The 144,179-nt window shown below is 41.8% G+C and overlaps 2 protein-coding genes across 2 annotated transcripts; both read right to left on the reverse strand.

Moving 5' to 3' along the window:
- Positions 1–10,880: 10,880 nt before the first annotated feature.
- Positions 10,881–67,136, reverse strand: LOC147607202 (coiled-coil protein). The gene is made up of 6 exons (XM_086791176.1): positions 66,692–67,136; positions 66,490–66,611; positions 66,223–66,314; positions 65,928–66,014; positions 11,357–11,461; positions 10,881–11,247 (listed from the first exon to the last, which is right to left on the reverse strand). The coding sequence occupies exons 1-6, from the start codon at positions 67,063–67,065 to the stop codon at positions 11,233–11,235; spliced, it is 795 nt and encodes a 264-aa protein (XP_086647302.1). The 5' UTR covers positions 67,066–67,136; the 3' UTR covers positions 10,881–11,232.
- Positions 67,137–92,679: 25,543 nt separating this feature from the next.
- On the reverse strand, positions 92,680–93,797 carry LOC147607203 (uncharacterized). The gene is made up of 2 exons (XM_086791378.1): positions 93,536–93,797; positions 92,680–93,419 (listed from the first exon to the last, which is right to left on the reverse strand). The coding sequence occupies exons 1-2, from the start codon at positions 93,740–93,742 to the stop codon at positions 92,955–92,957; spliced, it is 672 nt and encodes a 223-aa protein (XP_086647504.1). The 5' UTR covers positions 93,743–93,797; the 3' UTR covers positions 92,680–92,954.
- Between the last annotated feature and the right edge of the window lie 50,382 nt (positions 93,798–144,179).

Below are 144,179 nucleotides of genomic sequence, written 5' to 3' on the forward strand. Positions count from 1 at the left end.
CTCTCCTGGTCCACTCAATGACTGTGATTGCTGACTTGCATTCTGTGCAACCACATTTCCACTTACATCACCCCCAAGAGCACCTTTTTTAATATAATACCAACTACTCATCTCATCAAATACAACATCCCTCCTTACCCTCAATTCACATATAGTAGATTAACATCTATATCCCTTTTACTCAAGGGAATACCCAATAAACACACATTTTTTTTGCTTTTGGATCCAGCTGCTTAGTACGCAACTCATCTGGCACATGCACATATGCAATACATCCAAAAACTTTCAAGTAAGACAAATCAGGTTTCTTGCTAGTAAACTTCTCCTCTGGTGTTACAACATGTATGGCTGCAGTAGGGGTCCTGTTCATGATATAAACTGTTGTAGACACAGCCTGAGCCCAATAGCTATGTGGCATATTCTTCTGTGCCATCAATGCTCGTGCTATCTCTGCAATGTGCCTGTTTTTTTGCTTAGCAACTCCATTTTGCTGCAAAGTATATCTACATGTAAATTGTCTCTAAATGCTATTCTTTCGCAAGAATTCAGAGAAGTCGTTGGAGAAGTATTCTCCCCCTCCATCTGACCTTAGGCACTTCACATGCTTTCATGTCTGTTTTTCAGCCACCATAACTCTAAAATTTTGGAAATGATTGAACACTTCACTCTTCTCCTTCATGAAATACACCCACACTTTTCTCGTGTGGTCATCAATGAATGTTACGTAGTACCTACAGCCACCCCATAGACATAGTCTTCATAGAATCCCATACATCTGAATGAACAACATCTAGTACATTCCTGATCACATTTATTTCATGTGGAAATACATATTTTGTTTGCTTTCCAAATTGACATGCTTCACAAAATTTATGCATACCTTCAACTTTAAACTTAGCAACCATGTCACAATTCCTTTAGTCTACATAGACTTCATTCTTTGCACATTTACATGCCCAATTCTCTTATGCCACGTGTTTGTATCTGCAAAAACTCCTAAACCATTTGCAAACATTGCATCACTCACTTCATGCATATTTACATTCAATGTAAACATTCTACCCACTCTGTTGCCTTTTGCAACCAACCTGCACTTATCTTTAAAGTCTTCTACATAACAGCCATCAAGATTAAATCGGACCTGAAAACCGTCCTCGATCATGTGGTCAACTAAAACCAAATTCTTTGTAATGTTTGGAATATGGAGTATATCTGCAAGGTACTTCACCTTACCATCCTTCATATACAATGGCACATCTCCAACATGGGAAATTGGATAAGCAGTGTCATCTCCTGTTTCAACAAAACGTGATCTTTCAAGGCTCTTCATTTCCTTAAACCACTCACCATTACTTGTCATGTGGTTCGAAGCACCTGAATCACTATACCATACATCATCCTTACATACCGCTACATCATTTCCAGACATAGCATTAACCTCTCATTATCCTCATTATTTCTGCTAGAGGATGCATAGTTGTTTTACTGCACTTTTCCATTTCGCATGTCACTCTGCTTCTTATAGCAATCTGCATGCACATGTCCAGGCTTACCATAGTAAAAACACCCTCGTGTATCATTATGTTGCCTTTGCCAATTATCACGGCCTCTTTGACTCCCCCTGCCTCTAAACTGGCCTCTTCCACCTGTGTGTTGTTGTTGTGAATCCTGGGACTGTTGCTACTGCTGACCATAATTTTGATTACCTATTTGGCCACCACCTTAGCCACGTCCATGACCTCTACCTCATCCTCTACCTATTCTTGTGTAGAAGGCCTGCTGTTTTTGTTTTGTGAAGACTGTTGATCTTCTCTTCAATGATTAGCATTGACACCAAATTTGTGAAGTTGGGAATGTTCTTCCGAGTCTAAATAAACATCTTGAACGCCTTGTATTGTGGCCTGAGACCACGTAGACACACTTCCACCTTATCATAATCATCAACAAAAAAGTCAATTCATGCAAGGGATTCCATAATGCCCTTGATCTTCAAGGCATAATCATTCATAGACATATTCCTCTTCTCCACAGTATGAAGCTCATTCTTCAACTGAATCTTTTATGCCTTGGTGTTAGTTTCATACAACTTCACTAAGGTGTCACATGCCTCCTTAGGTGACTTGGCATCTGTATATGCCCAATCATGGTGTTCTGTATACTAATAGAAAGCCAATACATGACTTTCCTTGCTCCTTGATTCCAATCTTTAAACTCTTTTACATCTGCAGCAATTAGATTAATCTCCGGTATCTCCAATGCCTCCTCATGTTCACCTTCAATGTAGTCCCAGTAACTTTTTCCCATCAGGAAATTTGTTAATCTAAACCTCCAAGCATGGAATTTGTTCTTTTCAAGCTTCTCTGCAACAATCTGGTTTATTCCATCATTCGACATCTTTTCTACAACACAAATTTACCAAAGAGCACCCTTGTTTGACCTGCACAAACTGTTGTATTCTCTATAGAGCGGTACTGTACTGCACCCAAACTATCACAACCAGTGACCTCAATTTGTATACATACACCCAATGGCAACTTTGAGACCTCTTTGCAGCATACACAGTGTCTGCACAACCAATCGTCCTTCCTGCAGTTCCAAAAATAGAGTTCTGTAAAGAATCAAAACTTCCCGTAGTGCCCGTATGCCTGCGAATTGAGAAACAGAGCTCCAGACGCGCCCGAAAGGCATTTTCGGCCAAAAAAATTTAGTCCAACGAACAGTATAGTTGCCCTGTAGCTCTCCTCCCACGAAGAAAGCTCCTCAATCGGAGTTCATTTGCCGGTGCCTCTCGAAGAGCTCCCAACAAGGGTGTAGTAGCCAACACAAAGGGGGAAGAGTAGATGAAGCTCTTACCCTCATACCGCTTTCTATGCTTCTCTTGCTTGCCACTCAATCCTTAGCATGAACCAAGCTCTGATACCATGAAAATATGCAGGGGAGGAGAGAGCTTGAGCTCTTGCAAGCACACACACACTCACACAAACCCTAGAAGAGAACACAAGTGAAAAAAAGTGTGATGCCAGAGTGAACTATGCAAGTGACGTGCATGGGCAATGCACGGAAGGTGTGCTCGTCTCTTGAGGGCTCTCCAAGAGATGGGCCGCACTATGGGCTGCTACCATGGTCTCCCCATGCAGAGATGTACCTGGAGGGTTAGCGTTTATGAGGTTAGATGTAGGTGCATGTGTTTGTGTGTACGGTGAGATGTGAGAAGTGAAAAAAACTGTGATGCCCATAGTAAACTATGTAGGTGGCGTGCACGGGCAATGGATGGAAGGTGTACCCATGTGTGTGTACTTCTCTAACCTGAAGACTTGAGGGTTGGCATTTACGAGGTTAGTTATAGGTGTATGTATTTGTGTGTGCCATGACTTGTGAGAAGTGAAAAAAAGTGTGATGCCAAAGTGAACTATGCAGGTGATGTGCATGGGCAATGAATGGAAGGTGTGCTCATCTCGAGGGCTCTCCAAGAGATGGGCCGCACTATGGGTTGCTACCATGGTCTCCCCATCCAGAAATGTACTTGGACGGGTTGGTGTGATGAGGCTCAATGCAATTTCGTGAAAGAATAGTGCCTATGTGTCTATTACATGCAGAGCCCGTGGATATTATAGGTGGCATTATCTTCTTCAACCTGCATTATCTTTACAGATGAAAACTCTTTCTTCAACACATTTTTTCTTTCTTCGACACTTACACATGGTTTTAGATAGAGAATTGGTTGTTGATATGTAACAAGGTTTGCCCGATAAGACAAGGCGAATGAGGTTGGGTTGTTCTTGAGAATGGAATAATTTATGATACCCAATAAGACAAGGTGAATGATATGTAATGAGGTTGGCTGATAAGACAAGGTGAATGAGGTTGGGTTGTTCTTGAGAATGGAAGAATTTATGACACCCAATATGGAAGAATTTAGGACACCCAGCATGGATTGTACATTGGTAAACTGCGAGTGATGATGAGTAGCTTATTGGACTTTGTACACAATTCCGAGACTATGGGATGTGGCTTTGCAGTGAGTTGGGTATCTCTGAGTAACCTCTTACACTCTTATTTCTTTGTCATGTTTCATTTTGATGTATTCGACTCTTACACATGGTTTTAGATAGGGAGTTGGTTGTTGATGTATAACAAGGCTGTTCTGTAAGGTAGGGTGAATAATGTTGGGTTGTTCTTGAGAATGGAAGAATTTATGACACCCTTTATGGAAGAATTTAGGACACCTGGTATCTCCTAAACATTGGTAAACTGCGTGCAATGATGAGTGGCTTATTGGATTTATTGGACAATGCCTAGACTGTGGGATGCAACTTTCCACCTTGTTTGATTAGCATAGTTCTAGGCATGTTTTGTGCCTTGGAAGGAGATGTGGAGCAGCTTGATTGATTCTTGGGCTTTTTCCGGCTTTGGTTGCGTTGTCGACTCTTCTCCTCGATAAGGTTCTCTTCTTAGGGGAGGTTCTCATGTGCTCTCTCTTGCCCTCTTTCTCTCTACTTCTCTTCTATTCTCTTGTGCTCTTTCTCTATTCTTCTCTTGCTCTCTTTCTCATGATATTATTATTATCATTTTTTGAAATAATATAAATAATTTAATAAATTATTACATTTTTTATTTAAAGATAGGTGATAATGTGGCACACGCGAATCTATGTGATGATGTTTTTTTTTCCAATTGTTTTTTTGTGATGATGAGACGAGCCTACATGATGACGTGAGTCTTGTTGAGATGTTAAGCTCAACATGAGCTGACACTCACGAGGCACTTGCATGACCGTTCGGCATTTACATCACTGGCGGGTTTGGTAGCTGGCACCGATATATTTTCGCTAGAGACTCTATAGTTGGTTATGTAAAGAAGAAGAAGAAATGCAGGTACCTCTACTTTGATCACCAACACAACCTCACCCTTGAGCTTCTATGTATGTAACCTCTACTTTGACCACTAACACAACCTCACTCTAGCCAACGTTTTTGCCACGAAAAAGCCTCATCTCTAAGCATCACGCTATGAGATCCGAACATACTCTCATGCCGTGCCGTGAAGATCCGGACCACCATCCACCCATGCAAATTATTCCATGGTAGTCCTCGCGCTCATTCTGCCAATCACACAGTGTGGACCCCTTATACCAACCACTTCATTTTGAACGGTCCACACCACTTCCATAATCAACAGAGGACGGCATTAAGAACCTCTACATTGCCTATCACTTTTCATGATGCCTTGAAAAATTATCTGCCTCTAGGGCTACCCGAAGCTTCTCACTAATATGCCCTACATCTGTGATTCCCAAATTATACCATTTAACCTTGCATGCCAACTTCATGGCTTATTTTGGACCATCCACACCTTTCCACCCTGACAACATCTTCATCACGGACTTTTATGTAACCTCTACTTTGACCACCAGCACAACCTCACCCTAGCCGACATTTTTGCCACAAACAAGCCTCATCTCTAAGCATCACGCTGCTCTGATATTTGAACATACTCTCATGTTGTGCCGTGAAGATCCAGACCACCATCCACCCATGCAAATTATTACATGGTAGTCCTCATGCTCATTCTGCTAATCACACGATGTGGAGCCCTTCTACCAACCACCTCATGTTGAAGGGTCCACACCACGTCCATAACTAACAAAGGATGGCATTAAGAAACTCTACCTTGCCTTCACTTTTCATACCACCTTGATAAACTCTCTGCATCTACGGCTACCCAAAGTTTCTCACTAATATGCTCTGCACCTATGATTCCTGAATCATACCATTTAACCTCACATGCCAACTTCATGGCTTATCCTGAACCATCCACACCTTTCCACCCTAATAAAGTCTTCATCACCAACTTGGTTGTGGGAGGTTGTGGTCACTATTAAGCAGGGATATGTTAAAAAAACCACTTCATAACTTAACATGGTGTCACTCGCCTGACCTACCATAAGGTGCTTTGTCATCTTACATGCTTGAACGAGCACTGATCTTTTGTAAGATGATGTTGGAACATATAAAGCAACCTTACCTTGTGCTTAATGTCAAATAGGGAAAATCTAAGGACTTAGTGTACATACTTGCTTAAGACTAGTAATAGAGGTCACACTGTTTTTTAGTTTGGACGGCCTAGTGTGAAAACTAGTCACTTGTATATAAGTCATTTTTAAGCAATATGCAATACACAATCATTCAATTGTAATAGTTTGCTTCTGAGCTCTCCTCTTCCCACTTGCTTGATTGTATGCCATTGAATCTTGCTTGGATGCATGCTAGATAGGTTTGATTGTAAATTGTCTTCTTGCATTAGGTTCCCCTTCATTTCTCAACCTTTGTAAGAGAGAACCATCACAACATACCACCTCTGTTTGCCTCCATCTAGGCAAAGAGATCTCTTCCTTCACCCCATTGACAAGGGAGCATTCCAATGTGACAACGGAATGAGGATGTGGATGAGCGCACCCACATAGGGAAGTTGAAGTTTGCAAAGGAAAAACCCGACAACACATGCTTCGACAAGGCTAAGGTTAGCTCTTGACTTGAACAATACAACCCAAAACACACTCTTCATATTTAATTAGGACCTCTCTCTCTCTCTCTCTCTCTCTCTCTCTCTCTCTCTCTCTCTCTTTAAATCACTAAAAATAGAGTATACCAAAGAATGGAATCAAGAGAATCAAGGAACTCAAATTGAGATACCACTCAAAAATATATTCTTTATGTTTATTTAAGACCTCTCTCTCTCTCTCTCTCTCTCTCTCTCTCTCTCTCTCTCCCAATCACCCAAAGAGGATATACTAATTACCCTAAAGAGGGTATACTAATCACCCCAGAGTTACTACATCAATCATCCAACGAGCTATCCTAACTACCTAAACTAAGGGATATTGACACTAAATTAAAAACTAACATAATCTAGGGTGGATAAAATCTAATCATAATCAAGTCCATGAAAAGCTAAACAAGATGATTAATACTTAGTCAAAAACATCTTAACAAGGATGAACTCAAGACATAATCACAACATTCATTGCTAATTACAATCTCTCATAAGAGCTCCAAGTATCCATATATAGCTTTATGATAATTCAGTAAGCATAACAATTACTATTAATCACACTCTCTAATAAAAGCTCCAAGTATAGCCATATATAGCTTTGCGAGCATTTAATGCATGCATGCTTTATACTCCATGGAACAACCTACGTGACTTGATCAAATGATATGACCAAAGCACATACGAGCACCAAACATATGCTTAGTCCATGTAGCAACTTCACCTTTAGCATTCTCCATACAATCAAATAACCTTAGTAGTCAAGCTCATATAGAGCTTCACACATGTGCAACAAAATACTAGGTCCATGCTTCTCCTTAGAAACATTGTGTCTATCACCACATCTTTTAACACAAATCCACATCATGTTAGTCTAACAAAGTTTGCAACATGCCCTCTCCACATAGATGTCTCATTTCGCCTATTTACTTATATACATAGTGTGCAGAGGTTTGGAACCATGGCACATGTCTCATTTCACCTATTTACCTACATACATGGTTAGAATGGATTTGGAACAATGGAATTCCATGGCTAGCGCTATTCTCATCCATGCATGAGGATTGATGGTATACCAAAGCAACAAAGTGGATGATAGCATATAGTGCCACCTTTTCATTATCTTGGATGGTCCCATGTATTACTGAGACAAGAATGCAAGAGTCATAAGAAATGATAATTAGAAGATTTACATATATAAAACATGGATATAGTTAGAGATGTCCAGGTCTAGGATGCGCCTATACCAAGAGTTATTTCTAATAATGATGATGGATGGGTTTATTCATATGCTTACAACTTAAAACATTCATAAATCACATGCATAACCTGGATCTTCATGGGCCAAGCTCCATGTTTGATGGCATAGGCTCCATATTAAGGAATACAGAGGTGCATCCATACATAGAAACCAAGAGCTACAATCATGCACAATATGTGATATGCATGAGATTGAGACCAAGGAGTATGCCATCCTTCAATGCCCAACACACTATGAGATTAGAGGCTTCTTTCAGTACTTCTTCACTTAGCGATATGCTCCTCTTTATTGAGTCATTGAGTATGAGTAAGGAAGGTGTGTGGCACTCTTTTTGCATGACATACATACACATAAGGAGTAAAGAAGGCACAAATAAATTAACCAATGTAAAGCATTCACCTATTTCTTCCAAAACATTGGACAAGATTGAGCCTAAAAGTCATGTGACAAGGAGAAGATTGTAGCCATGGGGAGTTGTGACTTCTAAACCCATAATTGGACAACGACACAAAAAATACACCAGAGATCTAAAGCTCATAAAAGAAACCACCCTCCATGTGGGTGCTCGATGCAGGTGACACATTGAGACACATGCTTCTCCTTGTGGAAAGATGAAAATATTTTATCTTATGCAATACATGAGTTCAGATCCTCCTCATGGCCATCACTAGAGAAGGTATTGAGATGGTTCTACAGCCCTATCAAGCTTTGATGTATCAGTATGTTCCATTGGTGTTTTCCCAACATATCTTGTAGTTTTCACGTATTTGTCATTCATTATGCTTTGTTTGGGTTATAGGGGATACCAAATGCATCTCCCATAATATTCACACATATTGTAGTATTATTAATCTCATGGCGCTAAAGACATTAGCTCTCTCTCTCTCTCTCTCTCTCTCTCTCTCTCTCTACCTATGTATGTATGTATGTATGTATGTATGTGTATGTGTATGTGTATGTGTATGTGTATGTGTATGTGTGTGTGTGTGTGTACACACACACACACACACACATATATATATGTACATACATACATACATACATACATACATACATATATATATATATATATATATATATATATATATATATGTATATACGTATATATATACGTACATATATGTATATACGTATGTACATGGGTACGTGTATGTATGTATGTATGTATGTGTGTGTGTGTGTGTGTGTGTGTGTGTTTTACGTACGTATGTACATGGGTACGTGTATGTATGTATGTATGTATGTGTGTGTGTGTGTGTGTGTGTGTGTGTGTGTGTGTGTGTGTGTGTGTGTGTAAAACACACACACACACACACACACACACATATATATTCTCTCTCTCTCTCTCTCTCTCTCTCTCTCTCTCTCTCTCTCTCTCTCTACATAGAGGTAGTCAAAGTCATATGGAGATAAAGGGATGCACCACCACAACTGGCTTGTGATCAAAACCCTTATTGCAGAGGTTGAGGAGAAAATGTGACTTGGATATTTATAGGTCTTCTCTCATGAAGCCATGTGCATTTGTTTCATATCACCCATGAATGTTAACAATTTTGAGCGTCCATTGATAAGTAGGCACTTAGTTGTTTATGTTTTACATGTTCTAACGCCCATGTGCATGATATAAATTATGTGTATTACCTTGGCTTCACAGGCACTTACAATCTTTTCAAAGACATTAACATAAATCTTTCTCTCTCAGTCACCCACACAAACAAAACAAACAAATAAATATTACGAGGAAATGACATATCTGTCCTTTTGGCAACTCCTAACCGTGTCTCTAAGACACATGTGAGGCTTAGAGATCACGAACTACAGATTATTGGATGTAACGGTAAATAAGTATGCAAGAAGCCATTTGGTGGGGTTGATAAGTATGCAGCTAGGCCAATAAGTATGCAATAAGTAGTCTCAAACCTGACCCTAATAAGCAATTCTCCTCAAATATTTTTTATTGAAGCTTTTATTTCCCACCTCCATGACATTGATATGAGGTGTAATACTAGCGTATTGATAATCACTCAGCCCCTCATCAATGTTATATTAATAGCCATGAGAAGCACATATGTGAATGCTTTTTTTTTCTGTAGTCCCCACTTATGTCTTTGGAGTGCTTTGCACCACCTTAGAATATATCGATCGACCTAAAATGGTTGATTAGCAAAAAGGAAGTAAGCTTGTTTGCACAAGTGTTTTATATGTTTGTAAATGGAACGATGTTCAAGTGGTACATCCTTGTTTATGACAAGGATTTTCCTTTGTATCAAAAGGGTTCTCAATACATGCACATGTACAAAAGGCACGATAAGATGAGTACTATAGCAATGTATCAAATTTGGAGTATATGAGTCCTAACCCACATTAGGCTTGTAAGCATGAGAGCATGGGAACAAGCTCTAGTGGAGCATGGGTTAGGACTAACCTTCAGGGTTAAGGTTAGGGTGAGGCATCCAAGGGTCACACATGGGAAATGAAGAGTCAATAGTCACTTGAGGGCCCTCCTATATAATAGGGGCATGGGGCACACTCATGAGAGCATCAAACTGCTTATCAATCAATGCATGCAAAAGTGGATGATCCCTTTTCTTTGGTTTTATTAGCATCAACTTTAGTTAACCTCAATTTTTAGTTAAGGTGCTTCGAGGAACTTTCGGGTTTTTAACACGCATTTGAAAAGATATTATGAAAATGGACACCATGGAGACGTTAACTATTTGCATCAACATCAAGAGCATCATTCTTCCACGACTCCAATTGCTAAGACATGCTATCATCCTAAGATCAGGGCTTCACTAATTCAGTTAACTCGATCAAAACACTAGACACTCACATTACACTGTTACTTCACGTGTCTTCAACTGGTTATGTTAACAAGTCTCCAGATACTGAGCTTAAGTTTGCTACAAATTTGACGAGCTAGACTTTCAGTAATCTTGCTTGTCAAGGGATAACCCTACAAATGGGTCAAATATAGGCAGGCTTTCTCAGGTGCACATAAAAATGCGAGAGAGGATATAAGATAACATACAGAACTACTAAGGGAACCCCATGCTCAATAATACTACGATGATTTCAATCTCGCTCCTTCAATTCCAAACACAGTATCTACGTTGATGAACAAAAATCAAATTGCTCCTTGGTCATCCACTTAAAGCACCTTGGAGCTTTGACCAAGAGAGGTATGGCCCCACCAAGTTTTCAGCATAAGCGCACAGTCCCCACATTAAAAGTAAAAAATCAAGGCAGATTGAGTACACATTGGCCTTTGACAATATATCAGTTAGTCCCCACATTAGAGCATTCAAAAAGAAAATAATAATAAACTCTTCCCTTGCAAGCAGTACAGAAAGATGTTGGGAGTCCTAAATAAACCCAGAATTGTGTGGTCCATGGAGTCACTACAGTCCAGCAATCTTTTGTCAACTTTTTCTTTCCTGCATGGAACCAATCCCAAAGAAATGAAAACAAAAATTTCCCCTCTGATGCATCTTTTTCTAAGTTCACACAGGGAAACAAAAAAAAAAGAACCTCCTAAGCCTGTACCTCCTCTGTCACAAGTTGCTTTAGCCCCAACGCTTCTGCAAAGGGGGCACTAATCACATTGCGTTTATTATCATCCATGTTCCAGTCTCTGCTCCTTTGTTGAGCCTGCAATCAATGCAACGTTCATTTATGTTCCCCAATGTTGATGGCATAGAAAAAGGTATGCCCAACACTCACATGCATTTCCCCAATGTTGATGGCAAAGAAAAAGGCATGTGCTACACTCACACGTGTTGGGAATACATGTTCACAATAGTGGAAATGTGTACTGGGTTAGTAAATAAAAAGCTCTAGGTGGTGGTATAAACTAGCACTTGATTGTGTGTGAACTAGGGCTTAAATAAAGCGGTTCTGGTGTGTGTGAACAGCCGCCAGTGTGTAGGTTCAGTTATGTGTGGGAACAGCCCCTTAGAAGGGTCTTATGTAAGCAATGATGTGTAAAGGTGACACCTCTTAGGGACACTTGGCACAACATGCTGACATGTGGCATGTGTGGTGGCAGCATATGCACACCCCTTGTAAAGGGGGCCTCCTATAAAAAGGACCAAATAACATAATACAAATATGCTTTCCCAACTTCACAACTTCTGGTGTTCTCCCTTACTCCCCTTCATGGGCTGGTCGTCATCTTCCCTCTCTCTCTCTCTCCTTGTGTACAGGACCTGCAGTAACAATTGGAAAGCTAAGTAGCAGCCCATCGCAGAGCCTACTGCCACTACAGCTGCCATCTTACAGCCAGCGCCGCTCAATTCCGCCACCTATCCGGGTGGCACTCGTGTGGAGCAGACCGCTGCCGCCGGCTTTTGGGGCAGCTCAGTCCAACCAATGGGCGGCACTAGTCGAGGAGTTCCGCCACTCCAGGCAGCAGCACCAAGTGTGCCACTCTCTGCCACTAGTGCACCAGGTCCACCTGTTTCGGCGACAAGGTGACTTCCCAAACAAAGAGATTAATATGTCTTACCTGAAATAATACTTACATTTTCATTTACGGTCAATTCTCTGTGATCTTTGATTTCAACCGAAGCAACTTTTCGCGCAATTTGTGTGTTTCCGTTTCTATGACCGGCAATTATTTAAGAATTCCCATTTCAAATTGTTCTCTAGACTTCCAGCGGCACCGTCTCCAGTCAGCCTGCCTCAGCCATTGCCACCACCGACTGGCCTTTTCTGGAGGACAAATCTGCCAGCTCTTGCTCTGTTTCAAGTCACGCCTTCTCAGTTGATTGTTCACTTCTGGGGACTGCATCATCAGGCCGAGTGTCTAACAATGCTGTACAAAGTCACAGGGAACAGCGTTCAGTTGGACCTGGAATGGAAAATGAGAAGCTGTCACACTCTGGAACGGCAGAACGATAGGCCTTCATGTTGCAACAGCTGGCGGCGCTCCAACCGGCTTACATGTTTGCATAACGGCATTATGCTGCGGCCTGCCGTTGTCGAATTAAAGCCCACAAAGTGGGTTCACACGTTATGAAGTGTGACCCTTAATGTTTGGTTGCTGTTCGTAATGTTTTTACTTGAGTGTGGAGAAGACTCCTGCCCAGGTGCCCATCGCCAATAGTTTTAAAAAGCTTGGACATTTTACGTGGACATTGAATGCCACGTGTGTAGCTCATGTTATAACCGTGTTCCGTCTTTCTTCTAAAACAGCTTTGTCAACGTCCCTCCGTGCCACGTGCTGCCTCCCTCATAAGAGTGCACATGCTAAGGCCCCTCTCTCTCCTCTCCTGGCTAAGGGCTTCCTTCAGGCTTCTTTACTAAAATGGAGCTCTTTAGACTTAGAAGTTAGCAGCCTCTTGAAAGTTGAACCTCTCTCTCTCTCTCTCTCTCTCTCTCTCTCTCAATAGATGCACGGGTCTATGAGACTACACGCATCAAGATGGCAGTCTCGAACTGTAATGGGACTCCATGGTCAGATGTACATTTACAGGATGAGATATCATCTTCCATACAGAGACACATCAGACCTTGGAGAGGGGATTGCATGTCGCCGGATACCTAAAAAGCCTCGTGGTTTTCTTCAGAAGGGTCAAGAAAACGAAGTGTGCTGGTGCCTCATGTCGCCGGATACCTACAAAGCCTTCCATAACCTGCAAGCTTTGTTTTCTTGACCCTTCTAAGTGTGCTGGTGCCTCGTGTCGCCGGATACCTACAAAGCCTTCCATAACCTACACACTTTGTTTTCTTGACCCTTCTGAACAAAACCACGAGGCCAAGATAACATGTACCTCCTTGTGCAAATCACCGTTCAAGAATGTGGTTAACTATGACAAAGTGCCCGAGGCAACTCCATCACTGCAATCATGTACAGAGCATCTGTCATCAACAAAACGGACAACTAGGCCAGACCCAGCAATGGCCGAAACTGAGAAGAGATTCTTCTTGATCCCTCGCACATACAATGCATTCGAGAGTGTGATTGTCCCACCATTGGCAGCAGTGAGCACAATCTTTCCGAACTCCTACAGCATAAGGAGAGTTGTTGGCACATGTAACACTACTCCCTTGGGTGCATCTCCCAAGGAGGTAAATAAATGGCACTATTGACATAATGTGCTTGCTAGCACCACTATCAAAGTTATTGGCATATATTACATGGTTGTAGTGCCACACATGAACAGGGCATAACTAGGGGCACTTTTTCCCTTCGGGTTTCTCCCCCTAGCACATATGCCGTGAAAGGACACCTTTTTCTTATCTGTTGTACTTTGATATTATATGTGGGTTGACTTCTCAACTCCATACACATTCCAATGCAATCCACACATTTGCATCTCCATCTCTCACCATCTCTGTGATCTTGGTGTGCTATGTATTTCTGTGTTAGCTGCAGCTCCCCTCTTGGGCCAACAGTGGTATCAGAGCTGCAGGGATTGCTAGACGCCCTCGCGGGCGTGTGGACGGAATTACTTGCCTGCCACTTCCCCTTCTGATCTTATAATTATTCCCCTCTCTGAAATAAAAGAAAGATCCTGTTTTGGCCTGGAGAGAGAAAATGTCTAGAGGGAGGTAATTCAAAATTGAGATATTTTTGGATATAAAAATCCTCCTAGTGTCTAAAATGGTTTCCCCTGAAATAGAAATTCAAAAAGAACTTTCCAATGTGCAATTGGAATTAACTGAAAATAGGTATAAAAGACCTTAGCCTAAGGGTCCTGATTTTCAAAAAAAATTTGGATTATGGTCCAATTAAGGTTCCTATGGGCCAATAGGATCAATCCAAGTGTAGGGAGGAGATAAATTGAAGCATAAAAGAAAAACCCCCCAATAATGAGTAAATGCTCTCATAAGATGAAGAGTGGACTACACCTCAGTGTGGGGATCTCCCCTCATGAAGTAGGTGCCTTTTTCTCATCATTACCCCTAATTCTTAATCAATAAAATGAGATATTTTCATCTCTCCTCTCTCCTATTTCAAAACTAGATCCAAAAAGTAAGCTGAACTGACCCAAAAATGGTCAAAAATTGACCAAACTGATCTAGAAAATTCTAGAATCAGTTTGTTTGGTTAGAGGCTCACTTTTTCCTATAAATAGAAGCCTCCCCTTTGTAAAAGCTTAATGGTGTTTATGCACTGTTACTCTACTCCTGTCCTAAGCCATCTACATTGAATTTTTTTATAATTCAATTGTTTTTGGCCTAATCCTCTCCAAAGTGAATTGGAACCCTCAATCCCTCCAGCCAAAGGAGAGCTTATAAGCTCCATGTAAGATAATTTTCTTACTTGTTTACAAGTTTTAATGAAAAATCTATGGTTTTCTTAATTTTTATGAATTGCAGATGATTGAATTAAATTCAAATGCTATGCCTTTGATGAAAAGGCCACCCCCTTCTTTTCTTTACATTCCAACCTTTCTTAATCCTAAAAAGATTAACTGCCCACAAATCTGTTCGTTGACGGCCTGCCTGGTAGGCGCTCCTGCTTTTGCCCCTCCCTTGAGCTACCTGCCACCCAATTTGGCCACCTAACACGTGAGAATTTGCCACTCATAAGTAAGTATCATGTAAAGAAGGTACACACGAGTATGAGCAAGTACAGTCGTGTAAGTACAAACAATACGAATGACAAGTATGGCAGCTGTACGGACATTGTGCAGGGATATACGCGACAGGTACAGACGTCGCATAGGGATGTACGAATAGGTACAGGCATTGTGCATGTACAAGAAGTACGATGGCATAGAATGTACAGATGGAGAAAAAATGTTGGAACCTACGAGTTAGGGTTAGCAACAAGACACTCAAAGTAGAGATCAAACAAAGTGAGAGAGTGAGAGGCACACAACTCGATGATGACTACCAAGTAGAATGAGTGGTACAAGGTACCAAGGATAAATACATCCCAAATGATAAGTGTTGGGTGTTCACATGCACGGAGGAAAAAACCTCCTAAAGAGGGAAAACGTGCCCCACCTAGTCCTAGAGTGTTCACACACCACTGCCCATGACATAGATGTCTACAAAAAGGATTTTACCTATCGTATAGTGCACGGCACTAGCCACTCAAGAACTTGTGTAACTTTGTCTTGGTCTACACATACACCATCCTAAGTGATGATACGACCCATGACACAGATGTCTACAAAAAGGATTTTACCTATCGTATAGTGCACGGCACTAGCCACTCAAGAACTTGTGTAACTTTGTCTTGTTCTACACGTATACCATCCTAAGTGATGATATGACCCGAATAAAGAAGCTGTGGTCACACTTGGATTCATTTTCATAGACCTTCTCTTGTCTCAGTATCTGCAAGATAGTCTTGAGATGTTGCACATGCTCGTGCAATGACTTACTATAAATAAGTATGTCATCCACGACAAACTTTCTTAGATATGGACGAAGTAAATAATTCATCATCTTGTTGGTGGAGGAGTAGATGCTTTGCGCGCGCACGCACAATCGTATCAAGCTGAGAGAGAGAGAGAGAGAGACGTGATGTGATAGCTGGAAGTACTCGATAGATAATGAGAATGTGTGAAGTACAAAGTAGTCCTAGGGCTAAAGTGCCCAACACACTAGAGTGTATTCACACGGGAAAAAAACCCTGCCAGCACAAGGTAAAAAGCGCTCGTGTGTAAGACTGTTCACACCTTCCTGGAAGCCAAAGGCTAACAAAACCCCCTGAAGTGAATGGTGTGAGTGTGTACACGGTGTAGCAGATTGTCACCATTCCTCTGGCAGACGTCTGGAATGATGTCATGATTGAATACATGTGGAAGGGCTCCATGGAAGGATTGGTATCCTGGTGTGAGTTCCTCGCATGATTTATGAACTCATGGAAGGGTGGTAATCCTTGTGAGTGACTCTGGACTCATGGAAGGGTGGTTACCTTGGTGAGTACTTTTTGGTCCTATGTGGACGGTGCCTGTGAACGGGCTAGTTGGATGTACAAGATGTAAGTTGGGAGGTTTCATCCGCTATGTTTGTGCACTAGCATATGTATGTGAGTTGCACATGCATGGATGACTTGTTTTTGATGCCTGGACATTGCTTGGTATTTTGCCTGTGAATGTCCACGGGCACCGGGGACGCCTGGACAACCTGTGGATACGCGTGTGCACACCTATTTGGGACTCATATGGTTTCCTTATGTGTTTTGCAGGTGGTAAGTGTACACACTTAACCCAATTTATTCATTATTTCATGTTACTAAGGTTTATTGGGTGCAGGGTTCACATTCACTTAAAGTGTGGGCGGGCACACTTATAATTTTATAAGTGAGTTCACATCAAAGTGGACTATTTTTAATGAACCAAGGCCAATTATGAGAGATAGGCACCCGGGCACTCCCAAAAAGCTCCACGAGTTGCTATTCTGGGTGTGGGAGGGCCAAAGTGGGCAAGCCCTGACTTTTAGAGCACTCATCTGGAAGTCGTGGGCTGTTAGGAGCTGTTTTGGACAGGAAAAACAGCAATTTTACTCATACAGGGCAAGCCGACTGCATCTACAGGGCTACAGACTGATCGATTTAGTTCCAGAAGCTTGCGCATGGCTGTTGGGACTGTTTTTAGGCTTCTCTGCTGAGAATAGGGCTTGGACGGAGTGAGCAGAGTCCCTACAGGAGCTGGCCGACTGTTGTAAGGGCCATTATTGGCTGTTTTTACAGATTTGCAGGAGGTTTCTCGCGATGAAACTTGAGCAAACATGTCCCTAGACAAGTACCAAGCTTGGGGATGTGATCTGGTGGAACCTGTGGGTGGCCAGTGAGCCAAAACCATGGCTGGTTACTGTTTTGCAGGTTTGGGACAGCACTTTGTTGGAGGGTTGGTGACCGCTCTACCAAAGTACAGGAGTGGTTGGTGATCACTCTACCCTGGTTGGTGACCGAGGGTGTTCTACAGGAGCGGTTGGTGATCGCTCAACCTTGGTTGGTGACCGAGAGTGTTGCAACAGGAGTGGTTGGTGACCGCTCGACCTTGGTTGGTGACCGAGGAGTTGCAGGTAACGTGTTTACCTATGTTTTCAGGTTGGATAAATCTGGTGTCGGCTGGATGAGTGTGTACTCTCCGGGCACCCGCATCTTGTACATATAAATACTTTTGTCGGTAATAAAGATGCCTGGGGGGGGGGGGGCAACCCTAGTGTCATAACATCCTGCCCAATCACTATCAATGTAGGCGGTCAAGCATAAAGAAGCCACATTGCTATAAAACAATGCTAAGTCCTGAGTGCCTTTAAGGTAACGAAAGACACGCTTCACTGCCAGGACAATATCAAGATGGATAGGGCATAGATACATAAGACATCCCACAGCTTGATGATAAGTGGCAACATCAAATTGCTCGCAAGAGTCCTCAAGTGGTAGTTGTAAGCCTGGTTCCATAGGAGTAGAAACAGGTTTGCAATCTGTCATTTGGAATTTTTCTAAGAGCTGCTCAATGTATCTTCTCTGAGATAACATGATGCCCCCCTCAACTGGTATAAACTGGATACCCAAATAGTAATGCAAAAGCCCCATGTCTGTAATATCAAACGCATGCTGTAATTCAGCTATGAAAGCTGAAATTTGCCCCACTTCAGGGCCAGACACTAGCAAATTATCCACATAAAGGTTCAAGATTATGAAATCATCCCCTTGTTTGCGAACATAGAGAGTACTGTCAGTAGGGCTATTCTGAAAAATATGAGAGAGCAAGTGCAATCTTTTGATACCAAGCACGAGGAGCCTATTTAAGACCATAAAGTGCTTTACGCAATCTCCATACTTACATAAACCTCTTCCTACAAATCACCATTCAGAAATACAGTCTTGACATCCAACATATGCACATTCCAACCTTTATGCACAGCCAATGCAACAATGGTGAGTATGGTGGTCATACGTGAAGTAGGCGCAAAAGTCTCATCATAGTCAATGCCCTCTCTCCACGCATACCCTTTGGCGACTAAATGAGCCTTATAGCGATCAATGGAGCCATCAGGCTTGTGTTTCAATTTATACACCCACTTTGTGCCGATAGCACGCTTGCCTACAAGCAAGTCACATAACTCCCATGTACCATTTTTTTCAATGAAGGCCAACTCCGAACGCATGGCTGTAACCCAATTATCATTCTCCAATGCATCAAAATGAGAAAGTAGCTCCTCATTACATGCGGTAGCAACAAGGGCTATGTCAACAAAATGAGATGCATGTCGAGAGGCAACGCGTGTACAACCTGGCATAAGTGTAGGCAACTTGCTGTCACGCAAGGTGTCAATGAGCCAGCGGGGAACTCTCTGTGAGTCATGAATGGCTGCATCCTCTTCAACCAATGCATCACCCATGACATCCTGATCAAAGTGTGGCAGATATGGAGCAATAGGAGGAATGTTGGCTTGCTGATTTTGCCGATTTTCAGCAGCAGCGGGAGGCTGTTTGGAGACAAAGCAAGCTCAACATGTTCAGCACCTGTACCAAATAATGGCAACAATGTATCAAAGACATATGGGGCATCAATTGATGGTTGTAGCCTACATGAAAGCATAGGTTGGGATGCATATTCATCAAAGATGACATCTTTGGACACAATAATCTTCTTGGTGGAAGGTACATACATCATGTATCCCTTGCTCTCACTACTATACCCCACAAAAATACATTTCAATGCCTTTGCTTCAAGTTTATGTCTTTGCTGTGCTGGTGCATGTACGTAAGCTAGACATCCAAAAACACGCATATGAGTGTCCACAAGGATTCGGCCATTTCAAGCCTCATAAGCTGTCATAGATTTCAATGCTTTAATAATATCTCTGGACACAATAATCTTCCTAGTGGAAGGTACACACAACCTGTATCCTTTGCTCTCACTACTAGACCCCACAAAAATACATTTCAATGCCATTGCTTCAAGTTTATGTCTTTGCTGTGCTGGTACATGCACGTAAGCCAGACATCCAAAAACACGCATAAGAGTGTCTACAGGGATTCGGCCATTCCAAGCTTCATAAGCTATTATAGATTTCAATGCTTTAATGAGACAATGATTCAGCACATAGTTGGCACACATGACCGCTTCAAGCCAAAATCTGGATGGCAAATCCTTGCTTTTAAGCATACATCTCACCATTTCCATAAGTGTACGATTACGACGCTCAGTCACACCATTCTACTATGGTGTATAAGGAGCAGTACACTGATGAGAAATACCTTGCTTTTAAGCATACATCTCACCATTTCCATAAGTGTACAATTATGGCGCCATCCTTTGGAAAGGACTGACGATGCATCTTTCCCAATATACATCCCTTGCATGCATGCTTGTGTGGAAGCTGCATAGGTGGCACCTCATGAACCATAGACTGACGTTGTAAATGCATAAGAGAAGGGAAATTAAGGTGACCAAACTGAGCATGTCATAGCTCACTATCATGCATAACCTGTGATGTGGAAGCAACCATAGCATCATCATAAGAATCACTACTCTTGTCATACGTGTCAAGCCTGTAAAGGCCATTGCACAATGTATCCGATAGCATAAGCGCATCAGAATCTGTTCTGTCATAAATGGAGCAGCAATGATCAAAAAACTGGATTTTGAGACTAGCTTTTGCAAGTGTTGAGACAGAAAAAAGATTCTTGCGAATTCCAAGTACATACATAGTAACTGCAAGAGTTTGTGTCCCCATTACATGATCTCAACTCCACGTTGTCAATGCCTTTAATGGCATATGATGTCACCATTTGGTCCATCTCCATTTCTAGAGCCACTTCTATGGGACTTTCACTCCATAGACCGGCAAAATTTGTGCCATGTTCACATGGGACCAAGCCAGTGTCCCATGTGAAAGGGCCACTCTTTTGGTGTCACATGGACGGAAGCCAGATTAGTGCCACTCGTGTGTGACCAGTACTATGTCACATGGACGGGAACTAGTTTCGTGCCACCCATGTGTGACCTGCTTCGTGCTGTATGGATGGGAGCTTGTTGGTGCCACCCGTGTATGGCCAGGATGGCGTCTTACCTATGGGACTGTCACTCCATAGGAAGACCAGGACATATATTTATATTTCTGTCGCCCCAGTTTTGTGCCCGATGGGAACTTTTTGTACAAGTTTCATGAAAAGGAGATTTCGTCCATTACATGTGCACATGCATTTATGACTGCATGCATTGCACGACTTCTTTGCATGTGTTTGCCTGTTATGCCATGCCAGTACACTGGACGGGGACGCCCCCAGTGTACCATGGAGTGCTGTTTGCTGACTCGTTGGTGTGGCGTGTGAACAGGTAGTAAGTATTACCATTTTTTCCTTTTTAAAATGTAAAATTTATAAGTTTTGGCCAACTTTAATATTTATAAGCCAATGTGTTCACACACATTTAAATTAAAGGCTGGACATAGGGTGCCCATGAGCATTTTAAATACCCTTTAATATTGTGTAACCTTTTAAAAATCTTGGGATAAGCTTTTGCATGAATTACTTTAGTAATTTTTCACACATGGGAAAGCTGGCTGCATTTCTCTCTCCATCGCTTGCCTCTCTAAGGGTTGATTTCTGCATAGTCTCCATCACCTGGCCCTAAATTGGCTGCTGAATTCACACGTGGAAACCTGTTGGACTGTACCTGTTGAATTAACCTGCTGCCCAGGTGGATTGTACCTGTTGAATTCACCTGCTATACCTGCTGCCCACGTGGACTGTACCTGCTGTTGAATTTCACGTGTGCTGAATCTGGACTGTACCTACCTGTACCTGCTACTGAATTTCACACGTGTGCTGAATCTGGACTATACCTGCTGAATCTGGGCTGTACTTGCTGAATAGTACCTATTGTACCCTATACTTGCTAAATAATACATGTACCTCATCAATTGTACCTACTGTACTTACCTTGTACCTACAATACTTGAATTGTACAGACTATACCAGAGTTGTCTGTCACCAATTGGCCGACCATTTGGTCCATTCCTAGTTTTCGCGTCTCGTTCACTTGAGGCCAGGCCGGTGTCTCATGTGAAGAGGCCAGTATTTTGCTGACATGGACGGGAGCCAGACTGGTGCCACCCGTGTGTTAGCAGGATGGTGTCGTATGGACGGGAGCCAGATCAGTGCCACCCGTGTATGACCTGGACTGTGTTCGATCCATGGGACTGTCACGCCATGGAAGAGCCAGTATTCGTGCCGTGTTTTACCTATGGGACTGTCACACCATAGGGAAACTCGTGCCTGGAACTGTGTCTTACCTATGGGACTGTCACTCCATAGGAAGACCAGGTTTTTATGTTTTTATGTCGTGCCAGTTTTGTGCCGACAGATATTTTGTACATGTTCCATGAACGGGAGATATGTCCATGTTACTTTTTGCACATGCACACATATTTTGCATGTTTGAAACTGTTTTCGCATGACATGTATTTGTGTGTTTGCCTGCTTGACGTGTTACTTACTGAGCGGGGACGCCTGCCAGTGAGTCGTGAAGTCTGCTCTGTATTCTGACGAGTTTTAGTGCATGTGAACAGGTGGTAAGTATGTTACACATGTTGTTTTAATATTTTATTCTAACCCCTTTGTTTTATAAGGTTAGGTGTTCACATTTAATTAAAAGTGGGCACCCACTTAGGGGCCAAGGTGGGGAGCCCCACTTTAAGTGAGTGTGGGGGTGGGCAAGGGCACCTACCCAAACTCCCCCACCCTCATGCAAGCGTGGAGTTAAACTCCACATTAATTTTATTAAAAAAAGGGCCCCCTTCAAGCGTAGAAGGCATCGCTTCCTTCTGGCGTTGATTTTTCACCAACCGGCATACGCTTCCACCATCTTCGTGAAGAGCAAAAACCAGCGATCGCTGAAGCAACTCTGAGGCGGCTGTTTCTATCCTGTAAACGGCTGTACCCTCTGCTACGACTGTACTCTCTGGTGGCTGCCCTACACCTCTCCTACGTTTGTTTTTCCACAAGCGGCTGGCGACTAGCTTGCTGCAGGCGGCTCCCTACAATCTGCACGTACCTGTCCCCAGGCGGCTGGCTGCAAACTGCACTGCAGGTGGCCGCCATCTATCTCCGTACTGCTGCGCATACTCTCATCCAGGTGGCTGCGCAGGCTAGTGTTTACCCACAGGCTGTACTCTGGCGCATGTTTACCCCAAGGCGGCTGCTGAATCTGCTGTGCTTAGGCGGCTACTGGTTGCAGCCGGCTGCCACCACCTGAAGGCTACCTGCCTCTGTGCTACTACAGTCGGCTGCCCCTCCCCAACTCTTCTTCATGCAGTCGCCAAAGCTCTAAACCTCTGCTGGTAGCTGTGTATTGTCTCTCTCCTCTCTTGCAAGTGGAAGTTTCTCTCTCACAGCAGGCGGCTGTGCCCTTTGTGGTGGAACTTGTCTTGGTGATTCTTCACGAGGCTACTCTTTCTTCAACAAGGGTGGTTTCATCCTCAGCAAACCACAAGTATTGGTTTCCTATCAACCATCTACAAGTAAGTGATTTTCAGATTTGAGTAAAGTATTATATGTTTAAATCTGATAAAAGATTCATCCCGCTCGGCCAACACCCGTTCGGTGCCGGGTTGTCCAAGCTATATTGGCGAACCTCGGTCCAAAGGTGCTGAGATCGGGAGAGCCAGGCGTTAGTACGAGAGCGCCTGTTTGTGCGTGGTCTCGGAACACCAGTGAGGCGCTCTCCGCGGAGTCCAGTGAAAGCACAGGACCGCAGAGATTGGACCACACTAGTGGTCGTACTGCTTCGAGCTTCTACATCGAAATTCGAGCCTATTTGTTTGGTACTGTTTTCATATGTACATGGACATTATCTGGTTCTTGGAACCCATGGAGCATTGTATTTATTAAATACTCCCAATAAATATATCATATATTGAGGGGGGGGTCGGCCCGTTCCGGCCCCAGTGCTGGTGTCCATCTTTCCATTTCTGTTCATTTAAATTTCAAGTTGTTTTAAGTTGTCCATTTCATATTTGTGGTTTTAAAGTTGTGCTATTAAGCGTGTGGGTGTCCAACGGAGTCTTTCCCACTTGACGGGATCGGTTTCATTGGTATCAGAGCACGGTTGTTTCCCTCTTCCTAGTGGGGAAACGAACCTGTGTACTGGACATCCCGCTTTTAGCAAACTTTGAACACAATGGACAGCCAAGGCAACCCTTTGGAAGTACCAAATTCGAGGGGTCCATCTAGTGCTTCTCGTGGGTCTGATGCCCTACGTGGTAGACACAAGCCCCTTGAAAGGGTTATGGATAGTGAATCCAAGGGTCAACTGTCTCCAGGAAAGACAGTTATGCTTGAACAAGAGCCTGAAGCTATGAGGGCTGAAATGGAACATATGAGAAAACTTTTGCAGGCTCAAGAGCAAGAATTGAAGTTTTTGCATGAAGATCCTCATCTGCAAAGTGCTATTGAAGCCAGGAAGGCTGATGCTATGGTTGATGTAACCTTTGAATCAATGGCTCGTGAAGTGGGCAAGAAACCAAGGGAGTTGGCACTTGCCTATCTCCTTCGCAAAGGTGATATCAAAGAGGGGGATGACGGAGAGCTAAAATTCAGAAATCCACCTCGTTTGAAGCATGGAGATCCCGCATCTCAAAGGCTGAAATCTTTTATGCAAAAGGAAGAGGTGACTGTCACCTCTCGACATGCATCCTCTCCCCAAGGCACAAAGCCTGATAGATATATGTATGCCAGTGCTCATGGAGGGCATGAAAGTCACATGCATGCAAGATATGTATCTCACGGAGACAGGTCTGCTTCCAGAAAAATTTTGCCTTCTGAGTTGTCTCATGGAGAGACCATGCCATATGCAGGTAAGTCACATGCATCTGAGCTTCGAGTTCGTGGAGCACATACCACCGTGCCCCATGAAGCTTCTATGACGGCCCATGGAGCCCATGCAGACAGGGCTACCCCGTTGGATAAGGGGAAAAGAAAAAGAGAGGACCATGAGCCTCATGCCAGGAAGCTCAAGGAGTTCAAAGCAGGTGATAAATCTGTCAAATTTGATGTCTTTCATGGTGAACATGATGCTTCTAAGGTGCTAGCGTTTGTGGCACAGTTCGACATTGCTTTTAGCGATGAGGATTTCACAGAAAAATCAAAGGTGCGCCATGCTAGCATGTTTCTAAAAGGGACTGCTGCCCATTGGTGGATCACTGAAAAGATCACCAAGGATCCCATCTCCACTTGGAAGGAATTCAAAGATAGATTTTATGCTCAGTTTTTGCCACCCAATGCGGAGCAAACTCTCACTCAAAAGTGGGACAGGCTGGAACAAAAAGATAATGAGAGTGTGCAACAGTATGTTAACAAATTCTGGAAAGTGTTGCTGGAAGTGACTCCCTTCATGCTAATCACAGAGGATGAAAGAAAGAGGAAGTTTCGTTCTGGATTGCAACCAGCATATAGATCGGGTATTGAATTGCACCCAAAACATACGTTGCAACAACTCACAGCTTCTGCTCTTGCTACGGAGCAATTGGTGCTCAAGATCAAGCAGGATCAAGGAAGTTCCAAGGGGAAGGACAAGGCTGTCCCAAATCAGCAAAAGGGTGGACAGCCACCTAAAAAGAACTTCCGGGAGCCCTACAAGGGTGGTAAAGCTGAAAATAACACATCTAAAGAACAGGGCCCAAGGAAGAACAAATTCGGCTTAACCCCGGAGCAAAGAGAGCAATATGCTAAGGATGGAAAATGCTTTTCTTGTGGTAGCAAAGACCACATGTTTCGGCAATGCCCAGATCGCAAATCAAAGCACGAGGACAAGCACACCAAAGCAAATGTTCATGCAGTTCCTGATGTGCAAGGTAATACAGGTCATGATGCAAAAGAGCGTATGGTTTGCAAGGCTTGGGGGCAAATCAAGGATCAGCCCGCACTCTTCATGTTTGATGACTGTGCAACTGACAATTTCATCTCTATGCAAATGGCAGCTGCATTGGGTATTGAGGTTGAAAACATGGGACCTCAGATTGAAGCCGAAGCTGCATTTATTGGTAAAGAGGTGCAGGTTACCCCTTTGATTGGGAAGTTGCGTATCCATATACAGGGCTACCTTGATAACGAGCATTTTCTAGTTGCTCCTCTGAACGGATGTGATGTATTGTTGGGCAAGCCGTGGCACCATAGGCTTGAGTCCCGCAAAGATTACAAGTCCAATATGATTTCCTTTATGCATAAAGGCCGCATGCATTTTATTGATGCTGGCAAAGAAGGGGATTCCATCCCAGTTGTATCACACATCCAAATTAATAAAGCAATGAAAAAGAGTCTTTCAGCGTACTTGGTTTTTGTGCGTGATAGTCTTGTGCCAAATCAACAAAATGTGGATGCTATGTCTAATGATAGGCTGAATTTTCTTAATGCATTCAACGACTGTTTTGCTGACTCGTTGCCAGGTGAATTACCTCCCCACAGGCCTGAAGATCACTGCATAGATCTTGTGCCAGGTAGTTCTCCACCTAACAAACCCGCATACCGAGTGAGTGCTGCACAACAAGAAGAAATTATGAAGCAGGTAAACGAGCTTTTAGAGAAAGGTTTGGTTTAGCCTAGTTCCTCACCTTACTGCTCTCCTGTGCTTCTTGTTCAAAAGAAGGACGGATCATTCCGTATGTGTGTAGACTATAGAGCTTTGAACAAGCTTACCATCAAGAACAGATTCCCAATTCCACGTATTGATGATATCTTGGATAAGCTTGATGGTTCAGCTTGCTTTAGCAGACTTGATTTGAAGAGTGGTTATCACCAGATACGCGTGGTGCCACAAGATGTCCATAAGACTGCATTCAGGACAACCTTCGGATTATATGAATTCTTGGTAATGCCTTTTGGTCTCACCAATGCTCCTGCTACTTTTAATTGTATGATGGATAGGATATTCCGACCCCATCGCAAGTTTACAGGAGTCTTCTTTGATGATATCTTGGTTTTCTCCAAGAATGAGCAGGAACACAGAACTCATTTGATCACAGTGTTCGAAGAGTTGCGGAAGCATAAACTTTTCGTCAATGCTAAGAAGAGTGAGTTTTTCCTTTCAGAGATTCATTATCTGGGACATATTGTATCCAAAGATGGAGTTACAATGGATCCTACAAAGATAGAGACTATTCGGAATTGGCCCGAATTGCAAAACGTACATCAAGTACGTAGTTTTCTGGGATTATGTTCGTACTACAGGCGTTTCATAAGGCATTTTGCTATGATTGCCACTCCTCTACATGATCTCACAAAGAAGAAAACTGCTTTCAAATGGACTTCAAAGGAACAGGATGCTTTCTTGCAGCTCAAACATGCTATCATATGTGGTCCAGTATTGATTGTTCCTGACTTGCACAAGTCATTCGTGGTTGAATGTGATGCTTGTGGTGATTGCATAGGAGCTGTCCTAAATCAAGAAGGGCATGCAGTTGCATACGAGAGCCGTCGTTTGCATGATGCTGAGCTTCATATGGATATCTATGAGAAAGAGCTCTTGGCTGTAATTCACGCCTTAAAGATTTGGAAACATTATCTTCTTGGGGCTGAATTTGTAGTCAAGACAGATCATCAAAGCTTGAGATACTTTCTATCTCAAACCAAGCTTTCAGAGAAGCAGATGAGAATGGCAAACTTTCTTTCCATGTTTCATTTTCAGATTGTGCATACTCCAGGAAAGAAAAATGTAGTGGCCGATGCACTATCTAGGAGGCCTTATGTTGCTGCAGTCTCAGTGGCCTCTCATGGAGATCTATCTGCTATGAGAGATTTGTATCATTTGGATGCTGATTTTTGCCATATATGGACTGATTTGATGGTTGGTCATTCACATGCCTCTTATGTTATCAATGAGGGTTATCTCATGAAGGATAATTGCCTATGTGTGGTGAAGGATTTGCGTCCAAAGGTTATGGACGAATGTCACGCTCCACCTTATGCTGGTCATAGAGGTATTATGCCTACTACTCGCATGATTCAGAGGTATTTCTTTTGGCCAAGCATGCGCAAAGACATTGAGGCTTATGTGCGTGCATGTATTACTTGCCAAAAGGTGAAATTTGATAGGCAAAAGCCTCCAAGTTTGCTTCAGCCATTGCCTATTCCCTCGCAACCTTGGGAAAGTATCACGATGGATTTTATTATGGATTTGCCTAGATCCCAGCATGGGAATGATGCTATTTGGACTATTGTGGACAGGTTTAGCAAGCAAGCTCACTTCTTGCCCGTCAAGAAAACCATTAAAGCTGATCATATGGTAAAGCTTTTTCTTGCTAATATTTTCAAGCATCATGGTATGCCTAAATCCATTGTTGGAGATAGAGATCCCAGGACTACAAGCCTATTTTGGAGGGCTTTATTTGATAATATGGGTACTAAGCTTGAGTTTTCATCAGCTTATCATCCCCAAACGGATGGCCAAAGTGAAGCTGCAAATTCAGCCGTGTTGGATTTATTGAAATGTTATGTGGCAGATCAAAAGAGTGCATGGGAGAAGTATCTTCCACTTGTTGAGTTTGCCTACAACAATACGATCCATGCTTCCACAGGAAAGGCTCCGTTTGAGATTATTTATGGCAGAGTGGTCTTGCCACCCATCCTTCGTACTAAGGATGAGATTTTTGCAGCTAATGAATATGTTCGTGACTTGGATGTTGCCTTTGGTCAGGTGCGGACAGCCATTGCAAGATCTCAGGATAAGCATAAAATGGCTGCTGACAAGCATAGAAGGGACATGGAAGTCAAAGAAGGTGATTGGGTATTGCTGAAATTTGAGAAGGCTAGGCTTCGGAAGAGGCCAGGACGAGAAGGATCATATCCTAAGCTTTCTCCTCGCTATTATGGACCCTTCAAGGTGATTCACAAAATCAATGAAGTGTCCTACAGGCTTGCTTTACCTAGTCATTGGAAGATTCACAATGCTTTTCATGTGAGTCTATTTCGGAAATATGTGGGGCCAGATCCTGATGAGCCTGTCACAGAAGATCCGCCAGAGATTGAAGAGCTTGAGGAGATCCTCCAGCCAGAACAGATTGTTTTTCACAAGGAGAGAAAGCTACCTGCAGGAAAGCTTTCCAGGAGATACCTTGTGAAGTTTAAGAATTATTTGCCTATTGATGCCAAATGGGTAAATGAGGATTATTTTGCAGATTATCCGCAATTGTTGCAGGCATATCTTGAGGCTTTTCAGTTGAGGTCAACTCTTTAGAAGCCCGGGGGGATGTCACCAATTGGCCGACCATTTGGTCCATTCCTAGTTTTCGCGTCTCGTTCACTTGAGGCCAGGCCGGTGTCTCATGTGAAGAGGCCAGTATTTTGCTAACATGGACGGGAGCCAGACTGGTGCCACCCGTGTGTTAGCAGGATGGTGTCATATGGACGGGAGCCAGATCAGTGCCACCCGTGTATGACCTGGACTGTGTTCGATCCATGGGACTGTCACGCCATGGAAGAGCCAGTATTCGTGCCGTGTTTTACCTATGGGACTGTCACACCATAGGGAAACTCGTGCCTGGAACTGTGTCTTACCTATGGGACTGTCACTCCATAGGAAGACCAGGTTTTTATGTTTTTATGTCGTGCCAGTTTTGTGCCGACAAATATTTTGTACATGTTCCATGAACGGGAGATATGTCCATGTTACTTTTTGCACATGCACACATATTTTGCATGTTTGAAACTGTTTTCGCATGACATGTATTTGTGTGTTTGCCTGCTTGACGTGTTACTTACTGAGCGGGGACGCCTGCCAGTGAGTCGTGAAGTCTGCTCTGTATTCTGACGAGTTTTAGTGCATGTGAACAGGTGGTAAGTATGTTACACATGTTGTTTTAATATTTTATTCTAACCCCTTTGTTTTATAAGGTTAGGTGTTCACATTTAATTAAAAGTGGGCACCCCCTTTGGGCACCCACTTAGGGGCCAAGGTGGGGAGCCCCACTTTAAGTGAGTGTGGGGGTGGGCAAGGGCACCTACCCAAACTCCCCCACCCTCATGCAAGCGTGGAGTTAAACTCCACATTAATTTTATTAAAAAAAGGGCCCCCTTCAAGCGTAGAAGGCATCGCTTCCTTCTGGCGTTGATTTTTCACCAACCGGCATACGCTTCCACCATCTTCGTGAAGAGCAAAAACCAGCGATCGCTGAAGCAACTCTGAGGCGGCTGTTTCTATCCTGTATACGGCTGTACCCTCTGCTACGACTGTACTCTCTGGTGGCTGCCCTACACCTCTCCTACGTTTGTTTTTCCACAAGCGGCTGGCGACTAGCTTGCTGCAGGCGGCTCCCTACAATCTGCACGTACCTGTCCCCAGGCGGCTGGCTGCAAACTGCACTGCAGGTGGCCGCCATCTATCTCCGTACTGCTGCGCATACTCTCATCCAGGTGGCTGCGCAGGCTAGTGTTTACCCACAGGCTGTACTCTGGCGCATGTTTACCCCAAGGCGGCTGCTGAATCTGCTGTGCTTAGGCGGCTACTGGTTGCAGCCGGCTGCCACCACCTGAAGGCTACCTGCCTCTGTGCTACTACAGTCGGCTGCCCCTCCCCAACTCTTCTTCATGCAGTCGCCAAAGCTCTAAACCTCTGCTGGTAGCTGTGTATTGTCTCTCTCCTCTCTTGCAAGTGGAAGTTTCTCTCTCACAGCAGGCGGCTGTGCCCTTTGTGGTGGAACTTGTCTTGGTGATTCTTCACGAGGCTACTCTTTCTTCAACAAGGGTGGTTTCATCCTCAGCAAACCACAAGTATTGGTTTCCTATCAACCATCTACAAGTAAGTGATTTTCAGATTTGAGTAAAGTATTATATGTTTAAATCTGATAAAAGATTCATCCCGCTCGGCCAACACCCGTTCGGTGCCGGGTTGTCCAAGCTATATTGGCGAACCTCGGTCCAAAGGTGCTGAGATCGGGAGAGCCAGGCATTAGTACGAGAGCGCCTGTTTGTGCGTGGTCTCGGAACACCAGTGAGGCGCTCTCCGCGGAGTCCAGTGAAAGCACAGGACCGCAGAGATTGGACCACACTAGTGGTCGTACTGCTTCGAGCTTCTACATCGAAATTCGAGCCTATTTGTTTGGTACTGTTTTCATATGTACATGGACATTATCTGGTTCTTGGAACCCATGGAGCATTGTATTTATTAAATACTCCCAATAAATATATCATATATTGAGGGGGGGGTCGGCCCGTTCCGGCCCCAGTGCTGGTGTCCATCTTTCCATTTCTGTTCATTTAAATTTCAAGTTGTTTTAAGCTGTCCATTTCATATTTGTGGTTTTAAAGTTGTGCTATTAAGCGTGTGGGTGTCCAACGGAGTCTTTCCCACTTGACGGGATCGGTTTCATTGTCATATGCACTCTGCACTCAGTGCATGGTGACAAGATGGCTCATCATCAGCAGTGCAACATTTGTACATTATTAGAACCCAGTAGGATGATATTTGTCGTACGTCGTGACCCCATTGTACATCCTCAGTCCAGGATAAGTCAAGCACGAGCTACGTAGGTCATTCCTCAGCCTTAGCAGGTCAGTCAGTCAGTCAAGTCCCTTAACCCACTTCGAGAGAATCATTCATGCATGTAGAGTCAATAGAAGCCTTAGGGTTTGCACCAGAAAGCACTCTGCATCCTGCATAATATGCATTCATATGCATGTGCATCATTTCCAAGAAGCCTTAGGGAATTTACTAGGATTTATCTGGTATTTTTCCCATACTTTATGGTATTTATTTAGCATTTATTGTCATTTACAAACATAAACTTTATTAAATAAATGACCAACCCCTAGTTAGTATAAATAGGCTTGCATAGGGCTTAGACATTCATTCAGTCTTCAGAAGCTAGGCGCCCTTCATCCTTTGCTTCCAATCAGTCCTTGCAGATCAACGCAGCAGTCCAACAGCACCTGCAGTTCAACGCAGCAGTCCAAGTACACTGCCCAGCAGCTCTACAGTCCTTGCAGATCTAGGCGCAGTCAATCAGGTCATAGGCGCAGCCAGACAGCACTTCAGCAGGCCCCAGACAGCATAGATCTATGCGTGTCTGCACTTAACAGAGCCGGCAGGTGTTCAGTCCAGTCCTACCTTGCGTTTACAGTTCTACAGCAGTACTACCTTGCGTTTTCAGTTCTGCAGCAGTCATACAGCAGTGGACCACCTTCTTTGCATCATCCATACATGCTACAGTCATCTGGTGAAGGTAACATATCATTCATAAGCATTTACAGCATAGTTACATAGCTTAGAACAGTCCACCGCAATCCTTTCTCAGCCTCAGGTGTGCAGCCCTTCCTCATGCCCTTGGGAAGAGTGTATAGGCTCGAGATCAGTTCATTGAGGTGTTTCTATAGTCGTGTACAGTTCAGCCAGGCTTCTAATCCTCCGAGATCTTGCGTTTGGCTTATCTACAGTCCACAACCATTCTCTCTAAAGTAATAAAGCAAATACTATCTCGTTATCGGGATAGGGGGCCCTTCAGTGGGTAATTTGAGACTCAATCTGGTGTACAGTTCTCATATCTCTTTAAAGTTTGAAGTATTAAAGTGGATTGCTAAACTCACGAAACTCAAGACAGAAGACGGTGTGAGCATTTGTGTGAGAGGATCATCCAATACAAAGACTTCCGCTGCATATTACAAGAGTGTACCTACTGTACCAGATTGTACTTGTTGTACCAAGTGCCCCCATGTTTCTCATTTGTGTAAATCTAAAATTTGTTAAATTAAATTTAGAGAATTCTTTAAGTTTTGTGCAGAGCAAGAACAAAGCATGTTTATGCTGACCATGCTCAGGAAGTTTTCCTGGTGTGGTTAGTATTTGCCTATGTGGTGGTGCTAACCGCGCCCTCAGAGCTTCTAAGAGCCTGTGAAGGTTAGACACACTCAGGAATCTGGGAGCAAAGCTTATCCAGGAGAACCAAGCCATGTTCCCTCCGCAGTGTAACACGCGGAAGCTCTGGGAGTCTTCTTTCAGCCCTAAACACTCCTAGAAACATGCTGATGCAAAATGCAGACGTGAAGGAGAGAGTAGAGAGAGAGAGAGAGAGATGGCTGAAAATTCAGTATATTCACATAGTACAAAAAGGTACTCTTTTACAGCCCTAGGCTGCCTTCTTGAAAAAGGTAAACATCACCAAAATCTGTCCCTAACTGGGACCCTAAGGACCCATCCCCATAAAGAAATGAATGAATAAAACTATGAGCACACTTTGCTATTTATAGTCTCTTAATCTTAATGGAGAGCAGTCGGCCAGCTGACTAGACAATAAATCATTGCTCTTGATGCGCCTGTAGCCGCCTGGTTTCTGATTCAGCCGACAACCCTTCTCGTCTCAGCCGACAGCTCCGGTTCTGTTTCTGGTACAGCCGACAGGGGTCCAAGTCCATTCTCCAGTCCAACACTGCCCCTTGTGCTCCAAGTCCTAGCTCTATCTGGTTCATACTCTTTATCTGGCTGCCTCTTTTGGACCAGCACCTAAGAATGTCCATGGCATCTTTCATGCACATGACATCCCCCTCTGCTAAACTTGATGACAGGATTCCAAACTATTCTTGGATGACGGTCATCATCCCAATCTTTTCCCGAAGTCCTTCTGACATCCATTCATCCCTGGCAACCCTTTTGTCTGAAAGCCCGGCCTGGTCTCCAAAACCACTCTGTCTCAGAATAAGATCTATGCATCAATTCCATCTAGTCCACAATCCATTCCTGCCCTGACTCTGAACACTGTCTTGGTCTTCATTCCTGAGAAATGAGTCTGGCACTCTCACATCACCCCTTGGAGGATAATCCTCCCTTGGGGCCATTGCTCGAGAACCTATCTGGCTCACAGGACTGCCATCCCCTCTAGCTTTGTGGAACACCACCAACAAACCTCCTGGGAACTCTTTCCGATTCTGTGTTCCTTGCCTTGGGCTTCGTATCCGTGTACTTTCCTGTACCTTGGACCTGTACACCATCATATGGGACTGAATCAGTGTTTAGCTTTGCTGAGCCTGATGCTCTGATACCAATGTAACACGCGGAAGCTCTGGGGGTCTTCTTTCAGCCCTCAACACTCCTGGAAACATGCTGATGCAAAACGCAGACATGAAGAGAGAGTAGAGAGAGAGAGAGAGAGAGAGATATATGGCTAGAAATTCAGTATATTCATATAGTACAAAAAGGTACTCTTCTACAGCCCTAGGCTGCCTTCTTGGAAAAGGTGAACATCACCAAAATCTGATACATCAAAATTAGTAAGACAATGAAAAAGACTCTTTCCGCGTATTTGGTTCATAGTTACCGCGGAACGGCGTTCCGCCTTCCTGGAACGCCGGAACGCCGGTCTGGAGCTCAACGCGTGCCCGGAACGCAGAAACGATAGGCGAAATGTGTCATGTGCACAGTGGGTATCTACCGTGTGCTATAGGCATGCAAGACTAGTTTCGAGGCTTGGGGAAGCTTGGAACTAGGCAGGCTGATTGACGAGCTGAGTTAGGGAAATACTAACGGGCGGGCACCCAAGTATGGACGGGCGGGCACCCAAGTGTGGACACCCGATGACCGGCCAAGAGCCTATAAAAGGGTGGCCAAGGTTAGTTATTGTATCATAGAGAGTCTCGCGAGTTTGTGAGAGCTCTATGGTCTTGGAGCCTGGATCTAGTGCAGACGTGCACCTGCTTTATGCAGCCGAGGCCGGCAGCAATCTCGAGGCCCGCGAGGGCAGCTTCGTGGCGGTATGGGACGTCGCGAGGAGGAGATTGGTCGGTACGTCAACCTAGTTAGCTCAGCTCGTGGCTCGGTGGGGACAGCCAAGACTGTGGGCTCGCCCACGGCTGTCATGGTTGGGAGGTGAGTCAGGCCTGCACCCCCTTGCTTGTTTACTTGTTCGTTTGTTTGCAGGATTCGAGTTTCGAACCAAGATCGATCACGAGGGGATCCGTGGTGATTTGACAGTGGTATCAGAGCATACCTCGTGAACGAGCAAGTCGGTAGGTAGAGAAGAAGAGGTCGAAGCACAGTATGTGTTAAAAAAGCTTGCTGTTTTTTATGTGCATACTGCAGTTTTCAGATTTTGTATGTGTTTTTCCTTCATCAAAGAACCCCATGTTGATGGGAGATGGTAGGATTAGTAAGGGTTGATTGCTTTGCAAAGAAGGGGAGTCGTGTTGTGCAGTCGCATGAGAGAAAACAGAAAAAAAGAAAAAAGCATGATGCTTTTCGTTGCTTTTCCTTGAACGAACGAGAGAGAGAGTGAGAGAGAGAGCGTGCGAAGCGTATGCTGTCCGGCTGATTATGTGCGTTGGCCGGGTGTTGTTCGATGCTGCGGGGTGTAGAGGGCGCATCGGTATGGGCGGCCAGGACCAGTCGGCTGGCAGGCACCTAGGCTTGCGTGGCCAGGCCTGCCAAGCCAGGCGGCCAGACTAGCGCAGCCAGGCGGCCAGACTAGCGCAGCCAGCCAGGCCTACGCAGCCTAGCGCAGGCGGCCCAGGCCAGACCGGCCAGCGCTCACGCCAGGCAGGCGCCCCAGCCACACCATGTAGGCGGCCCAGCGTACGTAACGCCTGGCGCACACGCAACCACAAGCGACCACGGCAGCAAGCTGACGGCGAAGGTGACACCTGCAAACAGCACGCCGGCAGATTAATCCTGGAGGGAAAAAAAAACACACAAGGCAAGCACATTTTTTTTAGCTTTAGTTTTTTTTAGAATTTAAAACTTTCAAAGTTTTAAAAGTATCCTCCAAGGGTTCAAGGGTTTCAAAGGTTTCAGGATGTTTTTTTTTTTTAAGAAAAGAGAATATATATATCCATATATATATATATTAATTTATATTTATATTTATATATATATATATATATATATATATATATATATATATATATTCACGAAAAAAAAAACACAAAAGCTAAAGCAAAAGCTAAGCCTAGCTTTTCGAGTTTTTTTTTGGCTTTTGGGAAACCTTTATAAACCCCCTCACGTGGACTTCTTGCCACACATCTCTCGAGTTCTCAAGTTCTCGAGTTTTCAAGCTCTCAAGCTCTCGAGTTCGCGATCGAATTTTCTCTCCACGTACCCTCTTCACGATGTCGACCCAAGAATCAGAGTTGGAGCCCCTCGTGGAACGCGAAGGCTTGCCGGCTACGGAAGGTACTGATGCCGATCTTTTTGACGAGTTTGTGTCAAAATCAGATTTCCAAGAGTTCAAAGTAGCTCTCGAAGCTTCTTCGACGGAACGTCAGGCACAAATCGCAGCCCAGATGCAGGCTTTGCAAAACTCCATCGCTCTATTGACCACTACCCTCTCTACTTTCTCGGGTATGGATACCTTGGCTTCTGCTTTAGGCCCCAACATTACTCCGGAACCGTTCGGGGGCGAGCAAAAGCAGAGAACCAAGGAGATCGTGGACACTTGGCTACACAAGTGGCAAGTTCACTTTCAGTTTTATCCATATGATGATAGAAAGAAGATTCAATTAGCAGCAGGTTTCCTGTCCGGCAAAGCTTTGCTTTGGTGGAAGGAACTGAACCCAAAGCCATCGACTTGGGCACAATTTGAAGACGTCTTCAAGAAAGAATTCCTCAAGAAAGAGGATGATTATGATGTTGTTGCCCGGTTTTCAGCTTTGACCATGACCTCGCAGCACCTCACTTATGAGGTCTACCTCCAGAAGTTTCGTGACTTGCAGATGAAAGCTACAAAGATGGATCCCACTACTCTTTTGGGGTTTTTTGTAGCTGGTTTACCAGACTCGTACCGATTACAGGTTAAAAATAACAAATGTAAAACTTTGGACGAGGCCATTCATTCAGCTCGTATCTATGATGATACGATGGTCTCTTCCAAGTCCAAACCCGTTACCGAGCAGGGGAACAAGCATAAAAGAAAGTTCTCCGCACCTATGGCTAACACGAATGAAGGCAAGTCTTCGGACCAACCTTCGAAGAATACAAGTTCGACACCAGCCAAGAAGAAACGACTCCTTAGGGCTTTAAAGCTCAAGAAGGAAGGACGTTGTTTTATCTGCGAAGAAAAGGACACATGCGTAATGAGTGCCCGAAGAAAAAGGGTACCAAGTCAAATGCAGGACCCAAGCCAAAGGCAGCTAACCAGTTGTCTTTGACAGGTACGTCAATTACTGTACTTTCTCGCCCTAGTACTTGTTCTGATTGTCTGTTCAATTCTAAGGTATTTGGCATGCATGATCTTCTCCAAGTTTATGGAGAAGTGAATGGCCATAAAATTCACATTCTGTTAGACCCTGGCAGTTCGCATAACTTTGTTAACTACAAACTTGTGCAGAAATTGAGTCTTGATACGACACTCAGCGACCATACCTATGAGGTACGTCTACCTGCGGGAAGACAAGTTTGGGATCGCAAGGTGGAGATGCTTCCAATCCAGATTCAGGACTACAAAGACACTCTGGAATGCTATGTCATGCATCTGGAAAATGTAGACTTGTTATTAGGGATTGAGTGGTTTAAGACTCTTGACGTCCAGATAGATTGGTCTAGTCATATTTTTTCTTTTCAACATAGGGACACCAAGTATAGTATTTTAGGTGATTATATTCATCCCTCTCAGGGACCTCTTGTAAATACTATTCATCCCTCTCAGGGACCTCTTGTAAATACTATTGATTTTGGAAATATAATGAATTCTTCTTTGTATACCGCTTTCCATTGTGTATTGATTCCACTTTCTTCTTTTCTCATCCCTTCCTTGGATGTGAATAAATTAAGTATGTTTGAAAGCAAAGAATTACAGAAGATACTTGATTCCTTTCAAGATGTATTTCCTAAAGAATTGCCATCGGGTTTACCACCTGGACGGGCAGTAGATCATCGTATTGACTTGATCCCTGGTACTCATCCTGTGAGTATTCCACCTTATAGGATGAGCCAAGCTGAGGAAGATGAGTTGGCTAAACAACTCGAAGATTATTTGAGGATGGGCCAGATCCGTCCAAGTAAATCACCTTGGGGTGCACCTGTGTTGCTTAGGAGAAAGAAGGACAATACTTGGAGAATGTGTATAGATTACAAGAGATTGAACAAGCTGACCATTAAGAACCGTTATCCTCTCCCTAGATCAGATGACCTAATTGACCGGTTAGCAGGAGCGAAATATTTCACGAAGATAGATTTACGTACTGGCTATCACCAGATACGTATTCATGAAAGGCATGTCGAAAGAACCGCCTTTCGGACTAGGTATGGCCATTTCGAGTTTCTCGTATTACCTTTTGGGTTAACCAATGCTCCAGCCACTTTTCAACAAATGATGAACGATCTTTTTCGTGAACATTTGGGAAAATTTGTGGTGGTGTTCCTGGATGATATTTTGATATATAGCCGTACTCTTGAGGATCATGTCAGACACCTCACGATTGTCTTAGCTATTTTAAGACAGAATCGACTATATGCTAAGTTGAGTAAATGTGAGTTCTTTATGACCGACATCATTTACTTGGGACACAAGATCACTAGAGATGGATTGAGCATTGACTATGACCGAGTTCAGAAGGTTTTGGACTGGCCTATACCACGAACAGTAAAACAACTTCGTTCTTTTCTCGGTTTTGTTGTTTTTCTTCGGAAATCTGTACGGGAGTACTCTCAGCTCACACTACCGATGACCGACTTATTGAAAGGTCGTGGACGTAAGTCCAATCAGCCTATCACTTGGAATAACGATTTGGATATGGCCTTCAGACTTTTGAAAGATAAAGTCAAGGAAGCACCTATCTTAGCATTGCATGATCCTAGTCGGCCTTATGTTCTTAAAACTGATGCCAGTGACTATGCTATCGGGGCTGCTTTATTTCAAGATGGTAGACCGGTTGCTTTTGAAAGTAAAAAGCTAGACGACACTCAATCTCGTTGGCCAACCCTTGAGAAGGAGCTTTATGCTGTGATTCATGCTCTCAAGGTTTGGAGACATTATTTATATGGCTCCAAGTTTGTGGTATTGAGTGATCATCAGTCAATCAAGTATGTGTGTGATGCGGATGATTTGAGGGGCAGGAAAGCTCGTTGGGCAGAGTTAATGCAAGATTTTGATTTTGAGATCCGTTATCGGGGAAAGGGTCCATGAATAATATTGCAGATGCGCTTAGTCGGATTAGAGAGGTGAATACTTTGTCGTTCACCGAGATTTCTACTGACTTATTTCAGTCATTGAGAGGGTTTTGCAGGACTGATAGTTATTTTGGTCCATTTTGGCAGAAGATCCAGGACAGGAGCTCATTGATTGACCAAGACTCGGTGACTGCGCAGTCTACCATTCAGGCTGCAAGAGGTCAGTGGATGATTCGGAATGGTTTATTATTCCGTAATGACAAAATTTGTGTACCACAGATCCCGGACATTAGGTCCAAGATTCTAAGGAAGTGTCACGACGCCCCTTCTGCTGGACACCCTGGGGTACACAGGACGGTATCTTTAGTGAAACACACTTTTTATTGGCCGAAGATGAAAGGGTATGTAGAAGATTATGTTCTCAAGTGTTAGATTTGTCAGGCAAATAAAGCTGAACGCTTTAGACAGGCTGGGTTGTTGCATCCTTTGCAAATCCCACGTAATAAATGGGAAAGTATTTCCATGGATTTTATTACCGGATTGCCAAGAACACATCAAGGCCACGATTCTATTTGGGTTGTGGTAGATCGCTTGACAAAAATGGCTAGATTTTTACCGACCCGGAAGACTATTACAGCTACGCAATTAGCTCGGCAGTTTATCGAGCAATTGTTTAGACTGTACGGGTTACCGCAGGACATAGTCAGTGATAGGGACTCTAAGTTTACGAGTGATTTTTGGAAACTTGTTTTTGAGAAGTTGGAAACAACTTTGAATTTGAGTTCCTCAGATCATCCTCAATCTGATGGCCAGACTGAAAGAGTGAATCAGATTTTGGAAGATATGCTTCGAGCATATGTATCCAAAAGACAGAGTTCATGGGAGGATTATCTTCCTATGTTAGAATTTGCATATAACAGTACTAAGCATACGAGTACAGGGTTTAGTCCTTTCATGCTTATGTATGGTTTTCAACCTAGATCACCTGTTACAGTAGGATTCTCAGGACTTCAGCATGATGCAGCACGTAATTTTTTGCAAGATATGCAGGAAATGTTACAAGTTGCGAAGGAATCTATTAGAAGTGCTCAAGACCGAGATAGGTTTTATTCTAATAGACATCGTTCACCTAGAGAGTTCTCTGAAGGAACGATGGTGTATTTGCGAGTTCCGAAAGATTCCGAGACTTTACGGACAGGTAGATCTCCGAAATTATCCCCTAGATACTGTGGACCATTTCGTGTTACACGACGGATTGGTTCAGTTGCATATGAATTGGATTTGCCTTCTCATGTGAAAGTTCATCCTGTATTTCATGTCAGTAGACTTAAGGAAGTACTGGGTGGAGCAGATCAGTTAGTTACTCCTCAAGAAATTATAGATGTCCAGGACATGACATTTGTTCCGCACGAACCTGAAAAGATTCTTGGATTTCGTGAACGAAGTTTGTGTCATACCCTTATCACGGAATACAAGATCAAGTGAAAGGATCGTGTTGAGGAGGACGCTACATGGGAGACATTGACTTCTCTTCAGAGAGATTACCCTGGCTTTTTAGTGAGCTCAGGAGTCAGCTCTTAGAGGAAGGGGAGTATGTCATGTGCACAGTGGGTATCTACCGTGTGCTATACGCATGCAAGACTAGTTTCGAGGCTTGGGGAAGCTTGGAACTAGGCAGGCTGATTGACGAGCTGAGTTAGGGAAATACTAACGGGCGCGGGCACCCAAGTGTGGACGCCCGATGACCGGCCAAGAGCCTATAAAAGGGTGGCCAAGGTTAGTTATTGTATCATAGAGAGTCTCGCGAGTTTGTGAGAGCTCTATGGTCTTAGAGCCTGGATCTAGTGCAGACGTGCACCTGCTTTATGCAGCCGAGGCCAGCAGCAATCTCGAGGCCCGCGAGGGCAGCTTCGTGGCGGTATGGGACGTCGCGAGGAGGAGATTGGTCAGTACGTCAACCTAGTTAGCTCAGCTCGTGGCTCGGTGGGGACAGCCAAGACTGTGTTATGTCATGTGCACAGTGGGTATCTACCGTGTGCTATACGCATGCAAGACTAGTTTCGAGGCTTGGGGAAGCTTGGAACTAGGCAGGCTGATTGAGGAGCTGAGTTAGGGAAATACTAACGGGCGGGCACCCAAGTATGGACGGGCGGGCAGCCAAGTGTGGACGCCCGATGACCGGCCAAGAGCCTATAAAAGGGTGGCAAAGGTTAGTTATTGTATCATAGAGAGTCTCACGAGTTTGTGAGAGCTCTATGGTCTTGGAGCCTGGATCTAGTGCAGACGTGCACCTGCTTTATGCAGCCGAGGCCGGCAGCAATCTCGAGGCCCGCGAGGGCAGCTTCGTGGCAGTATGGGACGTCGCGAGGAGGAGATTGGTCGGTACGTCAACCTAGTTAGCTCAGCTCGTGGCTCGGTGGGGACAGCCAAGACTGTGGGCTCGCCCACGGCTGTCATGGTTGGGAGGTGAGTCAGGCCTGCACCCCCTTGCTTGTTTGTTTGTTCATTTGTTTGCAGGATTCGAGTTTCGAACCAAGATCGATCACGAGGGGATCCGTGGTGATTTGACAAAACGTGACTTGCCGGTGGGGAACGTGGCGGAACGGCGAGCGGAACGCTGGAACGTAGGGCAGAACGCCCATTCCGGGCGTTCCGGCATCGCGACGGCGGCGGCGGCGGGTTTTATCTAGTGTTCGGGTTTATTTTGCTACGCCTGTTTTTTGGGCTGAGCCTGCTGCTTGAGTGCTCTCCTTACCACTCCACCCTTCCTCTTGGCTGCCCCACACTCTCCATTCCACCTACTACTCCACCCTTCCTCTTGGCTGCCCCACACTCTCCCTACCTCGTTGAGGCTTGAGCCTTGGCTGCCCCACACTCCCCCTACCTCCTCTTGGCCCCTCCTCTTGGGCCTTGGCAAGTTGGCCCCTTCTTTTGCTCGGGTTTTGCATGTTTTTTTAATTTTCAGCCATTTATCAATTTCAATGGCACCTCCTCGTGGCATAGATGCACAAAACAAATCCCCTTGGTGGAATGAGGTGGATCTTGTGTCCAGATATGATAGTGCAAGAGGAGGAGGGTCACGCAAGTGGAAGTGCCACTTTTGTGGATCCATTGAGACTGGAGGCACGGATCGTGTGCGAGCCCATTTGTTGGGGGTTAGAGGCAAAGGCATTTCTGTTTGCCCTACAGTGTCAGGAGCAGATATCATACGATTGCAGGCACTTGCAGATAGACTTGATGCAGCAGGGAGTCGGCCCTCTGTTCTTGATCCTCGAGGTACATCATCATCAGCTACACCTGCAGGCGCGGCATCTTCAGCGAGTGCATCTACCCCATTATTTGGGGCTGTTCCACAGCCATCCGCACATGGAACAAATGCTTCCCAGACCCAGGCTTCACGAGGTCCAGTGCAGGCTAGTCTTGTGGCATCATGGCACCCTGGGAGGAGGGCACAAGTAGATGCAGCAGTGGCACGGTTTTTTTATGTTGCAGATGTTCCTTTGGTAAAGGCCCGCAACCCATACTCTGCAGATATGGTGAAGGAGATTGCTTCTTTCGGACCTGGCTATGCTCCACCCTCATCCGAGGCATTGTGCACTACACTTCTAGCCACAGAGAGGACGGCCATAGAGGATGCCTTGGGACACATATGGCAATTCAAAGGCGGGCAAAACTGCAGAGAGATTGGCAAATATTTGGAGTGAAGCCATTGATTACGTGGGTCCCAATAATGTCATCCAGTTTGTTTCTGATGGAGAGAACTCAAACAGGGCAGCAGGGAGGATCATTGAGGATAGGTACCCACATATTTGCTTCACTCCTTGCATGTCACATGGGCTCAACAATCTCCTCAAAGATATTGGTAAGATGCAGTGGGTGGAGCCTTTTATTGAAATGGGCAATCACATTGTTTCATTTATCACTCGCCACCACTACATTTTGGCTATATTTCGACAGAGATCCCCAAAGGATCTCTTAAAGTATTCAGATACACGCTTTGCATATAATTTCCTTATGCTAAAGCGTCTTTTTGAAGTGAAGAATCATTTGAGGCAGCTTGTAGTTTGTGAGGAGTGGGATGCATGGCGAGAGCGTACCTCAGTGGGCAGGTATTCGATGCAGGTCCATAGTTCTTGATGACACTTTTTGGGACACTGTTGAGGTATTGTTGTAGGTTGTGCGGCCAATCATTCTTATGTTGAGGCTTCTTGATGGAGATGAGCCTTGCATTGGCAAGGTGTACGCGGGGATGGACAGGATGATTGAGAGAATCCTATCTCTACAGACTTTGGATGGGGGTAGGAGACAGGAGCTATCTCGTCTTGCGACAGGCAGGTGGACAGAGTATCACTCTGCATTAGAGGCTACTGCATTTGTGGTGGATCCAAAATTTCAAGGCAAAGGACAAGAGACAAATGCAGAGGTTGTGCAGGGTTGGGAGGATATCTTGAGGAAGCTTGTACCCAGTGCAGATGATAGGAGGAGGGTTCGTGAAGACCTTTCCTTCTATCGACAAAAGAGAGGCCTCTTCGCTTTGCAGGATGCACAAAATGATAGGTTCAAGATATCCAGTGCACGGTGGTGGGAGGATTATGGGGCAGATACACCATTGCTGCAAAGATTGGCCATTCGAGTGCTTAGCCAGGGTGCTAGCTCCTCGCCATGTGAGCGCTTATGGAGCAGTTTTGGGAACATTGCAAGCAAGAAGAGGAACAGGCTTGGTGTCCAGAAGGCAAATGACCTTGTATTTGTTAATGCGAACTTGCGTTTGCTTAACAAGTTCAGGGCTGAGTGTACTCCAGAGCCATTTATTGGATTTTGCCTTGATCTTGATGACAATGATGGTGAGGATCAGCCAGAGGGAGAGGATGATGTGGAGCAGCATGAGGATGAGCAGATTGAGGGACAGTCTAGACAGGAGGATGAGATCCCACTTGCTCATGACTAGTCTTTGACTCACCAGTTACCTTGGCCCTTGAGGCTAGTTTTGTACTTGTCATGCGATGTACTTTCTTTTTCAGTTTCTATATATCCTCATGCGATGTACTTTCTTTTCAGTTTCTATTTGGAGTCTGGACTCTTTAAATTTTTAATGTTTAAGACTTTAAAGTTTAATCTTGGATATTTTAAATGTTTTGTCATTTTATGTCATATGATGTGGCGTTCCCCAACGTTCCCAATCCGCTCCCGTTCCCGTTCCCGTTCCCACTCCTGTTCTAGCATCCGACGTTCCCGGAACGTTCCCGTTCCGCGGTAACTATGATTTGGTTTTTGTTCGTAATAACATTGAACAAAGTCATGAAAATGTAGATGTTTTGTCTCAAGATAGGCTGAATTTTCTTAATGCATACAAAGATTGTTTTGCTGATGCATTGCCAGGTGAACTACCTCCTCAAAGGCCCAAGGATCATCGCATAGATCTTGTGCCAGGTAGTTCTCCACCTAACGAACCCGCATATCATGTGAGTGCCGCACAACAAGAGATTATGAAGCAGGTTAATGAGCTTTTAGAGAAAGGTTTGGTTCAGCCAAGCTCCTCACCTTTTTGTTCTCCCGTGCTTCTTGTACAAAAGAAAGATGTGTCATTCCGCATGTGTGGATTATAGAGCTCTAAATAAGCTTACCATCAAGAACCGATTTCCAATCCCACACATTGATGACATTTTGGATAAGCTCGATGACTCGGCTTGTTTCAGCCGTGTCGATTTAAAGAGTGGTTATCACCAGATACGAGTGGTGCCAGAGAATTTACACAAAATTGCATTCAGGACAGCTTTTGGATTGTATGAGTTTTTGGTGATGCCTTTTGGTCTCACCAATGCCCCAACCACATTCAATCATATGATGGATAGGATATTCCGACCCCATCGAAAATTCACAAGTGTATTCTTTGATGATATCTTGGTTTTCTCCAAGAATGAGCAAGAGCATAGAACTCATTTGGCTATAGTGTTTGAAGAGTTGCGGAAGCATAAACTCTTCATTAATGCCAAGAAAAGTGAGTTCTTTCTTTCAGAGATACACTATTTGGGCCACATTGTATCCAAGGATGGTGTAAGAATGAATCCTGTCAAGATTGAAACCATTCGGAATTGGCCAATGTTGCAAAATGTACATGACGTACGTAGCTTTCTAGGGTTATGTTCATATTACAAGCGCTTTATAAGGCATTTTGCTATGATTGTCACGCCTTTACATGATCTCACGAAGAAGAAAGCCACTTTTAAATGGACCTCAAAGGAGCAAGATGCCTTTTTGCAACTCAAGAATGCTATCATATGTGGACCCGTATTGATTGTTCTCGACTTGCAAAAGCCATTCACGGTGGAATGTGATGCATGTGGGAATTGTATAGAGACTATCCTAAATCAAGGTCATGCAGTTGCATATGAGAGCCGTCGATTACATGATGCCGAGCTTCATATGGACATCTATGAAAAAGAGCTCTTGGCTGTAATTCATGCCTTAAAGATATGGAAGCATTATCTTCTTGGGGCTGAATTTGTAGTCAAGACAGATCATCAAAGCTTGAGATACTTTCTATCTCAAACAAAGATCTCGGAGAAGCAGATAAGAATGGCAAACTTTCTTTCCATGTTTCATTTTCATATTGTACATACTCCGAGAAAGAAGAATGTAGTGGCAGATGGCTTGTCCAGGAGGCCTTATGTGGCTGCAGTTTCAGTGGCCTCTCATGGGGTCTTATCTGCCATGCGAGATTTGTATTGGATGCTGATTTTTGCCAAATATGGACTGATTTGATGGCTGGTCACTCACATGCCTCTTATGTCATCAAAGAGGATTATCTTATGAAGGATAACTACTTATGTGTGGTGAAGGATATGCGTCCAAAGGTTATGGAGGAATGTCACGCTCCACCTTATGCAGGTCACAGAGGTATCATGCCTACTACACGCATGATTGAGAGAGATTTCTTTTGGCCAAGCATGCGTAAAGACATTGAGGCATATGTACACGCATGTATTACTTGCCAAAAGAATTTGACAAGCAAAAGCCTCCAGGTTTGCTTCAGCCATTGCCTATTCCCTCGCAGCCATGGGAAAGCATTACTATGGACTTCATTATGGATTTGCCTAGATCCCAGCATGGGAACGATGCTATTTGGAACATTGTGAACAGGTTTAGCAAGCAAGCTCACTTCTTGCCTGTCAAGAAAACCATTAAAGTTGAGCATATGGTGAAGCTGTTTCTTGCTCCCATCTTCAAGCATCATGGTATGCCTAAGTCCATCATTGGGGATAGAGATCCCAGGACTATGAGCCTCTTTTGGAGGGCTTTATTTGATAACATGGACACTAAGCTTGAGTTTTCATCAACTTATTACCCCCAAACGGATGGCCAAAGTGAAGCTGCGAATTCAGCCGTGTTGGATTTGTTGAAGTGTTATGTGGCAAATCAAAAGAGTGCGTGGGAGAAGTATCTTCCACTTGTAGAGTTTGCCTACAACAACACAGTTCATGCCTCTACGGGAAAGTCCCCGTTTGAGATTATTTATGGCAGAGTGGTCTTGCCACCCATCCTTCGTACAAAGGATGAGATTTTTGCAGCTGATGAGTATGTGCGTGACTTGGATGTAGCCTTTGCTCAGGTGCAGACAGCCATTGCAAGGTCACAAGACAAGCATAAGCGGGCTGCTGACAAGCATAGAAGGGACATGCAAGTCAAGAAAGGTGATTGGGTATTGCTAAAATTTGAGAAAGCTAGGCTTTGGAAGAGGCCAGGACGAGAGGGATCATATCCAAAGCTTTCTACTCGATATTATGGACCCTTCAAAGTTGTTACAAGATCAATGAAGTGTCCTTCAGGCTTGCTTTACCCAGCCATTGGAAGATTCACAATGCTTTTCATGTGAGTCTTTTGCGGAAGTATTTGGGGCCAGATCCAAAGGAGCCTGTCACAAAAGATCCGCCAGAAGTTGATGAGCTTGAGGACATCCTTCAGCTAGAGCAGATTGTATTTCACAAGGAGAGAAAGTTGCCACATGGAAAGCTTTCCAGGAGATACCTTGTGAAATTTAAAAATTATTTGCCAATTGATGCAAAGTGGGTAGACGAGGACTATTTTGCCGACTACCCTCAACTTTTGTAGGCATATCTTGAGGCTTTTCAGTTGCGCGGACAACTGTTAAGAAGCCCGGGGGATGTCACCATTTGGTCCATCTCCATTTCTAGACCCACTTCTATGGGACTATCACTCCATAGAGCGGCCAGATTTGTGCCATGTTCACATGGGACCAGGCCAGTGTCCTGTGTGAAAGGGAGAGTCTTTTGGTGTCACATGGACGAGAGCCAGCTTAGTGCCACCCGTGTGTGACCAGTACTACGTCACATGGACGGGAACCAATTTCGTGCCACCCATGTGTGACCTGCTTCGTGCTGTATGGACGCGAGCTTGTTGGTGCTACCCGTGTATGGCCAGGATCGCGTCTTACCTCTGGCAATGTCACTCCATAGGAAGACCAAGACATATATTTATATTACTGTCTTGCCAATTTTGTGCCCGACAGGAACTTTTTGTACAAGTTTCGTGAAAGGGAGATTTCATCCATTACATGTGCACATGCATTTATGACTGCATGCATAAACTTGTTTTTGCATGACTTGTTTGCGTGTGTTTGCCTGTTATGCCGTGCCAGTACACTAGACGGGGACGCCCCCAATGTACCGTGGAGTGTTGTTTGCCGACTCGTTGGTGTGGTATGTGAACAGGTGGTAAGTACTACCATTTTTCCCTTTTTAAAATGTAAAATTTATAAGTTATGGCCAACTTTAATATTTATAAGCCAATGTGTTCACACACATTTAAATTAGGGGCTGGACATTAGGGTGCCCATGAGCATTTTAAATACCCTTTAATATTGTGTAACCTTTTAAAAACCTTGGGATAAGCTTTTGCATGAATTACTTTAATAATTTTTCACACATAGTGAAGCTGTCTACATTTCTCTCTCCATCGCCTGCTATCTCCCTCATTCTCTCCATCGTCTGCCTCTCTAAGGACTGATTTCTGCATAGTCTCCATCACCTAGCCCTGAATTGGCTGCTAAATTCACACGTGGGAACCTGCTGGACTGTACTTGCTGAATTACCCTACTGTACCTGCTGCCCCACATGGACTATACCTGCTGAATTCACCTGCTGCCCACGTGGACTGTACTTGCTTGTACCTATTGCTGAATTTCACACGTGTGTTGAATCTGGATTGTACCTGCTGCTGAATTTCACGCGTGTGCTGAATCTGGACTGTACCTGTTGAATTTGGGTTGTACTTGCTCAATAGTACCTATTGTACCTGCTGTACTGCTGAATAGTACCTGTTGTACCCTATACTTACTGAATAGTACCTATTGTACTTGTTGAATTGTACCTGTTGGACTTGCCTTATACCTGAATTGTACTTGCAATACTTGAATTGCCTTGTACCTTAATTGTACATGCCGTACCTAATTTGTACCAATTGTACCAAAGTGCACCGACTGTACCCGAATTGTACCGACTGTACCAAAGTGTACCTGTTGTACCAAATTATACTTGTTGTACCAGGTACCCTCATGTTTCTCATTTGTGTAAATCTAATTTATTAAATTAAATTCAGAGAATTCTTTAAGTTTTGTGCAGAGCAGGAACAAAGCATGTTTATGCTGACCATGCTCAGGAAGTTTTCCTGGTGTGGTTAGTATTTCCCTGTGTGGTGGTGCTAACCGCGCCCTCAGAGATTCTGAGAGCCAGTGAAGGTTACACACACTCGGGAATCTGGGAGCAAAGCTTATCTGGGAGAACCAAGCCATGTTCCCTCCGCAGTGTACCCCTTGGCTTGTGTTAGTACAGGCGTGCCTATTGGTGCACGGACCCGGAAGACCACTGAAAGGCAGGTGTGCACCCAGTAAAGGTGGGGATATGCCTGTGATTTGAGACTTCTCCGACCACATCTTCATCGACTTAAACCAATTTGTTTGAGTTGTATTCACTCCCTATGTGGAGAAATCTGGCCTATTTTGGCCAGTGACACTTGTACAAATAAATACTCCAAGAAATACAAATGTATTGAGAGGGGGGGGGGGGGTGGACTCTTTCCTACCCCAGTGCTGCTATCATGTGTATTTTGGTATTTCTAGTATTTATGTTGCTAATGTTGTTTCCATTGTTAACTTTAGTTAAGTGTTCTAAATATGTGTATATTGTCTTCCGATCTGTAGGCCTCCTATAGGGAGCGGTCACATATGATGCATTATTAGCGCACAAAACTGTACCACCTAACGGTGCATCTCTCAAGGTAGCAAACAGCTTCTTGCACAAAGTCATGTGCTTTGTAGCACCTAAATCAAAATACCAATCAGCATCCGACAATGACAAACAAGAGGCAGGCAAATCATTGCATGTGACTATTAAGGCATAGCCATCTTGTGCAAAATTTGGTTCCTTGGCATTGTCACCTGCAGTTGCAGCAAGACCTTGCTGCTACTTCTTTTTCTCACTCTCTTTACGCTTCCTACATTCCTCAATTACATGACCACGTTTCCGACAATGGTTGCATCTCTTCTTCTTCTCAATCTTCTCCTCTTTGGACTTAGAAGGATCTGAATGGGCTTGTGCTTTGCCCTTAGGTTTAGCACTAGAACTAGCCCCAGATTTTCCTTTGCCATAATGAAAGGCAACAAAAGCCTAATCTACAGCAATCATGTTGTTCCAGTTCGAACAAGATTGCTCTTCCTATAACAAGAGAGCTACCAAATCATCAAATGTGTACAAATCTGTATATCTCTTCGTCAAGAGACGAAGGGTAGTAGCAAATCCTTGATAGGATTCAAGCAAACCATTGAGAACCGTAGAGACAAGTGAACTGTCAGGTATCACCTCATTAATATTGATTAACTGCTCTCGCAAATCCTTAACACAGGTGAGAAATCCATCCATAGAATCACCCTCCATCATGTGCTCCAAGTCAAGCTTTTTCCGTAGATAAGCTACACGAGCTTCATTATGGATCTGATATAAAAAGGCGAGTATATCCCATGCACTTTAAAAGAAGTACATGAACGAATATGAGGTATGACTTGCCGTTTACACAAGAGAGCAATCGAGGCATGAGCCTACACATCTTTAGCATCCCATCTGAGTTGTTCTTGTGCTTTGCCCTTAGGTTTAGCACTAGAACTAGCCCCAGATTTTCCTTTGCCATAATGGGAGGCAACAAAAGCCTAATCTGCAGCAATCATGTTGTTCCAATTGGAACAAGATTGCTCTTCCTGTAACAAGAGAGCTACCAAATCATCAAATGTGTACAAATCTGTATTTCTCTTCGTCAAGAGACGAAGGGTGGTAGCAAATCCTTGATAGGATTCAGGCAAACCATTGAGAACCGTAGAGACAAGTGAACTGTCAGGTATCACCTCATCAATATTGATTAACTGCTCTCGCAAATCCTTAACACAGGTGAGAAATCCATCCATAGAATCACCCTCCATCATGTGCTCCAAGTCAAGCTTTTTCCGTAGATAAGCTACACGCGCTTCATTGCGGATCTGATATAAAGCATGCACTTTAAAAGAAGTACATGAACGGATATGAGGTATGACTTGCCGTTTACACAAGAGAGCAATCGAGGCATGAGCCTACACATCTTTAGCATCCAGTTGTTCTTGAGTAGAAGGAATAGGTGCAAGCACTGCACTTCCACTAAAACCACAATCACTCGTTCCAACAGTGGATCCCCCTAACGTGCTAGCTGCAGATACGGGACCAACACGCCTTAACTCAGCACCAAATACATACACCCACAAATTATTTACAACCAGTACATGCTTCATCCTATATGCCCACATGGGATAATTAGCCCATCAAGCTTGTCCTTGTGGCAGAGAGCATCCCAAATACATGTGGCAGAGAGCATCCCAAATACATCATTATTAGCCATGAATCAAAGGTAATTGATAATATGTCCCAAGCTCGCTGCACAATGCACTCCAAACCCTCAATGTCCATTGAAAGGCAAGTTGTTGTGATGCCCAATGATTCATTGATGAGACAAGGACCTGCAAATGTATTGAGATGACAGAGTGTAGGGATAGAAAGTTATCTGAATAGAGGCTTGATGACCAAAATAGACCCCAAAGATAGGTGTCATAATGTTGTATTTCGATGCCGAGTGCACTGAGAGAGAGCACGATCACTTGTTTTCTTGCTGGCGCAAGCGGCTGTTGTGACTGCTGCTGCAGCAATCCATTCGGCTGGGAGACAACTGTTGTTGCAGATCTGAGTGGCGACTAGCGTGGTGTTGCAAATCCGTACGATGGCGGGCAGATGCGTAGATCTATACGACGAGCAGAGGCGACTAGCTGTGGGCAACTGCAGGGCTAGCGACCAACACAAAGGCTCCGATACCAATGTTGGATGGGGGAGTAGATGCTCTACGCGCGCACGGGCACACACAGAGTCGTATCAAGCTGAGAGAGAGAGAGAGAGAGAGAGAGAGAGAGAGAGAGAGAGAGAGACTAATGTGATAGCTAAAAGTACTCGATAGATAATGAGAATGTGTGAAGTACAAAGTAGAAGTAGTCCTAGGGCTAAAGTGCCCAACACACTAGAGTGTGTTCACACGGAAAAAACCCCTGCCAGCACAAGGTAAAAAGTGCCCGTGTGTAAGACTGTTCACACCAGGACTTCCCGGAGGCCAAAGGCTAACACATCTACTGGAAAGTAGCTGGGCATCGGTCAAACTAAACGACAAGACCAAACACTCATAGTGACGGTACTGAGTACGAAAACCAATGTTCCACACATCCTCAAATCTAATCTTGATCTGATGATACCCTGACCTCACATCGATTTTCGTGAAGTACTTCGCTCCCCAAAATCAATCCATGAGATCATCCATGCGTGGCAATGGATACCCATTCTTAATAATGAGTTTGTTGAGCTCCTTGTAATCTACACAGAAGTGGATCATGCCGTCCTTTTTCCTAGACAAAAGCACTAGTGCCCTCCATGGAGACTTACTTGACCGCACAAACCCCCTCTCGAGATAATCATGTAGTTGCATTTGAATCTCCTCCTCTTCGGTTTGACTAAACAGATGGGATTGTTTTGTATAAGGCCGACTACCAGGCAATAACTCGATAGCGTGATCTTCCTCTCAAGTGGTAAACCCTCAGGCAAATCAATTGGGAACACATCTATGAATTCACGTTTAATATCCGGGCCATAGTTGTCATGGTACGAAAATACGATACCATACGGTGCAGTACAGGAATTTTTGGTACGATATGAAATTTTGGAATACCGTACTTATATAAACTTAGAGAGAGGCTTGAGAAGTTGAGGGAGAGAGGTACCCTACTTATAAACTTAGAGAGAGGCTTGAGAAGTTGAGGGAGAGTGTAGTATGCGGAAGCTTCAAAGAAGGATCGGTACTTCAAAACTCAGAAATCAGCACTCTTTTTGCGACGGAATTAACGCACAAACTGAAAGGAGATGTGCAGAAAAATAGAGAGAGAAGGGGGAGATGGAGAGGACACAGTATTGGGGCCCTACAGAGGGATGGTGTATTTGCTTTATTAGAATGATGTAAATCTGAAAACAAATACAGAAAACTTAACCTTTTCTTGGCTGGGAAATCCCTGCCCTTGACCTTCAGAAGTCCACCCCTTTGCTTGGCAATCTCCTTGGCTTGACTGGCCCTTGATTGGCTTGAGCACTTGGTGAAAACTAAGATGAATGATGGGATTATGGCCTCCACTATTTATACTCCTCCTGAGGAGTAGTCGGCCAGCTGAAAAACAGGCTATGTCCCACGATTGGTGAAAATTCAGCAATAAATGCTGAATTAAATCCCAAAAAATACTGCCTTTTTTTCCTAAGAGGCTGAAAGTGATGCGCCTGCTTCTGATTGGCTGGACACAACTTTTGTCCACAATCCCAAGGCTGGGCAGCCTGTATGGGCTGCCCCATACATGCCCTACAGCCATTTAAAGGCTGTATGCTCCTGAAAATAGCCTTATCTTTGCCCTAGGGCTGTCCCACAGCCCTTCCATGGCTGGTGGGTCCAGATTGGGCCTTCTTGGCCCTCATGGGGATGGTTTCAGTGTTCACACCATTCCCATGCCCATACTAAGCTCCCGGGTAGCCCTATGGGCTGGCCCCTTGTCCTAAACATACTCTACTCAGTGATCTGGCATCCGGTACCATACCAGATACACAGAACCACTGACATCATTCTAGAGGGAGACTCACAGCGCGGACTAGCACTGTTTCATGTGCAGGACAGTGCACACCTAACCTCGGACTCATGTGCAGGCCAATGCACACCTGACCTCGGACGACTAAGATGGATCCCTGGCTGACTCGTCCCGGACTGGGCTCACATGGGACCAGTTCACCATCCCAGGTCCTGCACCTTCTGTACAGAAATGTCTACGTGGCATCCAAGTGCGGGATGCACGTGACATCCCCTCCAAATAATCCGTCAATAATGCCGGATAGTTTTCGAAAAATTCTTTGTCGAGCCATACCGCTTCATGAGTTCCTCGGTCCTGAAACTTCGTGAGGAACTGTCGTAGTCTTCGGCCTGAGCCATGCTTGAAACGGTGCAGAAGGATCTGTTCTAGAACCATTACTTCTGCTTCATCAATAATGTCTGGTTCCGCTTCGTCTTTGACCTCTGAAGGGGGTGGACCTGCATATGGCTTTAACCAAGTGACATGAAATACATCGTGCATAGTCCAACTCCAAGGTAGCTTTAATTGCATAGACACCTCATTAATCTTTTTCCGGATGGGAAATGGTCCGAAGCTCCTGAAAGACAACTTTGGGCATCGCTTGCCCACCTGCTTCAATCTTTGCTTCATAATCCGAAGATACACCCAATCCCCTTCCGAAAACTTCATATCCCTTCGGTCTTTATTGGCCTGTCGAGTGTAGGCCTCTTGCGCTTTAGCCAATCTGTCTTTAACTGACTCCAAAATCTCCTGGTAAGACTTTGTCACTCTGTTCGCCTCCGGCACTGAAGACGAAGTCCTGGTCAACAACGACTGGAAAAGTCTTCCAAACGCTGCCTCATATGGAGTCCTGCCAATAGCTGAAGAAAAAGAGTCATTCAAAACAACTTGAACTAAAGGCAAAAACGATTTCCACTTACCTTGCTGATCGTGGACATAACACTTCAGCACATCAAAGGCCAACTGGTTGTATATCTCTGTCTGGCCATCTGTCTGTGGGTGGAATGCACTGGAAAAATTCAACTTAGTACCAAAATTATCAAACAATGCCCTCCAAAAATGACTGGTAAACTTGGCATCTCGGTCTGACACTATGGTTCTAGGAATCCCGCCAATCGGATACCAATGCCGAATGAATAGCTGGGCAACATCCTCGGCGGTCACATTGGCCCTGCAAGGAATAAGCATAACAAATTTGCTAAACCTATCAACAATAGTTAAGCACTGCGTATTACACTTACTCGGGCTGGGAGGCAGATTTGTGACAAAGTCCATCGAAATGTCCTGGAAAGGACCCTCAGGAATTGGCAAGGGCTGTAACAACCCTATCTTCTTTCCACCTTTTGACAAATGTCACAGCGTTGTACATATGTAAACACATCACGTCTCATCTTTGGCCAATAGTATTGCCGTTCTAATTTCTCCAGAGACGAATTCATGCGCCTATGACCACCTGTAATGGCGTCATGGGCATCATGGAGAAGAGCTGCCCAAAATGATTTCATGACACACAGTCGACCTTTGTAGAAAAGCCAACCATCGCGTATCAGAAAATGGCATGGTCCTGTGGCATCCAATGCCTGTTCCCACTGAGTACCGAATTCCTCGGAATCCGCGTACGTGTGCTTCATGTCTTCTAGTCCTGTACCAACAAGGTCAAGTCTAGTGGTCTGAATCGCAGATACTTGTCCCTTCCTGCTCAAAGCATCGGCCACTGGATTGGCCTTTCCTGGAAGGTACTCAATCATACCACCGAACTGCTGGAATATCTGACTCCAGCGGTGTTGTCGATCACTCCACTGTGCACTTGGCATCGTCTGAATCCAGTGCAATGCCTGATGGTCAGTGCGAACCTCGAAGTCACGGCCATACAGGAAATGTTTCCAATGTTTCAAGGCCTGTATAACTACTAGGAGTTCACGATCATAGACTGAGTAGTTCTTTTCGGCGGGCAGTAACTTACGAGACATGTAAGCTACTGGATGACCATTCTGTTGCAATACACCTCCAATTGCGATGTTACTCGCATCGGTGATCACTTGAAATGGTTCGTCCCATGAGGCAAGGGCTTAACAAGGTGCTTCTAACAAAGCCACCTTGAGGTTCTGGAATTTCTCCAACGCTCGTGGAGTCATTCGAATCTTTTGCCTTCTTGTTTTCACTCCCTTTAGCAGATCGGTGAGATCTGCCGAGAGATCGGAAAACTTGTCAATGTGGGTGGAATATGCCTAGCATATATCCACAAATGATCTAATGTCATAAGCTGTCTGTGGTACTTCCCAGTTAACAATCTCGGACGAATGCCTTCAGCACTAATTATATATCCCAAGTAATGTACCTGGAACAGATAAAATTCTGACTTCTTTTCATTGACGTAGAGCTCGTTGCTTTCCAGCAATTTAAGGACTTTCTCCACATCAATGTCATGCTGCTCAACTGTAGCTGAAAATATGAGTATGTCGTCCAGAAATATGAACACACACTCTCCAATCAACTCCCGGAAAACACGCATCATCATGCGGTTAAATGTAGCTGGGGTGTTCATCAAACCAAATGGCATGACCACAAATTCATAGTGGGCCCGTTCTATACGGAAGGCTGTCTTGGGGATGTCCCCCTCTACAATCCGTACCTGGTGGTACCCACTCTTTAAATCCAGTTTGGAGAACACCTTTGCTCCATTCAACCTCTCGAGAATATAGTCAATTCGAGGCATCGGGAATCTGCTCTTGATAGTCAGCTTGTTGAGTGCACGATAATCGACACACAATCGAGAAGACCCATCTTTCTTCTTGACAAACAAGATCGGTGCTGCAAATGGCGACACGCTGGGGCGGATGTGTCAGAATACGCAGCGGAGATGATGACCAGATCTGGGAACACGAGCAAAAACGCAGGCAGAAAAACAGCACAAGAGAGAGAGAGAGATGTAGGCGTGTAACTCTGCTTTGATATACACAAGAAGATCCCGAATATGATACAAATATGGTATGGGGGCTGGGGGCCTATTTATATGCCCCCAGATAGGCAGTCGGCCTGCTGAAAAGTCCCTCCACGACTGTAGCAACAGTCGGCCAGCAGCTGATAAGGCCCACAACTGCCTACATCCAGTTGGCCAGCATCACAGGGGTCCACGACTGATGTCTGGGCAGTCGGCCAGCTACTGGTCCTCCAGCTGCCTCAAGGCTGCCTCCCAAGCCACAGAAAAAATGGAAAAAATAGGAAAAAAATGCGGGGAGTGAGGAAAGATGATAAAACACCTGATAAGTGCGGGCACACCCACAACAAAGGCCCTGGTGTATAAAACTGGACAGGAGATGACTTCTAACACCCCCTCTCAGCTCCTGGCTGTGTAACCAACCACTGGGAGCTGGGGTGCCGCCTGAGCAAATCCTGAGAGAGCGACTTCGTGAAGAGGTCCACCGTACTATCCTCCGTCGAACAGAACTCTAGCAAGATGTCATCAGCAACGATCTGGTCACGAACAAAGTGCCTCTGGATGACCATGGGTTCCTCCAGTGGAAGCCCAAACCTGCAATGTAACCTCCTCCTGCTCCGTAAAACTGCTCCTGGGCCATAAGTAGATCTCCTCGTGTCCGGCTCTCCTCCCCAAACCGAGTCACTCCAACCGTGGAGTCGGACTCCATCCAGCAATCCCCCTCCTGTGTAAAAGAGTCCATGATCCTTCGCATGCCGCAGAAACCACAGGAAACGCAATCCTGCCTCCCAAAGAGACATCTGCAACCATGAGCTCAACTGCCTCATCAGGAAGCTCTCGTCTCTGGTGTCCATCAACCAGATCAATGAACCATACAACTTCTGAGTCACAGAGACATCACACTGCTCACAAGGATCAACACCTGTTACGGTGCACAAATAAGTCCTGGAAACCTGATGAAACCTGTCAACCACCCCCTCTGAATCCGGAACCACAAAGCCTGGAGAAACCACCTCCTTCTGCAAGTAAGCACCTGCCACCTGCCTGGCTTTCCGAAAGGTCCCCGTGGAAAGAACATCCTCATCTACTGGAGGTTCTATGTCCCGAACATGACGAGACATCAGAGCATAAGTGACCTGTTCAGCTTCCTCTGACTGACGAACACAAGAACTACCAACATCAGTACTGGAAAGTTCTTGCCAACTGCTGCCATCTACTGGTAAGCTATCCACCATCTGGTCTCGAAAAGCCTGTACCTGCAACGTATCCACACACAAGTGGCCATCACCAGACTGCCACTCATCACAAACATGAGGACTTGGGACAGAGAGTGCTGAAAGCCTGTAAACTCCATTCTCCACTCCACCTTCCCAAACCACTTGGCCTGTTGCTTTGTCCCGAAGAGCAACAAAATGCTCATCAAACTCCACCCCTACGCTAGTCTTGCAAACCTGATGCACTGACAACAGATGAAAACCAAGTGCCGGAACATACAACACCTGGGAGGAATGCTTCCCCCCTCTGCCATCGGGAACTATCTCCATCCTGCCCTCACTGTGAACCGGGATAGTGGACGTATCCCCAATAAGAATATGACCAGAACACCTGCAGAGATCCTATAAACCGGAACGGGAAGGAGTCATGTGCTTGGAAGCACCACTATCGAGAATCCACTCCCGAGTATCCGTTGCGGTCAGCGAATCCTCCAATCTCCTCCCTGCCTAAAGAAAATGAAACATCGGTGTCCATCACCTCCAGGTGCACAAAAGCCGGAGTCTTCATGATTGCTGTTGAGGAATCTTCACCCTTCTCGGTCTTCCGCTTGGGACACTGCCTCCAATAGTGGCCTTTTTCGCCACAATCATTACAAGTCCTCTCTGCCTTCAGTTTCTCGCGGTCAGCGTCGGACTTCTTCTCCGAAGACTTCTCCGATGAAGCCTTCCCTTTGCCCGAGTTACGGCCTTTCGACCGTTGGCCAGTAAAGGCCTCCGAACCTCCACCCTGAGGAGGGTTCGTGAATCGTTCCTCCTGGTCCAGGACCATGGGCACAAGCTCCTCCCCATGGTGGTGCTGAGCCTGCCACTGGTAATCAAAGAGGAGTAAAATGCTGAGTACGAAGAGGGCAAGTGTGACAGCAACGTTATGGCCATGTCCTCTGACGATATCTCCTTCCCAGCCTGAAGAACTTCCTGCTGAAGAGCCTGCAGCTTGTTAATATGCTCCCGCATCATCGACGACTTTGCAGGGCTCATAACCTGCATCTGTACTTCCAAGGAAATCCTCTTCATGGGCGATACCCTGTTGTAAAGTGAGGCCAAATGCTGCCATATACCTCTAGCCAGCGTCATATGCTTTACATGATTGATTACCTATGGTGTGCAGTTGAGGAAAATAAACGAACAGACCCTGGCGTTGACACGATCCCACATCTGTGTCTGGGCCTCCTGGTCCTTTTGGGTTGACGGTAACTCCCCTTCCTCTACTTCCGGCCGTGGAACACCAACAACGACGAAATCGGCGAGGTCGTAGGACTCCAGAACAAATTCCATCATCACCTTCCATATGCCGTAGTTGCTCCCGTCCAACTGACGGTCCACCGGGAACGTGGGGAGTGTCAAGATCTTCACATGTCTCTCGGCCATCTCAAACAGATCTGCCATAGCGGGGATGTACTCTGAAAAGGGTGGGTGGGTGGGTGGGAACAAAGAAGAACTAAAACCTACAAGTGGCTGTCCAGCAAATCAGCCCGCCTTCCTCTTGCTTCTCCTCTTCCCAAACAGTCCAAAACAGTCCACCAATCAGCCACAAAACAGTCCCCCTCTTGCTCACACAAATCCCAAGACCTATCTAGAGCCTAGGGCTCTGATACCATGTCAGAATACGCAGCGGAGATGATGACCAGATCTGGGAACACGAGCAAAAACGCAGGCAGAAAAACAGCACGAGAGAGAGAGAGAGAGAGAGAGAGAGATGTAGGCGTGTAACTCTGCTCTGATATACACAAGAAGATCCCGAATATGATACAAATATGGTATGGGGGCTGGGGGCCTATTTATATGCCCCCCAGATAGGCAGTCGGCCTGCTGAAAAGTCCCTCCATGATTGTAGCAACAGTCGGCCAGCAGCTGATAAGGCCCACGACTGCCTACATCCAGTCGGCCAGCATCACAGGGGTCCACGACTGATGTCTGGGCAGTCGGCCAGCTACTGGTCCTCCAGCCGCCTCAGGGCTGCCTCCCAAGCCACAGAAAAAATGGAAAAAATAGGGGAAAAATGCGAGGAGTGAGGAAAAATGATAAAACACCTGATAAGGGCGGGCACACCCACAACAAAGGCCCTGGTGTATAAAACTGGACAGGAGATGACTTCTAACAGGATGAAGCCAGCTTGCAACAATTCTTGGAGTTGGCGGTCCAACTCCGATTCCATTGCCTTAGAAAGGCGATACGGAAACTTGCTCGGGGGTTCCGAGCCTGGGAGGAGGTCAATCCTGTGATCCTCCGGTATGGACGGGGGGAGCTGGGGAGGGAGACTGTCCCGAAGAAAAATCTTCTGGAACTTTTCATGGAGAACCGAGTACTTCTCGGAAGCACTGGCCACCGTCTGGGCTGTCTGGATGTAAATCATCGCACACTGTGCGCCTTTCCTGACTGCTCGCTTAGCCTGCAAATGGCTTATGAGCGGAAAGTTTGGAATACCTGGCTCACACTTAATGGTCACCGGGGTGTTTGACACATTCCGATCGATCTGGAACGTGTGCTTGTCCCACTTGACATCAGGAAGAAACTTGTGAAACCACTGGATACCCAAAATTATGTCTGCTCCTACAAGAGGGGCAACCATAAAGTCACGCACAAACTCTATGCCCTGAATCACTAACTTAGCACCTAGAGCTTCATACTTGACGCTCGTTGTCATACCTGTGCTAAAACCCTCCACCTGTTTGTCCACCGAAATCAGCTCGAAACGGGCACGCCTAGCAGCCTGTTCCGTGACCACATCCTCCGTGCTGCCGCTGTCAAACAAGACGACTCTCTGGCCACCTATGTAGCCAAAGGACTTGAGCAATTCGTTGCGCTCATACTCCTAGTCATGGGCGCCCTTCTGCTTATCTTCGAGCTCCCGGCTAATAATTGCTCCAACTGAAGCACCGGGGGTTGAAGAACTAGGGGTAGCCGCTGGGGTCTGTGTGGGAGCTGTGCTCACCACGGAAGCTGTGGAGGCAGCAGCGGCCTTTGGAGGCTTCTTCGGACAATCCCGAGAAGTATGTCCTTTTGTGTGACAAAAGAAACATCTACCCTCCTTCTTGTACTGAGAAAGCTCCTCAGCACTCAACTTGCCACCTGTCTTGCCTGCCTCCGCTTTCTAGTCTGGAGTAAGCTTAGACGCATTGTTCGAGTTCTTGGAGCCAGAGGCTCCCGGGCTCTGTCCTGGGGAAGACCCCGTCTGGTTCTGGCTTTTCCCCCCCGAGGTGTTAGCCCTGGGAGAAGCCGGCTGGGAAGTCTTGGGCTTGCCACCATTGTGTTTCATTTCTGCACTCTGCGCAAGCGAGAGTGCGTCCTCAAAGGTGGCTGGCCTAAACATACGCACCTCCCATTGGATTTGCGTGTCCAGGCCATACAAAAACTGCCCTTTCTTGTCCGTATCAGATAAGCCTAATTGCAGACACAAGGTCGAAATTTTATTGGCAAACTGAAGGACTGGTTGCGCGTTTTGACGCGCTCCCCTGAACTCGTCTTCGAGTCGCTCAAGGTAGTGGGGCGGTAGAAACCGCTGCTTAAGGTCGCGGACGAATTCGTCCCACCCATAAGCTGTCATACCTACTCTGGTGTGGGCATGAGCCCACTGAGTCCACCAAGGGATGGCCTCACCTTCCAAGTACCAACTAGCTAAGATCACTTTGTCAGTATCTGTTTTCCTAACTGCGGCAAAGTAAGCTTCAAATTGATGTAACCATGAATAAAGAGTTGTGGGATCGAGTTTACCATTATACTTACTGAAATTCATTTTCTCGGGAAAATGATTCGAGGGCGCCGCTGGTGTCAATCTGGCGTCCAAAGCTCTGAGGTAACGCTCGTGTTCCACGCGTCGCATGGCGTCGTCTTCTCGTTGTCGAATCTCCAATGCACGCATCTGCAACTCAAGCAAGGAGCGTGGCTGCGGCTGTGACCCCTCGAGAGGGTCCCTGTGACGAGGATCTGGTATCTGGGATACGGAAGGAGAGGGAGGAGGAGATGGAAAACGCGACACTCGAGAGCAAGAACGCTCCTCCAGAGCCAAGATCCGCGGCTTCTGCTCATCCAACTTGGCTGTCTGGTTTGCGATTGCTCGCATCATCTGCTGGAACATGTCTGACACTCAAGCTTGGTGCCCTAGCTGGGCTGCCTGGTGCACTCTGGTCCCATGGTTCCGGTTCTCTCTCGTCGCCGAAGCTCGCCATAGCGGGAAAATGCAATTCCTTTCCGGAACGCAATCTGACCATCCACTATCTGTGTGGGAGACTTCTGGAGGCTTCCGGAGGCTAAAAACCAACCATCCTTCGAGGGACAGGAGTCACTCCGAAAGGGGTAGTCCACCGGCGTCTAAAAACCAACCACACGAGCGAGAAAATTTCCTGGTTTTCTTTGCTGAATCTTTGTCCTTGAAGTAGGCTCTGATACCATTGTAGTATGCGGAAGCTTCGGAGAAGGATCGGCACTTCAAAACTCAGAAATCAGCACTCTTTTTGCGACGGAATTAACGCACAAACTGAAAGGAGATGTGCAGAAAAATTGAGAGAGAAGGGGGAGATGGAGAGGACACAGTATTGGGTCCCAATTACCCTCTGTAGGGCCCCCACCACGGATGGTGTATTTGCTTTAATAGAATGATGTAAATCTGAAAACAAATATAGAAAACTTAACCTTTTCTTGGCTGGGAAATCCTTGCCCTTGACCTTCAGAAGTCCACCCCTTTACTTGGCAATCTCCTTGGCTTGACTGGCCCTTGATTGGCTTGAGCACTTGGTGAAAACTGAGATGAATGATGGGATTATGGCCTCCACTAGTTATACTCCTCCTCAGGAGCAGTCGGCCAGCTGAAAAACAGGCTATGTCCCACGATTGGTGAAAATTCAGCAATAAATGCTGAATTAAATCCCAAAAAATACTGCCTTTTTTTCCTAAGAGGCTGAAAGTGATGCGCCTGCTTCTGATTGGCTGGACACAACTTTTGTCCACAATCCCAAGGCTGGGCAGCCTGTATGGGCTGCCCCATACATGCCCTACAGCCATTTAAAGGCTGTATGCTCCTGAAAATAGCCTTATCTTTGCCCTAGGGCTGTCCCACAGCCCTTCCATGGCTGGTGGGTCCAGCTTGGGCCTTCCTGGCCCTCATGGGGATGGTTTCAGTGTTCACACCATTCCCATGCCCATACTAAGCTCCCGGGTAGCCCTATGGGCTGGCCCCTTGTCCTAAACATACTCTACTCAGTGATTTGGCATCCCAGATACACAGAACCACTGACATCATTCTAGAGGGAGACTCACAGCGTGGACTGGCACTGTTTCATGTGCAGGATAGTGCACACCTGACCTTGGACTCATGTGCAGGACAATGCACACCTGACCTCGGACGACTGAGATGGATCCCTAGCTAACTCGTCCCGGACTAGGCTCACATGGGACCAGTTCACCATCCCAGGTCCTGCACCTTCTGTACAGAAATGTCTACGTGGCATCCAAGTGCGGAATGCACGTGAGAGAGAGAGAGAGAGAGAGAGAGAGGCTTGAGAGTTGAGAGAGAGAGAGAGAGAGAGAGAGAGAGAGGCTTGAGAGTTGAGAGAGAGAGAGAGAGAGAGAGAGAGAGAGAGGCTAGAGCTTCAAAGTTCAAGCTATGGAACTTGAATGTGAGGGAAGGTTAGGGGGGCGAGGGCACTTTAAAAAAGTTGGGCAATGAGGCTCAAGAGCTCAAGCCTATAGGCCAAGACAATCCAAAAAAAAACAGTCAAAAAGCAATTTTAAAAAAAGGCCAAAATCAGGCAGAAAATGATCATAAACGGCCACTTTTGCAAATGGTCAAATAACTACCAACAATCAATTAATACCGTACGATATTGTACGGAATCATACCATGCAAACCGTACCATACGAATAGGTTCGTACCGATACGAGAAACAACTATGAATATCCCTTTACGCACGATATTCGTTTCGCTCTATGATGGTATCATCCTTGCGAATCGAGGATCACATAAAGAGATACTGCACTTAAACAGACTTAAATGGCACATACACACATCATACTGGAAGATGTTAATTGTTCATTCATATCAATAACTCAAACAATAGGGATATCCTTCCCCTGGAGATACAAAATGGGAATGGGACTCCTTATTACAATGAGTAATAATATGGTATTCATTAAGAGGGACCCTATCCACCATAGCAAAAAGTGTATGGCACATTGGGTGACAACGGAAGTGAGAGGGAAGTGTTTTGAGTCGAGGGGTGTGCCCCAAAAAAAAAAAAGGTGGGGAGGCTTTAAAAAAATAAAGAGGGTCCGTTTAGAGAGAGAGTTACCAGTAAGACCAGAAACATGAAACATGAGAGCATCAGCCCCCAATAGGTGGTATACCACTCTCCAAATTATCAAGCATGGGGCTAAGGAGTATGGCCGAGAGGTCTCCCTCGGCTATGTCACGTGGAAAGGTAGCTTGATAGCGATGGGGCATGTCCTAGATCTGGAGCTAATGAGGGGATCGTGGCCGACGTCTGAGGGGCCGGGGGCGTCGGGCATGCTGGAATGCAAAGGCCCAGTACGAGATTACTCCTCTTGGGCAAGGTGGGTCCGGAGCAGCCCAAAGAGAGTGGGCCAAATCCCTCATGAAACACACAATGAAACCTCCCACCAATCTCATAGTATATTGGGCAACGACATATGTAATGCTCCTCTGTCTCAACCCTCTATGTGGCATAATCGAGAGATCCTCTCTCCCGTATGAGCTCCCCGGCTCTGAGGACGTGCTCAGCTCTTCCTGACTCCATTGTGAGGCGGTGGGATGAAACTCGTATCTAGCCAATTGCAATCCGTATAGCATGGGACATGTGAACACTCAGGTAGCCAATTGATGGATGAATCCATCCTCAGAGAGCATGACAAAGTGATCTCTATAGAAGTGCATCTTCGATGGGAACTCCAAAGGTGTGATCCATGTGCAATGGGTGTAAAGGCTAAGAAGATCTAACCAGATAATCCAATTGGTGTTCTCATCAAAGAGCTGGAGAAAAAGGGAGTCCAAACTATACTGAAGGGGTGGAAGGTGGTCCATGCGGAGCCCATATCCTCAAAACCAAGTGGAAACTCCGTACTCTAGGGCAAGCCTCGGTGCTTGTAAAAAGTTAGCATTTTTCTTGAATTTTTGTGGGCAATCTATTAAGAGTTTTGAAATGCTTAACATCCACAGATGTTCCTCAAGACCCAAAAAATCCTTGAGATTTTTTAAATTGCACTTTTCTTAGCTTTTGCAAGGCAATATTTTAATTTTCTTAGACACATGCTGATAAAACGCATGATTTTTGCTATTTTCAAAATAGTAGTAATTTGGACATAACTTTTAGAAGGGACATAGTTTGATCATGAAACTTGGCTTGATGGAAAGCCCATGATGTAAACTAAATCCTGGAATCATCAAACGACAATTATTGGATAAATTTTTGACTCGCTAATATTGAAATGACGTTTTTTATACAGGTGGAGCATGAATTTTTCTCCTTCCATATGCAAGCTAATAATGTAAAACTTGAGGTGCACCCATGTTATATAGGGTAAATACTACTTTGTTTTGAATTTTCCAAAACTTTAGAGCCACTTTTTGGGCCTCTTCTCATACATGGCCTTTTGCGCAACCTGTTTTCAATACATAAAATGACTAATTATGAGCCTAATTTTGATATTCATCAAAGGGAAAAGCTGTGTAAGTGCATTATTTGTTGTAACTATAGGTGTAGACTACTTGTGCAAGCATAGTTATGATTAGTTTTTTATAAAAGATGATCAAATTTTACATTTTTATTTTTTACAGTTTTTTTAGAACTAGGCGATAAGAACCTACTTAAGTGGAGGCTAAGTTAGTGTCATACATATCAAATTATGGCATATTTATCTCATCTCAAGCATGAAAACCAATAATCAACATTCCTACATTATTTTTTAGTAGCGTGATTGAGTTTTGATAATACGCGTTACTTTTGCTGATTTTATGCAACTTTTTTGGAAAAAATTCTAGGAAAGGAAAATGATTTTTTTGGTGAACTTCTACCTCCTTGGACTGATGTATGCTATCAAAATATCTTGGGAAAAATGCTATTGATATCATTGGATTTTTTTTGAGAGAATGATGCTTGCATATTTGGAAAAATCATGAACAATGTTCATTTTCAAGACATATGCTACTTTGTTGCTTATGTACTTCCAAATAAAAAGGCATTTTATATGTTTAGCATTTTTTACATAAGAATAGGGTTATGTTCTACATGCCCAATGAAGCATTTTGGTTTTTAAAGCCTACATTAGGAGTTTGATTTTTTTTCGCAACCCCCAAAAAAGGACACTCAAGTATCCTGTTTTGGTACCAAACTAGTGTTAATGATTAATCTCCCCAAGATCTTCACTCCTCATCACATAATCATCCTCAAGGGTTTCTATAAATACAAAAACAATTTCCGACCCTCCAAGTCTCCTACCTCAGATAACCATCCAATATCTTAACCCTCTAGGTTTCTTCTTAACTCACATTATGTCACATGCATCAGTCCCGGCTGACACTTTTAGTTTGTGATTATTTTACAAAATGGCTAATCAAAGTCAGATATTACAATCTAATAAGACTTGTTAAGCATAAATATTGAACTGTGTATGAATCTAATCGATATAATGCCAATTATATGATGTGGAGAAGTCTACAAACCCATTGCTTCCAAGGTTCAAAGCTTTGACGGATAGCTTCAGCACGGGGTTGCATGTGCGCGTGACCTTTCATGCGAATATCATCAATCTGTAAAACATCCATAAAGGCAATGAACCCATAACAATCAGTGACAAGTTTACAAACTAGGGACAAGCTTGAAGGTTATGAAAACAAGAATATGCACGCCCACAACCTTGTTTGAGAAGTGAGTCATAACAATTTGGTTGGGCATTTCCAGATGCTGCTAACATTCTAAGATCATTTCTCTCAAGTAAAGGGAAAAAAGAAACATTACCGAATTGATCTGAAGTTTCGAAACCATGACTCCTGCAACCGCCGCTGCCCCTCCCACCACAAGAGCCGTGGCAACCAAGAATGCCTTGACAACTGACTTCCCATGACAGAAAAGGGTAGGTTCATCAGGAAATGGAAGTTTAGCGGTAAATAATTGTCAATAAAACACATAAGAAAAAACACAAGTAAATACAGAGATTTTCCAGGGCTGTCCTGCTAATTATTTTTTAGCGTAATTCGTAATTATCAAATTTAAGAAACTACTTACCAGCAGAGTATCCTTCCACGAGCTCCTGTGCTTTGGCGTCGTCGATGGTGGGGCTGCCATCCATCCTTGCCTCGTTTGCAGTGGACGCTAAAATCTTCACTTCATCCCCTTCAGGCTTCCATCTGAAAGAACAAAAAAAACACGCATCAATTGAATGGGGAAAGGCGTTATACGCAGTTAAAGATGCAAGCGTTTGAAGAACCTGCGGGGACCGAAAGAAGTCTGCGGCACGCTGGGTAAGAAAGCCAGCGGACCGCTTGTTTCCAACAAGACAGACTGGGATGCGTGGGGCGACGCCGCCTCTCGGGACGATGAGGCCAGAGAGGCGGCGAGCGAGGACCGGGACGGAGAGAATGCCGACGGTTGCGGTTCGTCGTGGTGGTAGGCGGGGAGAGAGTGTTGGAGGATTTCCGGTAGCACATCGGCGATTGAATCCGGCGAGGAGAGGTGAGGATTGGGGGTTTGGGTTGCGGGGGACGATTTTGCCTTCTCCTTTAGACGGGAGAGGGCTTGTTTGGATGTTTGAGAGAAAAATGCGCCTTCTGAGGCTGCCCGTCTCCCTGCCAGGAAACTCATGTTGGTTTGAAGTGCAAGATCACACACAGTGCACACCCAAATAATATTGGCCTGCCGTGCTAGGCAAGGAAGCCTTGATGAATTATGCACCCCAATAATAAATAAATAACAGGGTACCAAAAAATGTAAGTAATTAATTAGTTAGTGTGTGCAAACCTTGGTTTTTTGTAAGGTCCAAATTTCAAATTGGAAATGGTGTCCACATGCTTTATATTTTTCCTTGCTTTCTTTTTTATGGGAACAATAATATATATTATTAATGTCTACAACTTCATCAAAAACTTTTACAAAAGGCTTTCTGCCACTTACATATTTCCAATTCCTATTCAAAAAATCACATTCCATGTCCCACATCTCATCTTCCCAGACAAAAGAAGACCTTCCCCAAGAAAAATGAAAGCACAACTGCATACAAGCAATCAACGGTGAATCCCTTAGGAGACTGCTCTTCAAAATATTCCCAAATCTTTACCACTCGTCTTCTCCCCATAGGGTTTTCAATCAGGGCCATATATATCTCCACTGGTTGCTTTTCCTTTAGGTACCACCTCTTGGATTTGGGCCCAAATTTGGGGTTTTTCCTTGCTTTCTATATATGTAAGCCTCCATTACTTTCTATTAGCCAACATGAACACTTGTCCATTTCTACCTCTCTGCCTTGCATGCACGTGCATTTATTGTAGTGGAATTCCTTTCTCTCCTCATAGTAGGTTCTCTCTCCCATCGTGCAGGCCAACCCATAGTAGGTTCTTTCTTTCTCTCTCACATGGTGCAGGCCAACCCCTACACTATTTCTATCTATTTCTCTCTCCCATTGTGCAAGCCAACCCATGCTCTCTCTCTCTCTCTCTCTCTCTCTCTCTCTCTCTCTCTCTCTCTCTCTCTCTCTCTCTCTCTCTCTCTCTCTCTACACGATGTGCATAGAGGTGAGGATAAGGCAAAAAAAAAAAGTTGATACCAAATGAAGCTCAGTCACTCGATGCCCAAGCTTGTTTTGATACCACCATGCCATTGCTATGGCACGTAAGAGAACATGAGTGTTGTGGTGCTAGTGGAGAGGCCAAGAGAGTGGCTATGATGGAGGCGGCTAGTTGGGGTACTGTAAAAGAAGAGAGTTGTGGGGAAGAGAGCTGAATGGAGAGAGTCGTGGGGGGGAGGCGATGCTGCCATAGGTTGACGGGCGGAGGCACATAGGAGGGGCAAAGGAGTCTACTCTTATGTTTAAAAATTCTAGTTTGTTGTAAAATTTATAATTTTTTATTTGTTGTGATTATAAAAACTTTAAGTTTGTTGTCGATTTTTTCTTATGTTGGGTTTGGTGTAAATTTTTATTTTTCTTATGTTGGGTTTAGTGTAAATTTTTAAATTTCTAGCTTGCTATAATATTTTTTATTTTTTACTTTGTGTATTTTTTGGTTCCAAGTTTGTTATATGTATTTTCTCGTTTCTAGTATGTTCAATTTTTTAAAAAAATGGTTTCCTATATGTTTATTTTTTCCTATGTCTTGCTACTGGTTTTTGTTGGAAGGATTAAAAATTGAAGTTCTATTTAGGAGGTTTAAAAGACTGGAAAAATATAAATTCAATAAAAAAATATTAAACGAGCCTTACACCTAAGTGTTAGAGGAAAATTAATTTATTTTAGCGATGCACTAAGGTTGCTCTAAGATTATAAACTTTGGAAAACCTAAGGTTTTAAAAAATTAATTAAAACACACCTGAAAATTTTAATTAATGTTTGAATTTATGCCCCCACCTAAGGGAATATGGAATTTTCACATGTTATAGTGTAAAGTAATGTAACATTCTCGTAACATTATTGAGCTTTGATAGTTACAATTTTATCCGACCCATTATGATTCACCCTTATGAATCATATTGGCATGCCTACCTTGCTCCTTGTTAAAGTCAAAGATGGACTTCGAAGTACTATTTATGTCTCTCTACATAAGTACTATTTATGTCTCTCTCTCTCTCTCAAGATATGAGAGTAAAATTCTCACATTTTATACTTTGCAAATTGTAGAGCCATGAAACATTATTAAGCTTCAAGTGAAGTTGTGTAGTTACAATTTTATCCACCCCATTATAATCTACCCTCACCCAAGGGTATATGAGAGTAAAATTCTCACATTTTATACTTTGCAAATTGTAGAGCCATGAAACATTATTAAGCTTCAAGTGAAGTTGTGTAGTTACAATTTTATCCACCCCATTATAATCTACCCTCACCCAAGGGTATATGAAATTTTCACACATTAAGCCATGAAACATTATAAGCTTTTGAGTGAAGTTGTGTAGTTACAATTTTATGCACCCCATTATGATATGCCTTACGAATCATGATGGTGTGCGTGGATTGCTAGGCAAGAAAGCCTTCATGAAGTCAACGATGGACTTCAAAGTACCATTTATGTCTCTCTACATAAGAGGAGAGCCTAGAGTGCTCTCTCTCTCTCTCTCTCTCTCTCTCTCTCTCTCTCTCTCTCTCTCTCTCTCTAAAGATATGCGAGTGAAATTCTCACATGTTATACTTTGCAAAGTGTAGAGCCATGAAATATCACTAAGCTTCAAGTAAAGTTTTAGTTACAATTTTATCCACCCCATTATGATCTGCCCTCACCCGAGGGCAAATGAAATTTCATCTGTTACACTTTGCAAAGTGTAAAGCCATGAATTATAGCTAAGTTGTGTAGTTACAATTTTATCCACCCCATTATGAGTTATCCTTTACAAATCATATTGGCTTGCCTGCCTTGCCGGGCAAGGAAGCTTTCATGAAGTCAAAGATGGACTTCGAAGTACTATTTATATAAGAGGAGAACCTCGAATTCACTTTTAGTGGATTCTCTCTCTCTCTCTCTCTCTCTCTCTCTCTCTCTCTCTCTCTCTCTCTCTCTCTCTCTCTCTCCCATGTCCCTCTCTACTCTCAAGATATGTGAGTGAAAATCTCAAATGTTATACTTTGCAAAGTGTAGATCCAGGGTTACCTCTTGCTAACCTCCCCCCACCTCTAGCCCTCAATGCCCCCATCTCACCATGCATCTCGGCTCTGTCGACCCGCTATCGGGCGTGTCAGCACATGTTTTGCCTTGTCAGATCACACCCATCTCATGTATCCCTAGACCAACTCCATAGCCAAGGTAGGCTCAGGTTATTCCCTCCGTGATCGCTTTGTTGTTTCCACCATTTTCTTTTCATCAATCCCATTTCCGCATCGGCACTTTGCCGTCAAGGTGGGGAGGGTGTCCTCCGGGGCACACATCACCTTGTAACCCCCACTCGCACATGGGAGGCCTAACGTGCCTACCTAGTGTGTGAGTGCATTACTAAGTGTGCCTAGGTATGAGCTTGTACTACACCTCTCCTTTGCACTTTATTTGCATTAAGCTTAGTGCAAGCCGGCATGCCTCCAAAGCCCCAAGGGTCCTCGATAGAAATTCTAACTTTCCCAAGCCTCACATGTGGAGGATATATATCATACAACACTTCAAGGGTCGTGTAGCGACAAACGAATGACATCAACATGGCCGAAACTTGCGTGCACATATAGGAAACTGCTATAATGAATGCGAAAAAAGGGATTCGCACAACAAATTCTCCATGATGCATTGGTTAGAGCTATTGTGTGGAAAGTTAAAGGTACACAATTCCCATCTTGTTCGGTAGGTCAACCCCACAAAGTTGAGGCCTCCTACCCACCATGTTTGTCATCCTTCAAGTTGAATTGCAGGCTCCCAAAAATGGTTTTTTTTTGGGTGGGGAGGGGGGGTTCTGCATATGCATTGCCCATCGACAAGAAGCAACCCTCCCGACCCATTTTTGGGTTGGAGAGCCCTCTTCTCTTAGCCATAATAATTAAGGCCAAACACATAAAAACTTAAACCTTCTTTGGCCACAATCCCTAAGGAAGGACTACACCCACATATTCCTCGTGATTACTTCCACATTAATCTACTTAACTATTATGTTATGCTAGGTAGACCATGAAATGATCACATTCCACATGGTTGAATGTTATTTTTTAGTCATTTTCGAAGCTAGCCCACTAAGACTAGCAGAGTGTCAATATAGAATGAGTCTTCGTATCATTTTGGCATGCTACTTATAAGGGCCTAGGGTTGGAGGATGATATAAAGACCCACGTCATTGACTCATATATTGTTATGTTCATTCCAACCAAGATGTCAAATCCATCCCACTATGTATTTTTGTTGAGAAAATTGGGTTGGACGCCAAAAAACAATCATAACTTGCAAACAAAAGCTTAGATTAAGGTTTAAAAATCTAAGATACCCAATTTTTTTCATGCCCTATCCATTTTATTGGAGAAATAGGTTTGGGAGATACAAAGATACAAAAACAATCATAACTTACAAGCAGTAGCTCACATTGAGGAGTTGTAAAAAGAAAAGATGCTCATGTTTTTATGCTCTTTCCAATCATAATGTCAAAACTACCTGTTCTAAAAAAATTTCCCAAGAAAAATAGGTTGGGAGCATCAAAAAAGGTCATAACTTGCAAAATGCAACAAACTCTGTGATTCTTTATGTGGATTTTTAAGGATAAAAAACATAATTATTAATAGCTTGTTATCATTGCAGATCCTATTTTTTAAAAATAACCTTGTGATGATATTAAATTAAATGTTAGCTTGGACTTTTTACCTCGTGCACATCTAAATGTCTCTTTATGTTCTCCCAAGGATTTGAGTCAATTTCCTATTTTCAACAAGGCAAGGCAATAAAATTTTGGATGGAGTATGAGAAGTTCAAAGTCAAAATAAATGGGCTGGTCACTAGGGCCACAAGGTTTTGAAAGATGGATGAAGATTAAAGCCAAGATAAATGGGTTGGGTGGCTGCTAGGGCCCACAAGATTTTTTGGAAGATGGATTAACAATGTAAGATGGGGCTTCTTAGCCTCTAAATGCACTCAAGATCATCTAGGAATAATCCACGTGGGATCCTTGATCCCAAATAAATAGCCATGAGTTGTTCTGAGTTGTTCAAGGATGGGGCTTCTTAGGCTCTAAATGCACTCAAGATCATCTAGGAATAATCCACGTGGGATCCTTGATCCCAAATAAATAGCCATGAGTTGTTCAAGGATGTTCATGACTACTTTTGTTTATACATTGTCCCAAAATATATGCTAATTACATATGTATAATTGAAATTATTTTGTGTACCAACCTTATAAGTATTATTGGGTCACAATGGAGGCTATGATATTAAGGGTGATGAGATTCCTTTGTCGGTATATGTTTCTCATGAAACATGTCCCCATCATAAGAAGTCTGGTGCAATGAATGCTATGGTGCATACTTTGCAGTGCTAATTCAACATTGTAACATTTCTCTGTTAGCTTTCTAGGTGAGGCTTTATGTTGCCAATGCACCATATTTCTAGGTGAGGGTTACTGATGTCCTTACCAATGCACTATGCACTATATTCCTTGGACTTGGAATGTGAACATTACATCAACAATAACAAAGATATTAGGGAAGCCATGTGCATCGTAATGGATCAAGAAGTTGGCTAGGAGGGTGTGTGCTCTGTGCAGTTTCCTCACACATTCAATGATATTGATATACATAATTGGTATGAACGTTGTGTTCTTTAATATAAGTGTTAGTGAGACCCAATTGCTCTTTTCAAGGGAATATACCAAAGTCAGCTATTTAAAAGCGGATATAGATCAATTTGAAGGACTTGGATGGTATACAAGGTCCTATTTACATGAAAAGTTAAAATAGAGTGGTTTTTTTTTTGCAAGGTACATGGAAACATGACGTTTTTTTAAAGGCGCTTAAGCTCACATGGTGTTAAGCCCTCAAATGATGACTTTGCTGGTTCACAAAATAATGGCAAGGCATCCATGTCTAATAATTTTGGACAAGAAGTTACCAATTAGGAATGACTCATATGCTCCTATGTTCACTCTAGAGGACATTGGAGGAGGGAATAGAAGGTGATTGACACTTAACTTTATGTGCAATAATAATAATTTTATGAAATTTTGGTGTCTAATTAATGTTGTACTTGTCTTGGTTGTTGCACTCATAGGATTTGATGATGATAATAAACCTGAGCTACTATCTATAAGAATAGTGAGAAAAGGTTTGGTTAGTCATCACATGTATCATGACCTCAATGTTTTCTGAAGAGGAAAAATATGTTAGTAATGTGTCATAAGTACAATACCTTTATCATTTGACCTTTGATGAATGCTGCGTGTTTTTTTTAAATTTAAGGTTAAGGAAGGAGATGCTTGAGAAATGTGCAAGAGGGGTGTGTTTCAACACACTTTGGAATAGAAAAGGTTCACACACACACACACATGCACGCACACATGCATGTGTGCACGCACACACACATGCATGTGCACATGCACATGCGCACACACACGTGATAACTTTAGTAAGAAATGTGTAAAATACTTTAAATTGAGAGTGTGCATTTATGTTTTTAGTGAGCATCTACTTGGAATTTCTATAGTAGAATTAAATTGTTCTTATAAATGCCTCTCTTTTGAAATTTATAGGTGTGGCCTCCTAGTCAAAACGGAACTCCGTAGGTTAACATGGTTTCACCCGCCCAACCTCTTTTCATGCCAAAAACCTTGCAAGTTTTCAGTGCACATTCATTGACAATGAAGTCTAACAGTGAGTCCAAATCATGTACTCATCTTATAGATCTCAAAAATTAATTTTTTTAAATGTAATTTTTGGAACAAAATTCATGGATGAATATCTAGGAGATAGTGTGATGGAAGTAACCTCGAAAACTAAATTCTTTTGAGGTTTTTTCCTCAAGATATACACTCTTTACTTCATGCATGCTGGTGTTTGTCACCATGTTAATGTAAATGCAACCGAGCTGCAAAAAATCTCTGTGTGGCATAGCCGGTTGGGACACATGAGTGTCAAAGGAATGGAGCAATTGTCTCGTTTTGGTTACTTGCCTTCTCTAAAGTTCTCAAGTTTTCAGTTTTGTGAGCATTGTATATATGGCAGGCAACTCCAATGCCCCCACAAGAAAGCTCTTGGACAGAAAGATGCTCAGTTAGAGCTTGTGCATATAGATGTATATGAGATGCCTCAGCTTTCTTTGGGAGGGGCAAAATATTTTGTGTCTTTTATTGATGATGCCACACGCAAGGTGTGGGTTTATCCTCTTCATTTGAAGAGTGATACATTCTCAGTGTTTGAGAAGTTTGTTGCTTATGTTGAGAATCAAACTGGCAAAACACTGAAGGCTTTGCGTTCCAACAATGGTGGAGAGTATATGTCCAAACAGTTTCACGACTTTTGTGATGCTAAAGGCATCAAGAGATCGACAATCTTGAAAGCGGTTGACCTTGATGCAAGAGAGGGTGAAGTCCATGGCGGAAAACTCGACCGCTTCAGCCAGTCGTCGACGGGTTTCAGCCACTTCGACGAATGGAGGAGGCAACGATCGGATTCAATCACGACATAAGGCACTTTGACATCTTACCCGCTCGAATGGGAACTCATCATTTATAAGATGCATCGCATTGGAACATATAAAACGGCCTTACCATGTGCTTAATGTCAAATAGGGAAAGTCCATGGACTTCGTGTACATAGTTTCTTAAGAGTAGTAATAGAGGCCAGACGTTTTTTTTTAGTTTGCCCAGCCTAGTGTGAAAACTAGTCACTTGTATTAAAATCATTTTTTATAATAAGCAATACACAATCATTCCCTTGCGAAAGGTTACTTGTGAGGTCTCCTCTTCCCTCTTCTTGCTTGTATGCTATTGAATCTGGCTTATATGCTATTGAATCTTGCCTACTTGATGGATGCATGCTAGATAGGCCTAGTTGTAGGTTGTTTTCTTGCATTAGCTCCCCTTTATTCCCTACCTTTTGTAAGAGAGAACCATCATGAAGGACCATATCTTGTTGCCTCCATCTAGGAGTTCTCCCTTCACCCCTTTAGCAAAGGAGCATTCTAGTGTGACAACGGAGTGAGGACACGATAAACAAGCCAACACCCACATAGGGAAGTTATGGCTCTAATGCAAGACCCAACGACACATGATTCTGCAAGGCTAAGGTAAGCTCTTGACTTTAACATATTTGGCACTATTATCAAGGATTAGCCTAGGGATTAGCTCTATCCATCCATCCATTCTAAGGTATTGGGATCATATTGCCCAATGTTGATTAGGAGGTCACACTCCAAAAAAACATATGGTTTTGGAGTCATTGGATGTGTTTGTTTGTTGCTTTTGATTTTGATTTGAAGTTTATTTGCATTAGAGCATTCTAGTTTCATCTATTGGAAGTGAAAAACCATGGTTCATTGGTGATTTCTATTAAAATTAAATCCCAAGAAGCTTAGACTTCATTGCTTTGATAGCTATCCATTATGATTAGGAGTGAAATCCACTTCTGAAGCTACACTAGGGTGGATTAGAGTGGGATAGTCAATTGTGTTCATACATTCCATAACTTTTCATGCATTATTTGAATTAGTAACTTCAAAGGATGTAAATCCATCAAAACAATCAAAAAACACTTAATTACTTGCATATGGGAACCATTAACTAGGATTAGTATTAAGGACCGTTAGTCACACCCAAAGTCTTTAAAAACTAGGATTAGCATTAGGATCATTAATCATTTCATTAACTAAGATTGGTATTAGAACCCTTAATCACACCTAAAGTCGAAAAAAACTCAAAAACCACAAAAACCAAGCCAAACTAGTTCTCAGGTTAGGAATGTGAGCTCATAGTTCCACATAAAACATGTGTCATGATTTTGGACACGTGAGTATGTAGACATGAGACGTGCAAGTGTAATGTGAGTATGCAGATGTGATTTTGGACACGTGAGCATGTAGACATGAGTCTACATGGTCACGTCTATATGTTGATGTGATTTTGGACACATGGGCATGTAGGTGTGAGTCTAGAAGTAGGTATATCTAACATTGTACCAACCAATCATTACTATTTGGAAGACTCGTAAACTAGGATTAGTATTAGGACCATTAGTCACACCATTGACTAGGATAAATATTAGGACCATTAATCACACCCTTCTAAAAAAACTCAAAAACCACAAAAAAAACTAGGCCAAACTAGCTCTTGGGTTAGGGACATGAGCCCATAGTTCCGTGTTAAAAGATGTGAGTTGTGATTTTAGACATGTGAGCATGTAGATGTGAGTCTAAAGGTAGGTATATCTAACAGTATATAGACCTTAAAGACACATACGGATATACCTACTCATGTCCTTGGAAGATTTTCTCGTCATATAATCTACCAACTACAAATTCCAAGGGAAAATCTTATCGTTCATAATTATTAGGAAATTAAAGTATAATTATTACCCATACCAACTGTGTCATAGGCCCAGTTCATAGATTTTGTACCCCAAATATGCTTATATCATAAAAGGAAAGTACGCGAGCAAAGTTCATATAAAAAAGGATATGAGCCTCTACACATGAGCCTATAAATGTGAACTGGATGCGTGAGCCTAGATACGTCATGTGTCTAGAGGCATAAACGTATATATGTGAGTTTGCATGGTTCAAACCCGCAGTCTTCATGTCATGAGTGTGATGAGTTGGCCATTTACTCTACCCCTCGTGTGATTGATCTCTCTCGACTAATTTCCAAATCATAACCTGGACAAATGAGCCTATAGGTGTGAACCTGGACACATGAACCTATAGACGTTAGCCCAAAAAAGGAAGGGAGAAATAGTATCTGAAACCATTTTTAGACTTGCACCAAAATCATTAAGGACCTTTGATGCAAAACCGACTAATTGTTGGGAAAAGAAGGGAGGGGGGGGGAGAAAACATATCTGAAACTATTTTCAGACTTGCACCAAAAGCATTAAGGACATGAACTTGATCTCGACTAATTGTTGGGAAAAGGGGGGGAGAAAAACGTATCTGAAACTATTTTCATACTTGCACCAAAAGGATTAAGGACCTTTGATGTGAACTTGATCTGGACTAATTATTGGAAATGACAATACAATTAACTGTAGTACATCAAACCACACTTTCTCAAGCCCACCAAGCCTTTAATCCTAGAAAACAACTAGCATTCAATAGAGTCATTCCCTATTAAGAAGGCTAGACTCCTTCGAATCCACCACAAGTGAGGACATTTGGGAAGAAATAAGCCAATTAAACACAGACATGATGGAGGAACAACGGAACCCTAGGAAACATGAGGCACCAACGAACCTCCGAGCTTCGGTTTCACCAATGGCTCTATAAACAACACCATAAATTTATGAAGAAGGTATTAAATTGCTATATTTTTTGGCGAAGCTCTAGTGAAGAAGAGGGAGCCGGACTAGGAACCTTGTTACTCCTTTTCGTACTCTTTGTAATCCCTTGCCTATCCTATATGTTTCACATTGTACATATCCAAAGGCCTACCATTATAACAAAAGCCGACCCATATAAGGCTTGAGTTTGTAAAATGAGAACATATTTTCGATGCCCCATAAATGTCTAGTAAGAGAGGAGCTTTTTGTCATACAGTTTAATTAGACCATTACATAGAGTGCAGTCGAAGATTGCAAGAAAGAGAAGTGCAATTGCATCCGACATGGGGGATTATTATAGTGCATTACCACTATTGGATGCCTCGAAGCTGTGTAGCATAATAAGAGAGTGTGAAGGATTGGAAATAGTGTATTTGCATTGGATCGACAGAGTTGTAGGTTGATGCCTTGGTAGTTCATGCACTAATTGCTTTACAAGTGGATACGTTGTCTTAATTGAAGGTAAAATCTATTACATTGGCACTACGTCCTCACAATCGAAGCCACACCCCAAGGGAAAAAGGAAGGTCCACAAACCCAATGTACAACCATATGCCATTATGGACCTCAACAAAGCCAAGGAGAGCTATATAGATAAAGAGAGCTTATAATAAGTGATGGGGGTAGCATCCTTAGATTCCACTTCTAGGATCCCTTCACCCAGCTCAACTATGTTTGTTGTGTGCCTACACCAGAGTGTAGGAAGTTGGCACTTGAGAACTAGTAGACAAGGCAAACCTTGGACAAGATAGGAATGCTACCTATCTTGGAGTTGCCACCATGGAGCATGGACCTCCTATCTTGTCCAAGGCAAACCTTGGACAAGATAGGAATGCTACCTATCTTGGAGTTGCCACCATGGAGCATGGACCTCCTAAGGTACTGTGAGGCCATTGCCACCTATAACCAAAAGTCAAAGTGTGTGGCCATAAGATCTTTTGAGAATGAGGCTAAGAAACACCTTATCAAGGGCACACTATATCTAATCCGGCAGGCACTGAATCTGCCAATAGTGACCATGGACTAGGATAAGAAGATCAGCACCCCGGTCAAGAAGAGTGAGTACTTTAAAACCACTTAGCAAAAGACTTATTGGAGTGAGATATCTTGCCACAATTGGTGATGCCCTATAGATTGAATTATGCCTATCTGCTATTTTATAAACCATACAAGACCACTCAAGTAGATGTGAGCATATTGACTAGGTTCAACAAAGCTTTGAAGTGCTAGAACCCCCACCAAGCAAAGGAAAATTTTGGGGGGCTCATTCAAGGATATACAAATTGAAGAACCCCAAGGAGACCCACCTTGGAATTTCCCTCTACTAGCTCAACTTCTTTATCACGGCATGCACGACACAAAAAAGTTTCCCCCCATTGTAGAGGCTAACTCACTTGACTCCAAAGGAGGAACAAAAGCCCCAATAAACCCCCACAGCTGAGCAAGAGCCTAGCTATAGAGAAGAGAGGGCACAAAGGCACACAAGAATCAAAGAGGATAGAAAAAAGACGGAGAAAGTTGTTCGTCACCATTAATGAACAGGGTTAAATGATGGAACAATCAGGTTCAAAGACAGACACTGACACAGAAGAGGCAAGGACAAATAAGAAGGAGGAGGACACCAAGGAAGAGACAGTTACATTACAGTCCAATAATATCCAAGAGGCCAAGGAGTAGAAACAAGAAGACACCAAAGAAGGGGATAAAACTATGACTCCCTCTCAATCATTTGGGTAGTTTAAGAGGATTTTTGAGGAGGCAAAACAAGGTCTTAATATAGGAGGTGGCCCCCTCCACTTTGGAGCCAAAGGTAGTAGACTTACGCCAAATCTATCATTTTTTGCACTCTCAAGTTACTACAGGCTCACATCTCTCCAAAACAAAGCAATATGAAGTGCAACTCTAGGAAGCCAACGCAACCATAAGCAAGCTGCAAGCTCACACCTCCAAAACAAAGCAGTATGAAGTACAACTCTAGGAAGCCAAAGCAGCCATAAGCAAGTTGCGAAGGGAGAATTAGCAAATTCATAGCTCAAAGGACTTATTGAAGGCATATAACAAATAGCTTATAAACTCTTATACCCAACAATGTGCTAATCTTTTTGAAGAAACACATAGAGTCGACAACTTATAGAACCACTTGGAGAGGGCTAATGTGTACCTCAAACAAAAGGAAGAGACCAATAGAAAGGTTGACATAGAGCTGAACAAGATCCAAGGCATGGTGGCAGGGCTCAACATTTAGTTTAAAAATGTGAAAAGGGCTCTTGACAACACCAACATAAGCACGAAGGTCATATGGATGCAAAAGATGAAAGAATAAAAAGATTTGATGTTGAGGTTGGTGGCACTAAAGCAAAAAGAAGTTGGTAGTCCCTCGTCGCCCTCCTCTCTGTCCTCAAACCGAGATGCTAATAAAGAAATTGTCTTAAGCTAAATAGCCATAAAGCTAGGAAGCAAGAGAGAGTTGTGAGGATTGGGTTGAGTAGTTAAAGTGGCTTTTAATACAAGTACTAGTAGCCGACGGCGATCGTGGGCAAGTGGGGTGCACCCTCACATGTGTGGTTTCACGCTCTTATACCTAGTGAAGAGTGACAGGCTGCTTGCATGGAGTGCGACTAGGATAATCACCCAGATGAAGATGTTGGCGGGACTGGGGGGATGAAGGTTCTGTAGAGGTCACGTGTGATAGAGGACAAGGGAAGGGACCGAAGAAGTCCTCGCGAGAGAGGGTAGTCGATAGACTCATTACTCATGCACAGAAGCCCCTAACCAGAGGAGAGAAGGTATGTCTGCAAGTGTCCCCTAACCAGAGGAGAGAAGGTATGTCTGCAAGTCGATAGACTCATTACTCATGCACAGAAGCCCCTAACCAGAGGAGAGAAGGTATGTCTGCAAGTGTCCCCTAACCAGAGGAGAGAAGGTATGTCTGCAAGTGTCCCCTGAACTCATGTGAGGAGCCAGGTTGATTTGTTTTATTTATGCAGTGTGATTGTGTTTTGCTCAGGTAGAATCTCGTTCAAAGCCGATGTAGCTAGATGGCTGATGTAGGATGATGTTTTTCATGGTAGAGTGATTTCTCAGGTTTTCTATCTAGGCAATGGGTGCTTTAATATTTTGTTTACTAAAGCACAAATAGTCTCGGAGTCATTTTCCAGAGCTCCCCTCTCTATGGACCATAGGCTGATGCATGTTATTCCCTTTGACCCTTTCGTTGATGTTAATATAAGTCTGTCTGAGTCTTGCCATGTGTGGGTGGAAGTTGTTGGGCTATCTCTCTTGCTTCGTCTTGCTTTGAGGGAGATTGCTTGCACGATTGGCCCGGTACTATATTTACCTAAGGAAGATGCGAGTAATCGGCAAAGTAACAACGTGTGTGTATTGCCTGGAATAGAGCTATAGAAACTCCTATGTCTATAGAGGTGGATTTAGGTGACTTAAGTAAGATGGAGTTGATGCTGAAATTTGGACCTTTCCCTAGTGCATGCTTCAAATGTGATGGGTTTGGACATATCGCGAGGAACTGCGTTAAAGGGGGTCAAGATAGAACAGAGGTTGAAAATAAGGATAAGCAAGGGGGAGAGATTAAAATTGGGGGAAAGGAAGTTGGCAGTGGTAAAGGGGAAGATAATAAGAGAAAATTTATTGAAGGGAACGATGGGGACTTTGTCGGAGAGGGAGGTTGCAAAACAGTGAAGGAGAAAATGAGTGTGAGGCAGGCTAAAGATGAAGCTAGAAAGAAGGCAAGTGGAGGTGGTGTTGGGACTAACCAAGGTAGCAAACAGTCTGGCAGCTTAAGCCCAATGATGTACTCGAATCCTTTTAACCCGTTAGGGGAAGAAGATAGTGGGACTTCATCACTTCAAAAATTCAATTAGCAAGTTGAGGAAGCTTGGAAAGGGATTCAAAAAGAAGGGGATCAAGGGGGGAGTGGAGAGGAGATAGAGATGGTACCTGAGACTACACTCTCATGAGCTCTACTATTAGAATTAGTGGTTGTTCGTGGAATATTAAGGGAATTAAAGATAAAAAGAAGAGTGCTGCTTTTTGGAGTTTGATTGCGGATTGGGATCTGTTGATCATAGCTATTCAGGAACATAATCTATTTGGATCTAAAGTTTTAAGAAAGGACTAGTTTAAGGACTGGGTTGTAATGTATGGGGGTGTGACCGTTGCTAAGAGTAGCTTATGTCCTAATGCTATAGCCAGTCACTTCAATGGGAGAAATTTGGTAGTGGAGATTGTTTTGGAAGGGGAAAAGATTTGGGGGGTAATCAATCTCTATGGGGCTCATAACCAGGAATGGGATGTGGGAATGGATCGCCAACTTAAACTTCCATGGGCATTGCATTCTTTTGGGGGACTTCAATATAGTTGAGAAACAGAGGGATAGGTGTGGGGGGAGCATTGTGTTGATGGGACATGAAAATATGAAGTGGGAAGGATTGAGAGGAAAGTTAGTTAACATTCGGCTTTCGCTTTTTGCATCATTCAATAGTCAGCATTCAGCACTGAGCTTTCAGGCTTCATCTTTCCACATCCAGGAGTCAGCTTTCAGGCTTTTCGTTCAGCAATCAGGTTTCAGTCTTTAGCTTTTTGCATTTAGCAGTCGGCTTTCAGTGTTCAACTTTTTATAGGCAGCATTTGTTCGACATTTGAATTTCCACATTTGGTATTCGGCATTCGGCATTCTGCACTATGCCTTAACAGTCACATGTAGTGATTTGCATGCTTCTTATTTGTCATTGTTGGATGTTGAGTAGTACTTTGATACAGATGCAAAATTGTCAGCTAGTGTTGGTTCATTTGATGCAAAGGAAGAGGCTAATTTGGCTCATGATGATTGTGCCTTAGTCACTACATCTTCATTGCATGACATTGCTCTGCCAATCATAGATTCTGGTGATGATTCATACTCAGGTGATTATGCTTTATAGAACTTTTCACCTCAATTGTCTCTATGGCTGCTGCATTTAAGGAGGGACACATGTTGTGTATTACTATTGGTGATGTCTATGGGGTACTTATGCATTTAACCTCTCAATTGTGCTATGTCTTGGAGACATACCTCTATGCAATGATGTTTACTTATTGAGATGTATTAGTCTCTTTCCTAGCTTCATGTTTGAGTTGCCTCCCCTTTGCAGCTTATTTACATGGATGCTAATGGTGTCAGAATGTTACATTATCTTTAGCTTGGTTGCCTTGTCACTATGCATAATTTAGGAGTTTCTTTACATCAATCTGTGTGGGATTCCACACCTCATTTATGTTGCCATACACACCACCCCACATGGTGTTACTGTTACTGAGAGGTTGCCTTATACTCTCATAGTAATGGCTGGATGTATGACTTTGAGCCCCCGCTTAACATATCCTTTCAGCAGTTTCAGCCCACTTATAATGCTAAAAATTTGTTATATCAGCCCATTTTCATTGCTGATTATCATCTTGTCAGCTTGACCATTGACTAAGGTTTCTTTGTTGATGTATTGGCATGCAGTGGACCTTGACAGCTTATGCATATGGAGTAATTAGAATATTTCTTTTAGATGCAAAAATGGTGGGAATTACTCTTTTGGAATAACATAAAAACAAACTTTCTTTTCCACAAAATTTTAGAAAATTTTGTGGAATAACATAAAAACAAACTTTCTTTTCCACAAAATTCTGGAAAATTTTGCTATAACCTCCATTGTATGGGTGACTATTTCTCATTTTTTTCATTCTTTATTGAACTTAAATTAACCCAAATTAGACCTATAGAACTCTAATCTACACAATTTTCTAAATTCAAGAGAGTAAACAATAAGAAGAGTTTTATTAATCCTTTAGTTAATCTTTCTAGGATTGAGAAAGGTTGGAATGTAAAGAGGAGAAGGGGGTGGCCTTTTTATCAAAGGCATAGCATTTGAATTTAATTCAACATCTACAAAACATAAAAACTAAGAAAACCATAGATTCTTCATTAAACAAGTAAGAAAATTAGCTTACATGGAGCTTGTAAGCTCTCTTTTGGCTTGAGGGATTGAGGGTTCTACTCTTGTTTGAAGCAAGAGTGGCCACCAATTCACTTTGGAGAGGATTAGGCCAAAAACAATTGAATTATTAAAAAATTCAATGTAGATGGCTCAAGACAGGAGCAGAGTAACAATGCATTAACACCATTAAGCTTTTACAAAGGGGGAGGCTTCTATTTATAGGAAAAAGTGAGCCTCTAACCAAGCAAACTGGTTCTAGAATTTTCCATATCAGTTTGGTCAATTTTTGACCATTTTTGGGTCAGTTTAGCTTACTTTTTGAATCCACTTTTTAAATAGGAGAGAGGAGAGATGAAAATATCTCATTTTATTGATTAAAATTGGGGGTAATGATGAGAAAAAGGAACCTACTTCATGAGGGGAGATTCCCACAAAATTCAGTTTTTTAATTGTTTTCTTTGGTCCTTAGTCCTCCCTCATCCACTGTACAGGAAGCTCACCATTTAAATCGAATCGAGGCTGGTCAAGACCTCGACGACCTTGCTACACATGAGACATCCTCCGTTGACTCTTGGTCAGCTGTTGCAACTTTATCAAATAGGTCTCCACGACCTCATTCACAAGACGGTCAAAATGCTTCCCCGGCATTTTTGACATAAGACAATCATTTAAAAATAGGTCATAAATACAGTTTCTATAACAAACTCTCATCTTTTCACATTGTTCCACATCAATCCTCATTTAAAAATAGGTCAGTTGTTGCAACTTTATTTGATAGGTCTCCACGACCTCATTCACAAGACGGTCAAAATGCTTCCCCAACATTTTTGACATAAGACAGTCATTTAAAAATAGGTCATAAATACAGTTTCTATAACGAACTCTCGTCTTTTCACATTGATCCACAACAATCCTCATTTATTTCATATTATGTATTCCCATTCTCATCACATCATTTTCCATCTCCTCACATCTTTTCTCATTTATCCGCATTAGATCTCATCCACTCGCATCTACCCATATCCACATCTCATCACATCATATTCATTCACATCACATATCACATCTATCCAAATTTACATCACATCTCATTCACTCACATCCCAATTCACATGACATCACATCTCATTCATTCACATCCTGATTCACATCACATCACATCTATTCACGTCCATCACATTCATTTACATCACATCTATTTACATCCATCACATCACATTCATTCACCTCACATCACATTCATTCATTCATATCCACCACATTCATTCTCATAACCATCCCATCACATGCATTCTATCTACATTATATCACATCATATCTCATTCATACAAATCTCATCTCATTCATCTACATCCATTCAATCGTTCACATGTACGACTACTCACATCTATCCATACATTCATATCCATCACATTCATTCATATCCACCACATTCATTCTCATAACCATCCCATCACATGCATTCTATTTACATTATATCACATCATATCTCATTCATACAAATCTCATCTCATTCATCCACATCCATCCAATTGTTCACATGTATGACTACTCACATCTATCCATACATTCATATCTATCACTTCACATCCACATATATTCATGTCACATTACATTCTTTCACATACACATCCACATCCATTCTTTCACATACATCCACATCCATTCTTTCACATATTCATCCATATCCATTCTTCACATACTCATCCACATCCATTCTTCACATACACATTCGCATCCATTCTTCACATACTCATTCGCATCCATTCTTCACATACACATCCATATCCATTCTTCACATACATATCCACATCCATTCTTCACATACACATCCACATCCATTCTTCACATACACATCCATATCCATTCTTCACATACACATCCACATCCATTATTCACATACACATTCACATCCATCCATTCATCCACATCTATTTGATTCACATCACATCTCATCACATCTATTCACATCACATTACATCCATCCATTCATTCACATCTATCTAATTCACATTGCATCTCATCGCATCTATTCACATCATATCTCATTTTTATGCAAGTTTTCAGTTTGATTTTCTTTTGAATACAAGGAGTATTTCTTGAATCAGTATCCCCAAAACTTCTTGATGATCGAAATTGTGAATTTCATACCAGAATTCCTCGAGTTCTATAACCTTGATCCACAGATCAATTCGAAGGGTCTCAGACTTAGTTTTAGATTTGGCTAGAGTTTTGAGTGTATTTTTCTAAACTGATCACACCTTCTTCCCTCAAAATTGACGAAAGAGTTTGGTCTTGGTCATAGTCTGATGATTCATGGTTTGAGTCGGATAAGATTTTTCCTGATCTATCTTTCTCGAAAAGGTTTGATAATTCAGTTACTATTTTACTGAATTTCTTTCTTTGAATATTCACTTAACTGATTTCTAAATTAGTTACGAATTCCAATGAGGAATAGATTAATCATTTATCTGAATATTTCAATCTCGATAGATTTCCTGAATTCTCTTTTTACAATCCGTGTGAATATGAAACTATAGAAATTTCTCTCTTAGAGTATTTAATTATTCATTTATCAAATACTCATAGAATTTAAACATAGAATTTAAGAGAATTCTAATTTTGATATAAAAATTTCATTTATGCATCTTTCTATGCATAGAAATCAATTTTAATGAGAATAACACTTTTATAATTAAAAAAATTCCTTTATGCATCTTTCTATGTGCATAAAAATCAAATTTAATGAGAATAACACTTTTGTAATAAAAAATTTCCTGTATGCATTTTTCTTTGCATAGAAATCAATTTTAATAATTAATATCAGTGATATCCATGCATATTCATAGGTGAATATGTACATGGAGTAATTAGAATATTTCTTTTAGATGCAAAAATGGTGGGAATTACTCTTTTGGAATAACATAAAAACAGACTTTCTTTTCCACAAAATTCTAGAAAATTTTGCCATAACCTCCATTGTATGGCTGACCATTTCTCATTTTTATCATTCTTTATTGAACTTAAATTAACCCAAATTAGATCTATAGAACTCTAATCTACACAATTTTCTAAATTCAAGAGAGTAAACAATAAGAAGAGTTTTATTAATCCTTTAGTTAATCTTTCTAGGATTGAGAAAGATTGGAATGTAAAGAGGAGAAGGGGGTGGCCTTCTTATCAAAGGCATAGCATTTGAATTTAATTCAACATCTACAAAACATAAAAACTAAGAAAACCATGGATTCTTTATTAAACAAGTAAGAAAATTAGCTTACATGGAGCTTGTAAGCTCTCCTTTGGCTTGAGGGATTGAGAGTTCTACTCTTGTTTGAAGCAAGAGTGGCCACCAATTCACTTTGGAGAGGATTAGGCCAAAAACAATTGAATTATTAAAAAATTCAATGTAGATGGCTCAGAACAGGAGCAGAGTAACAGTGCATTAACACCATTAAGCTTTTACAAAGGGGGAGGCTTCTATTTATAGGAAAAAGTGAGCCTCTAACCAAGCAAACTGGTTCTAGAATTTTCCATATCAGTTTGGTCAATTTTTGACCATTTTTGGGTCAGTTCAGCTTACTTTTTGGATCTAGTTTTGAAATAGAAGAGAGGAGAGATGAAAATATCTCATTTTATTGATTAAAAATTGGGGGTAATGATGAGAAAAAGGTGCCTACTTCATGAGGGGAGATTCCCACACTCAGATATCAAAATTCAGTTTTTTAATTGTTTTCTTTGGTCCTTAGTCCACTCGTCATCTTATGCGAGCATTTACTCATTTTTGCGGGGGGTTTTCTTTTATTCTTCAATTTATCTCCTCCCTACATTTGGATTAATCTTATTGGTCCATAGGAACCTTAATTAGACCATAATCTAAAAATTTCTAAAAATCTGGACCCTTAGGCTAAGGTCCTTTATACCTATTTTTAATTAATTCCAATTGCACATTGAAAAGTTCTTTTTGAATTTCTGTTTCAAGGGAAACCATTTTGGACACTAGGAGGATTTTTATATCCAAAAATATCTCAATTTTGAATTACCTCCCTCTAGACATTTTTTCTCTCCAGGCCAAAACACGGTAAAACAGGATCTTTCTTTTATTTTAGAGAGGGAAATAATTATAAGATCAGAAGGAGAAGTTCTTATACCTGCACACCTCAAAAAGCTAGAGGGAGGAATCTTACAAACGCGAGATGTCCTCATCTCGCAAATTAGAGAACAACTCTTTCCCTTAAGATCCAACTGATTCTGGGGTTTCTTACAGTCTAGTGAACCCAACAAAATCCTGGGATAAAGATCTCTTATATAGAACTCATCATCAGATAACAATTCATTTAGATCATATCGATCATATTCTTAATGCAATAATGGTCCATTAGACCAAAATTTCCATCTCAACATTCCTCCATGAAAATTTCAATTATACAGGTTTTTGATTTGTCATCCCTTAACTTGATCCAATGGGTCAAGTGTTAACAGTAGCAAAATCTGTCAGCACAATCCACTAATCTCATAGTGATTTGCTAAAGTCATTATCGTCATTCCAGTTACGAACATCATCATAGGGACTCGTCCCATTCATCCTTATTGTGGTTTTGCTCACCTTATCGCTTTTCAACCAAAATTCAAGAATCATCATTTTTTCAATTAGAATCTAATTCAACTCATCAGTTCTCAACCAAAATTTTAAAATCATATCAACCACATTCGAATTCATCATCTAGATAGCATTTTTGCTTATAATTTCAAGGTCTTAGATTTACTCGTATATACTGCCAGTAAAGAGCTGCAGTTATACCCTCGGTATATACGGGTAGTCACGGTCCTTAGAAATTTAAGGTAAATATCAGCATGTCTAGGCCTCAAGCAAGTCAGGGATTCCATACAATTGTGGTACTTCCATTTGAAGACCCAATTACCTATTTATGAATCTTCATTCTGAATATCAATTCGTATGAATTTCATCACACAATTACAACCTTTTACTGCTATTACATAAATTTTTGACATTTTTGGTTTCTCAGTTGATCCACTTTAGCCAATTCGCTCTAATACCAGCTGAAAGATCCCTCTCCCCTCTGCGCAACAAATCCTGGGGTGCTAGCAACGGAAGTAGCACTTCTTACCGGGGCAGGGTCCTGGGGTGCTAGCAACGGAAGTAGCACTTCTTACCGAGGCAGGGTCCTTCACTCCGGGCCTCGCCCACGAATATCCGGACAAAAGACTAATCCCACGAATATCCGGACAAAAGACTAATCCCTCGGTTCTTCCAGAACCGAGCCCGAAAAAACTTCCCTCACCCGAAAAGCACGAGCGATTCCTCCATGATATTTTTACTCTAACGTACTCAAGAGCCTTAACTAAATGAATTGATCTGACCAAACCCGTAAGACCGAACCCGTAAGTATCATAGTCAGATCAAGGAAAAGACTTGCACTCGGATCATAGAGACCAACGCTTTTTTCCTCATTGAGAGGCACAGCCGTTGATTCTTTTCCATAGAATAATTTTTATTCGGGATTTACTTCATCTATCATACCATAACAGAATTGAGTCTCATTTTAGGGTTTTATCAGTCCAGCCTAACCCCATCCGGTCCCGTGGGTTAGCCAACCGCCAACCACAGTAGTGATGGTATCCATTTAAGAATTTGGTTAGGTTTTGTCCCGGGTACCAGGGAAAAGAGTTCCCAGGCCCCCTAGCTGGATATTCATGCAAACTTAAAACTAGTCACACCACTTACATACCCAATGTGAAATTGCCTTTTTCACAGATTCAAATGTCTTTAAAACAATCATTTAATGAAACTATAGTATCACTGATCATAATCCTCCAAAATTAATCCGGTTGAATCCTAATTTCTAATTTTTCCTTCATCGGTGTGCTTATGGCATCATTGGCAAACCAGAACGCTCACCACCTGTCCACTCACGGGCCTTTTCAATAGTTCCTAGCTCATAGTACCCGAAAATATATTCTCTTATAAAAATCAAAGTGGAATCTCCGTTGAAGATCAGCAAGATCAACCAACCGATCCATATAAAAGAGCCATGAACTCATCCGTGAGAACCAGCAAGGTCAATCAACCCGATCCATGTCCGAATTCAAAAAACACTCAGAGCCCGAGCACCGTATGGTTAGCACCCTCTAGGATCCTTCCCAAGTCACCTAGCGCTTCACTCATAGGCCGCTTCCTTAGTTCCTCATCCACCATACCGGAAGCTCACCATTTAAATCGAGCCGAGGTCGGCCAAGACCTCAGCCGACCTTGCTACGCGAGACATCCTCCGTTGACTCTTCGTCAGCTGTTGCAACTTTATCAGATAGGTCTCCACGACCTCATTCACAAGATGATCAAAATGCTTCTCCAACATTTTTGACATAAGACAGTTATACAGTTTCTATAACGAACTCTCGTCTTTCCACATTGTTCCACATCAATCCTCATTTACATCATATGTATTCCCATTCTCATCACATCATTTTCCATCTCATCACATCTTTTCTAATTTATCCGCATTAGATCTCATCCACTCGCATCTACCCATATCCACATCTCATCACATCATATTCATTAACATCACATATCACATCTATCCAAATTTACATCACATTCATTCACTCACATCCCGATTCACATGACATCACATCTCATTCATTCACATCCTGATTCACATCACATCACATCTATTCACGTTTATCACATCACATTCATTCATATCCATCACATTCATTCATTCATATCCACCACATTCATTCTCATAACCATCCCATCACATGCATTCTATCTACATTATATCACATCACTTCTATCCTCATCATATCTCATTCATACATATCTCATCTCATTCATCCACATCCATCCAATCGTTCACATGTACGACTACTCACATCTATCCATACATTCATATCTATCACTTCACATCCACATATATTCATATCAACTTCACATCCACATATATTCACTTCACATCCACATATATTCATGTCACATCGCATTCTTTCACATACACATCCACATCCATTCTTTCACATACATCCACATCCATTCTTTCACATACTCATCCACATCCATTCTTCACACACATCCACATCCATTCTTCGCATACACATCCACATCCATTCTTCATATACACATCCACATCCATTCTTCCATTCTTCACATACACATCCAAATCCATTCTTCACATACACATCCACGTCCATTCTTCATATACACATTCACATCCATCCATTCACATCTATCTGATTCACATCACATCTCATCACATCTATTCACATCACATTACATCTATCCATTCATTGACATCTATCTAATTCACATCGCATCTCATCACATCTCATTTCTATGTGCAAGTTTTCAGTTTGATTTTCTTTTGAATACAAGGAGTATTTCTTGAATCAATATCCCCAAAACTTTTTGATCGAAATTATGAATTTCATACCACAATTCTTCGAATTCTATAACCTTGATCCACAGATCAATTCAAAGGGCCTCAAACTTAGTTTTAGATCTCGCAAGAGTTCTGAGTGTATTTTTCCAAACTGATCACACCTTTCCTCAAAACTGACGAAAGAGTTTGGTCTTGGTCATAATGTGATTCAAGGTTCGAGTCGTCGGATAAGATTTTTCTTGATCTATCTTTCTCGAAAAGGTTTGATAATTCAGTTACTATTTTATTAAATTTTTTTCTTTAAATATTCACTTAGCTAATTTCTAAATTAGTTACAAATTCCAATGAGGTATAGATTAATCATTTATTTGAATATTTTGATCTCGATAGATTTCTTGAATTCTCTTTCCTGTAAACAATCAAATAGCCTACAAACAAAAAACTTTCATGCAACCTATGATATAGCAGTATCTCGCACCGATACTTTAGCACAACCTATGCATCGCCAAATGTGACCAGAGTATATGTACATACACCCAGTATAGCCAATACATATGTAAACCCTGTCTACACTTTCAAAATGCACTGCTACAATGTAAAAACCAAATTTTGAGCAAAAACAATTCTCATTGAATCTATAACAATCATTATAATTACTCATTCATTCAATAATATGTAGTAAGAGTAGGTTAGGTAAAGAGTCTCTCTTCTCCTTCTCTCTACTCTATGTCATGAGCATGTGATTAGCATTAATCTTTATTACTTTATCTTAATCATCATTTAAACACGCTTCCACATAGTAGTCATGTTACAATTATCTTTTTTATTATATACAATAGGACATGCTTATTGCCTCAAAGAATATATATAATGTACTTTAGCCTCCACATTGACTAAAACCATTAGAAACTCACTTGTTTTTGTATGAAGATGAAATATGTAATTGATCTTTTAAAATCATACAAGTTTAGATTGTTTGATGTTGAGGTTTAGATAATAATAATTTTACGCTCATTGCTAATACCGTGATAACCATGATATAGCTCATTGTTGGTACCAAAGACACCTAAGAAGATGGACTTTGGCATTAGGCCAAATTCTTAGAATGCTTTAAGCACTTCAAACCCCATATGTAAATTTCTTTTAAAAACACATGTTACAAGTGTGGATTTAACCATGCTTACAAGGATTGCCCCAATAAAGTGACAATTACCTCAATGGTAGAAGCATGTTACCAATTCAACAAGCCTTAATTTGTTTCACTACACATTCATGTGGCAATGGATTTTTAGAGAAGAGGGTCATGATTGGGGAAGAAGTCATCTTCATATTTACAAAGACAAGGTACCCTTACTTAAAAAAAACTCCCACTTTGCCAAGAAGCAAGTTCTTGGTGACTAAAGTGTGTCTATGATACCCACACCAAACAAGCCAACAATGGCTAGAAACACCTAAAGAGTCAAGGGAAGCAAGAAGAAGACTTGAATTTGCAGCCAACATAGCATATTTAAAGAGGAACACTACATGGGTTCTTTCTACCCAAAATACTCTCTACCAAGAAGAGAAGACATTTCGATCTCTACAATTTCAAAAGCAAGTAAGGACACATTTCATAGATGAAAATGAAACACTTGCATTTTGGCAGCTCGGTTGGAACATGGATGAAAAGAACCTTACTAAAAACCTTCACTTTTCCTTAGGTCCTACCAAGGTATGATGATTCATGCATGTAGCTTCTCATGAACACCATCATACACGGCAAGCAGCCACACACACGAGCTTGTGATCGTCTTGCATCTGGTGTAATAAAATGATTAAACAATGCGTGCTTAATTGCCTGATACAGCCCGCTCTTAAGGCACCTATATCTATTAAGTCGGTAGCAGAAAAATTAAAATTTAAGTTCACGATAATCAGGGAGAAACCTCTAATCCACTTTTTTATTGAAACAAGAAGCCCCATCATACGCCGTGTTTAGGAGGAGAGCACAGGAAACAAAAGCCACAAGCCGGGCTAGCATGCTTCAGATAAAATGGCACGGACGGACCTTAGGACCCACTCAAATCCATGGCTCGTATGCATACGCCCTGTCTCAAATGGAGACTCAACGGCATACCAGGTGTGGGGACGAGTCAGGGTAGGTCCTTGCCAGACATATGGGAGGAAGGGCACCTCCTCGCCAGAAGCAATATCAACGAAACTTCAAAACACTACTCCTTGTCTTGCCCTCTACAGGTCTCAGATTTGCACGGTTCGTAGAGGATGATGAAGCCGCCACTTGTTGCCGCCGCCTCTTCTGCATGACCTTGGGCGAGTGTCTCTCTTCCTCAAGCGAAGAAGACCGCACAGACTCTGCTGCAGGCCCACCCTGTTCTGTTAACTCAACCTCCGTGCAAAGCTTCTCCCTCACCTCAACAACTACCTCCTCTTTAAGCTCGGATTCACCTTCGATTAAGACCTCTCTCCTGGCAGCTTCAATGGTTACACACCGAGCCGGGCCGCCGGGCCAGCCCATGTGAGATGCATTGAGATCAGATTCGCATCTGGCCATGGAGCTTGAGCTCTGGTTGCTGCCTTTGCATTTGGTCCGTTTGCGCCTAGGCCTGCACTCCCCTGGCTCAGAGCTCCCTTCTTGCACCTCCCCTTCAGGCGACATCTGCAGGTTGGTTACAGAAGAAGGCTGATAAGCTACTGCAGGTTACTGCGTACAGATCAGAACGCAAATTTTCAAATTGCGAAACTTCAAAACAGAAGGGGAGGGAGAACTCTTACGTTGAGGGGGCTGAGGATGTGGGTGATATCCTGAAGAGGAGCTCGCGGGAAGCCCTCCGGCAAGGGGCTTCGACTCTCCCCAACTGCGATGGAGCCTCCGCTTCTTCGATCCTCGGATGGAGGGCAAATGTTCTCTTTGCCTAAAGCCGCTGCCCTGCTCATTACAGAGCCTCCCCTGAACCGCCCTTTTCCTTGAGCCCTGTCCATCTCTCTCTCTCTCAAATGCAGTCAAGCGCCTCACACTGAACCTTTCAAACCTCACCCTCCACTCCACCACATTTATATCTCTTGCCAATCTCTTTGAAAGCGCCAAAGTTGCTTGGTTTGAATTTCAAATTTGGTCTAGCCATTCATTTGAATTTATCCGTTAAAACTTTTCATGTGGAATTGCCCGCCCTTCATACCGCCCTACCTGCATGGGCGGGTTGCCATTACACACTTGAGTTTGTGCCCTTCTAATGATCCTAATTACCCAAGCGATACATCTTTAATTTCTTACAGGGTAGCTTCACCTTCTTCTTACTCGACCACATGGAAGCTCCCTTGCCAAGCGTGAAGGTCAAGCTGCTAAGCCTACCTAAGACATGCAGTTGACGACTCGAACATTGCTCGAGTGCTTGACCAGCTGGTGACTTCTGAACACTCACAAGTAGGTGACCCGCACATTGCCGTAGCATAAAGTTTTTCTTGTATGCATATGTGCATACATATATGTGTGCGTACGTAAGTGTGCATGTGTATGCATCTATGCATAGTATATATGTGCAACCGTATGTGAGTGTGTGTGTGTGTGCGTGTGTGTGTTTATGTGTGGTGTGGGTTTGTATATGCCTATGTGCATGTGTGTATATGTATTTGTGCATGTGTCTATGTGTGACTCTCTCATATAGATGCATATCTGTGTGTCTCTCTCTCACATGCATTCTCTTTATGTCTTTATCACATACATAGGCACAACCCTCTCTCACACACATACACGTACACATGCACTCTCTCTCTCTCTTCTCACACCCGTCTTGCATACACACACTCTCACACACATAAACTCTCTCTCTCTCTCTCTCTCTCTCACACACACACACACATACACATACCCTCCACATGTGTGTGTGGCTATGTACGCGTACATATGTGTGTGACTATTATATATTTACTATATGTATATTGATTTATATATCATTCTTATAATATACTATTATATATTTACTATATATATATATATATATATATATATATATATGTCTTTATTTTTTTATTTAAATTATGTATTATATATATATATAACATTATATTATAATATATTAGTATAGGTTTAATATATATTTTTATTTAATATCCTTACTTATAATATGTTTACATATTGTTAGTATATATATTTATATTCTATATATTTTTTATACTTATATGTTATATATCTTTATAGTTTTGTATTATATTATTTATTTAACTTTTTTTCTCTCAACATACCCCTACACTCCTCTCTCTCTCTCTCTCTCTCTCTCTCTCTCTCTCTCTCTCTCTCTCTACCCCAACACTTGGCTCCTCCCCTCTCCCATCACACCCCCTTCTCTCTCTCCCCTACCCCAATACTTGGCCCTCTTTTAAACACCACATGTCCCCTCCCCTCCCTTGTGCATAATAGATAGTATAGATATAGATAGATATATTTCACACACACACACACACACACACACACACATATATGTACATATACATATATATACATTCATACACACACATATACATACATACATACATGTATGTGTGTGTGTGTGTGTGTGTGTGTGTGTGTGTAAATATAAACGAAAACACACACACATGTATACTGAAATGGAGTTACCATAAGCTCAGATTGGTGATAAATTATGTTGATTAATATGCAATTAGCAAGAAATCATACATAATGCCTAAGTGATTTAGCCTTTCACCAAAGGATGGAAATAACCTTCCATAGGCCAAAGTATGGTAGCTCTATTCAAAAGTCATATGATCAAAAGATACAAATGAAGATCCATGAGCCCCTGTTAACCTATGACGGACATTGAGACGTACTATGTTTTATGTCATGTAATTAATTTAAGTATTCTGAGTCATGGGCCGGGCTTGTCGGCACCACTTGTAAAGGATAAAGGGATTGGGTGATCGCCGATGAGAGGCGCACCTTGAATATCAGCAGGATAAGGGTTAGCATCGGCCGGCTATGTGTGGACACCCATGTGTGAACGGCTAGGTTTCATATAAGAGTCAAATGTAACCCTAAAACTCTTATTCTCAATGTGTTGAATACAAAGTGTGCTCTTGCCTTATCTTCTCGGTCCCCTTTTCTTGCGTGTATGTGTGTGTGAGAGAGAGAGAGAGAGAGCGATCGAGCACTGTGTGGCGGCACGGCGGTAGAGCGGCGAGACGGCGGCTCCTTCTTCACTGCGACGCGAGAATCCTTCACGACGGCGGTTTGAGCGGTGAGTGACACACCTTTGCTTTCTGTTTGAGCTTGCTAGTTTCTGGTTGTATGCTTGCAGCCATTTGTGGCTCATATACGGTGTTCGGCAAGTCCCCAACAACTCCGACTCGTGCGGTAAAAGCGTACATTTTTAGCACCGCCTGCCGGGGAAATGCCCTGCACCAAGCTCCAGTTTGCAGTTCGGGCTTCTGCGTGAAGTGAAATCTATATTGTAGGAAAGGCGATTGTGTGTATGGTGTTGATATTTTTTTGTTTTCTGCAATTTATTTTCTCTTTTCTGCGTGTAGTGTGTGGGTTTACTGTGCTAGTGTACGGTACGTGAACACGGACGAGGGGATTTCTGATCCCCTAGGTCTGCGCTGTGTGCGAGCAGCAAGGTGCCGCGGCCAAGCCCAAACCCTAGAAAATATTTTCTGAAAAAAAAATAAAAAATAAAAAAATAATTGTTAAAATTTAAAAAAAACAAAAAAAAACAAAAAACGAAACCCGCGTGGAGAGGAAATAAATTTTTCATTTGGAGAAAAAAAAATTGAAAAGAAAAAACCCCCAATTGACCCCGGCCTCAGTCTTTTGATATATGTATATAGGAGAGTGAGCCTCCATAGCTTTCTTTCAAGTGAAAGCTTAAGGGAAGTGGAGATTTATATGTAGTCCACCCCCCAAGGAGTGGAGTGAGCATGTGGGATAAAGCCTTCACCCTTCCCCCACAAGCAAATAGACTGTTTTGAGGACCACAGGAGCTCCGGATAGACGAACACTATGCTGTAAAGCACGCTAGGACCCCTTGAACGATACGCTCATCTCGAGCTATCACACGCCCTAGTCCAGGTTCGACCATAAGTGAGGGGATAAAAAACGGGTTGAAAACAATACAAAAACAAGTAAAAACGGGGTGCGAAACACCCGAGAAACCACTTGGGTGGGCTTCAAGGGTAGTTACCAACGCCCGTAGGGTACCCACATCACATGCATCTACGCTCTGGTCGGGTGCTAGAGTCTGAGCAACTAGAAAGTGTTTCAGTTTACGCAGGCTCACACCATCCCTCCACGTTAGCATCTTGGCCTTCAGCTGGAACCCAAGGAAGTGCAACCCAAGATCCACGAATAGCGGATAGTGACTCGTCCTCTGACTAAGAAGCCATGGAAGGGCACCCTACCAAGAACCCTGAGGAGGCAAGCCAAAACATGCCAGTTTGGGCCCCACAACCCGGATCTAGCATGTTTAATCGTCTAATAGAGACCTTTAGTAGAGCTACACGCTCTGAACATGCGACAAGCGAAGTAAACGAAGAAGGAGGGATAGTAGATTCGCCACTCACATCTCATGTAGACCCTACCCTCCCAAAGAGTGTCCATGTGGATATTCTACCCACTTCGTTTAATGAAGGCCCTACTGAGCTACCACCTTCTGACGCTCTTCCTAAAGTAGAGGTCCCTAGAAGTCAATCCATAAGAAGTGACATTGCGTCCACTTCAAGAGAATCATTTGGCACGCCAAGTCTAGATGGGATATTTCTCAATGAAAATTGGGAATATGATCTACACACGGAGACTCTGACTGACCTATACACGAGTTACACATACCATGTAGGTTGTACGATCTACATCTAGTGCCACTAATCTAGAGGAGCAACAACAAATGATATGTGAGGTTATTCATAGAATTATCCAATTTGAGAGGCAAAATAGGGGAGTGAACCTAGTTTCCACTGGCCCTATGAAATTTTTAGATACGGGCAAGGCCAAACAACCAACCCTGTCACAATTGGAGACTCCCTCGGTGAGTCCCATAGACCCTTCGTATGTTGTTTCGCCTGGAGTCTCAATGCAAGTTGAGCCCACGAGCAGTAACTTTAGCTTTCCAACCTTGGCTCAACTTTCCATTAGGGAATCCACAATGCCTACTCCGATGATGAGCATGATGGAAAGTGCACCTGTTACCACTATAATTAGTACGACACCGCTACCTAGTGGAACAGTACCTACAACAGTGCGTGCCAGTGCCTATCGACCATATGTACCTATCGCTACTCATGCTCATATAGCTCCTACGCCTCTTGTTATGCCAATGGCGTATGCTCCACGACCGCCTTATCACGACCCTTATCCAAGAGGAGCTAGGCCTAGTCACATATCATATCCTATGTCAGCTGCATACATATCAAGACCAATGCCAACTCCTCTCAACCAGGCTATCCCAGAAGCGTTTGCTCAAACGATCGGACGATCTATTCCGGAAAACATGCGGGGCATGCCTGAGAGAGAGCCTAGAAGCAAGGCGGTACAAGTTGCTAAGCTCACTCAGAACCTCAGTGGGGTAACGAAGATGTTAGGAAGCACATCAAAGTTTTTGAACACGTGTGTGATTCCTTGGAAGAACACAATGAGCTACATAAGTGTAAAGCCTTAGGCTTAACCTTGAGTGGAAAAGCTGGAGATTGGTATCAAACTTTAAGGGTTGAAGAGCGTACTCACTATCCCACTCTCTGTTCTTGAAAGAATACATACGTGAGGGTGTGCTTTGGGGAGTAGCATCTCAACTCCAAAAAGCTGAACGCAAGGAAGGGGAGTCAGTGAGAGACTTTATTAGTCAATTAAAGCATCTAAATTCTCACTGCGCTCCCGATGAGTGCTTCAATATTAACCAACTGCCTGATAGATTCATCCGAGGATTGCGCCACGAGGACATATACAATGGCCTAGTCATTAGAGGTCTTACGACGTGGGAAGCAGTCACTGCCAATGCAATCCAATTAGAAGACAACTTGATGATTGTAGGTAAAAAGGTGTCTTCGGAGACAAAATCTGTTAGTTCGCAAGTATCTGGACACGAGCCAATGACGGTAAAGCCTATTGCCAAGGAGCCCAAGATATCCGAAATGTCTGTGAGACTGACCTTACTAAGGCTCTCCAAGAATACTTTAGGGGTAACCGAGCTCCTCAAAATAGCCATATGTACCCAACAATGGTGTTCGGTTTGCTTAGGACCACATAGTATGAGTGAATGTCCCACATTCAGAGTTAAATTCAATGGGAATTGCAATGCATGTGGTAAGTATGGCCATCAATCTAAGGATTGCCTAGTACTTAAGTGTATGTTGGCAAATCAGGCACCACTAGCTTGGTCAAACACACCTCAAGTACCCGCACTCATGCCTGCACCACCTATCGAGCAACCGTCACAACACATAGTTCCAAGGAACCCAAATGTAGGCCAGTCTGTGTCGTTACCACTGCCAATGCTAGGACCACAACTCCACATCCAAGGATTACCCTTATAAACCAGATGGGTTGTGAGTCACATAGTGCGTGTGGGGATTATGAAGAGGAGATAGACCCCACTGTTTCATATGGGATTGATACGTTTGAAATGACTCCCCGGTACTACATGGAGGATCATTTCGGGCAAGTCAAGCCTGTATATCAAGCTACTGCTCTCCCCACAAGAGGGCAAAACCTTAATACTTTGGCGAGGAGACCACCTCTTCAATGCTATGATTGTGGTGGGCTGCATCGTGTAGCGGAGTGCCCTAATAGGCTACAGAAGATCGCTACTCAAATGCAACCAAATCAAGGGAGCACATCGGGAATGTCGGTACTTACATGTAATCATTGTGGCATAGATCATTTGATTGCTCAATGTCCACATAATCCTAGTGCACCCAAGATTACGCCATTAAATTTGGTTGAGGTCACCAGCAAGGCACGAGGAACCACACCTGTTGTACCCGCGAATGTAGTTACACGGTCAATGCTTCAAAATCAAAACTACATTCTCAAAGAGAGGGATACTGCATCAATTGCTCGAGCAAAGAAAAAGAAAACGCGGCAGAAGAGATCGCTTAATGCCACGAGCTCCAAGCCTAGTTCAAAGACTAACATAGGAACAAGAGACGACCCCGTGTATATGAATGATCCTGAAGATGATTTTGATTCAATAGAAACCATGGGGACCAAAGCCACTACCTTAAGGGAGGACCCCACTCGGGAGCTCAACGAAGGAGAATCAAGTGAATACATAAATCAGGGGAAATAAAAGGAAAGTCCCCCGGCTCCACAACCAAGTCAGCTAATGCCCTCTCAGCCACCCAAACTCACTGAGACTCCCCAACACAAGCCACATGGGCCCAAAACCCTCAAGAAAAAGATTGGAACCTACCCAAACCCAGTAGAGGAGATTGAACAAGTGCAACACTTAAGGGGTTTGGTGGAAGAAACACAAAGAGAACTGGAGCCAAACCTTAGAAAATCCCAAATTCCAGACACAGTGTTTCCTACACAAGTTCAGCCTCATAGGAACCATAAACCGTTAGCTATACCTAGTATCATTTAGGAAGAAAGTGAGGATAGGACATCAGGAAGTGGGCAAACACCCTTCTTACTTGAAAGAATATTTAGTGAGGGAAGGCCTGACCCCATCGAAGAGGAAGTGATTCCATCTTCACCAGTCCCTAGCCAAGGGCCGATATCTTGAAAAATACCGTTGAATGTGTCCAAGCTAATGGATTTCATGTCCTCTGAAATGAGAACCACAATCATATCAAAGTTATACGGAGATCCTGAGCTATTCTTAGCTCTTCAGGCATTTCAATGGAGAACTAAAGGCGAGGTTACCACAATTTGTAAATATAGATAGACCCGACACGCTTCAAGATGAAGGGGAACATTGGGATCTACAACCCAACCTAGATGAAGACTCAGTCGTGGAAATACCTGTTAACAAGTTGGGACAGTACTTTGAAGGTGACGAATCTAATGCAACCCTCCCCATTACTACCAAGGGATCAACTCTAAAGGGAATCCTTGATGGTGGTGCTGGAGTGAGTATTGTGACTAAAAACTGTTGGGAATCTATGGGAAGACTCACCTTGAAGTCACAAACATAGTGGTTAAGATGGCAAATGGAATATTGCTAAACCTATTGGAATGTTAAGGGACCTTAAGATCAAGGTTATGGGATACAAGGTAAGACATACCTTCATCGTAATGGATTTCTCCAAGCATCCTATGTCATATCAAATGATCTTAGGACGCCCTTTCATGAGGGAAGCACAAATGGTACATGACTGGTCGAAAAACCATGTCTACCTACAATTCCAGGACTGTCATTCGAGTTGATCTTGAGAATGGTCGCGCGCATCCTTTAGGAAGCAAGGTTATCATCGATGTGATCGATCGGATACCACTATTCACTTAGCCCCATTAAAGTATTGCTATACATGCAAAAAAGAGACTGATGATGGGAAAGATTCTCCTTATATGGATGTCCTACCCGGTATGACTGAGTCAGATAACGTGGATTGGGTACACCTAGCGGCAACCATAGACACATGGGGAAATAGAGGCACAAGTTGTGGGTAACGCCTGAGGGGCAAGATATGCCACCGTTAGTGCCAATAAACATGATAGGTGTTATGCACTTGACTCTTGATGGCAAGAAAGTCGCAAACTCCCTTGACACTGAGACAGTAGCGAAGGCTCTGACCAATGCAACTCTGAGTCGTCTGAATCTCAAGAAGAAACTGACTCTGAGCCTGATAGGGGGTATGAATCAAATATTCACCCAAGTGTGGAAGCAATGTGCTCAAGGCCTAGGACAGTGACCTCTTGCAGCTCATCTGAGAGTGAGGGGGAACACCAATGAAGATCGACCAAGTGAGTCCGAATCTGACAGAAACAAAAATCAAAAACTTGGTAAGAAGAAAACGAGACATAAGCGACAACGCTATCGAGCTAATGTACGAACTACAATAAACAAAGAGAGATCCACTGTAGAATGGCTTAGTTATGTAGGGGCTATTGATGCTCATAGTTAGCGGATAATTGGGGACAATACCTCCAAAGTGTCATGTGGTGTATTCCGCAACCTCATGATGTCGCCCAATTAGAAATCAAAGAGAAGCCAAAACTAAGTCGTACTGCGAGAAGGCGGCAAAACCAAGAGTTAGCTCAGCAACAAAAGGATGCGGAATTAAAAGAAAAAAACCTGGCACAACAGGAACCGGTAGACTTACACCCTGCACCCGAGCATTTCAACCACAGGGGAACGTAAAGTCGTCTACACAAAAGCCCAACGAACGCCTACCAATGGGAGTAGCGATGTCTACGATGGCCCAGCGGTAGTTAAGGAGATAGAACTAGCAGATCCAGGTGAGGAGTCTAACCCAGTTTTTATTGCTCAACAAGACCTCACCCAGACGGAGGAAGCTACACTCAAGAAGCTTCTTAAGGAATTCAAAGACATATTGATATATTTAACGACGATGAATGGACGGATGAAACTCATGGAACTACCGAGGCTGACTTTATTTATTTGGATGATGCGGATAGAGGCTTAGCCTTAGGGCTAGAGCCAGGACTCTACAACATCCTCTTACCATATCCTCAGTAGTAGTGTGGTGACTGGTAGGTAGGTTAGTGTTTTCAAGTTGTTTCTAGTTTGGAGTCCTTAAACGAGTCTTTAATTTTTCACACTGATGTGCCTCTCGAGGTATAGTGCTTGTTAGTTGGTTGTACAAGTTGAAAAGTTTGAAGTGGGTTCGCTTTCAAGTCCTGAGGCTGTCGCAACGTTCATACATAAATATCTCATCAAATTGCGGGCATTTCTCATCGAATCAAGGAGATCTCCAAAATACAGGTGTAATTCTTCCATGCCCACTCTCTTTCAAGCTTGGCATGTCCTTCTGTTTCGGAGAAGTACCCATAGCTTCATCAATTCTAAATCTATTAACTCTCTCAAGATTGCTCCAATGGACTATCCATAACCTTTCAAGTGCAAGTAGCCAATGAAGAAAATGAGAAGGCTAGCTTGGCATGTCCTTCTGTTGAGATAGTTTTATCTTCGTCAAACACTTGGAAGGGTGACTTGGTATTGTTGGAGATGGGTCCTATTGATGTGATTTTGGGGTGTGATTGGTTATCATCACTTGGGGATTTCCACATAAACCTTCAACAAGGGATTATGAGTTTCATGCATCATGGACAACGAGTGTTATTGGTTGGAAATCATTCAAAGAAGATCTCTTTGATCACCCCAAAGCAACTTAAGAGGGAACTCAAGACCCTTGGCACTATTTATGTGTTGCATCTTGCTCAAGAAGGGATGGAAAGTAGTGTGGACAGCATGTGGACAATGTTATAGCAACCCTTCTTAAGGAGTTTGAGGATATTTTTCAAGTGCCAAAGAGTTTGCCTTCTAAGAGAGAGATTGATCATGCCATTGTTCTTAAACTGAATGCAAAGGCCGTCAACAAGCCTCCCTATCGGTTGTAATAAATGATTAATTTATTCCTCATTGAAATTCGTAACTACTTTAGAAATCAGTTAAGTGAATATTCAAAGAAAGAAATTCATTCTATTAGTGAAGAAGAAAGATGGGTCCTTTCATTGTGCATTGATTATTATGACTTGAACAAATTCACCATCAAGAATAGGCACCCCATTCCACGCATTGATGATCTCCTGGACGAGCTCAAAGAAGTAAAAATTTTCACCAAGATTGATTTAAGATCAAGTTACCATCAAATAAGGATGAAGGAGGGTGATGAAGAGAAGATCGCATTTAGGACCGAAAGTGGTTGTTTCACGTTATGGTTATGCCCTTTGGTCTTACAAATGCATTGAGGCCACTTTCCAAGTATTGATAAATAGGGTATTGGCTCCTTTCTTATTCAAGTTTGTACTAGTGTTCTTTGATGATATATTGATATATAGTAAGAGCAAAGAAGATAACCTATCTCATGTGCAACAAGTGTTTGAAGTAATGAGGGAGCACAAGGTATTTGCAAAAAGAGAGAAAATGCTCATTTGTGGTTAATGAAGTGGAATATATTGGGTAAAGAAAATGGCAAGTGTAAAAGATTGGCCAACACCAAGTAATTCAGCTCAATTGAGAGGATTTTTGGGGTTATCTTCTTTTTATAGAAGATTCATGGAGCATTATGCATCTATAACAGGACGACTCACCAATCTTCTCAAGAGGGAAGCTTTCTTTTGGGATTCTATTATACTGATAAGCTTTAATGAGCTCAAAGCCTTTCTTATTTTGGCCCCCATTCTTATTTGTCCCAACTTTTCCAAGACTTTCTATGTGAGAGCGGATGCAAGTGAAAGAGGAGTTGGGGCTGTTTTGTATCAAGAGCATGGAGTCATTGCTTTTGAGAGTAGAAAGCTTACCAAAAAGGAGATGGCATTTCTTGGCCAACACCAAGTAATTCATCTCAATTGAGATGATTTTTGGGGTTATCTTCTTTCTATAAAAGATTCATGGAGCATTATGCATCTATAGTGGGACGACTCACCGATCTTCTCAAGAGGGAAGCTTTCTTTTAGGATTCTATTACCGATAAAAGCTTTAACGATCTCAAAGCCTTGCTTATTTTGGCCCCCATTCTTGTTTGTCCCAACTTCTCCAAGACTTTCTATGCGAGGGTGGATGCAAGTGGAAGAGGACTTGGGGCTGTTTTGTATCAAGAGCATGGAGTCATTACTTTTGAGAGTAGAAAGCTTACCGAAAAAAAGGAGATGGCATTGCTTGGCCAACACCAAGCAATTCAGCTCAATTGAGATGATTTTTGGGGTTATCTTCTTTCTATAGAAGATTCATGGAGCATTATGCATCTATAGCGGGACGACTCACCGATCTTCTCAAGAGGGAAGCTTTCTTTTGGGATTCTATTACCGATAAAAGCTTTAATGAGCTCAAAGCCTTGCTTATTTTGGCCCCCATTCTTGTTTGTCCCAACTTCTCCAAGACTCTCTATGTGAGAGCGGACACAAGTGGAAGAGGACTTGGGGTTGTTTTGTATCAAGAGCATGGAGTCATTGCTTTTGAGAGTAGAAAGCTTACCAAAAAGGAGATGGCATTTCTTGGCCAACACCAAGTAATTTAGCTCAATTGAGATGATTTTTGAGGTTATCTTCTTTCTATAGAAGATTCATGGAGCATTATGCATCTATATTCGACTCACCAATCTTCTCAAGAGGGAAGCTTTCTTTTGGGATTCTATTACCGATAAAAGCTTTAATGAGCTCGAAGCCTTGCTTATTTTGGCCTCCATTCTTGTTTGTCCCAACTTCTCCCCAAGACTTTCTATGTGAGAGCAGATGCAAGTGGAAGAGGACTTGGGGCTATTTTGTATCAACAGCATGGAGTCATTGCTTTTGAGAGTAGAAAGCTTACAAAAAAGGAGATGGCATTGCAAGGCCAACACCAAGTAATTCAGCTCAATTGAAGATGATTTTTGGGGTTATCTTCTTTCTATAGAAGATTCATGGAGCATTATGCATCTATAGCGGGACAACTCATCGATCTTCTCAAGAGGGAAGCTTTCTTTTGGGATTCTATTACTGATAAAGCTTTAATGAGCTCAAAGCCTTGCTTATTTTGGCCCCCATTCTTGTTTGACCCAACTTCTCCAAGATTTTCTATGTGAGAGCGGATGCAAGTGGAAGAGGACTTGGGACTGTTTTGTATCAAGAGCATGGAGTCATTGCTTTTGAGAGTAGAAAGCTTACCGAAAAGGAGATGGCATTGCATGTTTATGAGCAAAAGATGCTTGCTATCCTTTGTGCTATTAAGAAGTGGCATCATTACTTGTATGGTTCCCACTTCAAGGTGAGAAGTAATCATAGGGTGCTCAAAGTTTTCTTATCCCAACCAACTCTCTCTCCCAAGCAAAAGAGATGGCCACACACTCTTCAAAGTTATGATTTTGAGATATCATACACTCTAGGCAAGGACAATGTAGTAGCGGATGCATTGTCAAGAATGTGGGCTTGCACTATGGCATCAATTATGGATGTTTATAGTGATTGGATCAAGGGAGTTTTATAGTGATTGGATTAAGGAAATTCAAGAGGAATATCTCCTATATGATGTTGCGTGTATCTTGTTTCTGCCTCATCCTACATACCAAAGGTGCTTCATGAGATGCATTCTTCTCACTTGTAGGTCATCTTGGTGTGTTAAAGACATATGATAAAGTGAGAAAAAGTTTCTTTTGGAAAGGCATGTGGAGGGATGTCAAGAAGTTTGTCATAGAGTTTCCTTCATGTCAAAGATTCAAGGATAGCGATCAACTACTCGGTGTTTTACTTCATCCTTTACCCATTCCGGATAGGAAGTGGACTCACATATCAATGGATTTCATTATGGATCTTCCCAAGACTAAGCATGGGTGGGATCAAATATTTGTGGTGGTTGATCAGCTTACCAAATCAGCCTATTTTATTGCTTTCAAGGTCAAATATGGAGCATCTCAAATTTCCAAACAATTCATGGAGCATGTATTCAAGTTGCATGGTTTGCCACTCAACATAGTGCCATGATAGAGACACCAAGTTCATGGTGGGGACTTTTGGAGATCTTTATATAAGAACATGGACACACAAATCACTCCATTTACAGCCTATCATCCTCAAACGGATGGGAAAACGGAGTGTATTAACAAGTGGCTTGAGGTGTACTTGAGACACTATTGTCATGATATACAAGCTTCATGGGATGAATGGTTACATCTTGCTGAATTTTGTCATAATTCAAGCAAGCATTTGAGCATTGGGATGTATCCTTTTGAGCCTCTTTATGGGTATCAAAAGTGCATATGCCATCCATAGCTTTTCAAGAGAATAGGGTGGTTAATCCTTTAGCCAAAGACAGCCTCAACTTTGTAAGAACAATATGAAGAAGGCTCAAGATGTCATGAAGGCTAATGTGGATGAGCATAGATGCAATGTGAAGTTTTAAGAGGGTGACTACGTGTTGTTGAAGCTTCCAAAGTGCCGTTCATAACATTCTCAAAGGCTCCACCAACCCAAATTTTGCTCATAGATATTATGGGCCATATTTGGTGCTCAATAAGGTTGGTAGCTTTACCCACTTCTACAAGAATCCACAATGTATTTCATGTATCCAATCTTAAGAAATTTGTGGGGCCTATACCTCAAGTGATGGAGGAGCTTCCACCCATGGGTGAAGAAGGGGAGATCATATATGAGCCGGAGAGGATTGTTGGAAGGATAATACGAGAATTGAGGAGGAATAGAATCATTGAAGAATTCCTCATCAAATGGAAGCATTTACCCTTGGATGAGACTACATGGCAACCACTTTCTTACATACAACAACAAGCTTTATCTATGGAGGGTGTTTCTTGACCATGTGGCATGCTTCTCTTTGGATTTACAAGGGTTTCAGGAGGAAGTATACATGTTGGAATTTCCAAGATCATTTAAAGGCCTTTTCTCATTGATATTGGACTCCAATGGTCATCATGTGATGAGTGTATATATTAAGGAGAATGTTGGCTACTTGATTAATGCATTTGTAGCCTATTATGAGCTCATTACCATCATCTCCATTAATGTCTATTGGAGGATGTACCCACCACCTTTGAACTTTGAGATTGTGACCTTGTCCTTGACATCCTTTGAAGTATGGATTAAGTTCCAAAGATGTGGTGAAGGTTTGAATTTCCGCATTTTGGAGTAAGATTCCAAGAATTGAGAGAAATCCTTGTACTCCCGCTTCATGAGATGAGGTAGTTCCATCATCCATCTAGCATGTGCATGACGTTGCCTCTCTATGAAGGACATTTGATCCCAATCTTATGACCTCATCTTTATCCCAATACATGTCCTCTTCCACCATCATAAATTGATTTGCCTTTTATTAGGTAAACACCATCTTGGCATCCCAAAAAGGTGTATCCATAGATTTGAATGGTACTTATGGTGCTTTCCCATTCAATTGAGATGAACTGGCATGGAATGAAGTTGGTCCCATATCCTTCAAGAGTGGTCTTCTAGCATCCATCATGAGTGCGATTGAGGGATCCTTAATGTTGAAATTACGGGCAGCCTTCAAGGAAGCCTCTTGCCAAACTTGCTTTCCTTCCCTATGGCTTTCAACATAAGTCTCTTGGAAGGTTTGCTTGACAACGTCAACTTGATGCCCACCATTCCTCCCTTCATGATTGCCAGTTGACTCATGGGTTGGGTCAAATTTTCCTCCATAACTCCCATCTTTGTGACCACGGTGTCAAACTTGGAGTTCAAAGTTTAGTTGATAGACTCCAACTTTTCCATGGTGAAGTTAAGTCAATCCACCAATAGTTGAAGGAGGGCATCATTGGATGTGGGTTGCAAGGCTTGAGGATTCAGCTTATGAGCACTCTCCGCATTCAACTCATCTTTAACTTCCCTTGAGGCTTGACCCATAGTGTCTTCCATATTGTTCATGGTGTCATGATCATTCATATCCCCACCATCCATTTCCTCAATGGCCAATCATAACTTCCTCCATCTCTCTTTTGGCTTGCCCGGTAAAGTAGAGATGTCAGAATGAGGTAATCTAAGGCTTGTTAGTAGAAAGCTCTTCAGATGCCCTATCCATATATGGAAAAATAGTGGAAATTGGATGTGCCCTAGTATTCTATGTTTTAGGGCTAACAAGGATATAGCTAAAAATAAAGATTTGCTCCTAAAATCCTCAAAACTTATTAGAACTGAAAGATTCTTGGCTCTTGAGAATACTCTAGGAGTGTACTAAACAATGGTATAAGAAGTTTGGCCTTAGCCAATGTGCAACCATTCTTTGTTTTGACTTTTAGGCCAAAGTCAAAGATTTGACCATCCAAATGACATTGAAATTGGGTGTACTTTGGTTTGTTGGAGAGCCCTAAGGTTGTACAATCATTCCATGATGTCAAATGCCCCAAACAACTTGTTGTTTTTAATTGGGCCAAAGATTGCCTTCTAGTGAAGTTTGGCAATTTGGAGAGTCAAACGGTGCCTAATTTGACAAGTTGACGGCTTGATATCACGATCTAAGGGAGTACTTTGAGAATATTAAAATGCCCAAACCTCAATCCAATCGTGCACGGACTGAATTAGGGTTTTTAATTTATGCAAAAAATTATCAAAGTGACTACAAATGGCTTCCAATTGTCTTCTAATTGCACTAGGTCATTCTCCCTTGCATCATAAGCATAGTAAGCATTCCAAAGCACATCATCATCACCATATTTGCCTTCAATCCCTTATGTGCATAGAATTTTGAAATTTTTTTGACATGGTCTCCTTTGCACTTGGATTCAAATCTCAAATTTCCTAATACATCTAATCCAATATCCAATCAATCACTTGCACTTGTCCACATTGCATGTATCATTTGGCAACACTTAATGCAAACTCTTTGAGAAATTCAAGTGTTAATATGTCCATAAATGGGTCCCACTGTCCACATGTAAGTATTCTTTGAGTCTTCAAGTATTCTTTGAGTCTTCAAGTGTCGAAGAAGACCGTTGATGGTTGCCGATCTCCCAGCTAAGCACTTCCAACCTCTTACCAAGTTTAAGTCTAAGGCAAGAGTTGGGGCCAAGTCTTCAAGCCAAACTACACCTTTGCTATTCTATTTAGTGGCACCCTGTTGTACCTGTCCAACCATCGGCTTCACTTGCATTATTAGTGACATTGCCCTGCATGCTTTTTATGTGACCTCATCCCTGATATTTTCGTATTCGGCTCCATTAGAGTTGTACAAGCTCTTCTTTAGCATTGCATCTAGGGGCATCTTGTCAAAGGCATGTGTATGTATTTTTAATGGTGGTGGGAGCTGTAGGGCCTCATGTATCAAATCCTCTGTGAGTAACACTTGCTCCGTGGTGCCATCTGCTTTAGTCACTGTCCCCCTCTTGGTGGCTTTGTCGTACGTCTTTATATACTCTGCACATAGTTATGTGTCTATGTTCGGGGGAGAATATGTGCCATCCGCGTGAGGCCCACCTTCTCTAGCTTATCTTTAACTTTAACTTCTACATCTTCCAAAATCTGGAGGCACTCCAGGCTGTGGTATTGTAAAGCCACCTTTCCATGCGCCGTGTGGAGTTCTTTGCTGATTATGGTGCCATGGATGCCTTGGCGTATTGACCCAGGTAACTCTTCGAGCCCCGTGTTGGCCTTTTCTTTTGGCTCACTAGGGATCCTGTTGCAGTAGCTTATGTCATCGTGGCGGTCTTTTTGCTTTCCGGGTCGGATGTTGCTGAGGTGGACATCTGTACATGGAGAAAAAGATCAGTCCATAGACTAGTGGGGCATGTGCCATGCCTTGTTGTTTTCTTTTTTCTTTTTCTTTTTTTTAATGGTAACAAGGTTAATTATGATGGGAAGTGTGTTAGTGGTGTGAGAAATTAATAGGGTATGTGCTATGATGTGACAGGGTGAATTCTTGCGATTGGGTTAAGCACCGTGAAAGTGCAGGTGTTAAGGCCGTGAAAGTGTAATCCCCTGAAATGGGGTAAACCCGTGAGAGTTAGTTCCGTGAGTTGGAATTCTGTGAGTTTTAGTTATGTGAAATGGTAGTTTCGTGAGATGGGATGAATCCATGACGGTTAGTTTTGTGAGTTGGAATTCTGTGGGTTGGGAGGATAAACCCGTGAATTGGAATTCCGTGAGTTTGTAGGTTTTTGGCTCTAGCCACCGTGAACTTGCATGTTTTTTGGCCGTGAATTATTTAGGTTTTGTTATTGGTAAATTTGATGAATGCATGATTTGATCAAACTGCAGAGCGGGGTTTATGCAAGGATGATCACAAAGGGCAATCAATGATTATGACATTGTTTGACAATCAAAGACATTGTTCGACAAGCAAAGACATTGTTCAACAAAGGCATTCAATGATTACAATCAATGATTTGAACACATGAGAGAAAAGAAAACACAAAGGAAAGGCCCAAGATCCCACCTCAACCCGTATGTGTCGATTTGTTCTCGAAGAAGTGAGGAGGAAGGCGATGCAAGGAAGGGCTCGATTCTTGCGTTGTGCACATGATGACCGGCGAATGCAAAATGACAAAAAAGGAAGGAATTTTGATTTTATGGCAGAGCTGTCGGACTGGGTGGCTGCCTTAATGAAGAATGAAACGTGTCTTCCTACAATTGGTATAGAAAAAGTAACCATTTCATGGCGTGAAGCTCTTAAGATCAGTTCACGGCATGAACTGTTTTGTACTAGTTTATGACGTGAACCTTTTTGGACCATGTGTGTGCAAGATTGATACCATATATTTCTCTTCATGCTCAGACACTCAATCATGCATTCAAAGAAGTGAATGATACCTAGTTTTACCTTGTATCCATTTTTTGAGTAATGGATACCTTCATCTTTTTATTGCCATGGAAACCAAGGTGGTACTTTGGCACTTCTGGGTAGGTGTTCTTGTAGTCATTTTAACTCCATGTGAGAGTGCTTGATTCTTCCCTCCACCCAACTAAACAATGTTTCTACTAAGTCCTGTGGATTGGGGCTTGTATCAGTGTCAATTTGTTGCATCTTCTTTTTCCTCCTTTCAATGTCCTTGTCTAGCTCCTTGATCGAGGTGGTTATAGGTATTGGTTTTGTTATATTTAACTCATCTTGTTGGGTTGGCTTCTTCCTCCACACCAGTATTTGTGCACTCTTAGCATTGGTTTTAGTTGGGAGTTGGTTTTGAATGCCTTTACTACCCTTTTCTTTGTATTCGGTGGTGTTTGCAATGATGGCCACTGTGGGTGGTGGAGTTTGGGCACCCATATTGTTGTATTGCCTTGGTAATAACCTTGTGCAATTAGCAAGTCCTTTCAAACCCATTGGTTATGAACGCTTTGTGGACTGTTGTTTTGTTTGGAGTATCGCCAACTTACATGTGAAGACCGTTTATGTCCCTTGTCTCCATTTTGAACCCTTCTTGTTTTGCTGATTCCTTATTGATGCCCTTCTCATCCTTGTAGAGCTGGTTTCCAAGTTGACCCTTAGGCACCCACTGTTGTGTACCCTGTGACTTGGGCTGCTTTTTGCGTAGGGATTGCAAAATTGATGCCTTTTTTACTTTATGAATTGATGTCACCATGCTTGGTGTTTCTATATCCTCAATCATGGCTTGCTTCCCTGTGTTTATCAGGCTCCATAAGGGTACGAAAATGACATTGTTGCCCTCATTCAGTAGTGTTGTCCTCTTCTCCCATTGGATATTACAGTTGTTGGCGCAAACCCAAGATCGTCCTAGGATCATTTCCTCCTCCATGGAACCTGCAGGCATGACAAACACCTTCCCAACCAAGGAATTATTTTTGATGGAAACATTAACACTTAAAAATCCCTCAGCTTTCGTAGTTGCCAAGTGCACATTGCGTACTTGTGCATTGGTGGTTTCAAGGTGCGGTTTATCTAAGGCTACCCATGTCTCATATGAGATCAGGTTATGACTTGATCCTATATATCTATCAATGCAATGGTTGTTGCATGACATTTAGTCGTAGAGAGTCCCACCCTGAGTCGCGTTGGCTCAATGTCTAGTTCATCTTCGTCAAGGAGAGTTAGTGAAGCCATGTTCACATGCAACATTCTCTTTTGGAGTATCTGTTTGGCCTTGGCCTCCCTTACCTTAGCCTCTTCTTAAGCTTGTTGGATTTTTTCTTTTGCGAGCTCCTTTCGTTGTTTTAAAAGATGTTCTTACAAGAGCATCTCTTGGGTCAGTTGTCCAAAATATTTTTAAGTTTGCTCCCATTGACGTAACCCTCCATTTGTACGCCCTCAGTTGTCTCAATTTTAATCGACCCCTGAGGTGTGATCTCAGACACTCGGAAGGGGCCTAGACCTCTGTACTTGAGTTTCTTTTTCCTGGTACTCCCTACACCATACATGAGGACAAGGTCCCCCATTTCTAGTTCCTTTTGTTTTAAGTTATTGTCGAACTAATGTTTTCTTTGTAGTTTTTCAACCCGAAGTCCATGCGATGCAATTAGTTTGGTTTTGAAAGATCCCTGTCCCCACCGCACAACGAATTCAGGGGTACTAACGGCGGAAGTAGCACTTCTTGCGCGGGGCAGGGTCCCTCACTCGGGGCCTCACCCACGGATATCCGGACGAGAGACTAATCCATCGGTTCTTCCAAAAACCGAACCCGGAAAAACTTCCCTTGCCTGAAAAGCAAGCGATTCCTCCAGGATAATTTTTCTCTAACGTAGTCAAAAGCCTTGATTAACTGAATTGATCTGACCGAACCCGTAAGTCCCATAGTCACATCAGGGAAAAGATTGCACTTGGATCATAGAGACCAACGCTTTTTTCCTCATTAAGAGGCACAACCGTTGATTCTTTTCCATAGAACAATTTTTGTGCGGGATTTACTTCATCTATCGTATCATAACAGAATTAAGTCTCAATTTAGGGATCCATCAGTTCAGCCTAACCCCATCCAGTCATGTGGGTTAGCCAACCGCCCAACGACTGTAGTGATGGGATCCAATTAGAAATTTGGTTAGGTTTTGTCCCGGGTATCAGGGAAAAGAGTTCCCAGCCCCCCTAGCTGGATATTCATGCAAACTTAAAACTAGTCATATACCACTTACACACCCACCAATATGAAATTGCCTTTTTCATAGATTCAGCTGTCTTTAAAACAATCATTTAATGAAATCATAGAGTCACGGATCTATTTATGCATAAAAATTAACTTTAATGAGAATAACACTTTTGAAATAAAAATAATCTCTCTGCATAAAAATCAATTTTAATGAGTAACACTTTTTGAAATAAAAATAAAGCCTTTATGCATCTTTCTATGCATAAAATCAATTTTAATGAGGATAACACTTTTGAAATAAAAATAATTCCTTTATGCATCTTTCTATGCATAAAATCAATTTTAATGAGGATAACACTTTTGAAATAAAAATAAATCCTTTATGCATCTTTTTATGCATAAAATCAACTTTAATGAGGATAACACTTTTGAAATAAAAATAAATCCTTTATGCATCTTTCTATACACAAAATCATCTTTAATGAGGGGATAACACTTTTGAAATAAAAATAAATCCTTTATGCATCTTTCTATGCATAAAATCAACTTTAATGAGGATAACACTTATGAAATAAAAATAAATCTTTTATGCATCTTTCTATGCATAAAATCAAATTTCGAATCTTTTATGCATCTTTCTATGCATAAAATCAAATTTAATGAAAATAACACTTTCGAAATAAAAATAAATCCTTTATGCATCTTTCTATGCATAAAATCAAATTTAATGAAAATAACACTTTTGAAATAAAAATAAATCCTTTATGCATCTTTCTATGCATAAAATCAAATTTAATGAAAATAACACTTTCCAAATAAAATAAATCCTTTATGCATATTTCTATGCATAAAATAAAATTTAATGAAAATAATACTTTTAAAATAAAAAATAAATTCTTTATGCATCTTTCTATGCATAAAATCAATTTAATAAAAATAACACTTTTATAATAAAAAAATTTCCATTATGCATCTTTCTATACATAGAAATTAAATTTAATAAAAATAACACTTTTATAATAAAAAAATTTCCAGTATGCATCTTTCTATGCATAGAAATCAATTTTAATAATTAATTTCAGTGATATCCATGCATATTCATAGGTGAATATGTACATGGAGTAATTAGAATATTTCTTTTAGAATGCACAAACGGTGGGAATTACTCTTTTGGATTAACATAAAAATAAACTTTTTTTTCCACAAAATTCTAGAAAATTTTGCCATAACCTCCTTTGTATGGCTGACCATTTCTCATTTTTATCATTCTAATTTCAACTTAAATTAACCCAATCTAGATATATAGGACTCTAATCTACTCAATTTTTAGAATTCAAGAGAGTAAACAATAAGAAAAGTTTAATTAATCATTTAACTAATCTTTCTAGGATTAAGAAAGTCTGAATTGTAAAGAAGAGAAGGGGGTGGCCTTTTTCTCAAAGGCATAACATTTGAATTTAATTCAAGCAGCTGTAAAACAAGAAAATCAAGAAAACCATAGATTTAAAATTAAAAAAGTAAGAAAATTTAGCTTACATGGAGTTGTAAGCTTTCCTTTGGCTTGAGGGATTGAGGGTTCTACTCTTGTTTGAAGCAAGAGTGGCCACGAATTTCTTTTGAGAGGATTAGGCCAAAAACAATTGAATTATTGAAAAATTTAGGACAGGAGCAGAGTAACAGTGTATAAACACCATTAAGCTTTTACAAAGGGGGAGGCTTCTATTTATAGGAAAAAGTGAGCCTCTAACCAAGCTGACTGATTCTAGAATTTTCCACATCAGTTTGGTCAATCTTTGACCATTTTTGGGTCAGTTTAGCTTACTTTTTGGATCTAGCTGAAACAAGAGAGAGGAGAGATGAAAATATCTCATTATTTTTTAGTTTAAAACTCCTTCGCACATGTGAAATAGGCGCCTCCTTCATTAGGGGAGATCCCCACACATTGAGGTGTTAAGAATGCATCATTTCTTCTAAATATCTCTTCTTTTTTAACTAATAAACCTTGTCCTTAGTCAACTCTTCATCTTATGTGAGCATTTACTCATTTTTGGGGGGATTTTCTTTTATTCTTCAATTTATCTCCTCCCTACATTTGGATTAATCTTATTGGTCCATAGGAACCTTAATTGGAGCATAATTCAAAAATTTCTAAAAATCTGGACCCTTAGGCTAAGATCCTTGATACCTATTTTTAATTAATTCTAATTGCACATTAGAAAGTTCTTTTTGAATTTTTGTTTCAAGGGAAACCATTTTAGACACTAGGAGGATTTTTATATCCAAAAATATCTCAATTTTGAATTACCTCCCTCTAGACATTTTCTCTCTCCAGGCCAAAATAGGTCAAAACAAGATCTTTCTTTTATTTCAGAGAGGGGAATAATTATAAGATCAGAAGGGGAGGTTCTCACACCTGCACACCTCAAAAGCTGGAGGGAGGAATCTTACATCCTACCCCACTTAAAAAATGTGAGATGTCCTCATCTCGCAAAATTAGAGGACTTTTCTTTCCCTTAAGATCCAACCGATTGTGGGGTTCCTTATAGTCTGGTGAATCCAACAAAATCCTGGGAAAAAGATTCCTTATATAGAACTCATCATCAGATAACAATTCTTTCAGACCATATCATTCAAATCCTTATCACAATAATGGTCCATTAGACCGAAATTTTCATCTGAACATACCTTCATGGGAATTTCAGTTATACAGATTTTTAATTTGTCATCCCTTAACTTGATCCACTGGGTCAAGTGTTAATAGCAGCAATTTGTCAGCATAATCCACTAATCTCATAGTGATTTGCTGAAGTCGTTAACATCATTCTAGTTACGAACAGCATCACAGGGACTCATCCCATTCATCCTTATTGGGTTTTGCTCAGCTTAACGCTTTTCAACCAAAATTCAGGAATCATCATTTTTCAATTAGAATCTAAATCAACTCATCAGTTCTCAACCAGAATTTTAAAATCATATCAACCGCATTCAAATTCATCATCTGGATAGCATATATATTTTTTGCTTATAATTTCAAGATCTTAGATTAGTCACGGTCCTTGGAACTATAAGGTAAATACCATCATGTCTAGGCCTCAAGCAAGTCAGGGATTCCATATAATTGCGGTACTTCCATCTGAATACCCAATTACCAATTTATGAATTTCAATCTGAATAACAATTTGTATGAATTCTATCACATAATTACAACCTTTTACTGCTACATAAATTTTTGACATTTTTGGCTTCTCGGTTGATCCACATTAGCCAATTTGCTCTGATACCAGCTGAAAGATCCCTGTCCCCATCGCGCAACAAATTCAGGGGTACTAACAGCGGAAGTAGCACTTCTTGTGCGGGGCAGGGTCCCTCACTCAGGGCCTTACCCACGGATATCTGGATGAGAGACTAATCCATCGGTTCTTCCAAAAATCAAACCCGAAAAAACTTCCCTTGCTCGAAAAGCCATTAGGAATTTTTTGGACCCAAAAAGGGCCTCCTAAGGATTCCTAATTTTAAGGGATTAGAGCTTAAAAAGCTGGGCTTAAGGGAGACAAAGGCTATGATGACCCCTATTTTTTGCCTTGCCACATCAGCCATACCCTCCCTAGTTTCACTTTTTAAAGAGAATATTCTCATACTCTCTCTTACTTTTTGACTTTTCTCATACTTTCTCTCTTACTTTTTGAAATTTTTATCTTCACTCTCTACAAATTGAATCTTTCTTGTTGTCAGTTTGAAATCTCCTTTCTCATTAACTCCCACCATATCTCCCTTCCACATCAGCAAAACATTCTCGTATTTAGGTGGGCCCCAAAAAGTAAAAAAGTTTTATTTTTTATTTTTTTACATTTTGAGGTGAAAAAAACACCACCCAACCAATATGTATGATGAAAATAATTTTTTCCCTCCAAAAATCTTGTAATTCAAGGGTCACGTCAGAAGCCTGTCAAACAGGAGCCAGTACATCCATAACTAACTATCAGGAACCACTACATCCATGAGATCCCAAAATTGTGGGGACCCCAAAAATTATATTTGTATATCAAAAATATCATTTTCTACTTAGAAAAATGGATTTGTGTTAAACCTGCAACAGCAAAGTTTTAACAGTCTCTCTCACTCACTCCCTCTCTCTCCCTCTCTCTCTCTCTCTCTCTCTCCCTATGAGGATCTCTCTGCTTTAACTTCTTCCTCTGCTTAGCTATGGAGCCTTTGCAAGCTGTGTGTGTAGCCCCTTGTGAAGCTAGAAAACAGAAGGTTGATTTACACATTTGTATTCCTGAAGAGTATGGTAGCTCTAAAAAAACCCATCCTATTGATGCACAATCTGTCCAAGCTCGTAGGATAGCTAAGGAGAAAAATGTAGATCTTTGGGTTGATGGGCATCTCTATCAAGTTGACCCTCCATTAAGAGAGCAAACCCTCCTTTCCACAATTTATCATCTTTTATGCAATTTGTTGGTGAAGGAGAGCTTGGCTTGTTAGGATACTGCAGAAGATTGACTACAAGTGGAGCTTGGCAAACCCATATTCTCCATGTGTACCTAAGGGATGGAGAAATCACATTATAAAGCAAGAGGGGTTTATTTCAAAAATACAAGACATGGAGGTGGAGCTTCTGCAGGAGAGGAACACGTACAAACTATCTACAAGAGATGTTCAATTGGTTTTATCGCACAACCTTTGGAAGGGTATTGGTTAGGGAGCGGGCCCAACAATCTAAGCTTACGCAAGAGGCACGCAAGGCTGCAAAAATCATGCTTGGCTTTAATGGTTGCAGACCAATGCTCCCCATAGGCATGGTGCTTGGCGTCGTGCACGAATGAGGAGACAAGGGAGGCGTTGGGTTGTGCACGCACCAGCATAAATCTAGATGTAATAAGGCTAAGAAAATAAGTTTAGTTAGGTTTTTTTTTGCCCTTAAAAAAAACTATTAATAGTTCCTTCTCTCACTTCATTTTTATTTCACTTTTTTAGAGAGCTTGAGCTCAAGATCTACGTAGACACCCACGTAAGGACACCAGCACATCACCACATTAGCATAGTGGTACATGGATATGGCACGCACCAAGAACACCGCACGTGTTACCATGCCTTCACAAAACACAGTGCAAGGCACCCAATGACCACATACTTGGCGACACCACGGAAGAGAGTGACCCCTTGGATTCTAGGACATGCCCAATGGGATCACCAGAGTCCAACCCTCCTCCCACAGCAACACTAGCGCACACACATGTAGGCCCTTCTAGTGGGAGCAAGCGTGTGAAGAAGACCCCACAATGCAGCCACCCTAGAGATCAAGACAGAGAGGCCGATGATGAGCAGTTCGACTGGGTTGGTGAAAACATTCCTACATTGCACAGCACCATAGGTGGCAAGACCCTACTACTAGTACACGGTCTCCTACTTACCCGGGAGGAACTTGATACACAGGTACCACAGTAACAAGAGGAGGATTATTTCTGATATAATGAAGTTGAGCACACTAATTGTGAGAAATAGTAGTTTATAAGATAAAAACACCTTTAATCATGTGTAAAAATATAGTGTTTATCATCCAATCATGCATCAGAATTACTCCTGGAGGACTGGGGAAGCTATGCCAGAGGCTCTGTAGCGATGGTGCAGGCTCAAAATTTGCACTCTTCTGGCAGCACTGCTCCCCTAGCCACTCAGGATCATTTCTGATGTATTTATAATGAAGTTGAGCACACTAATTGTGAGAAATAGTAGTTTATAAGATAAAAACACCTTTAATCATGTGTAAAAATATAGTGTTTATCATCCAATGCATGAGAATTGCTCCTAGAGACCGGGGAAGCTATGCCAGAACAATGCAAATTTAGGCTCTGCAGCGGCGGTGCAGGCTCAAAATTCGCACTGTTCTGGCACTACTCTCCCCAGCCACTCAGGATCATTTCTGATGCATTTATAATAATGAAGTTGAGCACACTAATTGTGAGAAATAGTAGTTTATAAGATAAAAACACCTTTAATCATATGTAAAAATATAGTGTTTATCATCCAATGCATCAGATTTGCTCCTGGAGGACTGGGGAACCTATGCCACCAGAACAGTGCAAATTTAGGCTCTGCAGCGGCGGTGCAGGCTCAAAATTCGCACTGTTCTGGCACTGCTTCCCAAGCCACTCAGGATCATAATGAAGTTGAGTACACTAATTGTGAGAAACAATAGTTTATAAGATAAAAATAGCTTTAATCATGTGTAAAATTACATTGTTTGTCATTTAATGCATCAGAATTTCTCCTGGAGGACTGGGGAAGCTACGCCAGAATAGTGCGAATTTAGACTCTGCAGCGGCGGTGCAGGCTCAAAATTTGTACTGTTCTGGCACTGCTCCCTCAGCCACTCAAGATCATTTCTGATGCATTTATAATAAAGTTGAGTACACTAATTGTGAGAAATAGTAGTTTATAAGATAAAAACAGCTTTAATCATGTGTAAAATTACATTGTTTATCATCTAATGCATTAGAATTGCTCCTGGAGGACTGGGGAAGGCATATATGCCAAAACAGTGTGAATTTAGGCTATACGCTAGCGGCGGTGCAGGCTTAAAATTTGCACTGTTCTGGCACTGCTCCCCCAGCCCCACTTAGGATCATTTCTGATGCATTTATAATGAAGTTGAGTACATTAATTGTAAAAATAGTAATTTACAAAATAAAAATACCTTTAATCATGTATAAAAATACATGATTTGTCATCTACTACATCAGAATTGCTCCTGGAGGGCTGGGGAAGCTATGCCAGAATAGTGCCAATTTGGGCTCTACAGTAGCAGTGCAGGCTCAAAATTCGCACTGTTCTGGCACTACTCCCCCCAGCCACTCAGAATCATTTTTGATGCATTTATAATCAAGTTGAGTACATTGATTATGAGAAATAGTAATTTACAAGATAAAAATACATTTAATCATGTGCAAAAATACATTATTTGTCATCCGATGCATCAGAATTGCTCCTGAAGGGCTGGGGAAGCTGTGCCAAAACAGTGTGAATTTGGGCTCTACAGTAACAGTGCAGGCTCAAAATTTGCACTGTTCTTGCACTACTCCCCTAGGCTCCCAGGGTCATTTCTGATGCATTCACAAAAACATTGATGGTACAAACTAGAAAAAACAATGATATACTTGATGAAAATAAGCTTGCAAAAATTGTATTGTATTCATAATAAGAAGTGATGCATCATCTTTACAAAAGCTTTCTTACAATATTGAGCTTCCTTCTCTTATTATTGGGCAGAGTGTGCTCAAGGAGTGATTGGGCTATTTCTTGAGGATCCTCTATGCCTATGCTTTTGGCTATACCTATACGAGCAAGAAGCTTACCCCTAAATCCAAAACCAAAAACATCGAAGGCAAGGGATTTTTTAATCAGAGCTATACATTTGGTGCTCTGTGCCATAGAGGCTACACAGAGCACCTTAGAGAGGGCTTTCAAAAAGAAGAGAGTGAAGGCAGATTGAGGGGTGTAGTCCCTGTGGATAATGGCGATGCCATCCACAGGAAGTTGACCAAGATAGTGCGTCGACGCAGCATCATGTCCATGGACCTTGGCCTGGTCTCTGCTGTCGCCGCCTCTCCCAGCAAATGCGTCAATTTCAACCACCCTCCTCTGCAATAAAAGGAAAAATTAAAATACTTTCCTATACATAATTACAAATGTTTCTAGGTTGTAAAAGGTCGATTATTACCTCTTGCTCAATGTCTTCTTTTGCCAAAGTGCTGGTGGGGGCAGAGAGGTCAATTGAGGACTTCGCCTCATCCTTTTTTGGTGCTTTGGTCTCCTCCATTACTCCAGCAGCAAGGGTATCCTTTTCAGCCTCTAGCTTGTTTTGTAAGGTTATGAATTCCTCCTCTGGAACTAGGGCTTGCTCTGCGATCTCAACCACAGCTTCCTTGACCAAAGCAACTGTCTTTGTGATAGATTCTCTAAGTGGTAATATAGCACTATCTAGGTGAGGACCGAGGTTGGACGTATCAAGGTCCACCTCACATCGCGTGCATATAATGCCCAAGCATTCATCCATTCTCAAGCCAACTATCTTTTTAAGGTCATGAAGAAATAAGTATTCTTCACCTTCCACCACAATGGTGCTCAAGAGATTGATCTCAAGCTTTGGCAGTGCCTTGCTCTCCTCGTGTGGGGAAGATGGCCCCGCATCTTCTACTATAGTGGGCTGTTCAGTTGCAGATTGTGCATCCTCTGGAAAGTGCTCTGATGCAAGCTGCTCTTCTACACCAGCACTTGTTCCTACTGCTTTCACTTCCTTGTTATCCCCTCAAATACCCTACCAACTGCAAAATGTAGGCATCTCTACCTCCTCATCTGAATCCTCATCTCGCTGATGAGGAACGCAAAAGTGGCGAGCCACGAGAGGAACCTAGTTCCTAAATTTCCCTTCCCCAACCTCTTCACCTCCTGCTTATTGAAGGTACAGTAAGCTCCTACAGGGATGCAGATGTCGATGAAGCATTTAAGGCACTGGATGTAGGGACAAGCATATTGTTGAATGTACTTAAGCAGCTCAACAGGCACCCATCGATCATTGGGCCATGGGGAAAGGAGATGGAGTGGGGAGCCAAGTATTGCTCCATGTATGCAATCTGCATCTCATAATGTTGGGATGCAAGGGCGAGCGACTTTTCAAAGTCGACTTCACGAGAGAACATGACAAAGAGCTCGCTCTTGCCCGCGAGGTGGTGGAGAGGAACTCACAAAAGTTGTCAAGGTGGGTAGCCATGTGAATGTAAAGAGATAGTCTGAGCTCGTGCTTGGTTTCTATCGCGTGAAAATGAGAAAGAAGGCACCTTTGGCTATTTATAGTTAAAATTTAAAGTTTGGCCTTTTCACACTAGATCGCTAGACAAAAAAAATTACAGTTTGCAAAAATATTAAGATTTCAATTAAATAAAGATTGGTTAAAAAAGAGCCTGCTCTACAAAGTTACAAGCATGTCATCTAATCTAAAATTGTTATAATGTCTTCATTTTTTGCCCCTCTTGTGACATTTACTTCATGTTGATCGAGTCCATCTCCTTGCTGACTTGAAAGCTTGTCATTGCCTTCACCTCAATCTTGAAACTCTTGCCCTTCACGTGCATCAGAACAGAGGCTATTTTCCCATATACTCAGTTCATCTTCAAGCTCTTCCACATGCCTACTATGTGTTGGTAGGGCTATGCACCTTGCTGTGCTGAAAATTCAAGGTCCCCCATTTGCCATGATTCTGAGGCCATGGTTGTTCCCTCCTTATGCTTCCCAATCTGTAAAAATATAAAAAGTGGCACAATAACCAGAAAGTGTAAGGGTTAACTCTAGACATGTAGTGGAATCAGATATACCTTTCTTTTCATCAACTTAAAACTTGACTCTTCCAGAGTGTCAAAGCCCATGATGCTAAAGTGTTGATGCAGGTTTGCTAGGCTCCAATGCTTGCTTGCTGCCACTCGCTCATGGAATTGGCATGGAATTGAACATGTGCACAAAAACATGTAAAGGACAAAACCAATTTAGCCCTACTGACCTAGATGCCTTTGAAAACTTGAGTGATGTCTGGATATCACTTACCATCTTAAACTTTAAGCATAAGATGGTCCAAGCATTAGGTTTGGGCCATTCGGGATTTTTAAGAGGGGGGTTGAGGATCTCTTCTAGCTTGCCAAATAAACCTGGTTTTTTATCTACAAAATATGAGTGAGAAAAGAAGAAGATATTGTTCTGTATAAGATCACTTGGGCTTTGAGATACAAACATTGCCTCTCCAATGGATGCATGCATAGCATAGAAAACTCCAATGAGGCTTTGAGGCTTTGGGGAGTGGTTGTTCCTCAACATAATTAGAGGGGAAAATATCTATAGAGAGACATAAGAAAATGGAGAATCATAAGAAAATTTGAAACAAAAAATCTAATATTAGCATGTTGTTAAAGCCATGTTTATGTTACACTGACAATTTGAAGGAAACCTTGGTCATTGGCCTTGAATGTACAGGTCTCCAAGAGTATACACATGTTGCACTATGGCAACCACTCCTTCCTTCTTAGTATGCTTGAAGCCTTGTAGCCGCTCCTTCCAATGATGTAGCATATTCCCCAGTTGATGCACTTGATGTGGTCCCTTAGAGCTTGGCTGCATGTAGACCCAAGTCCCAACCTTGAATCTTGTTGGAGCCCAAGCTCCATTCTCATCTCTTATGTTATGCAGCACAAGCTCTTCTACCTTCTCCCTAGGTCTTCTCACATTACTGGAAGAGGCCATGGTGGTAAGAAAAGAGAAGAAGGAAAAAGAAAAGCTTATTTTACAATAGAAGAGTGGAGAGGAGAGAAAGTTCAGGGTTTTCAGTGCAGCAATGGAAAGCTTAAAAGAGGGTTAGAGTTTGAGAATAGGCTTCCTGAACATAGAGTATACTAAAGAGGGATAGAGTTTCTGCCCAGCAATGGAGAGGGAGGGAGCTTGAGAGAGAGAGAGAGAGAGGGAGGGAGATTGAGAGGGAGGGAGCTTGAGAAGGAGGGAGAGCTTGAGAGGGATGGAGTTTCTGCAGCAATGGAGAGCTTAGAAAATAAAGAAAGAGGGAGAGGGAGCTTAAGACTGAGGGAGCTTGACAAGGAGGGAGAGCTTGAGAGGTATGGAGTTTCTGCAGCAATGGAGAGCTTAGAAGAGGAAGAAAGAGGTTCAAAATGAGCTTTCCAAACCTAGAGTATGTTGGGGGGAAGTTTGAGAGGAAAAACACACTTTTCAAAAAAAGTTAATTTTTTTTAATTTTTAAGGTTTTTCATCTGCACGATTCTAGGTGGGGGACCTCTAAGTTTGGGCCCAAGAGGTAGGGGGATAAGAGTAGTAATTAGTCCCCATTAGCAAACCAAAGCCTAGGCCCCCTAGGGTCAAAGAAGTAAAAAATGTACACCCATCCCTCTTCCTATTGGTCCATTCCTAATCAAAAGTTAATCCAAGAGGCTCTCTTTGGGTCCCAAAAATTCCTAATGCATGGGCGATTCCTCCAGGATAATTTTTCTCTAACGTAGTCAAAAGCCTTAATTAACTGAACTGATCTGACCACACCCGTAAGTCCCATAGTCAGATCACGAAAAAGATTGCACTTGGATCATAGAGAGCAACGCTTTTTTCCTCATTGAGAGGCACAGCCGTTGATTCTTTTCCATAGAACAATTTTTGTCTGGGATTTACTTCATCTATCATACTATAACAAATTGAGTCTCAATTTAGGGATCTATCAGTCCAGCCTAACCCCATCCAGTCCTGTGGGTTAGCCAACTGCCCAACCATTGTAGTGATGGGATCTAATTAGAAATTTGGTTAGGTTTTGTCTCGGGTACCAGGGAAAAGAGTTCCCAAGCTCCCTAGCCGGATATTCATGCAAACTTAAAACTAGTCACACCATTTACACACCCAATATGAAATTGCCTTTTTCACAGATTTAGCTGTCTTTAAAACAATCATTTAATGAAATCATAGAGTCACTGATCATAATCCTCAAAATCTTCGGTTGAATCCTGAATTCTAATCATTCCTTCATCGGTGTACCTATGGCATCATTGGCAACTAGAATGCTCACCACCTGTCCACTCAGGGGCCTTTTCGATGGTTCCTAGCTTATAGTACTCGACAATATATTCACATATCAAAATGGAATCTCTGTTGAAGATCAGCAAGATCAACCAACGGATCCATATAAAAGAGCCATGGACTCATCCATTGAGGACCAGCAAGGTCAATCAACCAGATCCATGCCCAAATTTAGAAAACAACTCTTACTCCTTGTTCCAATATCTTCCAAGACGCAAGTGTGGGTATCTTCGGTGACCCAGAGCCCGAGCACCATATGGTCATCAGCACCCTCTAGGATTCTTTGCAGGTGACCTAGCGCTTCACTCATAGGCCGCTTCCTTGGTCCCTCATCCACCGTATCGAAAGCTCACCATTTGAATCAAACGAGACTGGTCAAGACCTCGGCGGACCTTGCTACGCGAGACATCCTCCATTGACTCTCCGTCAGCTATTGCAACTTATCAGATTAGGTCTCCACGACCTCATTCACAAGATGGTCAAAATGCTTCCCCAGCATTCTTGACATAAAACAGTCATTTAAAAACAGGTCATAAATACAGTTTCTAAAATGAACTCTCGTCTTTCCACATTGTTCCACATTAATCCACATTATTTAAATCACATCCATTGCATAAGAATTCTCATTCTCATCCGATGGCACATCATTTTCATCTCATCACATCTTTCCTCATTTATCCTTATCAGATCTCATCCACTCGCATCTACCCATCTCCACATCTCATCACATCACATTCATTCACATCTCATGCATTCATAACTACCCCGATCCACATCACATCTATTTTAACTCACATCTCAATCACATCTATCCTGATTCACATGACATCACATCTCATTTATTCACATCTTGATTCACATCACATGATATCACATCTCATTTATTCACATCTTGATTCACATCACATTCACTCATATCCATCACATTCATTCTCATCACCATCCCATCACATACATAACATCACATCACATCTATCCACATCATCTCATTCATACACATCTCATCTCATTCATCCACATCCATCCAATCATTCACAAGTACAATTACCCATATCTATTCATACATTCATATCTATCACTTCACATCCACATATATTCATGTCACATCACATCTCTTTACATCACTTCACATTCTTTCACATACACATCCACATCACATTCTTTCACATACACATACACATCCATTCTTTCACATACATCTACATCCATTCTTCACATACATCCACATCCATTCTTTCACATACATCCACATCCATTCTTCACATACATATCCACATCCATTCTTTCACATACATCCACATCCATTCTTCACATACATCCACTTCTCATCACATCTCATTACATCTATTCACCTCACATCTCATCACCTCTATTCACATCACATCCATACATCCATTCATTCACATCTATCTGATTCACATCACATCTATTCACCTCACATCACATCACCTCTATTCACATCACATCCATCCATCCATTCATTCACATCTATCTGATTCACATCACATCTCATCACATCTATTCACCTCACATCACATCACCTCTATTCACATCACATCTATCCATCCATTCATTCACATCTATCTGATTCACATCACATCTCATCACATCTATTCACCTCACATCTCATCACCTCTATTCACATCATCCATTCATTCACATCTATTTCATAGAATTTAAACATTCACATCCATCCATCCATTCATTCATATCTATTTCATAGAATTTAAACATAGAATTTAAGAGAATTCTAATTTTGATATAAAGATTCTTTACACATCTATTTATGCATAAAAATCAACTTCAATGGGAATAACTCTTTTATAAAAATCCTTTTATGCATCTATTTATGCATAAAAATCAACTTTAATGAGGATCACTTTTGAAATAAAAATAATTCCTTTATGCATCTTTCTATACATAAAAATCAATTTTAATGAGAATAACACTTTTTGAAATAAAAATAAAGTCTTTATGCATCTTTCTATGCATAAAATTAACTTTAATGAGGATAACACTTTTGAAATGCATAAAATTAACTTTAATGAGGATAACCTTTTTGAAATAAAAATAAATCCTTTATGCATCTTTCTATGCATAAAATCAATTTTAATGAGGATAACGCTTTTGAAATAAAAATAAATCCTTTATGCATCTCTCTATGCACAAAATCATCTTTAATGAGGATAACACTTTTGAAATAAAAATAATCCTTTATGCATCTTTCTATGCATAAAATCAACTTTAATGAGGATAACACTTTTGAAATAAAAATAAATTCTTTATGCATCTTTCTATGCATAAAATCAACTTTAATGAGGATAACACTTTTGAAATAAAAATAAATCCTTTATGCATCTTTCTATGCATAAAATCAAATTTAATGAAAATAACACTTTCGAAATAAAAATAAATCCTTTATGCATCTTTCTATGCATAAAATCAAATTTAATGAAAATAACACTTTTGAAATAAAAATAAATCCTTTATGCATCTTTCTATGCATAAAATCAATTTAATGAAAATAACACTTTCATAATAAAAAAATTTCTATTATGCATCTTTCTATGCATAGAAATTAAATTTAATGAAAATAACACTTTTATAATAAAAAAATTTCCAGTATGCATCTTTCTATGCATAGAAATCAATTTTAATAATTAATATCAATGATATCCATGCATATTCATAGGTGAATATGTACATGGAGTAATTAGAATATTTCTTTTAGAATGCACAAACGGTGGGAATTACTCTTTTGGATTAACATAAAAATAAACTTTCTTTTCCACAAAATTCTAGAAAATTTTGCCATAACCTCCTTTGTATGGCTGACCATTTCTCATTTTTATCATTCTAATTTCAACTTAAATTAACCCAATCTAGATATATAGGACTCTAATCTACTCAATTTTTAGAATTCAAGAGAGTAAACAATAAGAAAAGTTTAATTAATCATTTAACTAATCTTTCTAGGATTAAGAAAGTCTGAATTGTAAAGAAGAGAAGGGGGTGGCCTTTTTCTCAAAGGCATAACATTTGAATTTAATTCAAGCAGCTGTAAAACAAGAAAATCAAGAAAACCATAGATTTAAAATTAAAAAAGTAAGAAAATTTAGCTTACATGGAGTTGTAAGCTTTCCTTTGGCTTGAGGGATTGAGGGTTCTACTCTTGTTTGAAGCAAGAGTGGCCATGAATTTCTTTTGAGAGGATTAGGCCAAAAACAATTGAATTATTAAAAAATTTAGGACAGGAGCAGAGTAACAGTGTATAAACACCATTAAGCTTTTACAAAGGGGGAGGCTTCTATTTATAGGAAAAAGTGAGCCTCTAACCAAGCTAACTAATTCTAGAATTTTCCACATCAATTTGGTCAATTTTTGACCATTTTTGGGTTAGCTTAGCTTACTTTTTGGATCTAGTTGAAACAGGAGAGAGGAGAGATGAAAATATCTCATTATTTTTGAGTTTAAAACTCCTTCGCACATGTGAAATAGGCGCCTCCTTCATGAGGGGAGATCCCCACACATTGAGGTATCAAAAATGCATCATTTCTTCTAAATATCTCTTCCCTACATTTGGATTAATCTTATTGGTCCATAGGAACCTTAATTGGAGCATAATTCAAAAATTTCTAAAAATTTGGATCCTAATTAGTTCCAATTGCACATTGGAAAGTTCTTTTTGAATTTCTATTTCAGGGGAAACCATTTTAGACACTAGGAGGATTTTTATATCTAAAAATATCTCAATTTTGAATTACCTCCCTCTAGACATTTTCTCTCTCGAGGCCAAAATAGGGTAAAACAAGATCTTTCTTTTATTTCAGAGAGGGAAATAATTATAAGATGAGAAGGGTAGGTTCTTACACCTGCACACCTCAAAAGCTGGAGGGAGGAATCTTATAGGTTTCATCAAGCTTCTGTAAATCGATTAGCCTTTCAGCACTAATGCATTTTTCGTCAAACGTTCTTGCACTGCAATTCTCAAGCTTGGAACTAAGTATTCCATTGGCATTCCTACCTCAACACCATAAGCTAGACGGAAGGGAGTGTATCCCATCGCCACCTTATACGATGTTCGGTATGCTCCCAATCTGTTCGACTTTCTTCCAATGTTTTTGTCAAGATAGTAGACAAAATATTGTTTGTACTCTCTGGTTGACCATTAGCCCTTGTGGATAATAAGGTGTAATGACTTCCGGTGGACTATTAGGGATCTAGCAAGTAAGTGATCAATCACCTCATTAATGAAATGTGAACCACGAATCATTGAGACTAATTCTAATGGGTAGCCGAATCTCGAAATAATTTGCTCATATAAGAACTTTGCTGTTGTTTGTGTGTCAGCTCGCTTAGAGGCTTTGGCTTCTTTCCATTTTGTAAAATAGTTTGTGTGGCTATGATTACATATCAAGCTTAGATGTGCCGCTAGACTGATAGGTCCAACAAAATCAATCCCCCATTTCTCGAAAGGTTTTCTTACAATAATAGGGGTGAGTGGCATCATGTCCCTTTGTTTTGTGGGATAGTAAATCACTGACATTCTTTGCACCTTTTGACAAACTCTATGGCATCCTCGAACAACGTAGGCCACCATAGTCCTGCTTGAAGCACCTTATAAGCCGTAATCTCTCTAGTAGCAAAATGTCATCTGTCCCTGAATGTCCATCCCCAATATCATGATGAACTCATCTTCTTTCATGCATATTCTTAGAACATTGTCCTTATCTAGCTTATATAGTTCTCTTGCAATTGATTGATAAGGTGCAACAAGCTTAATAAGCCACCGAACAGTTGCCACCGCACGGATGAGCTTGATTGTGCAAAGATTTATGGGCCATGTTGGGTATTACCACCAAACAGTTACCACCGTACGGATGTGGTTTGCTTGGTTGTGACCGAATCATTATCGAACAGTTGCCCTTCCATGGGATGTGCTCTCCACGTTCTCAGATCTATCTTTAGAATTTGTGAATCCCTACACACATACACATGATCTAATGCCCAATCGTGCACCAATTTGGATTCCCTCATGAAGGGTCTCCCCAATATTATGTCATATAAGTCTGGTTGGCGCAAAAAGTCCATTACTACAAATGTATGATGGTACTGGTTGGCACAAAAAGTCCATTACTACAAATGTATGATGGTATCGAAACATAAAGAGTTTGAGTCTCACAGTCTCTAAAAGCCCAATGGGCCTTGAAGATGTTCCGTCTGCCATTTTAACGATAAGATCAGCTCTTTTTAGATTAGATTTTCCCCAGTTTCCCAACACCGTTTTGTCATGATGCTAACCCCTGCCCCACCATCTAGGATAGCCAATGCCTGGTACCCGTTATGATGAATTGGGATTGTAGCATTAGTGTCATCACTTTTGTAATAACGTCCCAACAATTGATTAACCGGTATCTTGATGACTCTGGTTGTTCTTTTCCTTGTGCGTTTTAAGGTTCTTTTATTAATTTTGCAGCAATGTGATAAGTTATGGTGGATCAAATGCAAGGATCAACATGATTAGCAAGTAATTAGAAGGTGATTAAGATAAGATTAGTGTATAATTAATCTAATAGCTTAATGTAGGCATGGATACTAAAAAACCAGCAAGTTCTCATTAGGCCAATGCCTTAATTTATAGATTTTACATCCACAAGATGCCAAGCATCTAATCCCACTGATTTCTCCTTGATTTGTGCCACCTCCCCTACATCTAGGGACACCTTTTCCTACAATCTTTCCACACCCCTATATTCACTCATGCTACCCTTGATTCTCTCATCCAGTAGATTCTTCTCACCTTTTCACTACTACCCACTCAATTACAGACTCCCTTTTATAGTTTCTAGCTAAGAGCTTGTTCCCGCACATACCCATTCACTTGCATATTTCAACACCTCCCCTCAAGTGAATAATTCTAGCACACCTAGACCCTATACCAAGTTTCCCTCTTACTTGGTAGCCCGCGACCAGTGCCTCAAGTCCCTAACTCATAGTCCTTGACACTCTCTCTCTATGTGTCCAAGGCTACTACTACAAGTGCCCATAACTTTGACTAAAGTGCTCACACATACATCTACCACATGGCCTACATCATGGGTGGCTCAGAGGCGGTTTTACTCTATTGGGGTAGGTTACATTGGGTTGCGGGGTTTCTCTCTCTTTCTCTCTCAGAAAAGATGTCCTGACTCCTCTACCTTAGGAGTCTCCATGGAGTTTGCCGATGTCGATCCTTCTTCATTTGGTTTGCTGTAGCAGTCTCTAGCCATGTGTTCTGGCTTCCCATAGTTGTGGCAAAGTGAAGATCCTTGCTCCTCCCGTGCCTCTTCCTCATCCTCTTCCTTCGTGCGTGGCCTCCTCGGGTGTAGAGTGATTTCTCCTCTCCAGCTGTTGGGTCTAATCCTTTCTTCTCTTTGACCTTGTTCTCTTGCTCTAGTAGAGCTCCTTCTATCTCATATGCAGCTTTAGATTTGGTACATTCTTTAAGGTTGCCACAATGTTCTCATACTCTCCCTTGTCCACACTCTTTAGAAGCACTGATAGTGCCTCATCATCTTCTACTTTCTTCCCATTCTCCAATGGACATTCATCTCTTCCCTCAACTAGACCCCATAGATTCTTCCTCATGAGAGCAAATACATGGTTTTTGTTTGCCATCATGTATGGAATTGCTCCCCATTGAATTTAGCTACTTTTTGTGCAATGCTCATTGAATTTAGCTACTTCTTGTGCAATGCTCATTGTGTGAAGGGGGTCTTACCTCTTGATCCAATTCAAGATTCAAGGACAGTGTCTACCCTTTTACAACTCCAATTTGGTGATAAATGATGATTACAACGGGTTTACAAACATGAATACACCAAAAATTGCATAAAGCCAAGGATAGTTGGTTTGTACTGGATGGTTGGGACATCAAACCAACTTCAAATTGCAATCTAAAGTGATAGAGATCTGTATCAGATACCCAATGGTAAGTTTGAACCATCTATTGCACCAAAATATAGTGATTAGTACTAATTAATCACTAATTAGTGAGATTAACCATTTTTTATGTGCAAAAAATATAGTGATTAGTGCTAATTAATCACTAATTAGTGAGATTAACCATTTTTTGTGTGCAAAAAATAGAGTGTACGGGAAGACCAGATCTGGTCCTTAGAGTTCAAATGAGCTAAAATCTTTTCAAAGGCATCAATATTAGTTAGTCTAGTAGAGGATCAAGCCCAAAAATAAAAGATTTGACTAAATTTTGAATGCTTAATCTCTGTTTTACCAAAGTCATTTTGTAGATTTGATCCAAAGCTTGATGCCACTTCTCCTTGATGAATTTCTGAAATCTGAGATCATAGGTTTGTAGAGCACCCTTGAAAACTCCTGGGGTTGAGAGGAATTAGACTAATTGCTTATGTGGAAGTGTGGATCTGCAATTTGCTCTAGAAAAGAGGTGCCTACAAATTTGTAAATTTTGGCTGCATCCGGCGCAGCGATTTGACGTCCTGAAGTGCTACGCCTAAGTGTTGGAGTGTTGGCAAGAAGATGTGTGGGTTTTGTAGGCAATGGATCTGTATGGAGGGAGAGCTCTAAGCTCCAATGAGAGTGGGTACTATAGAAAGTGAAATGAAGGTTTATAAAGCTATTATCTCTTAATTAGTAATTAAGAGGGTGATTAAGCTTAAAAACAATAGCTGAATGCTAGGTTGGCTCTGATACCATGTTAATTTTGCAGCAATGTGATGAGCTATGGTGGATCAAATGCAAGGATCAACATGATTAGCAAAGTAATTAGAAGGTCATTAAGATGAGATTAGTGCATAATTAATCTAATAGCTTAATGTAGGCATCGATACTTAAAAACCAGCAAGTTCTCATTAGGCCAATGCCTCAATTTATAGATTTTACATCCACAAGATGCCAAGCATCTAATCCCATTGATTTCTCCTTGATTTGTGCCACCTCCCCTACATATGGGGCCACCTTTTCCTAGAATCTTTCCACACCCTTGTGCATCTTCCTCAAACATTCTTGACACCGTGTTTCCTTGAGATCCCTCTTCTGTCTCTTTTGGAATTGGAGTAGGTACGTCCAATTCCCTTTCCCTTGTTGGTTCATTTCTTGGATACATTGTATCCCTAACCTTGTTAGCCCTTAACTTGGGTTCGTAAAGTCATTGACACTCTTCTACTAGGGCCCTGGGATTTTTGAGCTTCCTTATCTCCTCTTTGGCATTTGGGTATTCACCGACTCCTTTAGGGGTTGATGGTCTTTCCCATGCATCTCTAGGTCAAGCTCTTTTTGTTTGACCGCTTGATCCCCTTCTTCTCTTGATTGGGTGGATCCGGTGTCGATCGTATCTTCTTTAAATCCATCTTGGATTGTGACCCTGGTGTCACCCTTACACCCACTTTTTTCACCCTCCTTCTCCGGCCAGTTCTGGAAGTGGTTACATCTGTTGGGTTCTTCCCTTTGTCCCCCAATTGGGCCTAGGCTTGTGTTGGGACATTGAGTGGCGTGATATTTCCAGGCTACACACTAATGGTCTGGATGATGGCATGGTTAGAAGTGGAAGTCAAACCACTTGCGCGGTATGGACAATCTTTGATCAAACGATCAATCCAATCTTTGATCAAACGATCAATCCAATATTTACAAGTAAGTACTGGCATGTCATTAGGTGGAGCAGTCAATTGTTGGGGTTGGAACCACATTCTTGTTTGGACATTCAATGATTCGATGCAGTCCACCGCAAATAAAACATTGTAGTGTATTCTCATGTTTGAGTTTGTCCTTACCCTTCCACTGTACTGTGGTTTGAAACACAGGTACAGGCGTGTTATTTTGCAGGACATAATTCTGGTACAATTTCCACAGCTTCCTCATAGTACTCTCCATTGAGTTCTACTTCACGCACCATATCCATATCTTCTAATGGCTCTTTAATTAATACATAGTTGATTTTAGCCTGTGGTGGTTGTGGTGGTAGAATAGGTGGCGGGAGAGGTGAAGTGTCATGTACCCAAAACATCCCCCTAGGTGTAACTGTGGACATTCGGTGGTAGTGTGATTCAATTTGCAGATAGAGCACCACACCAATTGTGTATGGGGGTAAAGATGGGTATGTCCATGCCCAGATGTTTCTCTTCCATCCTTTACCTTCAATTTTTCCAGTATTGCATCACTGAGTTCATCCATAGTCGTGTTTCCGACCTGCTTGCTTTGAGTTCCAATCTCTTGGTGACTCGAGACACACGAAGTCACTGCTGTTGAAGATATTTTGACATCTTCTAGTTGTGGAAATTCTAGCATATTGTCTTCATACACAATTTCCAGTTTACAACATGCACCCAGAGTAGCCGGTTGGGCTAATACCAGATAATCATGCATCTTGTGGTCTCTAACTCCTCTCCGGAAACAAAGCAATAATTGATTCATCAGTTAGTCTTTCCTGTAGTTTGCACCTTGAATTTAAGTGCTTTAGCTAAGACACATAGTCTCGCATATCGACTCCATTTCCTTTTGTTTGATGTTGTGCAGCTGTGCCATCGGACTCCATCTATCGCCACTTTTGGTGGCAAAGCTGGGCACAAACACATTCTTGAGCCATGTGAAATTAACCTTATCTTCGAGTTTGAGGGTTCAGAACCATTGATGTGTTTTTCCTTCTAGGGCCAGTGAGAAGGCAGGAATCATTATTACATCATTGATTGGCCCTGCAGGTTTCGCATGTGGCCTCAAAGATCTCTACATGTTGAATAGGATCCCCATCCCCAGAGAATTTTTGAATGAGCTTTGAAATGATGTGTTTGTCTTCATTTGTGAGGGTTGGGATTCTAGAGCAGTGCCTAGTCCCCTGACCATTCCTTGGCCCATTTCCACAACCATATTTAACAAATCCGTCCTTGTGGTGGCCACATTAAGATCTATGGCTGGATCCGCTCCCTTGGTATTTGAGGAACTTCTCCCCCTACCTAGACCTCGTCCTCTTCCTATGTTGGCTCTTTTAGGCATTTTCGGTCTATGGGATGGTCTAGCCACTTCATTCTAGAATGGATCATCATTAGTCGCCTTTGCATGCCTTTGCAAAATTAAGAGCTCCATGTCCTATAGGAACATGGGATGATTGATCATCTGCTCGATGTCCTTTTTGGTGTACAAGCGGTTTCCACTTCACCCACTTCTCTTGGTAGATTATCCCCTTCATCCAGGGTTATAAACCTCTACCCATGACTATTTTCGGCTCTTTACCCCATGATTGAATTAAGTTTACACTTCTTATATCCTTTTGTTTGACTCTATCCCTTTGAGTATTGAGCTCTTATTTCCTTAGGCTCAATTCTCGTAGCTGCCCTTCTACCTCAATCCTTTTCAAATCTAAGGTTGGGAAGAATACTTAACCAGTCTTGGCTACACTTTCCATGTCTCTTCTCATTATTCAAGGGGTGCCAGTGTTTGACAGCCTCAAATTTAAAGTTTGGATCGGTACTTCTTCCCTTGGACCAAGTCCTGGAGACCAAGTCCAGCTCACTGGCAGACAGATCCACGCCCACAGATTGCGCCTCTTCATCATTGCTGGTTTGGAGACCAAAAAATCCTTGGGCTATATCAATGATACCGTTGGGTCTGGTAGGGCCTCGAGGGTGGTTTCTCCTCTTCCCCAAACCCAGAGTATCATAGCCCTTCTTCCATGGATTCTTCACTAACGAGTTTTGATGGTGTCAAATTCCTTAAGACACTCAATTGAGTGCTTACTGAGTGGCTTGAACCCACACTCTTTTGATAGGAAGATCTTGGGTGATTTGATGCACTATCGTCAAGAGTGAGGTTATCTTCGATGAGCTTTCTAGACCTCAAGTGCATGTGAATATGATTTGATAAGCTATTTTGCTACCCCAATTAAATTTTGGTCAGATACTATCGACTCATTTCTGAGACTGTGAGATTGTAGAGAACAGTTCACAGCGTGAAAGGTCAAAAAATTGTTTACATCGTGAACGATTTTTTGCACTTTCACGTGTTTAAATTTTTTTGCTTTGGACTTAGAATTCCACATTACCTTGTTATGATTTTCAATGGTCTCAAGAACTTCCTTAGCCTTAATCCGACAATACCAGGTTTGTGAGCTGGATTTGATTAAGGCGTGAAATTTCAAAATTAGTTCATGCCATGAAGGGAAAAATTTTCACGTCTCATGAAAAACAAATGGTTCACGCCGTGAAAGGTTCTAAAATGGTTCACACTGTGAAATGAAATTGTTTCACGTTGTGAAATGCAATCAGTTCATGTCATGAATTGCTCTAGAATAGTTCTCGTCTCGTGAACGATTTTCTGCTAGTTCACGATTCTTAATTTTGTTAGATCCGTGGTGTCAGAGGTGTCAAGAGATAAGGCTACCTATTTTTGGCAAGGTAATCCCGTGAATTGTTGTAAGATCACTGACCCCACTGCGCAACGAATTTGGGGGTGCTAGCAACGGAAGTAGCACTTCTTGCATGGGGCAGGGTCCCACACTCAGGGCCTCGCCCCCACGGATATCCAGACAAGAGACTAATTCATCGGTTCTTCCAAAACCGAACTTGGAAAAACTTCCCTTACCCGGAAAGCACGGGCGATTCCACCAGGATAACTTTTCTCTAACGTAGTCAAAAGCATGAACTAACTGAACAGATCTGACCGAACCCGTAAGTCTCATAATCAGATCAGGGAAAAGATTGTACTTGGATCATAGAGACCAACACTTTTTTCCTCATTGAGAGGCACAACCGTTGATTCTTTTCCATAGAACAATTTTTATCCAGGATTTACCTCATCTATCGTACTATACAAAAATTGAATACCTCATCTATCGTACTATACAGAAATTGAGTCTCGAATTATGGATCCATCAGTCTAGCCATGGGTTAGCCAACCGCCCAACCACTGTAGTGATGGGATCCAATTAGGAATTTGGTTAGGTTTTGTCCCGGGTAGGTACCAGGGAAAAGAGTTCCCAGGCCCCCTAGCCGGATATTCATGCAAACATAAAACTAGTCACACCACTTACACACCCAATATGAACTTGTATTTTTCACAGATTCAGCAATCTTTAAAACAATCATTTAATGAAACCATAGTGTTACTGATCAATATCCTCTAATTATCCAGTTGAATCCTAATTTCCAATTTTTTCCTTTCATCGGTGTACCTATGGCATCATTGGCAACCAGAACGCTCACCACCTATTCACTCATGGGCCTTTTCAATAGTTCCTAGCTCATAGTACCCGACAATATAATCACATAAAAATATCTAGATGGAATCTCCATTGAAGATCAGCAAGATCAACCAATAGATCCATATAAAAGAGCCCTGGACTCATCCGTTGAGGTCTAGCAAGGTCAATCAACCAGATCCATGCTGTAAGATTCCTCCCCAGCCTCTCAAGATGTCCAGCATCTTCCCCTGTAATCAATCCCCTCTTCAGAAATATAAAAGATCTTGTCTCTACCTATTTTGACATAGAGAGAGAAAATATTCTAGAGAGAGAATATTTAGATTTTGAATATTTTTAGATAGAAAAATTTCTCATATTATTAAAATGAATTCTCCTAAAACAGAAATTCAAAAAGAACTTTCCAATGTGCAATTGGAATTTATTGGAAATGGGTATAAAGGACCTTAGCATAAGGGTCTAGATTTTCAGAAATTTTTGGATTATGGTCCAATTAAGGTTCCTATGGGCCAATAGCATCAATCCATGTGTAGGGAGGAGATAAATCCAATTTGTAAAAGAAGATACCCAAAAATGAGTAAATGCTCACATAAGATGAAGAGTTGAAAATGTACAAGGTTTATTAGTAAAAAACTATGAGCAATATTAAAAATATGAGATATTTTGGGTATCCAAAAATGAGTAAATGCTCACATAAGATGAAGAGTTGAAAATGTACAAGGTTTATTAGTAAAAAACTATGAGTAATATTAAAAATATGAGATATTTGGGTATCCAAAAATGAGTAAATGCTCACATAAGATGAAGAGTTGAAAATGTACAAGGTTTATTAGTAAAAAACTACGAGCAATATTAAAAATATGAGATATTTTGGGTATAATGATTCCATTTTGACACATATGTAAGGAAGGGGAGTCCATTAAAGGAGGTGCATATTTCACATGCTTGAATGAGTTTTAAACTCATAAAAATTGAGATATTTCATCTCTCCTCTCTCCTAATTCAAGTCTAGTTGCAAAAAGTTAGCTCAACTGACCTAAAAATGGTCAAAAATTGACCAAACTGAGTTGGAAAATTCTAGAATCAGTTTGTTTGGTTAGGAGCTCACTTTTTCCTATAAATAGAGGCCTTTCCCTTTGTTAAAACTCAACAATGTCTAATGCATTGTTACTCTACTCCACCCAAGCCAAGAACTATGAATTTGTTAATAATTCATTAGTTTTTGACATTTCCCTCTTCCAAAGATTGGTGGCCACTCTTGTTCAAACAAGAGTTGAACCCTCAAACCATCAAGCCAAAGGAAAGCTATCAAAGTCATTAGTAAGTTGGTGGTTCTTCTTTCTTTCAATTATTTTATGGATTTTTATGGTTTTAAAATGGTTTTTATGCTTTATGTCTTCTCTGTAATGTTAGGCCTCATTACAAAAGGCATTCCCCTCTCTTCTCTAACAAAACCAAACATTCTCTATTCTAGGTGAATGGTTAAGTGATTAATGTCAAATTTTTATAATTTTATCTCAATTAAGTGAAAAAAAATGTTTACTTTAGGATAATTTCAATATTGGTGTACTTTTAATTAGTTTTAAAGATGTAGAAAATTGAAAAATAGTCAACCATACAAAGGAGGTTATGGCAAAATTTTTAGAAATTAGTAAAAGAAAATTCATCTATTTTTTTTATAAAAGAGTTACTTTTAGCATAATTGAATTTCATGCATAGAAGATGAATATTTTATTATAAAAGTGTCACTTTTAGCATAATTGAATTTCATGCATAGAGGCATGCATAAAAGATGAATACTTTATTATAAAAGTGTTACTTTTAACATAATTGAATTTCATGCATGGAGGCATGCATAAAAGATGAATATTTTATTATAAAAGTGTTACTTTTAGCATAATTGAAATTCATGCATAGAGGCATGCATAAAAGATGATTATTTTATCATAAAAGTGTTACTTTTAGCATATTTGAATTTCATGCATAGAGATATGCATAAAAGTTGATTATTTTATTATAAAAGTGTTACTTTTATCATATTTGAATTTCATGCATAGAGGTATGCATAAAAGTTGATTATTTTATTATAAAAGTGTTACTTTTATCATATTTGAATTTCATGCATAGAGGTATGCATAAAAGTTGATTATTTTATTATAAAAGTGTTACTTTTATCATAATTAAATTTCATGCATAGAGGTATGCATAAAAGTTTATTATTTTATTATAAAAGTGTTACTTTTAACATATTTGGATTTCATGCATAGAGGTATGCATAAAAGATATTCTTTTTATACTAAAAGTGTGATTTTCATCATAAATGGATTTTATGCATAACTTAGATGCATAAGAGAAATTCTTTTATTTTTAAAAGTGTAATTTCTACCAAATTGAATTTATGCATAAGAAGATGCATAAAAGATTGATTTTTAATTCAAAAGTGTCATTCTCATCTAAATTGAATTTATGCATAGGAAGATGCATAAAAGATTGAAATTTAATTCAAAAGTGTCATTTTTATTTAAAATGAATTTATGCATAGGAAGATGCATAAAAGATTGATTTTTACTTCGAAAGTATTAATCTCCTTAAATAGAATTTATGCATAAATAAATGTGTAAAGAAATCTTATATCAAATATAAGAATTCTCTTGTATTCTATAAATAGATATGAGATGTGATAGGATGTGATAAGAGGTGTATAAGATGTGATAAGAGGTGATAAGATGCTTATGAAATAAGTTAGGAGGTGATAAGATGAATTAAGATGTGATAAGATGTGTATGGGATGAGGTAAGAAGTGTATGTGATAGGATAAGATGTATATGGGTTGTGATAGGGCGAGAATGGATGTGATGTAAAAGATTAGATGTGAAGGCATATGGGGTTATATGAATGGGAATGTGAAAATGGATGTATGTATGTGGATGTGTGGATGTGGAGATGGGAGTGTGGATGTATGAATGTGAAAATGGATGTATGCATGAAGATGTATATGCATAGATGTGAATGTGGATGTAGATGTGGATGTATAGACGTGAATGGGAATGTGGATGTGGATGTGGATGTATGTATGTATGTGGATGTAGATGTGGATGTATAGATGTGAATAGGAATGTGGATGTGGATGTATGTGAATGTGGATGTAGATGTGGATGTGGATGTATGTGAATGTGGATGTAGATGTCGATGTATAGATGTGAATGTGGAATGTGGATGTGGATGTGGATGTAGATGTGGATGTATAGATGTGAATGGGAATGTGGATGTGGATGTATGTATGTATGTGGATGTGGATGTATGAACAAGGACGTGATAGTGGATGTATGCATATGGATGCGGATAGGGATGTGTATGTATGAATGTGGATATGGGATGTGGATGTATAAATGAGGATGTGAAAATGGAGGTAAGCATGTAGATGTGGATGTGGATGTATGGATGTGGATATGGATGTGTATGTATGAATGTGGATATGGGATGTGGATGTATAAATGAGGATGTAAAAATGGATGTATGCATGTAGATGTGGATGTATGGATGTGAATGTGAATGTTTATGTGAATTAATGTGTCGTCGATATGAATAAATGGATGACAATGAGTACACATTGAATGGAATGTGGAATAAGTAATGTGGAATAAGGAGGGATAATGTGGAAAGACGAGAGTTAGATTTAGAAACTGTATTTTGTGACTGTTTGTAAATGACTGTTTTATGTCAAGAATGCTGGGGAAGCATTTTGACCGTCTTGTGGATTAAGGTCATGAAGACCTAACTGTTAAAGTTGCAACTACTACTGACGGAGAGTCAATGGAGGACGTCTCGCGTAGCAAGGTCGACCGAGGTCTTGACCAGCCTCGGTTCGATTTAAATGGTGAGCTTCCGGTACGGTGGATGAGGGACCAAGGAAGCGGTGGATGAGGGACCAAGGAAGCGGCCTATGAGTGAAGCGCTAGGTCACCTGCGAGACGAAGGATCTTAGAGGCTGCTGACCATACGGTGCTCGGGCTCTGGGTCGCCGAAGATACCCACACCTGCGTCGTGGAAGATATTGGAATAAAGAATAAGAATTGTTTTCTGAAACCGGGCATGGATCTGGTTGATTGACCTTGCTGGTCCTCAACGGATGAGTCCATGGCTCTTTTATATGGATCTGTGGGTTGATCTTGCTGATCTTCCACGGAGATTCCATTCTATTATATGAATATATTGCTAGTTACTATGAGCTAGGAACTATGGAAAAGGCCCCTGAGTGAACAGGTGGTGAGCGTTCTGGTTACCAATGATGCCATAAGTATACCAATGAATGAATGACTAGAAATAAGGATTCAACCAGAGACTTTGAGGATTGTCTTCAGTGATATAATGGTTTCATTAAAGGATTGTTTTAAAGTTAGCTGATGCCCAAGAAAAAGGCAATTTCATATTGGGCGTGTAAGTGGTGTGACTAGTTTTACGTTTGCATGAACTTCCAGCTAGGGGGCCTTGGAACTCTTTTCCTTGGTACCCGGGACAAAACCTAACCAAATTCCAAATTGGATCCCATCACTACAGTGGTTGGGTGGTTGGCTAACCCATGGGATTGGATGGGGTTAGGCTGGACTGATGGATCCGTAAATCGAGACTCAATTTCTGTTTACGATAGATAAAGTAAATCTTGGATAGTAATTGTTCTATGGATAGGAATCAACGGCTGTGCCTCTTAATGGGAAAAAAAGCGTTGATCCCAATGATCCAAGTGCAAGTTTCTTCCTTGATCTGACCGAGTATCTTTATAGATGCAGTCGGCGGATCAGCTTGATCAGTAATGGTCTTGGCTACGTTAGAGTAAAGAGTTATCCTGGTGGAATCGCCCGTGCTTTCCGGGTGAAGGAAGTTTTTTCGGGTTCGGTTTTGGAAAAACCGACGGATTAGTCTCTTGTCCGGATATTCGTGGGCGAGGCCCCGAGTGTGGGACCCCTGTCCCGCGCGAGAAGTGCTACTTCCGCTACTAGTACCCCGAATCCGTTGCTCGGTGGGAATAGGGATCTTACAGTTGGTATCAGAGCCAAATTGAAAGCTAATAAGGATAATTAAATTCTTATCTGAAATTGGTAATAAGAATTCAGAAACAACATTTTCATAATGTATTTTCATTCCGTAAGCTTCTTTAATGAAGAAATTTTAATCAAAGAAATTGTTTTTATAGATGGAAGTTCCCCATTTATCTGGTATTCCTGACCTCACCCAGTCTCAAGATATGATTGCATTTACCTTCGAGCATCTCCTCTCTTCCGCTTCAACTCGAACAAGCCGAGCAAGACTCGCACGCCATTTTGAGGAATTATATTTTCCTAACCTAGTGAAGAGACAACAGCATAAGTGGTTTGCAGAGCTATATATCCACGCCTCTTGCAACCGGCATGCAATGCTGAGACAGAACCTCTCATTGGCCATGATTTTGATAAAGCTGAAAATGACACGTGGTGTCATTCTATATCATTCAACGCCTCAAAATTTCAGACTTGCTTGCTGAGTTTATAGACTCTTTAGTCGATTTATCCCTAAGGAGAAAATAATAGCTCCCTTCGCAACAATTAGAGAAATTATGTAACAGGGCATGACTATGGCCCAGTACCGTCGTCTTATGCGTCTCTCGAGGAGATTTTGAATTTTGGAGCCGAGTCACTCTATGTACTTATTGCAACTTGTATATAAATATACAAATGTTTTTTTTAAATTTAAGTGATTGTTTACGGATAAAGAAAAATCTGTTTATCAGACATATGTCATAGATCTCCAATAAGATCAACTAAGGAGCCAATTATGTCAAAAATTTATCAAGACGCACAAAAAGGTTGTAATTGTGTAATATAATTCATACAAATTGTTATTCAAATTGAAATTCGTAAATTAGTAATTGGGTCTTCAATTGGAAGTACCGCAATTGTATGGAACCTTGACTTGCTTGAAACCTAGACATGATGGTATTTACCTTATAGTTCGAGTATCATGACTATCCGTATATACCGAGGGTATAACTGCAGCTCTTTACCGGCAGTATATATATGAGTAAATCTAAGACTTGAAATTATAAGCATTAATGCTATCCAGTTGATGAATTCGAATGTGGTTGATATGATTTTTAATTCTGTTTGGGAACTGATGAATTGATTTAGATTCTGATTGAAAAATGATGATCCTTGAAAATTGATTGAAATGTAATAAGCTGAGCGAAACCACAATGTGGATGATTGGGACGAGTCCCTGTAATGATAAATGATGTTAATGATTTTAGCAAATCACTATGAGATTAGTGGATTGTACTATCAAATTGCTACTGTTAATACTTGAGACCGTAGATCAAGTCAAGGGATGACAAATTGAGAACTTACTTAACTAAAATTCCCGTGGAGGAATGTTCAGAAGGAATTTTTTCGGTCTAATGGACCATTATCGTGTTAAAGATATGAATGATATGAATTGAATGAAATTGTTATGTAATGATGAGTTCTATTTAAGGGATAATTATCCCCGTATTCTGTTGGGTTGACCAGAATATAAGGAACCCCAGAATAAATTGGATCTTAAGAAAAAGAGTTGACCTCTACTTTGTGAGATAAGGACATCTCGCACTTTTTAAGTGGGGTAAAATGTAAGATTTCTCCCCCAGCCTTCGAGGTATACAAGAGTAAGAATCTCCTTTTTTGATCTTATAATTATTCCCTCTCTAAATAAAAGAAAGATTCTGTTTAAAAAGGGAAGACACTTTACCCAAAATACCTTCTCAGGAGCCCACCTGTTTTAAAGATTCAGAACGATGAATTCAGAAGTGAGAACCGGTGTTTTGGATGCCAAGGTTTTGAGCATCAGTTAAAAGACTGCCCGACTCCTACCATGAAAAGGGCACAGGGAAGTCTAGAACCCAAATTCAGAGACCAATTCCTACCAATCTAATCAGGGTAGCTTAACTCCATTAACTAGGTCCGACCCATTAACTAGGTCCGACCCATTGATTAGGGTCGAGATGACCAGTCAAAT

This window comes from Cibotium barometz, chromosome 56 (genome assembly GCF_041138505.1).
Source record: "Cibotium barometz isolate CiBa-2024 chromosome 56, ASM4113850v1, whole genome shotgun sequence".
NCBI classification, from domain to species: Eukaryota; Viridiplantae; Streptophyta; class Polypodiopsida; order Cyatheales; family Cibotiaceae; genus Cibotium; species Cibotium barometz.

Coding starts and splice junctions, on each gene's coding strand:
- LOC147607202 (XM_086791176.1), bottom strand. CDS start 67,065: ATGAGTTTCCTGGCAGGGAGACGGGCAGCCTCAGAAGGCGCATTTTTC. Junction 66,315..66,489: donor CGTGGAAGGATACTCTGCTG/GTAAGTAGTTTC, acceptor ATGGGAAGTCAG/TTGTCAAGGCATTCTTGGTT. Junction 11,462..65,927: donor TTGAACCTTGGAAGCAATGG/GTTTGTAGACTT, acceptor CATTGATTGCAG/GCTCAACAAAGGAGCAGAGA.
- LOC147607203 (XM_086791378.1), bottom strand. CDS start 93,742: ATGGACAGGGCTCAAGGAAAAGGGCGGTTCAGGGGAGGCTCTGTAATG. Junction 93,420..93,535: donor ACATCCTCAGCCCCCTCAAC/GTAAGAGTTCTC, acceptor ACCAACCTGCAG/ATGTCGCCTGAAGGGGAGGT.